This window comes from Hevea brasiliensis, chromosome 4, assembly GCF_030052815.1.
Source record: "Hevea brasiliensis isolate MT/VB/25A 57/8 chromosome 4, ASM3005281v1, whole genome shotgun sequence".
NCBI lineage: Eukaryota > Viridiplantae > Streptophyta > Magnoliopsida > Malpighiales > Euphorbiaceae > Hevea > Hevea brasiliensis.
Window position 1 is genome coordinate 9,845,407 of NC_079496.1, and position 120,730 is coordinate 9,966,136.

At 35.9% G+C, this 120,730-nt stretch overlaps 8 protein-coding genes, 1 long non-coding RNA gene and 2 pseudogenes across 14 annotated transcripts; 4 read left to right on the forward strand and 7 right to left on the reverse strand.

Annotated features, from left to right (window-relative positions):
- Positions 1 to 44,038: 44,038 nt before the first annotated feature.
- LOC110641154 (disease resistance protein RGA2) lies at positions 44,039 to 47,606 on the forward strand. The gene is given in 3 exon segments (XM_021792775.2): positions 44,039 to 45,667; positions 45,669 to 46,986; positions 47,182 to 47,606. Coding segments are annotated over 2 exon segments (2,775 nt in total). The 5' UTR covers positions 44,039 to 44,200; the 3' UTR covers positions 46,977 to 46,986; positions 47,182 to 47,606.
- Positions 47,607 to 49,245: 1,639 nt separating this feature from the next.
- LOC110641130 (F-box protein CPR1-like) lies at positions 49,246 to 50,397 on the reverse strand. Its single transcript, XM_058146199.1, has one exon. The coding sequence runs from the start codon at positions 50,395 to 50,397 to the stop codon at positions 49,246 to 49,248; it is 1,152 nt and encodes a 383-aa protein (XP_058002182.1).
- Positions 50,398 to 53,061: 2,664 nt separating this feature from the next.
- On the reverse strand, positions 53,062 to 56,947 carry LOC110641139 (uncharacterized). Of its 4 annotated transcripts, none has more exons than XR_009148167.1 (4): positions 56,555 to 56,947; positions 56,248 to 56,452; positions 54,328 to 55,890; positions 53,062 to 54,136 (listed from the first exon to the last, which is right to left on the reverse strand). It is a non-coding gene; the product is annotated as an uncharacterized LOC110641139 (long non-coding RNA). The 4 variants fall into 4 exon arrangements; XR_009148166.1 differs by having other exon boundaries at positions 53,062 to 55,890; positions 56,555 to 56,709; positions 56,794 to 56,943; XR_009148165.1 differs by having other exon boundaries at positions 53,062 to 55,890; positions 56,248 to 56,430; positions 56,555 to 56,942.
- A 1,754-nt stretch (positions 56,948 to 58,701) lies between these two features.
- LOC110641143 (elongation factor 1-alpha) lies at positions 58,702 to 61,283 on the reverse strand. The gene is made up of 3 exons (XM_021792757.2): positions 61,122 to 61,283; positions 60,322 to 60,786; positions 58,702 to 59,847 (listed from the first exon to the last, which is right to left on the reverse strand). Exons 2-3 carry the CDS (start codon positions 60,781 to 60,783, stop codon positions 58,960 to 58,962), a joined length of 1,350 nt encoding a protein of 449 aa, XP_021648449.2. The 5' UTR covers positions 60,784 to 60,786; positions 61,122 to 61,283; the 3' UTR covers positions 58,702 to 58,959.
- A 1,683-nt stretch (positions 61,284 to 62,966) lies between these two features.
- Positions 62,967 to 65,552, forward strand: LOC110641146 (elongation factor 1-alpha). The gene is made up of 3 exons (XM_021792763.2): positions 62,967 to 63,134; positions 63,493 to 63,957; positions 64,406 to 65,552. Exons 1-3 carry the CDS (start codon positions 63,030 to 63,032, stop codon positions 65,291 to 65,293), a joined length of 1,458 nt encoding a protein of 485 aa, XP_021648455.2. The 5' UTR covers positions 62,967 to 63,029; the 3' UTR covers positions 65,294 to 65,552.
- A 6,491-nt stretch (positions 65,553 to 72,043) lies between these two features.
- LOC110641148 (xyloglucan endotransglucosylase/hydrolase protein 2-like) lies at positions 72,044 to 73,414 on the reverse strand. The gene is made up of 4 exons (XM_021792767.2): positions 73,182 to 73,414; positions 72,999 to 73,099; positions 72,715 to 72,911; positions 72,044 to 72,617 (listed from the first exon to the last, which is right to left on the reverse strand). The coding sequence occupies exons 1-4, from the start codon at positions 73,369 to 73,371 to the stop codon at positions 72,236 to 72,238; spliced, it is 870 nt and encodes a 289-aa protein (XP_021648459.1). The 5' UTR covers positions 73,372 to 73,414; the 3' UTR covers positions 72,044 to 72,235.
- Positions 73,415 to 74,686: 1,272 nt separating this feature from the next.
- On the forward strand, positions 74,687 to 77,449 carry LOC131168916 (elongation factor 1-alpha-like). Its single transcript, XM_058145277.1, has 2 exons — positions 74,687 to 75,405; positions 76,253 to 77,449. The coding sequence occupies exons 1-2, from the start codon at positions 74,944 to 74,946 to the stop codon at positions 77,123 to 77,125; spliced, it is 1,335 nt and encodes a 444-aa protein (XP_058001260.1). The 5' UTR covers positions 74,687 to 74,943; the 3' UTR covers positions 77,126 to 77,449.
- A 6,822-nt stretch (positions 77,450 to 84,271) lies between these two features.
- Positions 84,272 to 86,823, forward strand: LOC110641147 (elongation factor 1-alpha-like; annotated as a pseudogene).
- A 1,959-nt stretch (positions 86,824 to 88,782) lies between these two features.
- LOC110641142 (elongation factor 1-alpha-like) lies at positions 88,783 to 91,358 on the reverse strand (annotated as a pseudogene).
- An 8,237-nt stretch (positions 91,359 to 99,595) lies between these two features.
- LOC110641145 (elongation factor 1-alpha) lies at positions 99,596 to 102,451 on the reverse strand. 2 transcript variants are annotated; one of them, XM_021792761.2, is made up of 3 exons: positions 102,294 to 102,451; positions 101,558 to 102,040; positions 99,596 to 100,736 (listed from the first exon to the last, which is right to left on the reverse strand). In XM_021792761.2, the coding sequence occupies exons 2-3, from the start codon at positions 102,017 to 102,019 to the stop codon at positions 99,849 to 99,851; spliced, it is 1,350 nt and encodes a 449-aa protein (XP_021648453.1). In that variant the 5' UTR covers positions 102,020 to 102,040; positions 102,294 to 102,451; the 3' UTR covers positions 99,596 to 99,848. The 2 variants fall into 2 exon arrangements, with proteins under 2 accessions (XP_021648453.1, XP_058001261.1); XM_058145278.1 differs by having other exon boundaries at positions 101,558 to 102,079; positions 102,294 to 102,372.
- Positions 102,452 to 115,341: 12,890 nt separating this feature from the next.
- On the reverse strand, positions 115,342 to 118,135 carry LOC110641144 (elongation factor 1-alpha). Of its 2 annotated transcripts, none has more exons than XM_021792759.2 (3): positions 118,003 to 118,135; positions 116,615 to 117,101; positions 115,342 to 116,454 (listed from the first exon to the last, which is right to left on the reverse strand). In XM_021792759.2, exons 2-3 carry the CDS (start codon positions 117,074 to 117,076, stop codon positions 115,567 to 115,569), a joined length of 1,350 nt encoding a protein of 449 aa, XP_021648451.1. In that variant the 5' UTR covers positions 117,077 to 117,101; positions 118,003 to 118,135; the 3' UTR covers positions 115,342 to 115,566. The 2 variants fall into 2 exon arrangements, with proteins under 2 accessions (XP_021648451.1, XP_021648452.1); XM_021792760.2 differs by having other exon boundaries at positions 116,615 to 117,085; positions 118,003 to 118,109.
- Between the last annotated feature and the right edge of the window lie 2,595 nt (positions 118,136 to 120,730).

A 120,730-nucleotide genomic window follows, 5' to 3' on the forward strand; every position in this document is an offset into this window, starting at 1 on the left:
TTAATCCATGGTTGAGGCACCGAAAGGAGAAGGCCTTGTGATAGATAATCAAGAAATTGGACTTAATTAACTTAGATCTAGAAATAGACTAAGGATTAAGAGGATTCACAGATTAATTAAAGAACTTAATGGGTCTTAATTAACTCTAACTCCACGAAAGTAGGATTAGATTGATTAAGGCACTCTTTGTCTCACTCGAAAGGGTATTCAAAGGATTTAAGAATTAATCTCCTTAAAACCCGTAAGTTCAGTAAGATTGGACAACCAATTTGAAATCCCAAAATAGCTCGAATATGAAATCCTGAACTCCGGAATCGCCTTTTTGTCATTGTTAATTTTTAATTGAAATTAATTGCTTGCCATTTTAATTTTGCCATATTTCAACTTGCTTATTTCAAATTGATGCAATTTTAGTTTAATTAATACATTGTTGGATAGATTATTAATTTTTCACATATAGATTTCATACTCCAATACCCATCAATTTATTTCTTTAATTTCAAAAATAGTTCAATCTAGTCAACTTTTTTATATCAAAGGTTCAATCATTAACACAACTCCTCGTGGGAACGATATCTTTTCTATATTACTTGTACGACCCGTGCACTTGCGGTTGGGTCACATCAAGTTTTTGGCGCCGTTGCCAGAGAGTTGTTTGTTTAAGATTGAGTTCTTGATTATTTTAGTTGTTTATAGTTTTATTTTTGTTATCTTTTCATTTTGTGTTTGTTTATTCTTTTTCAGGTACTTTTAATCTTTTATGAGAAGAGCTAGAAGCACAAGTGACACATCTTTATTGTTCAATCCTGAAATTGAGAAATTTTGTAAAGCCAACAAGAAAGAAATCAGAAAAAGAAAAGAAGCTCTGAGAGAAACTGAATTAGAAGAAGTCATGGCTGATGAAAGAATTAGAATTGGTGGTAATGCTGGAAATGATCGAAACAATGAAAATGCAGCCCAATGTGAAGAAATTATAAATGCTAATGTGCCTAGGGGAAGTATGATGGATCATGCTTTTCCTCGTTTTGATGACTTGAGGGAAAGCATAGCAAGACCAAGAATTGATGCAAATAGTTACAAGATGGATTTTGGAGTTCTTCAAATGATTCAAAATTCCCAATTCGGGGGACATCCTTCTGAAAATCCACACACACATCTAAAAAAGTTTGCTATGATTTGTGATATGCAAAAACAACCTGGAGTATCTGATGATGCAGCAAGATTGAAGCAATTCCCATTCTCTTTGAAAGATAGAGCATTGGATTGGCTTGATTCTTTACCTCACAACTCTGTCGCAATGGGATTTTGCGGTCGCCTGGACGATCACTCACCGAAGTGGGAAAGAGTGAGGAGTCGCCACCTTAGTTTTGAGGGAAACTAAAGAAAACCATTTGGGGAAATAAATTAAAAATGAAACCACTTCAAGACAGAGATTCTAGGTTCGGGGTTCGTAAACGGGTGGGGAAGGTGTTAGGCACCTCACCTCGTCCCTTAACAAGGGTAAGTAGATTTAACTTTACACTTTCAAATTTGATAATTAGGAAGGCTCGAATGAATATGTTACCCTTCTGATATAGGGGAATATTTGCTTTCTCACCATTTGGATTACCCAGATACATAAGTAAATGAGACAACCTTAGTGAGTTGAAGTTGAGTTATGTCTTTTGCTTGCGAGATTATTCTGCATATTTATTAAAATTTGATTTGGAGATCGAATAAGAACTCTCCTCCGATCTCTTTTGAATATTTATTGGGGTTTTGAATTGGAGACCGGATAAGAACTCTCCTCCGATCCCTTTAAATATGTATTAAAAATTTTGGATCGGAGATCGGATAAGAACTCTCCTCCGATCTCCTTTAATGGTTCATTAAAATTTTGGACTGGAAACCGGATAAGAACCCTCCTCCGATCTCCTTTAAGAGTATTGAGATTTTTGGATTGGAGACCGGATAAGAACTCTCCTCCGATCTTCTTTTATTGGGATTTCGGGTTGGAGACCAGATAAGAACTCTCCTCTGATCTCCTTTAACTGTTGATTTAAAACTTTTAGGCAAGGATAGGATAAGGACTCTTCCGACCTCTTCTATTTTGACGGGACTCGGACAAAGACTTTTTCGACCTTTAAAAATTTAACCACAGCTACGGGTCCTAAGAACCTAAAACTAAGAATTCTGGCATTCAAAAATGCTGGGGATAAGGTTTCTGGATACCCTGTGACTGAACGGGGAACACTAGACTTGATTCACTGACCTTTTCATGTAGTCATTTTACCAAATCTATTAACATTCGATCTATTCTATTTTGTTTACTTTGGTTCTATTTCGCTTTATGACATCTTGCCGAATTTCTGTTTACGTCAGCCTAATAGTTTGGCTATCTTCCTGACGTGTTATTCATTTTTTTTCTTTTAAAAGAGACCTCTAAGTTGCAGTTACCTACGTTTACCCAACCATTTACATACTACTAGGAGTTAGAAAACTTGCTTTCAGAAATGATAAAGATTAATAAAAATGAACTGATCACTAAAGAGATGATTTGGGAGTGTCATTCTTTAGGGATCGTTTGTGCAAAAGTAATCTTGAAGAAAGTCACAGATGTAAGAAGAATAAAGAAAATGCGGAAAGTAAATATAGGCACTTAATAAAATCGAGCTCTTACCTGTAAGGAGCCAATTTTATTGAAATAACTATGGGGTGTCGAATGGTGATAAGGCAACGGATTGATTGGCCTGAGGGTGGTGTTCTTCGTGAACTGGAGGGTACTTAGCTAAAATGCGATCAGATCAAGATAGAAAGAACCGAGTGATATGAAGTTGAGCTTGGACAGTGAAAACAGAGATGATAAAAGGCAGAAAGTGAGAGTATGACCAGATAATGAACAAACTGGAAATGTAGAGTTCCAGTATTCAGAATCTCTTCAAGAAAACACTTCAGAAAACTAGTTTCAAAAGTCTTTTTAATCGACACTTCTAAGTAGCAGAGTAACAAACTAAATGAACTTTCAGAGTTCCTCTGCTATAATAACAGCCTCTTGTCTATTTTTCCGTCCGTCCCTTGAACAGTTTTTATGCAGGTATTTATAGGAATCGGGTGCTCTTCGTGAAGGGTCAGGATTTATTTTGAGGGAGATGGAGGGTCAAGATTTCGAAGGACATGATCGGAGGTTCAGGAATTAAAGAGAATCAAAATGAATGGTTGAGATCACTCTTCATAATATTTGTCCTTTTCTTCTTTCCATCTGACGGTCCAAATTTCCTTGTCCTAACGACCGAGGGCTAAGAGCGAAAGACGCTGGTATTGTCGTCTTCTCTCTTGATCTAAGGGTTCCGGGTTTGTCCTTACAAGTGGGATCAACGGTGGAGATTGGAATGTACAGGACTGTCATGACATACCACAGTACTCACAAGATGCAGGCGATTCTTAGGCGTGGGGTGGAGATCTCGTTTGCAACGCCTTAACTACCTCGGCTCTGATTCTGACGACGGTTATTGGGATTTGTCTTATTCTTTTTGCCTACCGATCCCTCCTCTTTCTGATCTCTTTCACATGTTCTTTCCGACCTTTCATGCTGGTCTCCCACCTTCCGATCTACTATTCCGATCTTTTCCCTTCTTCAGGTCCGGTCTGGTCAAAGCATTAATTGTCCCTCGATTCCCGAAGCGTCCGCTTCGTTTTCTGCTTAGCAATAAATGCTCGTTTTCCCCTATATATACCCCTGACAACAGAGACATTTCCTTCATCCGATTCTCCTCTCTTCCTTCTTACTTGCCCTGTTCTAGCTGCTCCGGTGAAAGTTCCGGCCATGATTGTGGTTTTTGATCCCTTTCCGATGAGCTTCTTTAACCACCGGCTGAAAATTTATGATCTCGGTGATCGCATAACCCTAACTGACGATGGTGAGAGAACTGGATTTGACCGATTTGTGTTGCGGACCTTGGTTGTACCGATCTCGAGTCGCTCAACTGAGTTCATTCGGCTTCTCATCACATTGAGTGTTCCGACAGCGATTTCCTCCCACATTGGGTGCTCCGACAGCGGATTAAGTTCCGATCGGCGGCAGTATCCTTGGGATCAGTTATAAACTGATCCTTAGATCAGATCTCCAATGTATTCCGATCCTTAGAGATCGCCCAAATGATGTAGTTAGAACTTTATTGTAATCCGATCCCTAGAGATCGCCCAAATGATGTAATCCGAACTTTTGGAAATAAAGACTTCATTTTGTCGATTATCATCTTATTATTATTTTTGCATTGATTATTTTCGATCTCTAATGTGATTATCCGATCTGGTTCTTTACCTGAATGACACTTAACTGATCAAAATATTCAACTTATTATGCCGATCTCTAATTAACCGATCTCGGAACATTCGAATATTTGAGAGAAGTGTCTGAACAGCTGTCGAGTCCCACCAATCGATGCGTTGCCTAGAACCTCGCTAGCATTAAATGCTCGGACTAGTATAAATAGGGGTGGGAGGGTTAGCCAGTTGTTCTCTCATTCCATTTTCAATCCCCTGCTCACAACTTCGAAGTTCTCTCGTTTTCTCAAGTTCTTCTGACGCCGATCAGACTCCGGTAAGGGCTTTGATCTTCTTTTTTGTTTAAGTTCTTTATTTCTTTTGAAAATGAGAGGTGCCGAAGGTCAGAGAGCGGCGAGCCCTCCTTCCATTCAGTTCTCGTGGTCATCGTCTGATGAAGAAGAGGCAGTCGGGCCAAGCGTTCAACAAGAACCTCCCAGGGCCTCCGCTCCAACTCGGGGGCGGGTCATACCATCAAGGCTCGCACCTTCTTCAGGGAGAGAGACTCTCCCTATAGACGAGCTACCGTCGGTTCTTCGAGAATCCGATCTGCAATCGTTTAGCCAAGAATATAACATTCGGCCTGATTCATACGAGCTAATCAAGTGCCACGGCGATCTTCGTGTCGATCACTCCTTTGAAGAGAATGACATGGTTATGGTGTACGAGGAACAGTTAAAGGCCGGTCTGAGGTTCCCTCTAGACGATTTCTATAAGGAGGTCCTAAAACTTCACCGAGCGTGCATTGCTCAAATTCACCCTAACTCATGGCGGATCTTGGTAGCCTTCTGAGGTCTATGCCGATCTAAGGGAATCAGACCTACGGCTAAAGTGTTCGCCGAGCTGCACAGACTAACTCGCCGAAAGGATGACGAACACTGGTTCTTTCAGGCGAAGCCTCATTGCGGGCTCTTTTCCGATCTGCCCTCATCCCTTAAGAATTTGAAGAACCGTTTCTTCATTACGAGGAGCAAAGATCCGAGCCGCTGAGGACTTCCCCAGTGGTGGTACCAGGGGCCCTTGCTTCCAAGCACATTACCCGAGTCGAGGAAAGCTTAATAGTGATGGATCAAGAGTCGCCGCCACTCAAAAGTATTCTTGTTTGGATGCGGTGATCCGAGCCGCACCATTGGACTATTCAATTGCTCACCGCCAAGACCGCGAACATCCGCTCTCTGACCTCGGCATTGGTATTTTCTATATCTCAGTTCTCACGACCTTAGCGATCTCACTAACCTTTTCTTTGTGCAGGTATGGCGGGTGGTGAGGGTTCTAGGAAGCGAAAGAAGGAAAGAGAGATCTCCCGGAAATTAAAGGAGATGAAGCATTCGGAAATGCTTCGAACACCCGGTCATGAGCCTGGGGAGATACAAAGAGACCCGCCTCAACCTTCGGGTCCGTCGACCTCAGAAGCTGTCCGATCTCCTCCTAGAACGGAAGAGCAGCCTCCACCTCTCCCAATTGTTCTAAGCACGTAAAGGGGGCCTACTCAAGCTTCGGGAGGACCTCTTCTCGTGGCGCTCAAATCTTGATCGACTCCTTGAAGAATAACCGATCATTAGAGAGAACCCCGATTTTGCCAAAGTCACGGGTCTACCATCTTCTTTCAGGGAGGATCGACAGTTATCCGGGAATGGTCTCGATGATATCTTGACTCGATCCATGAGCACGAACGTGGAGTGTCCGTGAACGGACCATGGTTCGGGAAAAGATTCGTCTGGGTAAGGAGATCGGGAAGAAGAATGAGGAAGTGGCTTCCTCCGATCCCAACTCTCATCCGCCGGGATTATATATCTCAAGTCGAGGGACGGCAAAGTTCCATGAAGACAGTGCCGAATGTAATCATATTTTGGCTGAGAGGGACCGTGCTCTTGGGGAAGTCCAGGCGCTTCACGCCAACGAAGCCGCTCAGGTCGCTCAACTTATAGAGGAACTCAAGGCGAAGGATGAGGAGCTTAAGGAGAAAGACGAGGAGCTGAAGGAGAGAGACGAAGAGATGGTGGCGGGAATAGCCGGAGCCTATGTGAATGCTCACAAGGACCTCTTGGCTGAACTCCAGAAGCGCTACCCTGAAGAGGACTTCTCCTGGATGGCCGACCTGGCTCCTGAGAGCGACGATGAGGACAGTGAGGAGGAAGCCGAGGGTGAGAGAGAGAGTGAGCAAAATGTAAATCAGGCTGGGGGTGATCCCCCAGCCGAATAGCTTGTACAAAAAAAATGAAATGAAATGGAATGTCTCTTTTGTTCAATGAATGGATGTGATCGGAAAATCTCTGAATTGCCTAAGTATCTAAATGCAATTATTAATCTAAGTATAAGAGATCGGAAAGCACAATAAGCATGAGATCGGTGGGGAAGAAATGCTGAACGGGACTTGATTAAAATTGAAAATTTAACTTGAAAACTTAAGATCGGAACCCTCGTTAAACCAAACCAAAACTTTAGCTCTTAATCTTCCGAAAAGGAGATCGGCAATAAAACTGGTAAGAAAAGATCTAATGCTAGTTCACTTCATTTATCAACAAAGATCAGGGATATACCCGACGGGTCCGGAAATTCGACAGCGGGTTTGAGAGATCGGTAAATGATTTGAGAGATCGGCAGGGCTTTAACGAATGTTAGGACTTAGCATTGATTCAATTCCTTTTAAGGAGAGTTCGGAAATATGGTCATCTGGTAAAGAAAAATAAAGAGAAATCGGAAATGTCATTGGCTGGCCCAGGGAGACCTAGTGCTGGGGATCGGCTTCAAAGTCTTGTTGATTTTGGGGATCGGCCAAAATATGGTGTCGACAGCTGCCCCTCTTTACATAATTTCTATTAAAGGAAAGAAATTTCCGTGTAGGAATTATGTAAAGATTCAGACTCATATTTTGGACGATTAAGTGTTTGAAATTAGGGAACTAATGACCTAGAAATTGTTAACAGAAGTTGAAGTACCAGAAAATTAAAATCAACTTAGATCAAGGAACCAGAGGTTGATAACAGGAAATTTAAATTGCTGGAAATTAAAATCAACTTAGATCAAGGAACCAGAGGTTGATGACAGAAATTTAAATTGCAGGAAATTAAAACCAACTTAGATCAAGGAACCAGAGGTTGATAGCAGGAAATTTAAATTGCATGAAATTAAAATCAACTTAGATCAAGGAACCAGAGGTTGATAACAGAAATTTAAATTGCAGGAAATTAAAATCAACTTAGATCAAGGAACCAGAGGTTGATAGCAGGAAATTTAAATTGCATGAAATTAAAATCAACTTAGATCAAGGAACCAGAAGTTGATAACAGAAATTTAAATTGTAGGAAATTAAAATCAACTTAGATCAAGGAACCAGAGGTTGATAACAGAAATTTAAATTGCAGGAAATTAAAATCAACTTAGATCAAGGAACCAGAGGTTGATAGCAGGAAATTTAAATTGCATGAAATTAAAATCAACTTAGATCAAGGAACCAGAGGTTGATAGCAGGAAATTTAAATTGCATGAAATTAAAATCAACTTAGATCAAGGAACCAGAGGTTGATAGCAGGAAATTTAAATTGCATGAAATTAAAATCAACTTAGACAAAGGACCTAGAGGTTGATAAATGTAAATTTAAATTGCAGGAAATTAAAATCAACTTAGATCAAGGAACCAGAGGTTGATAACAGAAATTTAAATTGCAGGAAATTAAAATCAACTTAGATCAAGGAACCAGAGGTTGATAACAGAAATTTAAATTGCAGGAAATTAAAATCAACTTAGATCAAGGAACCAGAGGTTGATGACAGAAATTTAAATTGCAGGAAATTAAAACCAACTTAGATCAAGAAACCAGAGGTTGATAGCAGGAAATTTAAATTGCATGAAATTAAAATCAACTTAGATCAAGGAACCAGAGGTTGATAACAGAAATTTAAATTGCAGGAAATTAAAATCAACTTAGATCAAGGAACCAGAGGTTGATAACAGAAATTTAAATTGCAGGAAATTAAAATCAACTTAGATCAAGGAACCAGAGGTTGATAACAGAAATTTAAATTGCAGGAAATTAAAATCAACTTAGATCAAGGAACCAGAGGTTGATAACAGAAATTTAAATTGCAGGAAATTAAAATCAACTTACAAGGCAAGTCTAACCCTGACACATGAAGTTCTTCCCCGATGAAGTGTACTTAACAAGATACCGAAGGCCGATGATTAACGAAAAAGAAGTTGCAAGACTTGACCTATGACCCCATTTCTTCAAATGCCCCTCCTCTGTTCCCGACTTTCTTCCTATTTTACGGAAAGCGCCCTTGCGGGTTTTCACTTTCTTTTCGTCCATTCGACCAGAAGCGCCCTTTCGGGTTTTCACCCCTAGTTTTTTTTTTTTTTTTTTTTTTTTGAAGGCCATTCTCTGCAAATCTCATAATAAAGTACGTGAGGTTATCAATTTTCGAATTCAAATCTTATGGCAAAAATTTAACTAATTAATAGCACATTAAACAAAGAGAAAGGATAGTATTAAAAGTGAGTGAACAGGAGTAGAAGGAATAAAGTATGACTTTATTATGGCCTTAAGAAAAACAGGGATAGACTTTCAAAGGAAAAGGAAGGGTACAAGGATAGATCTCACATATTCCTTATAGTTGGTTTTGAAGTCTTTTAACTGCCATTATTTCATGTTCTCTGAAGTCCCATGACGTGACGGTTTCCTCTCCATCCTTGGTTCCATACCCCCTTCCTTATTTCTCCATTTTGGCTCTTGGGACGCCCTTTCGGGTTTTCACCCCAAGTTTTTTTTTTTTTTTTTTGGACGCCCTTTCGGGTTTTCATCCTTCACTCGTTTATGCATAATACCTCTTGACAGTGTCGGCATTCACAGGTCTCTGAAACTCTTCGCCGTCCATTTGGGTCAAGATCAAGGCTCCTCCGGAAAATGCCTTTTTAACCACATAGGGTCCCTCGTATGTTGGTGACCATTTGCCCCGTGGATCGTTTTGGTTCGACAGCACTTTCTTCAGAACTAAGTCCCCGGGTTGGAATTCGCGTGGGCGAACGCTTTTATCAAATGCCCTAGCCATTCTCCTCTGATATAATTGCCCATGACATGCCGCTGCTAACCTTTTCTCATCAAGCAAGTTTAACTGTTCTAACCTTGACTGAATCCATTCTGACTCATTAATTCCTGACTCCTTCAGGATTCTTAGGGAAGGGATTTCAACTTCAATGGGCAATACTGCCTCCATGCCGTAGACCAGCGAGTATGGAGTTGCCCCGGTTGAGGTTCTCACGGAAGTTCGGTATGCGTGAAGAGCGTAGGGAAGCATATCATGCCAATCCTTATAGGTGGCCATCATTTTCCGGATTATCCTCTTTAGATTTTTATTCGCGGCTTCTACTGCTCCATTCATCTGGGGACGGTACGGGGAGGAATTGAGATGCCGGATTTTGTATTGATCACATAATTTCTGAATCTTCGGACCATTCAAGTTCTTGGCATTATCAGTGATAATTTCATTCGGGAGACCATGCCGGCAGATGATATTGCTTCTGAAGAATTTGAGAAATGTGTTCTGTGTGATGTGAGCGTATGACGTTGCTTCGACCCACTTGGAGAAATAGTCGATGGCCACAAGGATGAATCTGTGCCCATTGGATGCCTTGGGATTGATGGGACCAATCACATCGATGCCCCACATTGCGAAAGGCCATGGTGAGACGAGGTTGAACAACTTATGAGGTGGCACATTTATTGGATCTGCATAGATCTGACACTTATGGCATTTCCGGAAGTACTCGATGCAATCCTTTTCCATTGTGGTCCAAAAATACCCACGTCGCATGATTTGCTTAGCCATCATATGCCCATTGGCATGGGTTGCGCAATTCCCCTCATGAGTCTCAAAGAGGATTCTCTTTGCTTCTTTTGCATCTACACATCTCAATAATTCACCGTTGAAGCTCCTCTTGTATAGGGTTTCTCCACTGGGGAAGTACCCCAATGCTAATCTCCGAATCATCTTCTTTTCATTTTTGCTTGCCCCCAAAGGGAATTCTCTGGTTCTACAGTAGACCAGGATGTCATGATACTGTGGCTTTCCATCGGCTCTTCTTCAATCATGAAGCAATAAGTCGGCTCATCCATTGCTTTGACCCTCAATGCTTGAGTTGTCTGCCATTCTTCCATTTGAGCCATAACGGCCAGAGTAGCTAAAGCATCAGCAAATTGATTCTTGTCTCTGCTAAGATGAGTGAAAGAGATTTCTTCGAATTCCTTAATCAGCTCCAGTAAGTACTTCTGATATGGGATCAACTTGGGATCCTTAGTTTGCCATTCTCCCTTGACTTGATAGATTATCAGAGCCGAGTCTCCGTACACCTCCAACTTTCTGATTTTCATTTCGATAGCAGCTTGTAGAGCCATCACACAAGCTTCATACTCTGCGACATTGTTGGTACAGTCAAACCTCAACTTGACAGCTATTGGGAAGTGCTTCCCATCAGGGGATATCAATACTGCTCCAATTCCATTACCTGACAAATTGACAGCTCCGTCGAAATACATTTCCCATACATCGGCTGGCCCCCCTTCTTCGCAGTCTACTTCATTAATGTGCTCATCAGGGAACTCAAAATCCAGAGCTTCATAATCCTGGATAGGATTTTCTGCTAGGAGGTCAGCAATCACGCTACCTTTCACCGCTTTCCGGGTCATATAGACTATGTCATATTGGGAGAGTATAACCTGCCACTTGGCTATCCTACCTGGCACGAATGGGCTTTCAAATACATACTTGATAGGATCCATCCTGGAGATAAGCCATGTCTTGTGATTCAACATGTAGTGTTTGAGGCGATTTGCTGTCCAGGCTAACGCGCAGCAAGTCTTTTCTAAGAAAGAGTACCTTGACTCACAATCATTGAACTTCTTGCTCAGGTAATAAATGGCCCTCTCTTTTCGGCCGGTATCATCATGCTGTCCCAAAACACATCCCATAGAATTCTGTTGGACTGCCATGTACAGGATCAGAGGCCTGCCTGCCACAGGCGGGACCAATACTGGTGGGTTTGACAAATACTGCTTGATTGTCTCGAAAGCCTTTTGACAATCCGAATCCCATTGGGTAGGGTTGTTCTTCCGGAGTAGTCTGAAAATAGGCTCGGCTTTGGCAGTGAGATTAGAAATAAATCTTGAAATGTAGTTCAACTTTCCTAGAAAACTGCGCACCTCCCTTTCTGTTTTTGGGGACGGCATTTCTTGAATAGCTCGAACTTTGTCTGGATCCACTTCTATCCCTTTCTCGCTTACTATGAATCCCAACAGTTTTCCCGATCTAGCTCCGAATATGCACTTAGCAGGGTTCAGCTTCAACTGGTATTTCCTGAGCCTTTCGAACACCCTCCTTATCACCTGAACGTGGCTCTCTTCTCCCCGGGATTTGATGATCATATCATCCACATATACCTCCACTTCTTTATGCATCATATCGTGGAATAATGTGACCATTGCGCGTTGGTAAGTAGCCCCGGCATTCTTCAACCCGAAAGGCATGACCCGATAGCAAAATACCCCCCATTGGGTGATGAAAGCAGTTTTATCCTTGTTTCCTCGTCCATTGGGATCTGATTGTACCCTGAAGCCCCATCAATGCACGAACACCTACCCAATCCCGCAGCATTGTCAACTAGCACATCAATGTGGGGGAGAGGGAAATCGTCTTTCAAGCTAGCTTTATTAAGATCCCGGTAGTCAACGCACACCCTGACTCTTCCTTCCTTCTTCATTACCGGGACGACGTTAGCCACCCATTGGGGATATTTGACCACTTCCAAGAACCCGGCGTCATACTGTTTCTTGACTTCATCCCGAACCTTAAGCAGTGTGTCGGGATTCATTCTTCTTAGTTTCTGCTTCACCGGAATCGTTCCTGGGATTAAGGGAATCTTGTGCGTCACTATCTGAGGGTCCAAACCCGCCATATCATCGTAGCTCCAAGAGAATACATCGAGGAATTCCTTAAGCAGACTGATCATACCTCCCAATTCTTCACTCTCCACTACCTTAAGTTCCCTTTTTTTCTTCTTCCGTGCCTAGGTTTATGGTGCGCGTCTCATCTCCACAAGGCACGAGGGAGGGCTCGTTCTTTTCACTATCTTTTTGTATAAGGTCTTCCTCAGAATCACTCGAAGTAATGGCAGTTATGGGGATTTCAAAATTAACCAGAGGAATTTCTGAATCTATTGGATTATTAGGTGTTAATTGATGAATAGTCCTGAATGAATAAAGAATAGAACGTGTTATAAGGACGGAATTAAAAGGAAAGAAAGAGAGATTTAAAATGCGCTATCAATTTATTAATATTAATGCCATAAGAAAAGGTTCATTTACAGTATTACACTTGTCATCATGGATAAAATGATCAAGTGCAGATAACCGAAGGTACTTTACTCGAGATTGAGTACAGGGATATCCTCCGTTGTCCAGTTATCCAGCTCTTGCCCCTCAGTCATTGGCGAAACTAGGGCCTCATACAAAGAATCCAGTTGGATGACATCTATGGATGGATCATCGGGTGATTCTTCTGTACTTGCCGGATGTTGAATGACCGGTTTAGTGAAGATCTCCGTAATTCTCGGGACTATTTTCATCTTTCCCATCTCCTGGTCGAACCTCTGATGCCGAAGTATTTTCCTCATCCAGAACCGCCCATCCACGAGGGCATCCTCCTCATATCCCAAACCATAACGGCCTATCTTCTGAATAGCCGGTATAGGTTCCACGATTCCTTGCAGTGCGGTGCCCAAGCCTTTCCCCTCTTGATACCCGTTCCTTGACATCACCTTGGCCACCATAGCCATAGCCCCCTCATTTCCGTTGTCTTGCAATTCAAGGGCCTGGAAAGAACTCTCCAATGACTCCTCGACCGCTTCCACATAAGGAAGTGATTGCGGCTTGGTAACCAATATGGCTTCTTCACCCCTTACAGTGATGATTTTGCCGTCCTTAATGTATTTGATCTTCTGGTGCAAAGTTTAAGGAACAGCATTCGCAGAATGGATCCACGGCCTTCCCAACAGCATAGTGTAAGCCGGCTCAATGTTCATCACCTGGAACGTGATGTTGAAAGTACATGCACCGACTTGGATTGGCAAGTCAATGTCTCCCAGTACTTCTCTCCTTGTACCGTCAAAGGCTCTTACCACCATCGCGCTCTGACGTATATGCGATTGGTCGACCGGTAGCCTGGCTAAGGTTGCGCTAGGCAGTACATTAAGGGCCGATCCGTTATCGATGAGAACTTTGGCCACTATACAACCCTTGCACTTCACAGTTACATGCAGAGCTTTATTGTGCCCTAAGCCTGCGGGATCTACCTCCTCTTCAGAAAAGGCTACAAAGTTGGAAGCCTGGATTTGTTCTACTATCTTCTCAAACTGTCCCGGTGTGATGTCGGGGTTCACAAAGGCTTGATCCAGGATTCTCTGCAAGGCTTGTCGGTGGACCTCAGAGCTCAGGATCAGTGATAATAGTGAAATTCGGGCAGGTGTCTTCCTCAATTGCTCCACTACATCATACTCACTCTGTTTCATTATTTGGAGCAGTAGTTCTTCCTCTTCTTTATGTTCAGTAGGTTCTACTTCCCCTGCTTTCTCAACCTCCTCTTCTGTATTTTTTGATGACTCTCCCATTTTTACTTTCCCTTTCCTCTTTTCTCTTTCTTCATCCCCGTAACACCTCCCACTTCGAGTTATAAACTCAACTTCTTGCCCAGGTGGAGAGGACTTTGTTGCGATAACGGGCCGAGAACTGGTTTGGGGAGTAATGTTGCTGGTAGGTCCAGCATAAGTCATTCTGAAATGCTCGTGAGGAGCGAAACATAGTTTTGGTGGTGCCGGAGGTGAGGCGAGACTGGGAGCGGATGTACTGCTTGACGCATCCTGAGTGAAAACTTGGAAGTTATAGTTCCAAGGGACAGCGTGAGTATTGGTGATGGGGAGCTGGGGTGGAGTTTGGATAACTGCATCGGCGGTGAGGCTACCGGGGTGAGAAGGTGATTCGGGCTTGGAGGTAGAAGCAGTTTGGCTGAACCTAGTGGTGTTCACTCCCTCTTCCGTCTTTGACCTCTTCTGATATCTCAGAACCTTGAGAGATAATAAGTTCCGGACCTCTTGCCTGAACCCCTTACAATCTCGCAACTCATGGTCAGCTGCCCCTCCATGGTAAGGACACCCCGTACTTTCTTCGAATCCCGCTACCTGAGGGCAAAGGTAGCATTCCCTCGTTGCTACAGCAAAAATCTCCTCAAAGTATGGAACCAGCTTATCCATTTCTGGTGTTGATCCCTCTCCCTTAGACTCTATCATATTTACACCACTGCCCGCATTATGGTTAGGTAGTGGGTTTGAGGTGACATTGGGGAGGGAACCATTTCCCTCGATCTTCAACCACCCGTTTCAGATTAAAGCGTGCACTCTCCCTCTGAGTGCCCCGCAGTTGTCGGTTGAATGCCCTTGTGCTCCTCCATGATACTCACAACGGGCAGTGGCATCATACCACCTGGGATATGGCGGCTGGATTGGGTCTAAGGGGACTGGTACGATTTGGTTTATACCGACAAGGTATCGGTATATTTCACTGAGAGGGAGGGGAAGAGGTGGATCAGGGTTCCTTGGAGGTCTCGGGTTGTTTTGTGGTGGTCTTGGTTGAACGGGAGGAGGAGGTGGTCTTGGTTGAAAATTTATATGTGGGGGATATTGTGGGCGTGGTTGCGGATAATTAGGGAAAAGAGGTGGAATGTTGGCGATGGTTTGGCCATGAGAAGAAGGATATGGCCGGTAATTATTTTGGGGAAACTGGGAGTAATTATTCTGACGGGTGACAGAGTGCACATCACCCTCCTTCTTCTTGCCAAAGCTGGCAGTCTTCTTCACAGGGTTCTCAGCCAACTCCTGTAGTCTTCCTATTCTCAGATTAGCTTCAATTCTCTCACCAGCTTGGATGATATCTGAGAAGCTGTTGGAGGTATTTCCAATCATCAGGTTGAAGTAGGGAGCCTTCAATGTTTCGATGAATAGGGAGCAGAGTTCATTGTCGGTCACCGGAGGATATACTTCTGCAGCCTTCTCCCTCCATCGTTGGGCATACTGCTTGAAACCTTCCCGGTCTTTCTGTACCAGGTTCTGGAGGTCCCTCCTTGTGGGTGCCGCATCACAATTGAATTTGTACTGCTTTAGAAAGGTATCGGCTAAATCCTTCCAGGAGTGCAGCTTGCTCCTGTCCAATTGTATGCACCATCTCAGAGCTGCTCCGGAGAGGCTCTCGTGAAAGAAGTGAATGAGAAGTCTATCGTCTTCATAAGGCGCATTTTGGCAATGTAGGTTGCTAGGTGGATGCGGGATCTGAGTTTCCGATGTACTTGTCGAAATCCGAACCTTGAATTTGGGTGGTACCACCACATCCGCACTAATCTCGCGATTTACACATCGACTGAACCATACATGTTCAGCCCCTCTATTGCTCTCAGTCTTTCTTCTAGAGCCGATAGTTTCTCGTTTTCTCTCGCCCTATGTTCTCCTTCCACCGTATGATACGCTCCTCCAACTGGGAGCTGAGGGGTGGAGTAAACTGGAGGGATCGGGATTGAAGGGTGAGGCTCGGCATTTGAGATAGCCGGGTAATAGGAAAAAGGTAGGTCATTATTTATGGTCACCGGATTGACAAAGGATCGTCGTCCGGGATTGATGGTGGAAAGTGAAGGAGGTTGAAGCGTAGTGAGAATCAACCGTTGTAGGAGGTGGGGGAGGTAATGGTAGGTTAGGGTCTGAAGTGGGCCTATTTTGGGACATCTCCCTCATCATCTTCATAAGTTCTGAAACCTGGTCTTTTAGTTCAGACACTTGCCCCTGTAGGTTCTGTACTTGTTCCTGGTCTTCCATTAGTCTTCTTGTTCGAGATCTTGTTAAGTACACTCGCTGGGGTTGAACCGTGTGCTTGGTCAGACTTGCGTTGTTAGAAGCAATATTGATTTCCTGTAAGGGTAAAAAAATTTAAATGAATTTTAAATTTTGCAAAGAAACTAAAAGTTCTGGTCTGGACGAAGGATACAGTGGCATTTGAGAGCCAGGTTGGGAATCTGCAAAAAGGATAATCGCATCAACTTTATCATGGCATCGTTCGATAGTCTGACTGCGAATGACGGGATTGAATGCGCATTTATGATACCTGTCCATATAGCGCATTTCAATTTTTCACATAACCCTAGCGAGGAAGTTCCTACGGGAGTCATACTATTCATTCACAAATTTTGCTAAACAATGGTCCAAAAATCACTTCATTAACTGAGTAATTTGTACATCGTATCTTTTACATTGGCCTAGGCTCTGGAAGGTTCTTTATAATAAGATGACATTTTCTGAGATACTCATATAACCTTTCTTCTTGCTTGGCGGGGTCGAATGCTTTCAGAGCGCATCGAATCTGTGTAATAATTCTTGTTTTCCCGTGCTATCGTTCTTTCCAGCTGGTCCACATTCTCTTTCAACTCTTGATAGAGAGCAGTTTGTTTTTCCCTTTCCTTTCTTTCCTTAGCACACTCTTTCAAGATATCGTCGATGAGTTGTGCCTGTCCTTTCAATTCGAGCTTCTTCTTCTTACTTTCTTGCTTATATTCTTCGACGAGTACCTCTTGGTATTTCATCTTTTCCTGAAACTTACTATTCTGTACTTTCGCTTCTTTTACCTCAGCTTGGAGAGAGTCTCTTTCCCTTTCCCACTGTACCTCTTGCTCCTCGAACCCCATCCTTTCGGCCCTTACCTCTTCCTTAAGTCTTCTTACTCTTCTTTTAAGTTTCTGCTGTTGGTCCTTCAGCTGTTTTATTTGTTCCTGCAGTTGTGAGTTCTCAGTATTAGCCTCTCGTAGTGAGTCATCAAGATGGCCATTCGTTTCTTCTAATAGGACATCTCGGAGCGGGTTGCTGTCTTCGAATTTCACAGTTGAATGTTCTCGGTCCCTGTCAGCCCTCCATTTAAGATAATCGCCCGAAGTGCTTGGGCCTTTAGGCGATCTCTCCATCAGAGTGACGTTTTCCCAAGATTTGCGAGCCTTTTTCAACCCTTCTTCTCCTTTGAGCTCGTGGTAGAAGCGACCTTGGTGGTATTCTTCAATGTTGATCACAGACTGTGTTGAGCCGAACTGCCTCATTACCAATGTCGGAGTGTAACTTGTGTATCCGGTTACTCCGATCAGGGACACCGACTGAATACCCCCTGTACCGATCAAAACGGGTTGGCTTGACGTCCACAGCTTCCTCCAACAGTAATCATGGCTATTGAAACTCAAAATCCGTTCCCACCACTGTTTTTCATTCTTCGGGCTGATCACTAACCGGATCATCTTCTCAATGGGAGGCTGGTCAAGGTACCAAGTCAATCCTTTTGTCTCCACGGGACACATGTGACTGATAGTCCAGAGGTATAACAACTGAGAGCAACACTTAATGGACCCTTTCCCCTGTTGTCTGCAGTAAGTTAGGGTTAACAAGGTTTCTGCAAGAATTGCTGGTATCGGATTGATCCCCTGCCTTTCTATTGTCCAAAATACCTCCATCAGGCCGCAAGTGATGATCCCCAATGGCCCCGGAATGTAATCAGACCGTAGATTCCCAAAGCGAGAGCTACCAAGCCCTACCCATCGCTTTCTCTTGGAGGCATTGATCTAAACATTTCGAGATATGTCCAATACCAACCATGTGTTTTTCCTTGGCGTTTCTTTGGACTTTACTTCTCCGGGAGAACCCAACATATGTGCCAACCGCTTCTGTGTCCGCCTATGATCGAGGTGTAAGTAGATCCGTTCGCAATGAGTATGGGATCCCCAAAGAATGCCTGATATTCTTCCATAGTGGGGACCGTATCAATGTCATTGAAAGAGAATACCCCGTACTTAGGATTCCAAATCGACAACATGGCTTTTAATGCCGAGATTTGGACCTTGACTTGCATTAAGGTTGCAATCCTCCCGTACTTCTCTTCAAAACGTGCCTTGGCCTGATCGGGAAGCGACCTCCATCCGTTAGACAGACCCTCTAGGCTGTTCATTCTGACCTCTATTTTATTCAGATCTAGCGAAGGTAGCGAGCTAGCAGGTGCCTCGGAAGCATCATTTTGCGAGGGTACCGGACTATGAGCTGATTCGGACCAAAGTTTAGCATTCTGAATCTTTTCTGCCGACTGACTCGAGGATGCCATGGTAAAAATGGTGCCTATCCTTTTACAGACTCTTGGTTTGGTAACGCCTGCGGGAAAATTTGTTAGCAAGATAAATTCGGGTAATTTTGAATCATACTGTTGACAAGGTGACACATACACATTTATCAAAGTAGGAAAATGTGTAGGTGTTTCAGTAGAATTCAAGATTACCCTCACAAAATGAACAAAAGGAAGTCAAAACAGAGCAAGGTAAGAGTAAACATGTCCCTTTTTGTCCTATAATAGGGAGACTCCTGATACCGGATAAGCGCTACCTATCTGGACAGTTCTATCTTATAAGGTAGTTTACTACGGCTTTCAGCTATCGTGATAGTTTAGCTCAGGATCTATTTTCCTAAAAGCCACAGGTTCCCAAATTGCCCCATCAGAATGTGAGAGCCCCATTCTACCCTCATGATATTATCGGAAAATTCCACGGGTATCACGGTGAATAGAATGAGTTTCAATTTGAGCAGAAGCCTTCACGGATACTAACGGGGTAAAACCCACTGCATCGCTACATGACCCCCTCCTACTTTCCTAAAAGGGTAAGAAAGCCCGGGTTAGGACCATAGTGTGTGAGGACATTGTGTGAGTGTTCAGTGTGTGAAGGGACACCTTTACCTCTTCCCAATTTAGGGGGATTTTGTTTTTCCATTTTTCCCTTTTTTCCCTTTTTTGAAAGGAAGAGCACTGTAAGGAATAGGACAGGTAAAACAAACAAAATAGTTAGCAGCAATAATAATTAACGCATACAACATCGCCGAATGAGCCTATCTAACTATAATTTGATAGGGCAAAATTTGATCGGACAAAATTAAATCTACTTTTGGACCACTAGACCGGGGTACCTATGTCCCCAGTGGAGTCGCCAAGCTGTCGCAATGGGATTTTGCGGTCGCCTGGACGATCACTCACCGAAGTGGGAAAGAGTGAGGAGTCGCCACCTTAGTTTTGAGGGAAACTAAAGAAAACCATTTGGGGAAATAAATTAAAAATGAAACCACTTCAAGACAGAGATTCTAGGTTCGGGGTTCGTAAACGGGTGGGGAAGGTGTTAGGCACCTCACCTCGTCCCTTAACAAAGGTAAGTAGATTTAACTTTACACTTTCAAATTTGATAATTAGGAAGGCTCGAATGAATATGTTACCCTTCTGATATAGGGGAATATTTGCTTTCTCACCATTTGGATTACCCAGATACATAAGTAAATGAGACAACCTTAGTGAGTTGAAGTTGAGTTATGTCTTTTGCTTGCGAGATTATTCTGCATATTTATTAAAATTTGATTTGGAGATCGGATAAGAACTCTCCTCCGATCTCTTTTGAATATTTATTGGGGTTTTGAATTGGAGACCGGATAAGAACTCTCCTCCGATCCCTTTAAATATGTATTAAAAATTTTGGATCGGAGATCGGATAAGAACTCTCCTCCGATCTCCTTTAATGGTTCATTAAAATTTTGGACTGGAAACCAGATAAGAACCCTCCTCCGATCTCGTTTAAGAGTATTGAGATTTTTGGATTGGAGACCGGATAAGAACTCTCCTCCGATCTTCTTTTATTGGGATTTCGGGTTGGAGACCAGATAAGAACTCTCCTCTGATCTCCTTTAACTGTTGATTTAAAACTTTTAGGCAAGGATAGGATAAGGACTCTTCCGACCTCTTCTATTTTGACGGACTCGACAAAGACTTTTCCGACCTTTAAAAATTTAACCACGCCACGGGTCCTAAGAACCTAAAACTAAGAATTACGCATTCAAAAATGCCGGGATAAGGTTTCGGATACCTGTGGATCGAACGGGAACACTAGACTTGATTCATCGACCTTTTCATGTAGTCATTTTACCAAATCTATTAACATCCGATCTATTCTGTTTTGTTTACTTTGGTTCTATTTCGCTTTATGACATCTTGCCGAATTGCTGTTTACGTCAGCCTAATAGTTTGGCTATCTTCCTGACGTGTTATTCATTTTTTTTCTTTTAAAAGAGACCTCTAAGTTGCAGTTACCTACGTTTACCCAACCATTTACATACTACTAGGAGTTTGAAAACTTGCTTTCAGAAATGATAAAGATTAATAAAAATGAACTGATCACTAAAGAGATGATTTGGGAGTGTCATTCTTTAGGGATCGTTTGTGCAAAAGTAATCTTGAAGAAAGTCACAGATGTAAGAAGAACAAAGAAAATGCGGAAAGTAAATATAGGCACTTAATAAAACTGAGCTCTTACCTGTAAGGAGCCAATTTTATTGAAATAACTATGGGGTGTCGAATGGTGATAAGGCAACGGATTGATTGGCCTGAGGGTGGTGTTCTTCGTGAACTGGAGGGTACTTAGCTAAAATGCGATCAGATCAAGATAGAAAGAACCGAGTGATATGAAGTTGAGCTTGGACAGTGAAAACAGAGATGATAAAAGGCAGAAAGTGAGAGTATGACCAGATAATGAAAAAACTGGAAATGTAGAGTTCCAGTATTCAGAATCTCTTCAAGAAAACACTTCAGAAAACTAGTTTCAAAAGTCTTTTTAATCGACACTTCTAAGTAGCGAGTAACAAACTAAATGAACTTTGAGTTCCTCTGCTATAATAACAGCCTCTTGTCTATTTTTCCGTCCGTCCCTTGAACAGTTTTTATGCAGGTATTTATAGGAATCGGGTGCTCTTCGTGAAGGGTCAGGATTTATTTTGAGGGAGATGGAGGGTCAAGATTTCGAAGGACATGATCGGAGGTTCAGGAATTAAAGAGAATCAAAATGAATGGTTGAGATCACTCTTCATAATATTTGTCCTTTTCTTCTTTCCATCTGACGGTCCAAATTTCCTTGTCCGGAACGATCTGAGGGCTAAGAGCGAAAGACGCTGGTATTATCGTCTTCTCTCTTGATCTAAGGGTTCTGGGTTTGTCCTTACAAGTGGGATCAACGGTGGAGATTGGAATGTACAGGACTGTCATGACATACCACGGCACTGTCCAAGATTAAGGCGATTCTTAGGCGTGCGGTGGAGATCTCGTTTGCAACGCCTTAACTACCTCGGCTCTGATTCTGACGACGGTTATTGGGATTTGTCTTATTCTTTTTGCCTACCGATCCCTCCTCTTTCTGATCTCTTTCACATGTTCTTTCCGACCTTTCATGCTGGTCTCCCACCTTCCGATCTACTATTCCGATCTTTTCCCTTCTTCAGGTCCGGTCTGGTCAAAGCATTAATTGTCCCTCGATTCCCGAAGCGTCCGCTTCGTTTTCTGCTTAGCAATAAATGCTCGTTTTCCCCTATATATACCCCTGACAACAGAGACATTTCCTTCATCCGATTCTCCTCTCTTCCTTCTTACTTGCCCTGTTCTAGCTGCTCCGGTGAAAGTTCCGGCCATGATTGTGATTTTTGATCCCTTTCTGATGAGCTTCTTTAACCACCGGCTGAAAATTTATGATCCCGGTGATCGCATAACCCTAACTAACGATGGTGAGAGAACTGGATTTGACCGATCTGTGTTGCGGACCTTGGTTGTACCGATCTCGAGTCGCTCAACTGAGTTCATTCGGCTTCTCATCACATTGAGTGTTCCGACAGCGATTTCCTCCCACATTGGGTGCTCCGACAGCGAATTAAGTTCCGATCGGCGGCAGTATCCTTGGGATCAGTTATAAACTGATCCTTAGATCAGATCTCCAATGTATTCTGATCCTTAGAGATCGCCCAAATGATGTAGTTAGAACTTTATTGTAATCCGATCCCTAGAGATCGCCCAAATGATGTAATCCGAACTTTTGGAAATAAAGACTTCATTTTGTCGATTATCATCTTATTATTATTTTTGCATTGATTATTTTCGATCTCTAATGTGATTATCCGATCTGGTTCTTTACCTGAATGACACTTAACTGATCAAAATATTCAACTTATTATGCCGATCTCCAATTAACCGATCTCGGAACATTCGAATATTTGAGAGAAGTGTCTGAATAGCTGTCGAGTCCCACCAATCGATGCGTTGCCTAGAACCTCGCGAGCATTAAATGCTCGGACTAGTATAAATAGGGGTGGGAGGGTTAGCCAGTTGTTCTCTCATTCCATTTTCAATCCCCTGCTCACAACTTCGAAGTTCTCTCGCTTTCTCAAGTTCTTCCGACGATCGACTCGGTAAGGGCTTTGATCTTCTTTTTTGTTTAAGTTCTTTATTTCTTTTGAAAATGAGCGGTGCCGAAGGTCAGAGAGCGGGGAGCCCTCCTTCCATTCAGTTCTCGTGGTCATCGTCTGATGAAGAAGAGGCAGTCGGGCCAAGCGTTCAACAAGAACCTCCTGTGGCCTCCGCTCCAACTCGGGGCGGGTCATACCATCAAGGCTCGCACCTTCTTCAGTGGAGAGAGACTCTCCTATAGACGAGCTACCGTCGGTTCTTCGAGAATCCGATCTGCAATCGTTTAGCCAAGAATACAACATTCGGCCTGATTCGTACGAGCTAATCAAGTGCCACGGCGATCTTCGTGTCGATCACTCCTTTGAAGAGAATGACATGGTTATGGTGTACGAGGAACAGTTAAAGGCCGGTCTGAGGTTCCCTCTAGACGATTTCTATAAGGAGGTCCTAAAACTTCACCGAGCGTGCATTGCTCAAATTCACCCTAACTCGTGGCGGATCTTGGTAGCCTTCCGAGGTCTATGCCGATCTAAGGGAATCGGACTCACGGCTAAAGTGTTCGCCGAGCCGCATGCACTAACTCGCCAAAGGATGACGAACACTGGTTCTTTCAGCGAAGCCTCATTGCGGGCTCTTTCCGATCCGCCTCATCCCTTAAGAATTGGAAGAACCGTTTCTTCATTCTGAGGAGCAAAGATCCGAGCTGCTTTGAGGACTTTCCCCGTAGCTGGTGGTACCAGGGGCCCTTGCTTCCGAAGCACATTACCCTGAGTCAGGAGGAAAGCTTAATAGTGATGGATCTGAAGAGTCAGGCCGCCACTCAAAAGTATTCTTGTTTGGATGCGGTGACTGCCGAGCTGCACCATTGGACTATTCAATTGCTCACCGGCTAAGACCGCGAACTTCCGCTCTCTGACCTCGGTATTGGTATTTTCTATATCTCAGTTCTCACGACCTTAGCGATCTCACTAACCTTTTCTTTGTACAGGTATGGCGGGTGGTGAGGGTTCTAGGAAGCGGAAGAAGGAAAGACAGATCTCCCGGAAAGTAAAGGAGATGAAGCGTTCGGAAATGCTTCGAACACCCGGTCATGAGCCTGGGGAGATACAAAGAGACCCGCCTCAACCTTCGGGTCCGCCGACCTCAGAAGCTGTCCGATCTCCTCCTAGAATGGAAGAGCAGCCTCCACCTCTCCCAATTGTTCCAAGCACAGAAAGGGGGCCTACTCAAGCTTCTGGGAGGACCTCTTCTCGTGGCGCTCAAATACTGATCGACTCCTTGAAGAATAACCGGACTGTTAGAGAGAACCCCGATTTTGCCAAAGTCCTGGGGTCTACCATCTTCTTTCAGGAGGATCGGGACAGGCTATCCCGGAATGGTCTCGATGATATCTTGACTCGATCCATGAGCCTGAACGTGGAGTGTCTGGTGAACCAGACCATGGTTCGGGAAAAGATTCAGCGTCTGGGTAAGGAGATCGGGAAGAAGAATCAGGAAGTGGCTTCCCTCCGATCCCAACTCTCATCCGCTCGGGATTATATATCTCAAGTCGAGGGACGCAAAGTTCCATGAAGACAGTCGGGCCGAATGTAATCATATTTTGGCCGAGAGGGACCGTGCTCTTGGGAAGTCCAGCGCTTCACGCCAACGGCCGCCAGTCGCTCAACTTATAGAGGAACTCAAGGCGAAGGATGAGGAGCTTAAGGAGAAAGACGAGGAGCTGAAGGAGAGAGACGAAGAGATGGTGGCGGGAATAGCCGGAGCCTATGTGAATGCTCACAAGGACCTCTTGGCTGAACTCCAGAAGCGCTACCCTGAAGAGGACTTCTCCTGGATGGCCGACCTGGCTCCTGAGGGCGACGATGAGGACAGTGAGGAGGAAGCCGAGGGTGAGAGAGAGAGTGAGCAAAATGTAAATCAGGCTGGGGGTGATCCCCCAGCCGAATAGCTTGTACAAAAAAATGAAATGAAATGGAATGTCTCTTTTGTTCAATGAATGGATGTGATCGGAAAATCTCTGAATTGCCTAAGTATCTAAATGCAATTATTAATCTAAGTATAAGAGATCGGAAAGCACAATAAGCATGAGATCGGTGGGGAAGAAATGCTGAACGGGACTTGATTAAAATTGAAAATTTAACTTGAAAACTTAAGATCGGAACCCTCGTTAAACCGAACCAAAACTTTAGCTCTTAATCTTCCGAAAAGGAGATCGGCAATAAAACTGGTAAGAAAAGATCTAATGCTAGTTCACTTCATTTATCAACAAAGATCAGGGATATACCCGACGGGTCCGGAAATTCGACAGCGGGTTTGAGAGATCGGTAAATGATTTGAGAGATCGGCAGGGCTTTAACGAATGTTAGGACTTAGCATTGATTCAATTCCTTTTAAGGAGAGTTCGGAAATATGGTCATCTGGTAAAGAAAAATAAAGAGAAATCGGAAATGTCATTGGCTGGCCCAGGGAGACCTAGTGCTGGGGATCGGCTTCAAAGTCTTGTTGATTTTGGGGATCGGCCAAAATATGGTGTCGACAAGCAACTGAATAGCTTATGCATAAGCAACTGTTGAATTGTGCATAAGCAACTGAATAGCTTATGCAATCCTGCATAACCACAATTCTTGCTATTTTTCACCTTTATTGTAAGTGCATAAGGAGAGTGCATAGCCTATGCAATTCTGCATAACCTCATTTTGTCAAATTTCATATCTGTCAAACCTTGCATAAGAAGATGCATGACTTATGCACAACTGCATGACTTCAAATCCTGCATTTTCTCTCTCTGCCGAGACCTGCATAAGGAGGGTGCATGACTTATGCACTTCCGCATGACCACACTCCCCAAAAACCCAAAACCTGCCGAGAGGTGCATAAGCAGAGTGCATAACTTATGCACTTCTGCATGATCGAAAACTCTGAAATCCAGAATCTACCGAGAGCTGCATAAGGAGGGTGCATGACTTATGCACTTCTGCATAACCACAAACCCTGAAAATCAAAACTCACCGAAAAGTGCATAAGCAGAGTGCATAGCTTATGCACACCTGCATGACCACCAACCCAAAATCCAAAAGTTGCCGAGAGGTGCATAAGGAGAGTGCATAACTTATGCACTACTGCATAACCGAAAACCCTGAATCCCAAAACTCACCGAAAAGTGCATAAGCAGAGTGCATAGCTTATGCACAACTGCATGACCACTCTCCATTAAAGTCAAAACTTGCCGAACAGTGCATAAGGACAGTGCATGACTTATGCACTTTTGCATGAGCTACTTCTCTGAAGTCCAAAACAAGCCGAAACTTGCATAAGTTAGTGCATAAGCTATGCACTCCTGCATAATCAGTTTTTCACACCTTTTTATCACCCACCTAAACATGCATAAGAGAGTGCATAGGTTATGCACAACTCACTTTTCACTTATGCAGTTTTTACACAAACCCTGTTCAAATCAAATTTCTTTTCGGCAACCAATTTTCCCACCTCCACTTCCCGACTCTTCTATTCACGACCGTCCTTCCACCTCCATTTCTCCCGAAATTACCTCTTTCCCTTCTTCTCCATGCTTATTTCTGCCGCCTTAACCCTAATCTCTTTTTGCATTTTTCTTTTCTCCCTCACCTTCTCCATCTTCACCATCGGGAACTATGGAGTCGCCTCCTCACTCTCCTCCAGCTTCTCCTCTCGAGGTCTCGCCATTGTCAATGCGACCTCCTAACCCTAATTCCCCTCCACAAGAAATACCCCCACCACCCTCCACAGCCACGTATAAACGAAAAATCAGGTCAAAATCCACCAGGCCCATGTCCTCTGCACCTCCTCTCTCAAAGCGCAACGAACCACCCACCACCCCAAGGTCAGAGCCTCCACCCAAAAAGCCAAAAACTTCAGCCTCCACACCCTCTTCCAGCAAAAAGCAATTGTCAGCAACCTCACAAGTGTCAAAACTACCTTGGTCCCTTCCTGATGCAACTCACAAAGTAACATTTAAACGACTTAAGGAAAGGAAGGTGCAACCCACTAGGTATATTTCTGTGGACTCTCTCTAGTCACTTGGTTTATTTGACAATGTAGTTGCCTATCTTGATGGTATGGGATGGATGGAATTTGTGCACAAGTAAGAAATTGTTTACCCAGCTTTAGTTTTGGAATTTATTTCCTCATTCTCTGCCACCCTGAAATTGCATGATGTAGATTTTAAGCCAACTATGAAATTTAGATGTTTGGGGCAAAATAGAGAGTTATCATTGGATCAATTTCATAGCATTCTTGGTTTTGCAATTGATGGGCTATTTAGAGTGCCATATACAGGGGTAGAGGTAGCAAACAAGGGTATTTGGAATGCTGCTCAATTTTGGAGAATTATCACAAACCAACCTCAGACTTTTTCCACAAGTGCATCAAAAACCTCTCAAATACTTGACCCTGCACTTAGGTTTATTCATAGGCTGATTGCTAGCACTATTTTGGGCAGAGGGACTAGTTCTGGTGCTGTGGGGAAATCTGAATTATTCATGTTATGGTGTGTTTTTCACAAGGTCAAGGTTTCTCCTAGTTATTTCTTTTGTGAGCATGTGTTGCATATTGCTACTAAATCCATAAGTGACATTGTTTTGGGTGGGCTCATAACTGTAATAGCCAAGCATTTTGGTTTTAATCCTCAAGAGCATCCAATACCAGCACTTGTAGACACCTTATATTTTGATGCTACACATCTATCCAAAACAGGATTCAACCTGCCACATTCTGACATTGCACAACCAGCAACAGAAACTGAACCCACTGCACAACCAGAAGCCCAACCTATCCCATCAGTCCCACAGCACTCTACTGAACCTACCCCACCCCCTCAATCTGCACAGGACACCCCAGCAGTTTCTGCTCAGCCCACACCTCCTACAGCTGAACCCTCCTCATCCACAGCCCCTCCTGCATTCAACACTAAAGCCTTATTCACCTATCTTGAAAGGCTTAGTAATGATATATACTTTGTGGATAGGAAGCTTGACACTGGTCTTGATACCCTCAAGGATCGTCATGATCACCTATTTGACCTTGTCATGGAAACCAGGGACAAGCAGAAAGAATTGAAGGAGATGATGAAGAAACTCATGATTTTTCTGGGAATGCCACCTCCACCTCCATCACCTCCTCCAGCACCATCATTTCGACAACAGCCAGATGCAACCAGCCCCTTAGCAACATCTATGGACAAGGGCAAAACAATAGAACTAGACTAGTTTTTGTTTTACTTTCGTTCAAACTTGTCGGACTTTTTCTTTGTACATATGTTCAAACAATTATAGTTTGTTTTGAATTCTATTAGTTTGTTTTGAATTAGTTTGTTTCTTAAAGTTCTATTGGATGGCCATTACATTAGTTTTCCATTGATTTCACTGCCTTTTGTGCATAATTGTCCAGATATTCTGCTTTTGTATATTGTGGTTGCACATTTTTCCTTGCTAATCATCATGCAGACTTTTGAATATACCGCATGCCGTGAATTCCCTTATGCAATTATTTTGCATAGCCTGTGCAGCCCTTTATGCCACTTATGCAGAACTGCATAGGCTGTGAATCCCCTTATGCAAATGTCCTGCATAGCCTGTGCAGCCCTTATTGCTACTTATGCAGAACCGCACGGCTTATGCACCCTACTTATGCACTGCTCGATAAAGACTTTATTCTGCATAACCTGTGCAGCTACTTATGCATTCCCATTATCTCTTGAATTCTCATCTGCTCTATACCAAGTAACCTTTTCTTTTTGCTCTTAACATTTCACAATTCCTGGTAATTACTATTTGCTTTGAGTTTTGATAATACATTGCTTGAGACATTGAGGACAATGTCTAATTTTGAGTTTGGGGGTGTGCATTTTGATTTTTGCTTCGGTTTTCACATTTTGAGTATAGAGCATCTCATCCCATTCCATTTACATATACTGTAAATATTTTACATATACATCCTTACATACATATACATTACACATTTACACACACATTATACAACACTTAGAAATTGTACACATTGCACACAAATAGACAAATAGATTTCCTCCATTTAGTTAATGCATTACTCATTTTTAGGAATCATACATCATGCATTAAAATATTTTGCCAAATCCCTTGAGTATTGAAAAGTTGCTTATGAGAGTAATTTGACTCACCTTTTAGTTGGGTTTGTGGATTGAAAGTTTCCTAAGAGGTGCAAGGTTTTGAAGTGTCTGTCCCTTGCCTATATCTTCTTAGCCAAAAAGCCACCCAACTAGTCATTTGGAGATTGGAATGTTTAGAGGGAGTTATTGGATATAAGGTAGTCAAATGATGTCTCACCAATCTTAGAACAAATTTTCTAAACCTTTCAAGGCGAAATACCAGCTTGTACTTGAAGAGAGAGATGATTAGGCATTCTTTGATTTAAAACCTTCTCATTTTAAACCTTTGGCCCTTTTTCCCAATTAAAATTTACCCTTGCAAACCCCTTTGAGCCTTTTTATCCCTAATTTTTTCTTGAAATCCTTATTACTACCTAGCCAATGAACCAAACACTCCAACCCTTTTCATGAGAATAACTATTCATAATATTAGGTACATAAAAAAAAAAGAGAAAAGAAAAAAATACAATAAAAGGGAGAAGAAATGCTTGTCATCTTGTAAAAAAGGTGCTAGTATATGTGCTTTTTTTTACCATTGTCATTCAAAATGAAAGAAATCCACCCAAAGTATTAAAAGAAATGAGTTTGGGGGTGGCAAATTTTAGGGACAATCAAAAAAAGAAAATGCAAGATACAAGTTTAAAGTATCAAAATGTCCCTCCATTTTATGTGTTTTGTAAAATATGCTAGCACTTGACAATTCTCATTGTGTATTTCTCTCTCTCCCATATAAAAAAATTAATAAAAAAAGAGAAAAAGAAAAAAAATATATAATAAAATAAGAAGTGTACCTTATGTTTCAAAATTGAAAATATTCTCATGCTTTGAATCCTTTTTACCCATTTTTCTTCTTAGCCTCATTTTGAACCCCATGACCCCATTACATCCCTAAAAAGACCTTTGATCTCTTGATAGTACTAGCTACATTAGTGGAGATAGGAGTAGGGAATTTGCCTATGGGATTGGAAAATTATCCATTCATTCATTTAATTCCATCACTCTATATAGAGACACTTTAGTTATTGATTGTCCTAGAATTCCTTTTGAGCATGACTCTCTCTTTTGATTGGTTGGTTTGGGGATTTTGAACGATAATTGACTTGATGGCTAAGCGGTGGAAGCTTGGATAAGCATTAGATTCTTTGCATTTTGAAGGATGAGTTTATGGATTGCTGGTATGGCTGAAGGTGTGTTAAGTTACTTTAATAGGTAATTTTCATAGCTCTTTGGATAAGGCACCCCTAAAAACTTTGCATCACATTTTAAAGTTTGCTTGAGGACAAGCAAAAGCTTGAGTTTGGGGGTATTTGATGCATATATTTTGCATAGTCATTTAGGTCTAATTTCATAGCCATTTTATTTTATTATTAGTTATTTTTAGCTAATTTCATTAGTTATTTAGTTAGTTTTTCATAATTGTTAATTTTGGATTAATTTGTAATTTTTACTTTGTTTTGTAGGAAAAATGGTGTTTGTGAAGGACTGAAAAGAAAATTTTCCATTGAGGAGTGACTTCCACAGCCAAAGATGTCAAAAACAAGTTTTCAAGTGGAAATATGCATTGACAAAATTGCGCATAACTTGCCGCATAAGCTATGCAGATCCGCATAAGGAGAAAAATCACTGTTCCAATACCTGTCGAAATGTGCATAAGGAGACTGCATAGCTTATGCACATTCACGCCTCCCTTATGCACTTTCACGGAATTGTGCATAACCTATGCACCAAGTCATGCAGTTTCGCATAAGTGAACCAGAAGCCAGCTGAAAACTGCATAAGGGACTGCATGATTTATGCAGTCCACTTATGCAGTCCCATAAAGAGTTCATTAATGAGCTGGCAGAAGATTTCCTCAGAAAATCCCTCCTCAAACACACCATTTTAGGGCTCCATGTCAGAAAATGCTATAAATAGTCCCATTTCCCATTTTAGAGGGGAAGCAAAAAGCAAGGAAGAAAAAAAGGAAGGAAAGGGCAGCAGCTGAAGGGTCACATTCACCTTCCACACCATTTCCAATCAGATTTGGAGATTTCTTTCTTTTCTTACATTTTTCCTACATTTCTAGTGTTTAGTTTTTTGTTTCTTAGCTTAGATTAAAGCTTTATTTCCATTTAAACTTAGAATATCTTGTAAGCATTATGGGTAATGAGTAGTTTATTTAGATTCTGGAGTAAGGGTTGTAATATTTGAGATATTTTGTGGATTTTGATTGGGTAATCCATATTTTGTGGTCTTAATGAGTTTTATTCATTTCTTGTGTGCTTAATGACATGCTTAGTGTAGGATCCCATTAAGTGATGTTCTTAATCCATGGTTGAGGCACCGAAAGGAGAAGGCCTTGTGATAGATAATCAAGAAATTGGACTTAATTAACTTAGATCTAGAAATAGACTAAGGATTAAGGGGATTCACAGATTAATTAAAGAACTTAATGGGTCTTAATTAACTCTAACTCCACGAAAGTGGGATTAGATTGATTAAGGCACTCTTTGTCTCACTCGAAAGGGTATTCAAAGGATTTAAGAATTAATCTCCTTAAAACCCGTAAGTTTCGCAAGATTGAACAACCAATTTGAAATCCCAAAATAGCTCGAATATGAAATCCCGAACTCCGGAATCGCCTTTTTGTCATTGTTAATTTTTAATTGAAATTAATTGCTTGCCATTTTAATTTTGCCATATTTCAACTTGCTTATTTCAAATTGATGCAATTTTAGTTTAATTAATACATTGTTGGATAGATTATTAATTTTGCACATATAGATTTCATACTCCAATACCCATCAATTTATTGCTTTAATTTCAAAAATAGTTCAATCTAGTCAACTTTTTTATATCAAAGATTCAATCATTAACACAACTCCTCGTGGGAACGATATCTTTTCTATATTAATCTTTTCTATATCAAAGATTTGTTGAACCGATGGAAACCTAAGACATAGTAAAACATTTCATATGAAAAAAATTAGACCAAATTATGGACTTAACTTGATCAAATTACTGAATGAAGTTGGATCAACAAATCTGCAGAACCAAATTCTGCAGCATGAACAGTAATAGTAATTTGCTTATAACTTGAGCTATAAAACTCCAATTGGGGTGATTCAAAAAGAAAAATAAACTTAAGACAATAAGGAACATTTTCTATGAAGAAAGTTTTACCAAATTCCAACAGTAAACTGACCAATGAAACAGTACAATTAAGGATACCAAAACTGAAAATTTGGCAATTTTGCCAAAAAGACCTAAGTTTTGAGAAAATGACCAAAACTAACAAGTTTGGTGACCAAAATGTGCTATGTGGGTAAAGTTGGAATTCCCATACCTATTAAGCCTTAGAAAGTCAATAATTTGACTTGAATAGTGCAGTGAATAGTAATACGAAACACAAAATTTCAAGAACGTCGAATTTAGCACGTTAGAGCTAAGTAAAAGTGAAGTTAAATTTATTTTTGGATTTTTGTTAAATTATGGTACTGAAACACTGTAAAATTGTGTGTTTCAGTTGAAAGGAATACCGAGAAAGAACCCGAGGAACCGAGTCTAGGCCAAGAGGCGACTCGCTTGAGGTTTGTGCACAACGTAGACTTTTTATAATTATCTTCTGCATACTGTTTTGAATAATGTGAAATATTGAATTGTGGCATTCTTATGATGTTTGATTTAAATTGTGAAAGTTATTGTGTATATTTGAAATGACAGTGTTTAACAAATTGTTTAGATAAGTTTTGAAACCACAGTGTCATGACCATATATTTGAACACCTCACTAACACGACTAGTGGGGGTAATTAGTTTCAAATTTTGATTCCTTCTCTGGAGAAGTGTTGAGGTGTGCCAGTAGAAGAGGATGTGAATGGATATCCATATATTTGAGCTAGCTAGCCTTGTGATGTGATTTCTCTTTAGCCTCTGGCTATTGAGATTCTATTTGTTTCGAATGGCATGATCTAACTGTGGGTTTTATGAAATGTGTTTTGATACTTTGAAATGAACTTGGTTTGCATTTAAAATCTCATAATGCATGATTTGTACTTAATTCTCATGTTCAGCCAAATTTTTGAATAAATATGATTTAAGTTTTGCATAAAGATTATTTTAGTATGTTGTGCACCACTAAGTCCTAGTATTCAGCGATAGCTTTTATTGCTGTCGCAGATTTAGAGAATAGAGGAGCGTGATGAAATTTGAGGGGTGAGGAGCTATCAGCTTAAAGTCATCGGGTATAATTTATACCCTAATTGTAAATATTTCTTTTGATGTATATATTGCATATAAATGTATGGACATGTAAAAATGGGTCTTGAGCAGTTTGCATAAAATTTGTATAAAGTTGTAATATATATTGTAGTTTGAAATTCTCTTAATGTAAATTTTGTAATGATGTATCTAAATTGTTTTGTTTCTAATGAAATATGAATGGAACTATTTTATTTAATTTGAATGAAATGGATTGCTAGTATTTTGATGATCATTGAATAGTGGATTTGAAATTTGAAAGTTGATAAATGTGTTGAGAAATTGATTGAGATTGAGTATGAAATTGAGGCAGTTGTTGAGAAAAATTTTTAGAAGTGCTTTTTACAGGTATTTGAAGAACTGGTTTCTCAAAATAGAGAGGAAACTCTGTCAAAATTTTTATAAAATTTGCGTAAAATAAAATGGGTCAAAAATATTAACTAGTTTTAATTTTAACTAAATGTTTTAAGTACTTATTAGAAAATGCTCACCACTTGTCAAAAATAAGAAAATTGTTTTAAAATCCCTTGTAGGATACTTAATGAGTTATCGGTAGGTGAAGTTCGGTAGTTCATTAGGTATTCTACGGGATCATGTTATACCTTACAGAGGGGTAAGGTGTGACATGTTTTAGTGGTATCAGAGCCTGGTTTTTGAAGTATGTTTTAACCTATGAATTTGTGTCTTTTCTTTGTTAAGTACAACTGCTCAATGTCCATAATTGTTACATACAGTGTATTACATCATGAATATGAACTAACGGGGGGAAATCTCCATCTTTTATTTGTTTAGGAGATACCCTAACTTCAGATTGAAATGGAAGAAGGGGATCGCTCAGTTGAGTAGTCTGTTGAAGCTGAGGCACAAGGGGAAGCCCCAGCTTTATCGAATGTTAGTGGGTCAGCAGCACCAGCCCCACAAATGCCACAGTTCCCTGCACAGTTCGCACAGCAGATGGCTGGGGGTATGCCTGTTCAAGCTCCACCCTAACCACCTGTGGCACACCCATTGCCTCCAGCCAGACAGTATGATAAATTATTGAAGTATGGGGCTGCAGAATTTAAGGGTACAGTGGACCCTTTAGAGGTAGAGCAATGGCTTGAAAGAATGGACAGAGTATTTAAGAAGCTGCACTCCAAGATGAATTGAAGTTTGAATACTCTGTGTCGCTACTGCAAGGGGATGCGTATGATTGGTGGAAGACCATCCCCCACAGCTTGGTTGAACCACCAGTGCTGACCTAGGATGACTTCATCAGAGAGTTCAGACAGAAATACATCCCAGATGCATATGTTGATCAGAAGTTACAAGAGTTTCTGAGTTTAAAATAAGGCAACAGATCAGTGGTAGAGTATGAGAGGGAGTTCTCCCGCCTGAGTCACTATGCGGGGAGTCTCCTTACTACCAACAAGGCAAGGTGCAAGAGATTTGAGACGGGTTTGAAGCCCAGCATAAGGATGCAAGTTGTGGGATTTCGACACAGCAACTTCTCAGAGCTTATGTCTCAAGCACTTGAACTGGAGAGAATTGAATCAGAAGCAACCCCAGTGAAAGAAAAATCAGAAAAAGCTGAGAAATTAGAAAAAGAAAAGGGGGAAAAATCAGTTGAACAGAGTTCTGGTGCTACCTCTGGAAAGAGAAAGAAATTTAGTGGACCCAGCAGGGGTCGAGGTGGAAAATTTGGTATGGCAGATTTTCTGGACAAAGACCCCCTAGGTGCAGTCGGCCGATCAGTAGGGGTTCACATTACGCCCCCCGTGAGACTTGTGGCAAGATTCATGGGGAATGTTATTGGGCCACTGGAGCTCGCTTTAGCTGTGGAGGCAAGGGTCATTTAGCAAGAGGCGCACTAGTGCTCCGTCTTGAGATATGGTCCAGCTCCTACTACTTAGAGGATCTATTGAGTCCTACTCCCGGAGGTTCACGATCGGTTAGCGAGAGGAAGAGGTAGAGGTAGAGCCTTTGCTTGAGCGATCGAGCCTGATTGGTCAGTCAGGACAAGGAAGTGCTTCAACCAGAATCTACATAATGAGACAGCGAGAAGAGGCTGAGACTTCTGATGTGGTAGCTAGTAAATTCTCTATCTATGATCAAGAAGTATTTGTATTGTTTGATCCGGGTTCAACCCATTCATATGTTAGTGCTAGCATAGTCAGTTCACTTGCTGTTCCATGTGTGCAAATGGGTTTTGAAGTGCTAGTAACTAGTCCGTTAGGACAAGAAGTCCGGGTCAACAGAATTTATAGAGACTGTCCTTTGGTGATCCAAGGACATGTTTTCCTGTCAGACTTGATTGAAATGCCCTTCAGAGAGTATGATATCATCTTGGGCATGGATTGGTTAGCCAGGCATCACGCCATGATTGACTGTAGACTGAAGACAGTCACTTTTGGTCTCCCTTTGTACGGTGATGTGCTAATACATGGGGAGAGGCATTTACTGCCATCAAACATCATTTCGGCTGCACTAGCCAGAAGAATGATCAGAAAGGGGTGTGAAGCATACTTGGCACATGTAATAGACACCCAAGTGGGGAGTCCAGCACTGAAAGACATCCCTACTGTATGTGACTTTCCGGATGTATTTCCTGATGAATTACCAGGATTACCTCCAGAAAGAGAGGTGCAGTTTGAAATTGATGTTATGCCTGGTGTGGACCCAATCTCCATAACACCATATAGAATGGCACTAGCAGAATTGAAATAGTTGAAAGTGCAATTGCAAGAATTGCTTGACAAGGATTTTATCCGCCCTAGTGTGTCACCTTGGGGAGCGCCAGTGTTGTTTGTAAAGAAAAAAGATGGCACTCTCCGCTTGTGTATTGATTATCGGCAGTTGAATAAGGTGACAATAAAGAATAGATATCCATTGCCCCGCATTGATAACTTGTTTGATCAGTTGAGGGGTGCAGCTGTGTTCTCCAAAATTGACCTGAGATTATGTTATTATCAGCTGAAAGTACAAGAGCAGAGTGTTCCTAAAACTGCCTTCAGAACTCGTTATGGCCATTATCAGTTCTTGGTCATGCCATTCGGGTTAACTAATGCTCCGGCTGCTTTTATGGATCTGATGAACACTATTTTCAGACCATACCTCGACCAGTTTATTATGGTATTCATTGATGATATATTGGTCTATTCGAGGAATGCAGAAGAGCATGATAGACATCTGCGGATTGTACTGCAGACTTTAAGGGAGAAACAGCTATATGCCAAATTATCGAAGTGTGAATTTTGGCTGAAGGAAATATCTTTCTTGGGGCATGTAGTATCAGAAGAGGGCATTAAAGTAGATCCAAGTAAGATTAAAACTGTCCTTAATTGGAGGCCATCCAGAAATGTCATAGAAATTCATAGTTTTTTAGGTTTAGCTGGACACTACCATAGATTTGTGAAGGGATTCTCCATGTTGGCATCTCCATTGACCAAGCTGCTTAGAAAAGATGTAAAATTTCAGTGGACGGACAAATGCCAGCAGAGTTTTGATGAATTGAAGAGATGTTTGACTGAAGCTCCAGTCCTGACTTTATCTACTCCGGGTAAAGAATATACAGTATATAGTGATGCTTCTCACAATGGGTTAGGCTGTGTATTGATGCAAGATCGAAATGTCATTGCCTATGCATCACGCCAGCTAAAACCGCATGAGAGGAATTATCCAACACATGATTTGGAGCTTGCAGCTATTGTGTTTGCTCTTAAGATCTAGAGGCACTATTTGTATGGGGAAAAGTGTTACATCTACACAGATCATAAGAGTTTAAAGTATTTGGGTACCCAAAAAGAGCTGAATTTGAGACAGAGGAGAGGGTTAGAGTTGATAAAAGACTATGATTGTCTGATAGACTATCAGCCAGGGAAAGCTAATGTTGTGGCTGACGCCTTAAGTCGCAAGACTATGGCAAGTCTACGGGTTACTCCTTTGTCTTTGATACATGAGTTGAGATCATTACATGCCAGCTTAGAGATTAATGATGAGGGGCAGACAGCAATTGCATGGCATGTACAGCCAGTGTTGATTGATCATATTAGAATGGCCGCTTAGAATGATCAGAAGTATCAGAAGCTGTTGGAAGAAGTCCGGCAGGGCAAGAAACCAGAATTCTCAATCAGAGATGATGGTCTACTGCTACACCAGAGCAGAATATGTGTTCCTAATGATGTTGAATTGAGGAAGATCATTTTGAAGGAAGCACATGAGTCTCCTTTTGCCATGCACCCTGGTGGCACAAAAATATATAGAGGGCTAAAGGAGCATTAATGGTGGATGGGTATGAAAAGAGATGTGGCAGAGTTTGTATCCAAATGCCTAACTTGTCAGCAAGTGAAGGCAGAGCATCAAGCACCCACTGGGTTGTTACATCCACTACCAGTACCAAAATGGAAATGGGAAAGAATAACAATGGATTTTGTAATGGAACTTCCGAGGACATTGAAGAGTCATGATGCAGCATGGGTCATTGTGGACAGACTGACCAAGTCTGCTCATTTTCTGCAAGTCCGGATGGACTACAGTTTAGAAAGATTGGCCAAGTTGTACATTGATGAGATTGTGAGACTACATGGAGTGCCAGTATCCATCGTATCAGACAAAGATCCTAGGTTCACTTCTAGATTCTGGGGTAGTCTTCAGAGTGCCCTAGGAACTAAATTGAATTTCAGTACTGCATTCCACCCACAGACAGATGGCGATGCGAGAGGGTAGTCGAGATCTTGGAGGACATGCTACGGGCTTGTGTGATTGAATTTGAAGGCAGTTGGGATACACACTTGCCTTTGATTGAGTTTGCTTACAACAACAGCTACCAATCAAGCATTGGGATGCCTCCATATGAAGCTTTGTATGGCAGAAAATGTAGAACTCCGTTGTGTTGGGATGACGTGGGTGAAAGAAAGATGATTGGACCCGAAATTGTTTAGCAAACTGAGGAGAAGATTAGGGTGATCAGAGATCGACTTAAGACTGCATCAGATAGTCAGAAGTCCTACATTGATTTGAAAAGAAAGGATATTGAGTATGCAGTGGGTGAGAAAGTTTTCCTCAAGGTTTCTCCTTGGAAGAGAATTATGAGATTCAGCAGAAAGGGGAAACTGAGTCTTCGTTTCATTGGGCCATATGAGGTTCTGGAAAGAGTAGGTCCTTTGGCATATCGGTTGGCACTACCTCCAAAGTTGGAGAAGATACATAATGTCTTTCATGTGTCTATGTTGAGGAGGTATCGATCAGACCCATCTCATGTACTACCAGTAGAGGAAATTAAAGTGAATCCAGACCTCACATATGAAGAAGAACCCATTGAGATTCTGGCTTATGAGGTGAAGCGACTCTGAAACAAGCGGATACCATTGGTAAAAGTCTTTGTGGAACCATCATTTGGGCAGAGGCTACTTGAAACGAGAGGAGGACATGAGGAGACGGCACCTGACTATTGAGAAATTGATACTGGTAAAATTTGAGACAAAATTTATTTTAAGGGGAGAATTGTAACACCCCTAATTGCATAGCTGGTATATTTCATCATTAGGTGGCCAGGTGTGGTCAGGACAATTAAGGGGATTAAAACCACACTCAAGACAACTAGAGAAGCTATAAACACAAATAATTAGTAATGTCTAATTAGTTAAGTATAAACAAGAAAAATAGAACATAAGAAGTTAAACGAGCCGAGAGTCACAGCGATGGGTGACCTTCTAGAGCATGCTGAAGTCGTTTTAAACTCAAATTTTGAACCGTAAAAAGTGACGCTGCGGTCCTTAGGACCCTTATAAACACAGTGGAAAAGAGAAAATCACTAAAAAGATCTGTTAAGCCAGTCAAATAATTAGGTCAGGGAGTCGGAAGAAATATGGAATTAATTGCAAACCGGGATGAACCGGCGAGGGGCAATTTGGTCAATTGACCCCGAGAGCTGACTCCTGACCTAACTGTCAAATAAAATCGGAGAAAAGAAAATTTCGTAATTGAAAATTAAATTAAAGAACTAATAGAAAAAAAAAGAAAATGAAAAAAAGAAAAGTCAAAAGGTGATGACATCATGCATGACCTCATGCATGATGCCATAAAGAATATAATTTATTTATTTACATTTTTGGTCTTCCATAAGACTTAAAAATTCATAAAAAAAAAAAAAAAAATCATTTCTTCTTCTTCAAAAAACGTTTTCATCTCTCTCTCACTTTTCTCTCCCAAGGTTCCTCCATTAACAAGCTTTTAAAGCTTGAAAAACTTAGTAATTCCCCACAAGTTTCAACTCTAAACCCTAAAAAGCTTCTAAGTTACCCTAGAAAAGAAGATTAAAGAAGAATAGGAGGGAAGAAAAGTGAAGGAAAATCAAACTTGGCAATTCAAGAAAATTTGACAAGTGAGGTTAGTACTTGTTTCCCTTTCTTTTCTTCTTCAAGCTTTGAAATTAAGTTAAGATGAGTCTAAATTGCATGAAAAGTTAAAGAAAATGATAAGTTATGAAAGGACAAATAATTTGGCAGCCATGAGGGTTGGGGGAAAGTGATATATTTCACTTTAATAAATCATGCATGCAAGTCAATCTAAGTGGGTAGGTGTTAGTGCCACACTTTAAATTGCATGAATGGAACAAATATGTGAATTAGGGTTTTGAACATTAGGGTTTAGAGACCAAAAATATGAAAAACTTGTAAATGGTGTCTTTGACCTAATGTGAAGTGAAAAATGGTCATTTGTGACCAAATGAGGTGTGTTAGAAATGTTGGAATTAAAAGCCAATTCGGATTGGATAAGGTCATGTGCTGGCAGCATGAACAAAACCTCCTTTGAGGGACCAAAAATGAAATTTTACAAGTCCAATGGATATGGGACCAATTGGGGATGAAAATAGGCACTAAATGACACAATTTTCATTTAGGAAGCCTGCCCAAAAAGTGACTAAAACCTAGTGAACAAAGTGGCCGAAGTCGGAAAATTGCAGGCTGCCTCTGCACAAACGGACCAAATGAACAGTATTTGTTCATTTGGTCATAACTCGAGCTAGGCAGGTTAAAATGACCTGAAATTTTACCAGGAGTTAGATGATATATAGATCTAAAACTTTCATGAAGAACACCAACCCAAATTATGCCATTAACCCAATCAAATTACTGAGCAAAATTGGTGACCTGAATATGCAGAACTGCAGATTGCCATATGAACAGTAAAGTTTCAATGGCTATAACTCTCTCTAGAAAACTCCGATTTAGGCGATTCTTGAACCGATGGAAACCTAAGACATAGTAGAACATTTCATATGAAAAAAATTAGACCAAATTATGGACTTAACTTGATCAAATTACTGAATGAAGTTGGATCAACAAATCTGCAGAACCAAAGCATGAACAGTAATAGTAATTTACTTATAACTTGAGCTATAAAACTCCAATTGGGGTGATTCAAAAAGGAGAATAAACTTAAGACAATAAAGAACATTTTCTATGAAGAAAGTTTTACCAAATTCCAACAGTAAATTAACTAATGAAACAATACAATTAAGGATACCAAAACTGAAAATTTGGCAATTTTGCCAAAAAGACCTAAGTTTTGAGAAAATGACCAAAACCAACAAGTTTGGTGACCAAAATGTGCTATGTGGGTAAAGTTGGAATTCCCATACCTATTAAGCCTTAGAAAGTCAATAATTTGACTTGAATAGTGCAGTGAATAGTAACCCGAAACACAAAATTTCAAGAACGTCGAATTTAGCACGTTAGAGGTAAGTAAAAGTGAAGTTAAATTTATTTTTGGATTTATGTTAAATTATGGTACTGAAACACTGTAAAATTGTGTGTTTCAGTTGAAAGGAATACCAAGAAAGAACCCGAGGAACCGAGTCTAGGCCAAGAGGCGACTCGCTTGAGGTTTGTGCACAACGTAGACTTTTTATAATTATCTTCTGCATACTGTTTTGAATAATGTGAAATATTGAATTGTGGCATTCTTATGATGTTTGATTTAAATTGTAAAAGTTATTATGTATATTTGAAATGACAGTGTTTAACAAATTGTTAAGATAAGTTTTGAAACCACAGTGTCATGACCATATATTTGAACACCTCACTAGCACGACTAGTGGGGGTAATTAGTTTCGAATTTTGATTCCTTCTCTGGAGAAGTGTTGAGGTGTGCCAGTAGAAGAAGATGTGAATGGATATCAATATATTTGAGCTAGCTAGCCTTGTGATGTGATTTCTCTTTAGCCTCTGGCTATTGAGATTCTATTTGTTTCGAATGGCATGATCTAACTGTGGGTTTTATGAAATGTGTTTTGATACTTTGAAATGAACTTAGTTTGCATTTAAAATCTCATAATGCATGATTTGTACTTAATTCTCATGTTCAGCCAAATTTTTGAATAAATGTGATTTAAGTTTTGCATAAAGATTATTTTAGTATGTTGTGCACCACTGAGTCCTAGTACTCGATAGCTTTATTCTTTATGTGATTTAGAGAATAGAGGAAGCGTGAGTGAAATTTCTTTGAGGTGTGAGGAGCTATCAGCTTAAAGTCATCGGGTATAATTTATACCCTAATTGTAAATATTTCTTTTGATGTATGTATTGCATATAAATGTATGGATATGTAAAAATAGGTCTTGAGCAGTTTGTATAAAATTTGTATAAAGTTGTAATATATATTGTAGTTTGAAATTCTCTTAATGTAAATTTTGTAATGATGTATCTAAATTGTTTTGTTTCTAATGAAATATGAATGGAACTATTTTATTTAATTTGAATGAAATGGATTGCTAGTATTTTGATGATCATTGAATAGTGGATTTGAAATTTGAAAGTTGATAAATGTGTTGAGAAATTGATTGAGATTGAGTATGAAATTGAAGCAGTTGTTGAGAAAAATTTTTAGAAGTGCTTTTTACAGGTATTTGAAGAACTGGTTTCTCAAAATACAGAGGGAACTCTGTCAAAATTTTTATAAAATTTGCGTAAAATAAAATGGGTCAAAAATATTAACTAGTTTTAATTTTAACTAAATATTTTAAGTACTTATTAGAAAATGCTCACCACTTGTCAAAAATAAGAAAATTGTTTTAAAATTCCTTGTAGGGTACTTAATGAGTTATCGGTAGGTGAAGTTCGGTAGTTCATTAGGTATTCTACGGGATCATGTTATGCCTTACAGAGGGGTAAGGTGTAACAAAGAAGGTCAGTCTCCTCTTTAACATCGAAATCGTTTCTCTCTCCTTTTTGATTCAGCAATCCCCTTTCATTGCCATAATTCTCAGATAATGAGTTTGGCCTTTCTATTTGCTCTTCTAACAATTTATCCAAGTTTTTTCATCTTTGATACAACAACTCCTCTAAGCGTTTTGTTACTCTTCTTTCAAAAATTTCTAGCATTCCCTTGAGATCCTTTTGTTCGCAAATTTGTAGGTTCGTGGTTTGATGCTCTGAGTGTATTTTATTTCCAGGAAAATTTGAGGAAGAAAATATTAAAAGAAAATCAGATCTGAACAGGAATAAGGATTTGATACTGGAATTGGAAGAAAATCACAGAGAAAGGAAGAAGAAAAATTGTGAAAAGAAGAATAGAGAAGAAATTATAGAAATAGAAAAAACACATTTTGTAGAGAATGAAGAAAGATTGAGCGGAAAGAAAGAATTTTTTTTTTTTTTATTCAGATGTTTCTTGAATTTGACAAAACAGGTCTTGATTTTGAAATCCTAACAAGGCAGAAATTAAAAATAGGGAAATTGAGAAGAATTTGATAGGGGAAAACTGAATAAGGCAGCTCACAAGAGAGAAGAACGAGGGAGAGGAAGAAAATTTTTAAGAATTTCAAGAAACAGGTTTCTTGAAATGCTGAAAATAAGAAATTAAAGAACGGAATAGAAGAAAGATCCAGAAAGTGGCAGAAGAAGAAAGAATTTGATTCAAGAATTTCAAGGAAAAAAGAAAAAAGAAAAAGAAATTGAGGTGAGAAAGGGAAGAAATTTCAGAGAGAGAGAGGAAGAAGAAAAGAAGGAATAGAGGGAAAGATGAGAGAAAGAGAAAAGAGCATAGACAAACCTAGAATTCTGGAATTTTGGAAGACTCCTATGAATCTGGCTAGAGTTATGACTTCAACAGAAAAATTGGAAGCAAACCCAACTCAGATCAAAGCTCCGATACCAATTTGTTACATAACAGTCTGCACACTTTGTGAAACAAAGGAATATAGAGAGGAAGAGAGAGAAATAGATGAGAAAAGAGATAGAATGAATGAGAAAAGAAATAGATTAGATAAGAAGAGAAGAGAATATTAAGATATGAGAAAAAAATATTATTTTTTATTGATTCTTTAAATGAATTCGTCTAATACATTTCTCTTATTTATATTGCAAACACTCCCTCTATAATAATTACTCTACTCTCCTCCTCACGTAACTACAGCTCCATTTCTATTATTTCCTTTCTTATATCTAGCTTGCTATACGTAACAGATGGCTTTGACATCTTGTCTTTTCTTCACAATACCAAAACAGAAACACAATAGCAAGGGGCAGGAAACTTGTAGGTATGTTATCTCTGTCTGGGTCTCAGGTTTCCCTATAAGCTAACGCGCCAAAGCATGAGAGAAAGTAGGTTTTGTTTGGTTCAAAATGTTTTATTTATTGGTAATTACATTTTAGGAGCTTATTTTTTTAATACAAATGTATTCAATATATAAAATACCTTTTTACTTCTAGTAATACATAAAATATAATTTAAAGGATAATAAATTAAAAAATTTATAAATTACATTACACTTAATATTTTGTTTTAACTAATATTTTGTTTATATTTATTATTTAGCCAAATTATATTTTATTATATTGATAGCATTAAATTTAAGAATATGGAAAGTAATATAATATTAGTTGGAGAGTTGAAAAGCAAAAGCACCAGAAGTCAAAAGCCATTGGTTTTTTTTTTTTTTAACAAATTATGTAGTATTGTTTTATAATGCATAAAAGCATCAAATAATTCTGATAAAAAAAAGCATCAATAATAGTCCAAAAATAGGGAAAGGGGAGGAAAATCTTCCTCTCCTTTCTCATGGAAGGGAAATATATTATCCCAATGGAAATGAGCAGAGATAACAGCTTTTGACTTCATAATTGCCTAGTTATTTTCCTGCTACTCCAGTCATGGCGGATGCACTTGTATCAGTAGTCTTGCAGCAATTAACTTCCACCCTTCAAGCGGAGATTCAGCAAGAGGGAAGACTGTTGTTTGGAGGGCAAGAAGAGGTTCAAAAGCTTACTTCTGCCCTCACTGCAATCCGGGCTGTGCTCAATGATGCAGAGAAGAAGCAAGTGAAGGAAAGTAGTGTCAAGGTTTGGTTAGAAGAGCTTAAAGCCATATCTTATGAATTGGATGACTTGCTAGATGAGTGGAACACCAAGATCTATGGACCCAAAGTTGAGAGGACTGGCAAGAAAAAGAAGATTGTACGCCTCTCTCATGTCGTTTCTCCATATTTTTGTTTCAACCAAACTGTAATGCGTCATGATATTGGAATTAAGATGAAGGGTATTGTGGAAAGGTTAGATTCGATTGCAAAGGAGAAAGAAAGGTACCATTTTGCTTTGGAAGGGAGGAGTGAAGAACCAGAGAGAATAGAAACTACACCTTTAATTGATGTTTCAGAGGTTTGTGGTAGGAAATTGGATAAAGATGCTTTAATAAGTAAGCTGTGTGATGATATTCCAGGAGAAATTAGCCCTAGTGGTCCTCTTGTTGTCTCTATAGTCGGTATGGGGGGGATGGGAAAGACAACTCTGGCTCAGCTGGCCTTCAATGATGAAAAGGTTGATGCCCATTTTGAGCATAAAATTTGGGTGTGTGTTTCAGAGTCTTTTGATAAGACCCAGATAGCAAAAATGGTCATTGAAGCTATTGATATACTCCGCCAACACTTATTTTGGCGTGACTTGCAGAGACAGCTACACAACTGTGTCAATGGAAAGAAGATCCTACTTGTGCTGGATGATGTAAGGACTGATGACTTCCAAATTTAGGAACCAATAAAAATTTCCCTCAAATCTGCGGCTTTGGGAAGTAGAATTTTGGTGACAACCAGGAATGAGAGAGCTTCAATAATGATGGAAGCCGCTTACATGCTCTCCCTAGGGAAGTTGTTGCCTGAGGATTCTTGGTCATTGTTTAGTAGATTTGTTTTCTATGGAAAGAGCAGAGAGGATCGTGGCAATTTGGAAGAAATTGGTAGAAGAATTGTGGACAGGTGCAAAGGCCTACCTCTGGCTGTAAAGACTATGGGGAGTCTAATGCGCTTCAAGGAAACAAAGCAAGCTTGGGAGGATGTCCTTGATAGTGAACTATGGGAAGTAGAAGAAGTTGAAAGGGGGATTTTTACTCCTCTATTGTTGAGTTACTATGACCTGCCGTCCCCTGTGAAATGTTGTTTTACATATTGTGCTGTTTTTCCAAAAGATTATAAGATGGATAAGGACACTTTGATACAGCAATGGATGGCACAGGGTTTTCTTGTTCCTGCAGGAAGCATGGACATGGAACAAAAAGGTTCAGAGTACTTTGACAACTTAGTAATGCATTCATTATTTCAAGATTTGGAAAGGAAGAAGGATGATGATAGCAAAAATCAATTGCAAGATGCATGACATTGCACATGATTTTGCCCAGTTCCTGACAAAGAATGAATGCTTCATTATGGATGTTGATGAGGGAAATACGCCAAGGCTGGATCTATTGCGTAGAAGTGCTCGTCACCTGACCTTAATTGGTCGAATGAAAGACTTCCACCCCTCCATTTATGATTTTAGAAATCTACGAACACTGCAGGTCCTGCAAATGGAAATAAGAGCTGTTCCAGGTGATTTATTTAACTGCCTAACATCTCTTAGGGGATTAGATTTAAGTCACACTTCAATTGGAAGACTCCCAAGTGAAGTTGGGAAACTTTTGCATTTAAGATGGTTTAATTTGTCTGCACTACCCTTGGAGGAGTTGCCTAGCACACTGTCTAATTTATATAATTTGCAGACCTTGAAACTTGACCATTGTAGATGTCTTCAAAGACTACCTGGAGGCCTGGGAAAACTAATTAATTTGAGACATCTTAACCTTAAAGAGACTGACTGCCTAAGTTTCTTGCCACAAGGCATTGGGAGATTAAGCAACCTACGCACGCTATGTAAATTTATTGTGAGTGAGACTAAGGAAGGGTGTAATATTGCAGGATTGAAAAACCTCAACCATCTTAGAGGGCATCTTGAAATTAGCGGCTTAGAGAAGGTTGTGGATGCAGGTAAAGCAATAGAGGCAGATCTGATCAACAAACAGCTTCGAAGTTTGGACCTGGTATTTTCATTTGGTGTGAAAGAGGTGATGGAAAATGTGATTGAAGCTTTGCAACCACATCCAAATTTGGAAGCTTTACAGGTTTATGAGTATGGTGGATCAATTTTTCCCAGTTGGATAACCTTGCTCACAAAGCTGAAAGATCTGAGACTCCTGAGTTGTGTAAACTGTCCGCAGTTGCCTCCTTTAGGAAAACTGCCATCTCTGGAAAAACTCCTAATAGGGCATTTCAATAATTTGAAATCTGTAGGTGTTGAATTGCTTGGGGTAGATCCTGCCACAGATATTCATGGTTCAGAATCATTTGTGGCTTTTCCAAGGTTGAAAGAACTCACATTTCGCTTTATGATGAAGTGGGAAGATTGGGATACAATAACAACCTCTGCTGCTATTGCTAGTTTGAGTATTAGCAGCAGTAATGACAATGCATCAACAAGAAGAGCAATGCCATGCCTGCGCTCTTTATCCCTTTATGATTGCCCCAAGCTGAAGGCAATACCACAAGACCTCCAAGTGATGCCCCTGGAGGAGTTGATCGTTAGCAGGTGTCCCATTTTGCAACAGCAGCGCCAGTCTCAATAGCTTTCAATTGGTTAGCACTTCATGACACACTAGTCTATCTGATTCTGCATTTCATTTGTCCCAAGATATAGTCAAAATATTGGTGATATACTTGTATCTTCTATTCTACTTTCACAAACTCTCGCATACCGCATTGTGTTGCATGATGCTATCTTTTAGCAGCAATCTGTCATTATACCGTACATGATTCTTTTTTTGGCTTCAGATCAACAGGAGGCAATAAGTGCTGCACATACAATTATAATCAGCAGCAAGAAAGAATGGAGTTATTGTTGCTGCTAATTCACAGCAACCAAATCAAAGGAACTTTCTCTATTTTTGAGCTCAGAAAGCATTCAGCTGTTTGTTTATTCAATTGTGTTTGGCTGCACACCTTTGCAGATGTATGCCTGTTCATCAGGAAGCACATTAAGACCTGTTGCAAGGAAGAAAAAACTAAACCCATTTGGTCATCTCAGCCTGAATTGGCATGCACGTCATAATTTATGTCATGTTTACGGATTAAAGTGTTAGGATTCTGTCCAAAATGTCAAATTTGCCAAATTGTCTTTTAGAATGACGGTAATATGTAATTGATGTTGATTGGTAATAAAGTCTGTGAGACTGGATCTCTTTGAGGTTGGTGATTAATTCATTTCATTAGCATATATCGTCTGTGTTGAGAAAAGGCTTTATGGTTGTTCAAAGGTCCTAATGTAATCTTACAACAGGCATCAAAATGTTCTTCCTTCTCTTCTAGATAGTAATTCTTGAAATCATTTCTATATTTAAAAATCATTTGGTTTGCAAATTTATGTGAAGGAATCTCTCAATCTCCTTATATAAATTTTGAAATAGAACAGTATTTACTACTTATCTACGTTACCATTTTCTATTTATGGCAATGATTTTACTTGCCATTTGCTGATGAACCTTGATGATACAAGGGTGTCTTTTTAAACCTTCTGTGTTAGTTGCCTGTGAATTGTTCACCCTTTTCACAAGAGTAATTTCTTTTCTCCTACAATAATAAACATGTTCAGGCATATGGTTTGGTCATAGAGCCAATAAAATGAGCAAATTTCTACAATATAATTAACAGGTAATAAATCCCTAAGGTTGTGATCTCATCTTGACAGCCTGCTTGCAAAAATTTATGCCTCTTATTGAATATATACCCTTGATGATCATAGGTTGGAATAGAATCATTGTACTACAACAATGTTCCTTCAAGTATCCCACTATTGTTCAAATTTGAACACCATCCTTCAGGTTGAGCTACATATAAAAAGCCATAACCACAAATTTATAATCAAGAAGGCCAAGCAGAATTATTATTGAAAAAATAACTCTATTCAACTGCAATGATAGAGAAAAAGTCCGTAATATGAACTTAAAATCATTATAAATATCCCTTATCACATTTTGAAAGTTGTAATCGGAAGAGTGCATACAGATAATGAGCAAGATTTCCTGCAAATATTTTCAAGGCAAAATTTAATACATTTTTTCTATATATTTGTTTTTCTAGCTTTTCGTATACAGTATCCTAATTATTTATTCTGTTAACATTGAATGCTATATAATTTTAACTATAGTAGCAAGAATCTGCATAAGGCTACTCTATCACCCAACATTTTGAATTCGTTATAAATTACAATTGATGTTACTGTAAGCTTTAGGGATTTAGTTTTATTGTCCTCTGATTTTTATAGGCTTTTAAAAAAATAATCATTGCTTTAATCACAGAAATAATTTTGAATTGACATCTCAATATTGTCTCCAAAAAAATTCGGCTTGATCTAAGATAATCATTCCTATTGCTCGGTTTGTTTGGCAGTGGATGTGTAATCTGGTCCAAGACCAAACTATCCCTTTGCTCGGTTCGCTCTTGCTCGGTCTGGATCAGCTTCTAGCTTAGCATTGACTGCCACGTTAAATTTTTGTCCTGATTTTACTCAGGTAGTACCAACAATTATAAATAAAATTCTCAAAATTGAAACCAATGAATATAAATAATTAAAATATAAAGTGATCTCTTCCAATTTTATATAATAATAATTTGGACAATTAGAAAAATTCATGCAATGCATGGAAAAATATACTTTTGGGTAATTTAAAGCAAAGTGTAAAGTAGTTAGTGAGTACATAATTTTTTATTTCTATTTTTTCATTTTCTAATGTGAATATATATATATAAAATAACTCTCAAAATAATTGTGGAATGGTGTATAGATTTCAATAATAATAATAAGGCATCATCAGATCAAAATAATCGTAAATTGTCTGGTCACATATGAGTTGAGGGTGAAATGAGACTATGAGAATGCAGAATGATGCCAGTGGTTATGTAAAAAGCTTCAGGAACCAGAAATTTCCTGTAAGTCTTGTGTTCAGGATCATAGATAAGGAATGCGGGTTCTGGCCAGTGATCTTTTATGACAACAAGCAGTGGAAGTGCACCATCCTTGCCTAGACACAATGGCATAATCCCAATATTTTGATGGGAATTAATGTAAAAGTTTCGGCGAATGTCGTAAAATTTGACCCAAGTTTTTTCCTTCATCACCCACAACTCCAGGTACAGGAAATAGCAGCCTGGCTTCTCACTAATTAAAGAGAGGCAACCTCCTGAAACCCCCAACCCAAGGCAGGGATCATGGAGTTTCACGTTGGGAGGCATTGCTACTTCACTTGTTGTCTCCTCTGCTAAATCAAAGCGGATTAATACTTTTCTAGAGTCTGGAAAATAGACTCTTTCTACACGACGATATGCAAACCAATACAAACCCCCATCTGCTGCAGCCACTGCCTGTTCTTGTTCTAGCCTTTTCATTAAATATGGATACTCATAATCAGAAACTCTTCTCCATGAATTCGATTTCACCGTCAATACTTCAACTGCTGTAGGGCTTCGACCAATATGTTCTATGAGCCAACGGGATGGAAATCTTACCACCTTATAATCATTGATTGATGAATCATAACCAAGTGCTAAAGCCTCTCCTCGGGATATAAAACGCTCGGGAACCGCAAGTCTTTTGTACTCGTTGATACATGGGTTCCATAATAGCAAAGTTTCACAGTTCAAGGCAATGCACAAAATACCATCACAAGATGTCATGTTGTAATATTGCTGGGAAGGAAACAGCTGAAACTGGAGATGGAGATTCCTGGAGGCGCCCTCTACCTCGTCTTTTCCTCCTTGTTGTGGAATATTTTCCAGATCTATCATGCTTGCATATGTACCCGATGACCCTGTCACGATGAGAGAGTTGGAGTGATACTGATTGTGATGCAAGTGCAATCTGGCGAAAGCAGGACTGGTGAGAAGAAATTGCCATTGTTTCGATACGCACATGAATCGAACGAGATTCTTGACAGTCAGTTTCACTAGTATATCCTCTAACACCTCATCTGGAAATTCTTCGCTGGGTTTCATGGCAACAACAGATATGAAAGTATCCTGTTTTGATCAGTCAGTCTCTTTCCATTATATATAGAGAGAAGATGGACTCCTAATCCTAATAAAACTCTGCTTGATTTAATTTCTTGAATTCAATTCCAAGATTTTAAAACGACTTTCCTTGTACAACCAAACCAAATCCCAATATTTGTATTTCCGAATTTCTTTAAAATACTTATTTAGAAGAATTTTTTTTCAATAAATAATTTTTTTTCTTTATTCAAAAGAATTCTTGGAAATTTAAATTTTAAAAAATATTTTAATTAAAAAATTATTTTTATGAAATTTCACAATATTGTTTTTTATACTTTTTTCTTTTAATTAATAAAAAAAATAAAATTATTATTTAAAAAATAACCCTATTGAACTTCAAGGGCGGAGAAAAAGTCCTGAAGCTGCAATTGGTCACAACTTGGAGAAGTATTTGGGATGATAATGAAGAAAATTTCTCCCATATCAAATCTCCCTTGAAAGTAATAATCCAAAAAAATATTCGATGATAACGAAGAAGATTTCCTACAAATATCTCTAACGTATGTTCTTAAAATTTAACATATTTTCTTATACTTTTTTCCTAACTTTTCAATACAGTATCTTAATATCGTATTCAATGTATTGAAAAGTGTAAAATGGTTAGTGAGTACATAATTTTGTTCTTTTTTTTTTTTAATTTTGCAATATGAAACGTAAACATATATAAAAAAAAAAATAAATCTCAAAATAATTTTGGAATGGCGTTTGCTGTTTAGATTTCAATAATAATAATAATTTTGGAATGGCGTTTGCTGTTTAGATTTCAATAATAATAATAATAATAATAATAATAATAATGAAGCATCATCAGAACAAAATAGTAGGAAATTGTTAAGTCACATATGGGCTGAGGGTGAAACGAGACTATCAGAAAACACAATGATGCCGGTGGTTCTGTATTAAGGATCAGGAACCTTAAATTTCTAGCAAGTGTCGTGTTTAGGATCATAGATAAGGAATGCGGGTACTGGCCAATCATATTGTATGACAACAAACTGTACATCATCCTTGCCGAGATTCAAGTGGTAGAATCCAAATATCCCTTTTTCTATTAACTATATATTTTTTTTAATTTTATTATTATTTATAATATTATCTTAATATTTATTATTTAAATTATTAATTTTTTAATTTTAATTTTTAAAAATTAAGATTTTTATAATTAAATATAATATTTAAAAATTATTTATAATATTTTTTTATAAATTTATTTATATAAAAATATTATTAATCACATGCCACTCTCAATAATAATAATAATAATAATAATAATAATAATTAAAAGTAACTGATTGCCAACAATTTTAAAAAAAATTAATAATTAAATTGTGATCTCAAAATTAACTATCATATAATTTACTCAATTTTAAATTATTTTATATTTTTAATAAACATTTTTATTATATTATTATATTTCTATTTTTTATAAATTAAAAAATTTGAGAGATAAAAAAAAATAATCTACATAAAATATATAAAAATAAAATATAAAAATTTAACTTATTTATAATTATTATGTATTATTCTTAATGTTAATAATTTAATTTTTTTTTATTTCACTTTTTTAATTATTATCATTATGGCTAACTTATAACTACTAAACTACTAAACTGAATTGAAACGGTAAAAAAAAAAATAGGAAACATTTCATTGAAAATTATTTATATTATTCTTTTATAAATTTATTTATGTAAAAAATATTATTTATTATATGTCACCTTTAATAATAACAATAATAATAATAATTTAAATAAAAATAATTTAAAATATGACAACGACAACGATGACAACAATAATAATAAATGTCACCGATAACCATTAATTCAAAAAAAAAAAAAAAAATTAACCATCAACTTTGGTTTGACCCTACAACCAGCCACCACAACTACAGAATTCTTTGCAAACGATATCAAATAGTGTAAGTCAACATTTCTTGGCATAAATTTGCATATGTTTAAACCATATATCCAACATATTTTGATATTTGGGTGCTTTACAGATTTTTTTTGTCAATAAATATCCTATCCGGGTTTTCAAGAACAAGCACAACATAGGAGTTGGCCACCCTTCACAACCCTTGAAGATAATATGTAGTACATGGAATGGAGACAGCTGAGCAACAGATGGTGGCCTCACTAAGATTAATTGGACCTATGCACCATTTATAGCTGGTTTTGGGAGCTTCAGCATCAATGGATGCCCTGCTTACAACTCCATGCAGCCTTGCTTCTGGTGGAATAGAAACCAGTATTGGGAATTAAGTCCCAGCCAAGAACAAGCATATCAAACTGTTAAAAGCAAGTATATGACATATGATTACTGCTCTGACAAGATAAGGTTTCCTACACTTCCCCCAGAATGCCCACAGTGAAAACTACCTGAAAACTCCTACCATACCTATAGGATTTTTATTATAATCATGCATTTCCAAAACAAAACAGAAGTTAATACAGTTACACATTTGGCCCAAAAAAAAATCTCTTTCATCATTAACCATTTTGTAAACTATCAGCTCCCAACACTGACAATTGGGCTCTATAAGTCCATAAAAGAATCCACATTAACTCACTGAAATCATTTACCATGGCTTCTGCAAAACTGTAGGAATTGACAAGGATAATGGCAAAGTGCTTCATTAAAAAAAGAAATTGCACCTTCGTATGAATTCAAGCAATTCATTTACGAAGAAGCTCCTACATAAGGTCAATACAGGAAGATCAAATTATGTTTCTAAAACTTCTGCAGTCTGAATTGTCCTGGTAAGCTACTTCCAATTTGCCAGTACATGACGTCGTCCTAAACTTTTTCCACCAATATAATGGATAAATTTTAACAACTGTCCCTGAACTTATACGCTTATAACACTACAGTCCTTTAACTTTAAAATATAACATAAAACCTCCTAAACTTTCAAATTTTACACAGTAAAATCCCTATAACTTTTAATTATTGATTTTTCGGTTAAAAACTGATGTGAACAGCTCCCAAATGATGTTTTATCAACATTTCTCTCTCCTCTCTTATGCAAAGTGTAAAATTATTCTCTCTACACGTAAAAAATTATTCTATCTATAGAGAGGATAACGATTCAATTTACACATGGCTTGAGAGAGAAAAGAGAAATACTAACTAAACTCCATACTGGAACTGTCTAGATCAACGTCTAACTAAAAAACCAGTGATTAGAGTTTAGAGGGATTTTACTATGCAAAATATGAAAGTTGATGAGGTTTTATGTTACATTTTGAAATTGAGAGACTGTAATGTTACAACTAAATAAGTTCAAGAACAGTTGTTAAAACTTATCCCCAATATAATTCAAAAGCTGCTCCAAATCCTACAATCAACGGAAGATACTACTAACACTTGGGACAATGCATCAAAACAATACTAAGAAAGTTCCAAAAGACAAAACTAAGAAAAACCAACTTTATCTTCAAATATTACCCTAATGTATCTATAATCCGCAGATTTTTTTTTTTTTATCAAAAAGCATCAGTTAACATATTCAATTCTCTCATCTTCAGAGGCTTCCAGGATGTGCTACTGAGACTTCCTGTCATCCCCAGACCGCTAATTTCTGTTCTCCACCTAAAATTTAACTCGAGAAGTGGAACATGTAAAACAAGATGGGAAGCAAAGAAGAGAAGTTGGAGTTCCAAGAACACATCGCCATCATCCTCTAGTAAAGAATTCCTCAAATAAGAATAACATCATTGTCCAAACAAATTGCCAAACAGAATAAGACAAAACAAACTAAGAAAGAGCCTGATGTAAAGAAACACTATGGGCAGAGTTAAGAATATTAAAATGATATAAGATGCAGTCTCTGAAATACAGCCCTAAAGAAGATGAGGAAAGAGGCAGAGTTACCTTGTTTAACAGGAAAACAGCATAAGCTGCTCTTGTTGTATCTCGACCTTCCAAAAAGTGGTGAAATTCAACAGCCCCCATGTTTACATGGGATGATGAAGTCAATAACAGATCAGATGATGTAGGCTCCACAGAAGGTATGTAGTCAGTGATATACGATCGAGAACCAACCAAGCACACGGGGTAACAAAAAGGAACTTCTAAGTAGGAAGCAATGAGTAAAACAGCATGCAAGAAACCCAAAGAAGACAAAGCACATCTTAAATTATTGGACTATGTAAACACAATTAAAAATTTTGCCTGAACAGCAAGCATATGCCACATTGCAAGAAGAAAAATATGATCTCTCTTACATAAATAAAAGCACAGCGAACAAGCACTTTATTTTCTGAAAATAAATTGAGGAATGCAATGGTGGCAATTGTTAAGGATAAACAATCCATGATGCATGCAACAGAATAATATTGGCAAAGGTGAAGTAACTAATTATGCTATGTTGAGGAAAGAGAAGAACACACGTGCTACATATCCCAGGGCAGTTGCAGACTTCTGGACCTCCTTCTTGTCGGTGAAAAAACTCATCTTTGTGAAAGGAAGCATGGTCAATTGCAGACCTAAAATCGTCAAAGATCCTTGATTGGCAGGTTTAGATCCAGTATAGTTCCCTGGTAGAGACATAGAAATGAAAATTAAGAAACAAATAAACAACCAAAGAAAAAAAATCTAACATCTAGGTTTCACAGTGTATTAGAAGTCACAATCATAGAATAATTACCAGGGCACATAATTATTCAGTTAAAAGCCAGATCACATAGTGCCACATACTATGAAAATAGTGTGGCAGCAAAACTACACAAATAGAAAAAAGGAAGAAAAAAGAAAAAGGCCAAACCAAGATTAATGCAATGGAAAATGATTATAACAAAACAATTTATCATAGTCATGCATACTTAGTTAGTTTAGCCCATTGTTAAAGGCCCCCCAAACAAAGTGTTAGGCTAGAAATAACTACAGAAGGAAAAAAGGAGTCAATAAAGTTAATTGCAATGCTCAGAAAAACCTACATGCTTGTTGATCCTGTACAAAAGCATTTATAAATAATGATGCAATTGGTAGGCTTTAAAACATTCAACAGAACTTAACACATGAAAGGAATCTTGGTTTTCAAAAATAACAACTGATAGCAGATCCAAATGGACAAATGTACATGTCGTCCAAAAAACCCAAAATGCAGGTAGATGCCATAGCTTGTAACAACTAACAAAGCAATTCAGGAAAATCCAAACGAGAAAAGAATCTTAATTATTTCCTGGATGATTAACTTCTTTTGGCATTTCAACTCCGCCACTTATAATTTCATGCATTCATAACTATCATATCACCTAATTTACTAGTGCTTCGAAATGATTCAAGCTCTTGCTCCTCCGAAGGTCCAGCTGATATCTTTACAGGATAAAGCAATGAAACTTGTGATATCATACATCGTTGCCTCATTCTTAGCTTCTTCTGCAGGTATCTAAAACGACCACAAACCCTCTCCCCAGAAAGAGACCGCTTTGATTACTGTAAAATGGGCATGACCAGTTGTTCAATATCAGCAGCATATACTTTAAAAGCCAAAAAAGATTTACTTGACAAAGAGTAAATATGCAATAAAATAGATAGATATTTAAAAATTTACCACTGTGTATGATGCAAATATAAGATGCCAATCCCACAGATATGTGATAGGAAGAGTTTATGAAAAATGTGAAAGTTTAAAAAACATATATATATATATATATATATATATATATATATATATATATATATATATATATATATATATTGTTTTTAATCAGTGATTTTCATAAGAATTAATTAACTCCGTTTATCATAGCCCACAATGTTTGATACTAAATTCACACTAAATAATATTACCTGCAGTTTTTTGCTAGCTAAACAGATATCTGACTTCCATGCTAAGCCTCCCCTCTTCCTTTTTAGCATCCTCTGCTGCAACCTTAGAACTAACCGAAATGCTTTCCGTTGCCAATTTTTGGTTTACAATCGCTGGTGCATCTCCTCAAGCTCATTCGATTGACTTAATAACTCGGCTTCAACCTGCCCACCATGTTGCCGCTCGCTAATCCGCGGGCTAAGCAATTAACCCCCAATAAATTCATAAAGGACGAAAACAGAACAAAGAGCAGGTAAGACATCACCAAAAACCGAAAAAAACCCCTACCTGAATGAAAGAGTTGAGCTTTTGCTGAAGACTTAGCTTCTTTTCCTCGGATTCTTTGAGGGCGGAGGAGAGGCCCCACAACTTCGCAACTTCCTGCTCGTAACCTTCCCATTCGATCAATTTCACTTTCTCTGATTTGCTCGCCTTTGTTGGATCTGAAGAAAGAGTTCGATCTTCTTCCATCAATATCTGAAATCGAAAATTTAATAATGTGGCTCAATAAGAGGTCAAGGCCTGACCTCATGGTTCTACAGATAGAATGTATTAGTGCTTGGAGATCATCGAACCATGAGTGTTTCGTTCGGGGGTTCGGCAAAATTGGAAGGGAAAGAGAAGACTGGTAGGTTGCGGGTTTTTTTTTTTTTTTTTTTTTTTTTTATCATTGTAATTTGTAGGCTTGTTTGGTTTGTGCTGAGCAGGATAAGAAAGTAAAATTTTGTCCAGTGTTGAAAATAGTTTTTTTTAATTTGTATTAATAATTAAATTTTTTTTTTTGAAATTAATTTCAAGAAACACACGTATATATGATGTAAAGAACATTTATTGTGCACATTTACAGAAAAATAATTTAGTTAATTAAAGTTTGATAAATTACACTTTGTTAATTAAGTACAATGACTTTAATAGTTTATCCTTTAATTTATTACATTTTAAATTATTCTTTTGACATTATTTTTTTTATAATTTAAAAATAAATTATTTTATTAAAATTTAATTTATATACTAAATATATTTATGTATGTGCAAGTATACTTTCCAAAAAGTATACTCTCTTTTCTAATAAATAATAATCCTATTTAAAATTTTTACAGTGATTAAAAAAAATTGAATAATTTTATTTTTATAAAAAAATATTAATAATTTACTTAATTACGCTTTCTTAATTACATTTTAAATTATTAACATCAATTTAATTACACTTTTAAGCTTGTTTATTTCAGAAAAAATATTTTTTTATTAAAATAAAATTAAATCATTTTTTAGAAAAATAACTTTTATTTTTTAAAAATAAAATGATTTTCTATTTTTTAAATTTTAATAATATTATTAAAATACAAATACACTTATATATACATAAAATAAATATATATTATTAATTTAAAATTACAATTAAATAATAAAAAATATTCTTATAAAAAATAATTTTTTAAAAAATATTTTTCATAAAAAATATCTTCCATATATAAGTTATTTTTCATGAAACAAACGGAGATTTAGATTATTGAAATTTATTGAACTTAATAGATCTACCTCGCCAGACTCTATAATTCACCAAATTAAGTTCTAAATACTAATAATCCCAAAACCTAATTAACATTATTTAGTCCAAAGAGTACGTCAGCCCTGCCAAAATCAAAAGAGAAAGTCCATTTGAGTAACCTCAAACCCAGCACAAGACAATCCTTCCCTCCATAATCATTTTGTTATCGCAATGGTGAAAATTTTGCTAAATTTGCCATATTTACATTAATCAAATTTTGTTATCATGGGTATGTACATTAATCATTTCTGTGTATTTCTATTTTAATTTTCTTTCCTTTGATAAATAATCAGTTGCCATATTTGCCTATTTTTCTGGGGTAATAGTAATTTACGACAGAATATATTCCTTTTGCTAATAAAGAAATTAATGAATTACATACTTTTTTTTCTTTTTGCATAGATATAAAAATAATGATAATAATTAAAAAAAAAAACACTAAACAACCACTTGCCGATTTAAGCCTTTTGCACAAATAACAAGATTATCACTACTCACAAAAGAAAAATGTGTACGGACGCTCGTGCACATGAAAACCTGATTATCCAACTGAAAGACCCTGTTATTCTCTTGCATTTTTCCTTTTTGCTTTTCCCTCTAAAATCTTTTCTTTTTTGCTTTCAACTAAGAATGAAAATTGATAAATATCATGTAAAACAAATTAGTTCAAAAGAAAACAAATTAGTTCAAAAGAACTAATTTATACGACCCATTCTGTTAGGACATTCGATATCCTGTATATCATATCATGCCACAGATTTCACATAAGCGCATGCAACAATAATAGACCTACCACAATCTAGAGCAGGTCAAGAGTAAATCAGAACAACATAATGCATGCGTAAGCAAATGACTTGTTCATTGACAGCATCCAAAGCCACATCAATGAGATGAGAACAAATATATAGAAATATGAGAAAGACAAACAATATCAAACTCAATGGGTAAATAAACTTACAAAATCAAACCATAAAATCCATAGATAGACTATCTCCACCGCCTCTCTAGCACCCAATTCTAAGTACAGCAACGCACAGTGGACACAGAAAACTCAAGGTATAACTACTAATTAAACATTTTAAAACACAAAAATAGAGCATAAAATGTTCTTAATGGCATTTGTGGAACGCGGTGAGCGCACAACTCATTTCCCTCCCTTCTTGGCAGCAGACTTAGTGACCTTAGCTCCAGTTGGATCCTTCTTCTCTACACTCTTGATAACACCCACAGCAACAGTCTGGCGCATGTCCCTAACAGCAAAACGACCCAATGGGGGGTACGCGGAGAAAGTCTCAACAACCATGGGCTTGGTGGGAATCATCTTCACAAAGCCAGCATCTCCATTCTTCAAAAACTTGGGTTCCTTCTCGAGCTCCTTGCCTGATCGTCGATCAATCTTGGTCAAGATCTCAGCAAACTTCACGGCAATATGGGACGTGTGGCAGTCCAAAACTGGGGCATATCCATTTCCAATCTGACCAGGATGGTTCATAATAATGACCTGTGATGTGAAGTTGGCAGCCTCCTTAGCAGGATCATCTTTAGAGTTGGATGCCACAAAACCTCTCTTGAGATCTTTCACAGCAACATTCTTCACGTTGAACCCCACATTGTCACCAGGAAGGGCCTCCTGGAGAGCCTCGTGATGCATCTCAACTGACTTAACTTCAGTTGTCAGTCCGCTGGGTGCAAAGGTCACAACCATACCTGGCTTCAGGACACCAGTCTCCACACGACCTACTGGAACAGTTCCAATGCCACCAATCTTGTAAACATCCTGAAGTGGGAGACGAAGCGGCTTGTCTGAGGGCCTCTTGGGCTCCAGGATCAGGTCCAGAGCTTCAAGAAGGGTTGGGCCCTTGTACCAGTCAAGGTTGGTGGACCTCTCAATCATGTTGTCACCTTCAAATCCAGATATTGGCACAAATGGAATCTTCTCAGGGTTGTACCCAACTTTCTTGAGGTACAAGGCGACTTCCTTAACAATTTCATCATACCTGGCCTTGGAGTACTTGGGAGTGGTGGCATCCATCTAAAGAAAGGAAAAAAAGGGAACATTACAAAGCTTACATTAATTAACACATTTAAAATGAAGCGATATACAATTTCTTGTAATCATAAATCTAAAATATAATCGTAGACAAGTTTCAAAAAAAAAAAGCAACTTCCTGCCTGAACCCAATATATAATTGAGAAAGCAAACAGCTGATACTACAACAGAAATCACTAAATAAAACAGTACCCAAAAAAAAAAACAACTAATTAGTTTATTGTCAAAACCGTTGTTGAACTTGCAGAACGAAGAACTACCATATCCTATCCTAAATAGAAAGTATGCAATACCAAGTGTTCTTATAAAATCAGTATTTTTTTTTATAAAGTAAAAGGTAATCACAGAATAACAATTTCCGCTTTGGCCATAAAATGTAATTATATCTCATAATGCAGATATGCCACATAATAAAATTGAAGCACCAAAAACAGCTACGGGCAGCTAAATTGTTACCTTGTTGCAGCAGCAAATCATTTGCTTGACACCAAGGGTGAAAGCAAGGAGAGCATGTTCACGGGTCTGTCCATCCTTGGAAATACCAGCTTCGAAACCACCAGTGGTGGAATCAATGATGAGGACAGCACAGTCAGCCTGTGAGGTTCCAGTAATCATGTTCTTAATAAAGTCACGATGTCCAGGAGCATCGATGACAGTGCAGTAGTACTTGGTGGTCTCGAACTTCCACAGGGCAATATCAATGGTAATACCACGTTCACGCTCAGCCTTGAGCTTGTCAAGCACCCAGGCATATTTGAATGACCTCTTGTTCATCTCAGCAGCTTCCTTCTCAAACCTCTCAATAACACGCTTGTCAATACCTCCAAGCTTGTAGATGAGATGACCAGTGGTCGTGGACTTCCCAGAGTCGACATGGCCAATGACCACGATGTTGATGTGAACCTTCTCCTTACCCATTTTCTAATATCGATCCAAAAATTACCGAATTTGAGTTAATAATTGGACCCAAAAAAAATAAAAGGGAACCACCAATTAATCAAGACTGAAGCACCTAAAATTATACAATTCACCAACTAAAGATCGAAAATTCGAATCTACTAAGTTAAGATCATAATTCACCTCTAATAAATCTCAACAAAAAAACAAATTCCCCTAAAAAAAATTCTAATATGAAGAATCAGATTTATATTTGGGAGCTTATAACACAAAAAGCTACTGAAGACAGAGATTCATAGATATAAGCATAGAATATGGCAAAAAAAGTGAAGTAATTAACGAAGCTAAAAGCGATCTACCTGAAAAGAAGATCGAAGAGACAGCTACCAGATGGAAGCAACAGAGTAGCACGAAGAACGGGCAGAAGCTGAGGTAAAAATGAAACTGGCGGAGGTGTTTTTTATTTATAGTGAAAAATAGAGCTAGGGTTCCTTGGGGTTGGCTCGGCTCTCTGGATTGGGAAATGACTATTCTGCCACAATTGCCTGTATCAAGTATCTTTCTCCAAGTACGAGTATCCAACGTAAATTATTATTTAATTTTTAATTATATTTTAAAAAATATATTATTTAATTTTTATTAAATTATATAACTTTTTATTAGCTGATCAAAATAATTTTTTTATTTTAATAAAATTAATTAATTAATTTTTAATTAAAAAAATATATTAATTTTATAATTATTTTTTATATCTAATTAATCTAATTCATTCTATTTATTTCTCTCTTATCATTTATCATTTATTATTTCTTATTTTTTTTCCTTTATACTTACATTCTGTTTTTTATATTTTCTCTTGACTTTCATCTTTTAATAAATATAGTATAGGATATCTATATAAAAAAAATTAATTAATTTCTTTAATTTTTATTTTTTAATAGAGAAAATATAAAAATGTTATGTAAAAAATTAGAAATTAAAAAAATATAAATTTAAACTTAGTCTCCATAAAATAAAATTTTATTTTTATCAAATAATATAATTTTTAAAATATTTTATTTTTTGAAATGTAAAGATCAATCAATTAATTTCACTAAAATAGATGAATAAAATAATATTATTTTTAAAATATAAAAATTAATTAATTAATTTTTTTAAAATAAAGAGACTAAATAGTAATTTGATTAATATAAAATAATAAAAAAATTAATAAAAAGATTAAATAGTTTAACATAAAAATATTATGATAAATTAATTAATTTTATTAAAATAATTTAGCCTTGTATATAAACATTAGATTGTTTAAAACTGACTTTTACATTTGACACTCATTATACATACCCTTAATTTAATTTTTATATATAATTTTTTATTATTTTTTATATAATATAATATTATAAATTATTTATGTTATTAAAAATTTGAGAGGAAAATTAATAATATCACATTTGGGAAGAAGGAATTCATATTGCATTCAGGAGCCAAAATACTTACAAGTAGGACCAGCACAAATTGAACTCAGATCCATGATTAATATGGTTATCTGTGCACTATGCTTGCTTTTGTCATTACTGGTCCATGCCTTTGTGGCGTGACAGCAAAGACAGTATATTTGATTCTCATGGAGTCAGCATCATAAGGAACTCGAGCACTCGACCTGAATAGTAGAGAACCGAGTCCAGCAGCGGCAGCAGCAAGAACAGGAGCATCATCAGCATTGCAAGGCTAAGTCGGGGGATCATTTCAAGCTCCAACGAGTAGGGACGAGTCACAAAAGGGACAAGACTGAAACATGTTTCTACAGTACTAAAAGAATCGCAAGTCATCATCAACGTTGAATCAGAATAGACCGACTGCTGGAAATAAGACATTGAGGACTGGTTCACAAAGGGATTCGGGCTCTGGAGAATGAGAGAGAGGCTAGCGATGGGGAGATTAAATATTTATTTATTTACTTTTTAATTTTATTTTTAGATGGACCCAAATTTTATAATTAAAATTTATTTTTAATTAAAAAATTAATGCCACGTCAGCATGTATTAATCGTACGTTCACATGGTTCACCGTGTCACGGTGAACTCAGACCAATGCTTTTTTTTTATTATAATTTCATATATTTATTTATTATATATATTTATTTATTCTTAAAAAAGGGTTGGATCCTTGGAGACAGACACTTGATACAAGTAATTGTGGCAGAATTGTCATTTCGCAATCCAGATGGCCGAGCCAACCTCAAGGAACCCTAGCTCTATTTTTCACTATAAATGAAAACCACCTCTGCTCATTTGTTCTTACTTCAGCCTCTGCCTCTTCTTCGCACTGATTTGCTGCCTCCATCTGGTAGCTGCCTTTTTTTATCTTCATTTCAGGTAAGTCGATTTTAGCTTCGTTAATCACGTCACTTCTTTTGCTATATTCCATGCTTAACGTAGTTGATCTATTTGATGAATTTGTTGCCATATTCCATCTGGTAGCTGCTTCTGATTCTTCATATTAGATTTTCTTTTTAGGTGAATTTGTTATGTTGTATAGATCTATTTAGTGTGAATTATGATCTTCACTTAGTAGATTCGATATTTTCTATCGTTAGTTGGTGAATTGTATAATTTTAAGTGCTTCGGTCTTGATTAATTGACGGTTCTTTTTTCTTTTTCTTTTTTTTTTTTTTTTTGGGGGGGGGGGTTCAATTATTGACTCAAATTTGGTAATTTTTGGATCGATGTTAAGAAAATGGGTAAGGAGAAGGTTCACATCAACATCGTGGTCATTGGCCATGTCGACTCTGGGAAGTCCACGACCACTGGTCATCTCATCTACAAGCTTGGAGGTATCGACAAGCGTGTTATTGAAAGGTTTGAGAAGGAAGCTGCTGAGATGAACAAGAGGTCATTCAAGTATGCCTGGGTGCTTGACAAGCTCAAGGCTGAGCGTGAACGTGGTATTACCATTGATATCGCCCTGTGGAAGTTTGAGACCACCAAGTACTACTGCACTGTCATCGATGCTCCTGGACATCGTGACTTTATTAAGAACATGATTACTGGTACCTCACAGGCTGACTGTGCTGTCCTCATCATTGATTCTACCACTGGTGGTTTTGAAGCTGGTATTTCCAAGGATGGGCAGACTCGTGAACATGCTCTCCTTGCTTTCACTCTTGGTGTCAAGCAAATGATTTGCTGCTGCAACAAGGTAATAATTTAGCTGCCCTTAGCTGTTTTTGGTGCTTCAATTTTATGGCCAAAGGGGAGATTGTAATTCTGTGATTACCTTTTACTTTATCCAAAAAAAAAACAAAAATACAGATTGTATCAGAACACTTGGGATTGGATAACTATCAATTATTTAGGATAGGATCTGGTAGTTCTTGGTTCAGCAAATTCAACAATGGTTTTGACAATAAACTAATTAGTTGTTTGTTTTTTTGGGTACTGTTTTATTCTGTGATTTCTGTTGTAATATCATCTATTTGCTTTCTCAATTAGATATTGGATTCAGGCAGGAAGTTACTTTTTTTTTTTGAAACTTTGTCTATGATTGTATTTTAGATTTATGTTTACAAGCAATTGAATATAGCTTCATTTTATATGTGGTACTTAATGTAAGCTTTCTAATGTTTCGGTTTTTTTCTGTTCTTTAGATGGATGCCACTACTCCCAAGTACTCCAAGGCTAGGTATGATGAAATTGTCAAGGAAGTCTCCTCATACCTCAAAAAAGTTGGGTACAACCCTGAGAAGATTCCATTTGTACCCATCTCTGGTTTTGAAGGTGACAACATGATTGAGAGGTCCACCAACCTTGACTGGTATAAGGGCCCAACCCTTCTTGAAGCTCTGGACCAGATCCTGGAGCCCAAGAGGCCCTCAGACAAGCCTCTCCGTCTCCCACTTCAGGACGTTTACAAGATTGGTGGCATTGGAACTGTTCCAGTAGGTCGTGTGGAGACTGGTATCCTGAAGCCAGGTATGGTTGTGACCTTCGGACCCAGCGGACTAACAACTGAAGTTAAGTCAGTTGAGATGCATCACGAGGCTCTCCAGGAGGCCCTCCCTGGTGACAATGTGGGGTTCAATGTGAAGAACGTTGCTGTGAAAGATCTCAAGAGAGGTTTTGTGGCATCCAACTCTAAAGATGATCCTGCTAAGGAGGCTGCCAACTTCACATCACAGGTCATTATTATGAACCATCCTGGTCAGATTGGAAATGGATATGCCCCAGTTTTGGACTGCCACACGTCCCATATTGCAGTGAAGTTTGCTGAGATCTTGACCAAGATTGATCGCCGATCAGGCAAGGAGCTCGAGAAGGAACCCAAGTTTTTGAAGAATGGAGATGCTGGTTTTGTGAAGATGATTCCCACCAAGCCCATGGTCGTCGAGACTTTCTCTGCGTATCCCCCGTTGGGTCGTTTTGCTGTCAGGGACATGCGCCAGACTGTTGCTGTGGGTGTTATCAAGAGTGTAGAGAAGAAGGATCCAACTGGAGCTAAGGTCACCAAGTCTGCTGCCAAGAAAGGAGGGAAATGACTTGTGCGCTCAGCTATTTCCATAAATGCCTTTAAGAATATTTTATGCTACTATTTTTGTGTTTTAAAATGTTTATTTAGTAGTTATACCTTGAGTTTTCTGTGTCCACTGTGCAGTTGCTGTACTCAGAATTGGGTGCTAGATAGGCGGTGGAGTTAGTCTATATGTGGATTTATGGTTTGGTTTTGTAAGTTTGTTTGCACATTGAGTTTGATATTGATTGTCTTTCTCATATTTCTATATATTTGTTCTCATCTCATTGATGTGGCTTTGAATGCTGTCAACGAACAAGTCATTTGTTTATGCATGTATTATGTTGTTCTGATTTACTCTTGACCTGCTCTAGATTGTGGTAGGTCTGTTATTGGTCGCATGCACTTGTGTGAGACCTATCGCATGATACGATACACAGGATATGAAATATCCCAACAGAATGGCTCGTATAAAATTAGTTCTTTTCAACTAATTTGTTTTACATAATATTTTTCAATTTCATTCATAGTTGAGACGCCCTTTTTGTTAGTGAAGAGGTTTTAGAAGGAAAAGCATACAGGGAAAATGCAGGAGAATAACAGGGATTAGGATCTTTCAGTTGGATAATCAAGTATTCGTATGCACGAACATCTGTACACATTTTTCTTTTGTATATGATGATAATCTTGTTACTTGTACAAAAGAGTTAAACAGGCAAGTGGTTGTTTAGTTTTATTTCATTTTTATCAACAACAGCACATGGGGAGTTAATGACTAACCTGTAGAGGTATAAACGCAAAGAGCGTTTATCAGGCTATGTTTGACAAGGCAAAATTAAATTTAATTACGCCTTGTCAAACATAGCCTAAGGAATGTCATTGCAACTTAGCAAACTTGTTCTGGATTTGCTTGGCAGCTGTATAAGTTTGGAACGTCGCTTCTCTTGCTAAATTTCGACGCCTCATGTTCAAAGATTGGCTCAATCAGTGTACTACAAAAAAATAAATCAATATTAAATTTAACATGTTGTCGCTGAATTTTTTTTTTTTTCCATATCTATGCAAAAAGTATGTAATTCATTAATTTCTTTATTAGCAAAAGGAATATATTCTGTCCTAAATTACTGTTACCAAAGAAATATAAGCAAGTATGGCAATTGATTATTCATCAAAGGAAAGAAAATTAAAATAGAAATACACAGAAATGACTAATGTACATACCCAAGATAACAAATTTTGATTAATGTAAATATAGCAAATTTAGCAAAATTTTCACCATTATGACAACAAAATGATTATGGAAGGAAGGATTGTCTTGTGTTGGGTTTGAGATTCCTCAAATGGACTTTCTCTTTTGATTTTGGCAGGGCTGACTTTCTCTTTTGACTAAATAATGTTAATTAGGTTTTGGGATTATTAGTATTTAGAACTTAATTTGGTGAATTATAAAAGTCTAATGTGCTAGTCTTTTAAGTTTAATAGATTTGGATAATGGAAGGGTGTAATTAAATTGATATTAATAGTAAAAAATGTTGACAGATTTTGGCATTTTCTTAATATTGTTTTGGTGCGTTGCCCCAAGTGTCAATAGTATCTTCCGACGTTTGTAGGATTTGGAGCAGCTTTTGAATTATATTGGTGTAAAGAGTTTAGGACCGCGCCATGTACTGGCAAATTGGAAGGAGCTTACAAGGACAATTCAGTGTGCAGAATTTTTAGAAACATAACAAAGGTTAGGAGCTTCTTTGTAAATGAATTACTCGAATCCATTAAAAGGTGCATTTTTTTATATTAATGAAGCACCTTGCCATATATCCTTGTCAATTCCTACAATTTTGTAGAAGCCATGGTAAATGACTTCAATGAGTTAACGTGGATTCTTTTATGGTCTTATGAAGCCCAAGTGTCGGTGTTGGGAGCTGATAGTTTACATGTTATAACAAGAACGAAAATCTAAGGTACACATACAAATCGCACAATCACACAGTATTGAAAAAATAAGAAGAATAACATAGAATTTAACGTGGTTCAACCGTAAGGACTACGTCCACAGGCAAAATAAAAGAAAAAGTTCCACTATGATGAAAAGAGCAAGATATAATCAATCAGAACTCTCAAACCTAACCCAGTGTGTTTCCCGAATATCTCTCAATTTAATCGTAAATGGTAAAATATTATAATATTTATACTGGTTCATATTGCGGGGCCGTTGGCCCTGGCCTGAAGCTCACCACTGATCTCACTTTTTATTCTAATCGGGTCGCAACGCGAAACTTTTTGGTCAAGTCACAATTCGGGTCCATGAAAAAACATATCCAAATTTCAAGCCACAAAAATAACAATTCTTCCCCTTGGCTTGAATTTCCTCTATCATCAACAAAATAACCATAAATACTCTATGTTGCCATATGCCCTCGCAAAGGCATTACTGAGCACTACAAACACGAACCAAGTCTAGGCAATACCTAAACTTGCTGACTAAGGCTTCCTTGGTCTCCCTTGGTCATTATATCTGCTGGATTATCATGTGTAGAGACTTTCTGCACAATTACAGTCCCCTGAGATACAATGTTCCGAATAAAATGATATCTGACATCAATATGCTTAGTTCGCTCATGGTACATCTGATTCTTTGTAAGATGTATTACACTCTGACTGTCACAAAACACTGTTGCCTTGTTCTGTATCAACCCAAGATCACCCACCAAACCTTGTGACTATAAAACTTCCTTTATTGCATTTGCTAAGGCCATATATTTAGCCTCTGTGGTAGACAAAGTAACTGTAGCTTGCAATGTTGCCTTCCAACTTATAGCACTTCTAGAAAGAGTAAACAAATAACCTCTCAAAGATCTCATATTGTCTAAGTCTCCTGCAAAATTTGAATCCACATAGCCAATAACTGAATCACTCATCTTGGCCCTGTCAAATGTCAGACCAACATCTATAATACCCTTCAAATATCTCAAAATCCATTTCACCGCTTGCCAATGCTCTTTCCCATGACATGCCATGTATCTACTCACAACACTAACTACATGTGAAATGTCAGGTCGGGTGCATACCATAGCATACATAATGCTACCAATAGCACTCAAATAGGGAACACTGGACATGTGCTCCATCTCCTCATCTGTTTTGGGTGACATGTCTGCAGATAACTTGAAATGGGCAGCAAACGGAACAGTCACAGGCTTAGTATTATTCATATTGAAACGCTTAAGCACTTTCTCAACATAGGCCTATTGAGACAAGAAAAGCTTCCCAATACTTCTATCCCTGGTAATTTCCATTCCCAATATCTTCTTTGCAGCACCTAAATCTTTCATCTCAAATTCATCACTCAACTGCTTTTTCAAAATGTTAATTTGTGACATGTTTTTAGCAGCAATAAGCATGTCATCCACATACAATAGCAAATAAACAAAGGAATCATCTGAAAGCTTCTTATGATACACACAACTATCATATGAACTACGATTAAAGCTATTACGAACCATAAATGTATCAAATCTTTTGTACCACTGCCTAGGAGACTGTTTCAGACCATATAAAGATTTCTTAAGCAAGCAAACACGGTTTTCCATACCTTGAATGAGAAATCCCTCAGGCTTACTCATATAAATTTGCTCCTCTAACTCACTATGCAAAAATACTGTCTTCACATCTAGTTGCTCAAGCTCTAGATCATAAAGAGCAACCATAGCAAGTAAGACTCTGATAGAACTGTGCTTCACAACTGGAGAAAACACTTCATTAAAGTCAATCCCCTCCCTCTGAGTAAAGCCTTTTGCTACCAACTGTGCCTTATATTGAGGTGCTTCAACCCCTGGAGTGCCTTCCTTTTTCTTGAACACCCATTTGCAACTTACCACTTTTTGTCCCTTAGGCAATGTTATAAGCTCCCAAGTCTGATTCTTGTGAAGAGATTCAATTTCTTTACTCATAGCATCGACCCACTAATCTACATCTGAACAAGAAATAGCTTTTCTATAATTGCTGGGTTCATGCACATCAACTGTCTCAGCAACTGACAAGGCAAACGCAACTAGATATCTCTGTGGTGGTCTAATCTGTCTTCTCTCTCTACCAGTTACAATGCTATATGGTTCCTGTTGCTGTTGCTCAGGTGCATCCTCTTGTTGATCAGGATCTTGCACCTCATCCTCTAAATCACTGGACTGAACTGCTGAAGTATCAATATCAAGCTCCACCTGTTCTCTGACACCGTGATCTAATTCTGCTATTAACTTCTCCCTCTGACTATCCAATGAAACGGACTCATTAAATGTCACATCCCTGTTGATAATTAATCCTAGAGACTTTGCATCATTGCACCACAACCTGTAGCCTTTCACTCCAAATGAATACCCTAGAAATATGCATTTTCTTGCCCTCGACTCAAGCTTACCATCTCTCACATGCGCATAAGCAGGACAACCAAATACTCTCAACTAAGAGTAATCAGCAGGTGAACCAGACCAGATCTCAAAAGGAGTTTTGCACTCAATAGCTATAGATGGAGATCTATTAACCAAGAAACAGGCTGTATTAATTGTTTCAGTCTAAAAATCCTTTCCCAATCCTGAATGTGAGAGCATGCTTCGTGCTTTATCACAAAGTGTTCTGTTCATGCGTTCCGCAATACCATTCTGTTGTGGTGTCCTTGTACAAGTGCGATGTCTCACTATACCTTCATTGCTGCAAAATGCATCAAACTCACGATTGCAAAATTTCAACCCGTTATCAGTTCTAAGATGCATGACCTTCTTTTCTGTCTGCCTCTCAATCATCGTTTTCCACTTTACAAATGTTAAAAATGCCTCATCTTTTGTTTTCAGAAAATACACCCACACCATCCGAGAGTAATCATCAATCAAAGTCATGAAGTACCTGGCACCGCTCTTGGAAGGGATTCTGTTAGGACCCCATAGATCTGAGTGGATATAATCCACCGTTCCTCTGGTCTTGCATACTGCCATTTTATCGAACTTGACCTTGATCTATTTGTCAAACACATAGTGTTCACATAAGTCCATAGATTCTATTTTTTGCCCGTCCAACAAATCTCACTTGCTTAACACAGATAATCCCCTTTCACTCATATGACCAAGACGCATATGCCATAATTGAATCTGATTCTGATATTTGCTTCGGATGCTCGCAACTTCCACTGGCTATCGCCTGAAGAAAATATAATCCTGAAACCAAACTGCTCTTCATGAGTACCATAGAGCCCTTGCACACTTTAAGAACTCCATTCTCTGTATGGTATCTGAATCCATGAGATTCAAGTGTCCCAGGAGAAATCAGGTGCCTCATTAGTCCTGGAACATGTCAACACTCTATAGTTCTGACAACGCCATCAAACATCCTCAATCTGATGTTACCAATTCCTTCAACGGATAATGCATGATCATTGCCTAGAAACACCTTGCCACTCATCTGTTTGTAAGTGATAAACTAGTTTCTGTGTGGACACATGTTATAAGTAGCACTAGTATTAAGAATCCAGGAATTTTATCCATGATCTAAACTCACGGATAAAAATTCTCCAGTATTATCATCACCATCAGAATCAATAAAACTATCAACCACATTTGCAGAACTTTCTGGTTGCTTTCCCTTTTTATTTTTCAACTTGGGACAGTCTCTCTTGTAGTGACCTTACTCTTCGCACTCAAAATAAATGGCCTTTTTATTCTTGACTTAGATCTGGCCTTAGATTTCTTCCTGCTAGAAGAATCCTCCCTTTAATGTGTTCTTTCCTTACTCACCAAACCTTCCCCCTCAAATCTTTCTTTATTATTTGGAAATTTCTTTTTCAACTCCTTCGATTTTAGAGAATTACTAACATCGTCTAGTGAAATACTATCTTTCCCATACAACAGAGTATCAACAAAAGTTTCATAGGAGGGTGGCAAAGAACATAACACAATAAGGGCCTGATCCTCACTATCAATCTCAATATCAATATTCTTCAGGTCCATAATGATTAAATTAAATTCATCCATATATTCTTTAATGGGCGTACTTTCGCTCATTCTCATATTGTAAAGCTTTTTCTTCAGATATAAGCGGTTGGTCAGCGATTTGGCAGAGTACAACTTCTCTAATTTCTTCCATGCCATAGATGCTGAGCTTTTACCAGCAATCTCACGTAGGACATTATCAGTTACGCTCATGAAAATCGCACTTAAGGCTCTCTCATTTAGATCAGCCTTCTCCACCTCTTTCATACCTTCTGGAAAGTTATCCTCAATTGCCTTCCATAGACCTTGTAAGATTAAGGAATATTTAATTTTAATCTTCCATAGACTGAAACTCAATTCACCATCAAACTTCTCCATCTCATACTTCGTTTAAGACGACGCTATCTGTAAACCCTAGGTTTTATGCACAAAGCTCTGATACCAGTTTGTTATAACAAGCACGCAAATCTAAGGTATACACACAAATTGCATAATCATACAGTATTGAAAAAAGAAGAATAATAACAAAGGATTTAACGTGGTTCAACCGTAAGGTCTACGTCCACAGGCAAGACAAGAAAAAAAAATTTCACTATAATGAAAAGAGCAAGATACAATCAATCAGAACTCTAAAAATCCTAACCCGAGTGTGTTTCACGAATATCTCACAATTCTACTACAAATAGTAAAATATTATAATATTTATAATAGTCCATACCGCGGGGGCATTGGCCCGGGCCCGAAGCCCATTATTGATCTCACTTTTTATCCGAATCGGGTCTCAACGCGAAACTTTCAGATCGGGTCACAATTCGGGTCTATGAAAAAATATATCCAAATTTCAAGCCACAAAAATAACATTACAAAGTGGTTAATGATGAAAGATATATATATTTTTTTGGCCAAATATGCAAGTGTATTAACTACTTTTTTTTTTTTTGAAAATACATTATTATAATAAAAATCCCGTAGGTATGGTAGGAGTTTTCAGGTAGTTTTCACTGTGGACATTCTGGGGGAGGTATAGGATACCTTGTCTTGTCAGAGCAGTAATCATATGTCGTATACTTGCTTTTAACAGTTTGATATGCTTGTTCTTGGCTGGGACTTAATTCCCAATACTGGTTTCTATTCCACCAGAACTTAGAAGAGTAGCAAGGCTGCATGGAGTTTTGGGCAGGGCATCCTTTGATGCTGAAGCTCCTAAAACCAGCTATAAAGGGTGCATAGGTCCAATTAATCTTAGTGAGGCCACCATCTGTTGCCCAGCTGTCTCCATTCCATATGCTACATATTATCTTCAGGGGTTGTGAAGGGTAGCCAACTCCTATATTGTGCTTGTTCTTGAAAACCCGAATAGGATATTCATCGACGAAAAATCTGTAAAACACCCAAAAAATCTTGACGGGAAATATCAAAATATGTTGGATATATGGTTTAAACATATGCAAATTTATGCTAAGAAATGTTGACTTACACGATTTGATATCGATTCCAAAGAATTCTGTAGCTGTGGTGGCTTGTTGTAGGGTCAAACCAAAGTGAGATCCTCTGTTCTCTATCCCCTTTACCATCTGCAATTACATTAGTCTGGAGATAGTGGGGTTTCCCTTCATTGTTGCCCAAGAACTCAAAATCCAACTCATCATGGTGATTTAAAGACGATGAAGTCAACTACGAAACAATCCAAAGAATTAAAATTAACCTTTGTTATAGTTATTGGGACTTGAACAAAATTTTTAGTGACAAATTACTTCTTACATAGAAAGCTGTAACAACACCAGCGGAGTTATTCCCTGGTAACTTTACATTGAGATGAAAGAAACCTGAACCATACATGCTCTTGGATTGAAAACCTGACCCTGTTTATCATGAAAACATCAGTACATGTTGGAAAACAAAGAATTAAAGTTGGGGAAATCAAAATGAACAAGAGAAAACGACCAGAAGCCTGGTCAAGGAAGATCTGAACATCTCTGCCTTGGTTTGAAGTCCAAACATGATCATATCCCCATCCAATGTTGTAGTTGTCAAAAATGCTTGGACCTTGAAGATTGCTACTGGTAACACTTTGCTCAGTCAATGCAGATACTAGTACTACTACCATAAAACTCATAAGCCTATGTGAATCCATTATTTTAAGCTTTCCCTCACTCTCTAATCTGTCCCCTTTTCTCCATGTTAATATAGTGATGGTGGGATTCAAGAACAAGAAGACATGCAACAATTGTGTGACCCAAAAATTACTACAAATTCAGTTGGACAGCATGCAGTTTTAGTATTGGTGAAGTGGCGTCTGGGGAAGAAAGAGACCATAACACATTTTCCTACCATGAAAGCCGATACTTTCTTAATTTTCTCTCTCAATAATTATATTATTTTATCTAAATAATATGAAAATTACTATTTTTTTATAGAAAATTAGTGGTAGGACTCGAATCTTATACCTACTAGGTGAATGATATGCTTTTAGTCATTAAATTAAATTAGATTAAACAAAATAAAAATTACTATTAATAATATTTAAAGTATACAAAATAATTAACGTTTGTTGTTAATTTGAATAAATTATTTTTTAATTCTTAAGATTGGATGAAATTCATAATTTAATTTTAATGATTCTAAAAATAAAATTAATTAATTTATAATGTTTAATTTATTCAAACCTTTAATTTTTTTATTCGCATTTTGTAACTTTTTTTTTTCATTTGTTAAGGAAGTAAAAAGTTTAAAAAATATTGTGAAATCTCATAAATACTTTTTATTAATAAAAATATTGTTAAAATATTAAATTTTCAAGAATTAGAAAATATTTAAAAAAAACTATTTTAAAATCTTGGCATTCAATGCATGGTTGTGGGAAGTCATTTTTAAAATCTTGGAATTGAATTGAAGGAATAATATACTAGTGAAACTGCCTGTGAGGTCTCTCATCTCCAGTGCCCATCGAAACCCAGTGGCCGTCCCTTCTCACCCACCGGGCTTTAGCCAGATTGCACTTGCCATCGCTATTAGCATCACTACAACTCTCTCACCATGACAGGGTCAGATCGTACATGTGCAAGCAATTAGAAATATAAATAAATATTCTTGTAAAAATAACTTTAAATTTAATTTTATTAATAAATTAATCGTAAATAATACATAAAATTGATAAAATTAAAATTTATTAATTCAAGAAACTTTAGTTATTTTGATTAATTCTGATAACTAAGTTAAAAATAAAATTTTTAAGAATTATAAACTAATTCAAATTGATAATTAAATTATTTTTTAATGAAATAATTTATTTTAATTAATTTAATACAATTTTGGATTAAAATTAAATAATTTATAATTTCAATTGTTGAGTAAAATAGTTACTATGTTTGTTAAGTGTCAGCGGATTCAAATTTCAATTGTTGATTTATTGTATTGCTTGTTTCACTGGTCATAGTATTGTTTACTGTTTATCATGTAACGCGTAGTATAGGATCAAAGATCCTTTCTTTTGATTAATTTTGGTTGTGTACAAGAATGCATCTATTCATTGTTTGATGTGTTTTTTGGACACCCAGTTTGTCTATTTTATCTGTATGTTCTGATTGCTGAGTGATATAATCATGTTATTATTCTGGATTTTTGGGTTCTTTTATCTGTGGGTTTGTATTCTTACCTGCAATTATTAACTTCTTTCTGGATCTCAGGTTAATTTTAGACTTGTATAATGGGTAAGGAGAAGGTTCACATCAACATCGTGGTCATTGGCCATGTCGATTCTGGCAAGTCCACCACCACTGGCCATCTCATCTACAAGCTTGGAGGTATTGACAAGCGTGTTATTGAGAGGTTTGAGAAGGAAGCTGCTGAGATGAACAAGAGGTCATTCAAGCATGCCTGGGTGCTTGACAAGCTCAAGGCCGAGCGTGAACGTGGTATTACCATTGATATTGCCTTGTGGAAGTTCGAGACCACCAAGTGCTACTGTACTGTCATTGATGCTCCTGGGCATCGTTGCTTTATTAAGAACACGATTACTGGTACCTCACAGGCTGACTGTGCTGTCCTCATTATTGATTCCACTACTGGTGGTTTCGAAGCTGGTATTTCTAAGGATGGGCAGACCCGTGAGCATGCTCTTCTTGCTTTCACCCTTGGTGTAAAGCAAATGATTTGCTGCTGCAACAAGGTAACAATATATCTTTATTTGCTGTTTCTGCATGTACTCCATATCATTATTGATAGAGGTCAATCTTCTAACAAAGGTCGCCCTTGTAAGGCAAATGCAAAGTCTCGAATGTTTTTGGCATTCATGGGCAATGTGTCCTGGAGTATTATGGGTGTTCACTTTATTTTAAGATGTTTGTTTCTACTTTATTAAGGAGAGAGCCAAGTTGTTGATGGCCCAAGATATCAAACTGCAAGTTATTTAAAATGAACTACTGAGGGTTCAAGTCCCTCTCTTGCCTTTTGTATTGTTTGCATTTTTTTAGCCAATTTTCATTGCAATTGTGTATTAAATGCTTTTTTATTTCTAAGATCCTTATTTTCCTCTGATGGTGCAAATAATTTTTGTTTTGTCATGCACGCCGTTATCTCAATGCATTGATGTTCAATTGTTATTTGTTTGCTTCTGTGTGAGCATACATGCTTTTTATTATTAGTTTGACATGCACCAATCATCGAGTAAAATATCTTAATAGCAATTTAATGTCTTGCATTTTAATTCTACTGCACTTTGAAGATACTCCGCATCTGTCTTGTTGCTGTGAATGTTTGTTTTTGGGCTTAGCATAATGAATGAGTGTTATTACATTTTTAGTGTGAAGGTATTTCTGTTTGCTTTCTTTACTGTCTTTTGACTTATTATTCATTGCACTTCATGATTTTAAGTCCCATTTTAGCTAGACATCCAAGTGGCTCTTCACGACTCTTAAAACCATATTTCTTAGTATTGCATGAATTGACAATTTTCAAATACTTTATGTGATCATTTGTGTAATTGGCGTTTTGTTGTATTCTGTTTTTGTTTGCAGATGGATGCTACTACTCCCAAGTACTCCAAGGCCAGGTATGATGAAATTGTCAAGGAAGTCTCCCCCTACCTCAAGACAGTTGGGTACAACCCTGAGAAGATTCCGTTTGTACCCATATCTGGGTTTGAAGGTGACAACATGATTGAGAGGTCCACTAACCTTGACTGGTACAAGGGCCCAACCCTTCTTGAAGCTCTGGACCAGATCCAGGAGCCCAAGAGGCCCTCAGACAAGCCACTCCGTCTCCCACTTCAGGACGTTTACAAGATTGGTGGCATTGGAACTGTCCCAGTGGGTCGTGTGGAGACTGGTATCCTGAAGCCAGTTAAGGTTCTGACCTTCGGACCCAGCGGGCTGACAACTGAAGTCAAGTCTGTTGAGATGCATCACGAGGCTCTCCAGGAGGCCCTCCCTGGTGACAATGTTGGGTTCAATGTAAAGAATCTCAAGAGAGGTTATGTGGCATCCAACTCGAAGGATGATCCTGCAAGGGAGGCTGCCAACTTCACATCACAGTTTATCATCATGAACCACCCTGGTCAGATTGGAAATGGATATGCCCCAGTTTTGGACTGCCATACCTCCCACATTGCAGTGAAGTTTGCTGAGATCCTAACCAAGATTGATCGTCGATCAGGCAAGGAGCTCGAGAAGGAGCCCAAGTTCTTGAAGAACGGTGATGCTGGTTTTGTTAAGATGATTCCCGCTAAGCCCATGGTGGTTGAGACCTTCTCCGAGTATCCTCCATTGGGTCGTTTTGCTGTTAGGGACATGCGCCAGACTGTTGCAGTTGGTGTTATTAAGAGCGTGGAGAAGAAGGACCCAACTGGAGCTAAGGTCACAAAATCAGGTGCCAAGAAGGGAGGAAAGTGAATTGTTCATCCCATAAATTCTGTTGCGAACATTTTATATTGCTATTACAGTTTGGTTAGATGTTTATTTAGAGGTTGTATTTTGAGTTTTTTAGGTACACTTCTTGGGTTTTGAAGCCAGAATCGGCTGTTAGACAGGCGGTGGGCGGACTCTATTCATCTTCATGTTTTGGGTACTTGAAAGTTGTCGACTTCTTTCCTTGTTATTTTTGTGTTTTCAAATATTCAGTGCGAAAATTTATTCGTGATTGTTGTAGCATTTTTTTGTCTCTAGTTGTCTCTCGTCTGGCCTACCAATTTTTAAGTAATGATTATATCAGGGCATTTTAAGCATGCCAATGTTTCTTTTTGCATATTTACTGTTTTTTTTTTATATATATATATATATTTACTAGCTTTTTTAAATGTGCATTGCAACGGGTTTTTTTTTTTATTATTCATTGTGTATATATTTATTATTTTATTATATAAATTTTATTTAATTTTTTATATATTATATAATATTATTATAATATATTAAATTTTAATATTCAAATAAATTTAGTATATTATATTTAAAAAAATTTATAGCTTTATAATTAAAGAATAATATATCTATATAAAAAAAAAATGAAAGTGCATTATCAAACTAAATAAGTTGTGTGATCCAAATGTTTAAGGTGAAATATTGATCATATCTGTAATGGTCAAATGCAGGAAGTTATCTATCAGTATCATGGACAAAGTAAATATTAGAATGCTCATAATAAAAATAATTTTAATATACTTTTAAACTGTAAACAATTAAAAAGATCAAAGCACCAAAGGCTATTAATCTTTGAACAAATATTAATATTTTATTTTTAAAATGTCATTATTATTTAGAATATATGTGAATATAAATACACTTATAATTTATCAACAATCAGTAATGAAGTATTTTTTTGTTGATATAATATTTAAGTGCAATTCTTTTTCTTCGTTTTTTTAGTTCTTCGCTTGTTTAAGAATTCATTGCTTATTACATTTAAGTAAATAAAGGCACTATTAATATATATCGTCTTATCATTTATATTTTCATAAATTAAAATAAAATAATAAATTTTAATAATGAATTAAAAATAGATATAAAAGAAAAGAAGCCATAAAAATAAAATTAAAATCATTTTAAATTTCAATTTCATATTATCAATTTTTTGAAAACATAAAAGTTAATTAAAAAAAAAAGGCAAATTTCTGATTTTTTTATTAAATTTTTATAAAAATATATCAAATTTTTTAACAATAGTGAATTTATGATTTATTTAAATTTTTTACAAAATAACTAAATTTCTTTTAAAAAAATGAAAGTAATAATTTTTTAAATAAATAAATTTCTGATTTTAAATATTTTTTATGAAATTTTATTTTTAATTATAATAAAAAAATAATTTAATAGAATTTAAGTACTTAAAATCTTAAATTTATATAAACTCTTAAATAATTTAAATAATAAAAATTTAAAATAATTATTTTTTAATAGTCCATTAAATTTCATCTTTTTATTGTCATGTTAATAAATCAAAATGGTACTTTTAGTATAACCAATGTGCTACCTTCCTAAATTTATAATGTAATTGTAATTTATTTTTTAAAATATAATTTTCTATTAATTTTAATATAGAATATAATATAATTGATATATTTTTCTTAAAAATAATTATATATAACAACATTTAATTTACAATAAATATATTATTCTAAATTTATCACATCTTACCCCTTCGTAATACATAATATAATTCCGTAGTACACCTAATGAACTAATGAACTTCGCCTACTGGTAACCTATTAAATATACTACAAAGGATTTTAAAATAATTTTCGTTTATTTTTAAATTTGTGGGTAATTTTTTTCAGATATTAAAAATTTTTATTTGAAGTCCAAATATAAATCAAATTTTAGATATTTAAAATCTCTACAATTTTTATAAAAATTTCAACAGAGTGCCGTCTGTTTTTTGAGAAAACAGTTCTTCAAAACCTGAAAAGAAAAACACTCTCAATATATTTTCTCAACAACAACTCCATTATTTAATTTCATTTCATAAATTAACACAAGCAACTCAATACATAGTTTGAATCAAATCAAACATTAAAACATCTCATTAATGTAACAAAATTAATATTTACATTCATGGGAATATTAAAAATTCAGTAGTACAAAACTTTATAAGTACATAAAAACTCAAGATAATATTACAATAATTTGTATTTGGTTACATTCCAAAAATATATTATAAAATAGTTGATACAACTGCTAAAATGAAATTATATACATATAATTACAGAATTACATTAAAATCTAATATACAAAGGTATACCTATAATATACTCGAAGATAGTCTCACTGTGTCTTCAAGTAATCTCACTCAGCTGCTCTATATTTTCTTTCACCTGTAACAGCATACAAAGCTATTGCTGAGTGGTGAACTCAGTGGTACACAAACTAATAATTTAAAACTTAATACAAGTTATGCTTTGATAACTCATAACAAATAAAATTTAAAATTTCTAAATTCTTCAAAATTCATGATATCCAAAAATCAATATTTGCAATCATGCAAATTATTCATTTGAATAACATTTTAATCAAATAGTAACTATTTATCTACATTTCTTTTAAATCATAAAACAATACCATATTTTTGAATCACTGACAAATTATTTACTTCGATCACAATTTATCAAATTATGCATAATTTAAAAGACGTTACCAATAATTCACACTGTTGGACCTATGACACAAAATTCATAATAGTTGCCATGTTGTACACCATGACATTTCAAACTCTCCCAATAACCAAAGCTAAGAGGGATGAACAAAGACTAGCTAGTATATATGAGTACTCATCCAAACTCTTCCCCAACTGGCAAGCCAGAGAGGAATGAACTCACCCCATCTAGTGGATGAGATATTTCACTAGACAATCTAATGAGAATTCAAAACATATTGCCATGTCAAATGTGGTTTCAAATCATATTCAAAACAATTTTTATTTACAAAAGTGTTTACAAATCATTAACATAATTAATCATTATAAATTCATGCTCAAAGTTGACAACACACCAAACTTAAAATTTATAATTTTCAAAACCATGCAATAAATTCTTAAATGCATAAGAAAATTTATATTTAATTTACATAATTTCATTCAACAAGTTAAAATTCTCAACACAACAAAAATCATAAATCATACAATAAACTTATTTAAATCAATTTGGAAGTAAAAAATAACAAAAAGAATTAGTTGTGCACAAACCTCTTATCTAGGCTTGTCTTTGTTAAATTCCTCCTCCTTCTTTGGGGGGCTCATTTCCTACTAAAACACATAACTAGAGTGTTTCAATATCTATTTAATTTATTTCTAATTAATAAATTCAATAATTAAATTTTATACACTTAATTTACCCCATAAAATTGAGTCATTTGTACTTAGTATAATTGTGGTTACTATTCATTTGACCATTTGGTTAAAATATTGATTTTTTCATACTAATTAAATATGCTAATTCTAATTACACCCACATACCACATTTTGAGTCATATTTCTGTTGGCATTGATTGCTAAATTCAATTCAAAGCCTATTAGAGTTAAATCTCAAATTTTCAGTTTTGAGTTACTTGTTTGTACTGTTCCATTGGTTTGTCTACAGTGGGAATTTGGCCAATTTTCCTTCATCAAAGTTGTTCCTTAATGTCTTAGCTTTAATTCCCTTTTTGAATCACTCCATTTGGAGTTTTATAGCTCAAGTTATGCCTATTTTTCTAAGGCTGACCGGATTGGTCCAAACCCAGAATTCTGGGTACCAATTCTGTTCTGGTAGTTTTGGTGTGCCGACTGCAGCTCACTTTTCGGATAGGTTATGGTCAGAATTTATATTTATGTTTTTCATAAAAGTTATAGTGTTATGTCTTAGCTTTCCATCAGTATAAAATTAAGGTCATTTGGACCTTCTTATACCAAGTTATGGCCATTTGAACAAGTACTGTTCATATGGTCAGTTTTGTACAGGGTAATATGCCTAAATCCGGATTTGACCTAACTTTTCACCAATTTGTATTTGGTTTTAGGGCAAGGTTTCTTCACGAAAATTGTAGCTTTAGGTCTAAATTTTCATCTCCAATTGGCCTTACGCCAATTGGAGCAACCAATTTTCAGTTATGGCCATTTGAGCTGACTAAGGTCAAACTGCTCAATTGAGGCAGCATCACATTCATCATTTCAATCCCATTCCAACCATTCAAACACATTCTAAATTACACAATTTAACCATTTTAAACCTTACTTAGGTCAAAGTACATCAATTTACTAAATTCTCAAATTTTTCCGCCCAAAACTCTAAGGGTCAAGAACCCTAATTTTCTAATTTGCTCCATTTATGCAATTAAGCCATATAAACCTCAACTACACCTTCAATCAAGCTTGCCTGCCTCTTTAATTGTATCAAAATCCATCAATTTCAAGTTATCTCTAAGCTGGCTGAATTTCATTATGTTCCTCAATATGTTGTTTTTATTTTATTTTCATCAATCTAGTTCCCTTCAAGTGCAAATTCATAAATATAAGGAGAATTAAGGGGATTCTTGACTAACCTTTAAGGAAGTATTCCCAAAACTTCAATTCTTTCACTTTTTTCTTCCTTTTTGTTCACAAGATGCTTGCCAAGATCGAAGAACAAATTTTACTTAAGAGAGTTAGGGCATGTATAGAATAAAATCAAGCTTTTAAAAGCTTGATATGGTTATTAATGGTGGAAAGAGATGGGAGAGATATGGGAGAGATGGTGCGGCAAGGAATTAAGAAGAAGACCAATTGATTTTTTTCTTTTAATTTGTTATTTTATGTGTATTTATCTTTTAAAATTGACTTGGTCAAAAATCTAATTAATTGGAAATTATTTATCATATCATGCTTATGTCACTTTAAGTGATATCATTACTCCTATTTTTTTTTTCTTTTTCTTTTTCCTCACTTCTTTAATTTAACAATATATTTCAAAATTTTCATTTCTTAGATTTTATTGAACAGTTAAGTCATGAGTCATCTCTAATAATGAATTGACCAATTTACCCCTCTTCGGTCTGATTCGATTTGCCAATAATTCAGTATTTCTTCCGGAACTCTGACCTAATTATTTGATCTGGTTCTCTATCTTTTTCTGTGATTTTCACATTTCTCCTAACTTCGTAATTTTTCCTAGGACTGCGGTGTCACAATGTCCCATAAGAAATTAAGGTTACAATTGACCTCGCAATCACTTCCCGGTACGATCACCCATCGCTGTGACCCTCAGCTCATTTAACTTTTTATGCTCTATTTTTTTATTTATATTTTACCTTCTGGTAATTACTATTAATTTTTGTTCAAGACTTTTCTAGGTGATATAAACATATGTCTAAACATCCTAACTGTCCGGACCAACACCGGTCACCGAAATAGTAGAATGCATAAACTGCTTAATATAAGGATGTTACAAAATTTTAATGATATAAGCTAATTATGAGAATTTTAAATAAATTTTATTATGATCCATTAATCATAATAATTTACAAAATGGTATAAATTGTGATTATTTCGTGTATATTTACATTTGAGGATTTATCATTAAATTTAATTAATATAATATGTTGTTAAAATAATAATTAAATTTTAAATTAAAATAAACTCTTTTCATTGTGTTTTAGTTATTGTATGTATTGACTTTTAATCTCATATTATTTTCATTTAATAAAAAAAAGTTTGTAAAATTAAAGAATATAAAAAAGAAATAATACTAAAATCAATTTATTGTAAAATACAATTATTTTACAAAAGTTTTATATTTTTTTTCTAAATTTACTTTTTATATTTGCTTAATATTAAGTTCAATTAATTTTTTTATCTAAATCATTCAACAGAATACATAATTCAAATTGTTTTAGTATTTAATAAATATTTCATATATTTCTAACCTAATCCTAACAAAAGATATATTATTGTAATGTTAATTAATGTAGATTTTTTATTTTATTATTTATTCTACATACTCAAAATTTAAATTTTTAATGTATTTTTTGTTAATTTTTCCTATATAATATAATATTAATGATATATATATATATATATATATAATTTACAATAAGCACATTGCTCTAAATTTTTATAATCATAAGCTATTTATGAGAATTTTGAATAATTTTATTATAATCCATTAATCACTTTTATACGATAATATTTTTTAAAAAAAATTATAATTTATAATTATTTTGTATATATTTACATTTGAATATTTATTATTAAATTTAGTTAATATAATGTATTATTATAATAATAATAATAAACTATTTTCATTGTGTTTTAGTTATTGTATACAATGATTTTTTTATCTCATATTCATTTTATTTATTAAAATAATTGTTAAAAACTATGATTAATCTATAAATATTTTACATCTACAAAAAAAAATGTGAATCTAATCCTTTCCATCAATCTACATATTATTAACGTTATCCTAATTTAATAAGTAATAGAATTATATTAAAGATATTATATTTTGAATTATAAAAAAAATAATTAAGTAGAATTAAAATATAAATAAATTAAAAATTTTAAATTTATATAAATTTTAAAATTAATTAAAATAATAAAAAATAATAAAATTATAAATAATATAAATTATAAAGGGTATTTTGAGTGATGTTAATCATATATTTATATATATTATAAATTATAAATATAAATTATGAAAGTATTTTTATAAAAATTTATTTTAAATTATATTATTATAAAAATTTAATTAAGTAGAATTTAAATATAAATAGGGTAAAAAATTTTAAATTTATATAATTTTTAAAATTATATAAGGAGTAGAATTTTAAGTTTAAAAAATTTTAAATTTATTTAAATTTTAAAATTAACTTATATAATAAAAATTATAATTATAAATATTATAAATAATAAAAGATAATTTAGGTAAAGTAACTACCCTTTTACATATTTATAAATTAAATAAATTATATATATATATATATATATATATATATATATATATATATATATATATATATTCATCCTTAAGACAAGGGTCGGATCCTTGGAGATAGAGACTTGATAAAGGTAATTGTGGCAGAATAGTCATTTCGCAATCCAGATAGCCGAGCCAACCCCAAGGAACCCTAGCTCTATTTTTTACTATAAACTATAAATAAAAACAACCTCAGCTCGGTTCTACTTCAGCATCTGCCTCTTTCTTTGCGGTGCTTTGTTGCTTCCATCTGGTAGCTGCCTCGTCGATCTTCTTTTCAGGTAAATCGATTTTAGCTACGTTTACCACTTCACTTCTTTTGCCATATTCCATGCTTATATCTGTGAATCTACGTCTTCAGTAGCTTTTTGTGTTATAAGCTCCCAAATATAAATCTGATTCTTCATATTAGAATTGTTTTTTTAAGGGATTTTGTTGTGTTGTATATATCTATTAGAGGTGAATTATGATCTTAACTTAGTAGATTCGAAATTTTCGATCTTTAGTTGGTGAATTGTATAATTTTAGGTGCTTCAGTCTTTGATTAATCGATGGTCCCTTCCTTTTTTATGAGTCCAATTATTAACTTAAATTTGGTGATTTTTGGCTCGATATTAGAAAATGGGTAAGGAGAAGGTTCACATCAACATCGTGGTCATCGGCCATGTCGACTCTGGGAAATCCACCACCACTGGTCATCTCATCTACAAGCTTGGAGGTATTGACAAGCGTGTTATTGAGAGGTTTGAGAAGGAAGCTGCTGAGATGAACTAGAGGTCATTCAAGTATGCCTGGGTGCTTGACAAGCTCAAGGCTGAGCGTGAACGTGGTATTACCATTGATATCGCCCTGTGGAAGTTCGAGACCACCAAGTACTACTGCACTGTCATCGATGCTTCTGGACATCGTGAATTTATTAAGAACATGATTACTGGTACCTCACAGGCTGACTGTGCTGTCCTCATCATTGATTCTACCACTGGTGGTTTCGAAGCTGGTATTTCCAAGGATGGGCAGACCCGTGAACATGCTCTCCTTGCTTTCACCCTTGGTGTCAAGCAAATGATTTGCTGCTGCAACAAGGTAATAAATTTAGCTGGCCGGAGCTGTTTTTGGTGCTTCAATTTTATGATGTAGCGTATTTACTTTGCGAGATATAATTAAATTTTTTGGCCGACGGGGAAATTATTATTCTGTAATAACCTTTTACTTTATTAAAAAAAAATCAGTTTTTATAATAACACTTGCGGTATTGGGGACTTTCTATTAGGATCTGGTAGTTCTTGGTTCTGCAAATTCAACAATGGTTTTGACAAGAAATTAAATAGTTATTTTTTTTTGGTACTGTTTTATTCTGTGATTTCTGTTGTAATATCATCTCTTTGCTTTCTCAATTAGATATGGTGTTCAGTAAGGATTTTTTTTTTTTTTTCTTTGAAACTTGTCTATGCTTATATTTTAGATTTATGTTTACAAGCAATTGTATATGCTTCGTTTTATATGTGTTAATTGATGTATGCTTTGTAATGTTTCGTTTTTTACCTTTATTTAGATGGATGCCACCACTCCCAAGTACTCCAAGGCCAGGTATGATGAAATTGTTAAGGAAGTCTCCTCGTACCTCAAGAAAGTTGGGTACAACCCTGAGAATATTCCATTTGTACCTATATCTGGGTTTGAAGGTGACAACATGATTGAGAGGTCCACCAACCTTGACTGGTACAAGGGCCCAACCCTTCTTGAAGCTCTGGACCAGATTCAGGAGCCCAAAAGGCCCTCAGACAAGCCACTCCGTCTCCCACTGCAGGACTTTTACAAGATTGGTGGCATTGGAACTGTCCCAGTGGGTCGTGTGGAGACTGGTATCCTGAAGCCAGGTATGGTTGTGACCTTCGGACCCAGCGGGCTGACAACTGAAGTGAAGTCCGTTGAGATGCATCACGAGGCTCTCCAGGAGGCCCTTCCTGGTGACAATGTTGGGTTCAATGTGAAGAACGTGGCAGTGAAAGATCTCAAGAGAGGTTATGTTGCGTCGAACTCCAAGGATGATCCTGCTAAGGAGGCTGCCAATTTCACATCACAGGTTATCATCATGAACCACCCTGGTCAGATTGGAAATGGATATGCCCCAGTTTCGGACTGCCACACCTCCCATATTGCAGTGAAGTTTGCTGAGATCTTGACCAAGATTGATCGCCGATCAGGCAAGGAGCTCGAGAAGGAACCCAAGTTTTTGAAGAATGGAGATGCTGGCTTTGTGAAGATGATTCCCACCAAGCCCATGGTTGTTGAGACTTTCTCTGAGTACCCCCCATTGGGTCGTTTCGCTGTCAGGGACATGCGCCAGACTGTTGCTGTGGGTGCTATCAAGAGCGTAGAGAAGAAGGACCCAACTGGAGCTAAGGTAACAAAATCAGCTGCCAAGAAGGGGGGAAGTGAATTGTTCGTCCCACAAATTCTGTTGTGAACATTTTATATTGCAATTATAAATTGTTTAGATGTTTATTTAGAGGTTGTATTTTGAGTTTCCTAGGTACACCATTCGGGTTTTGCAGCCAGAATTGGCTATAGGACAGGGCAGTGGGCGGACTCTATTCATCTTCATGTGCTGGATACTTGAAAGTTGTCGATTTCTTTCCTTGAGCTAATGGGTACAAAAATTATTTTGCTTAATTTAACAAAAAAATATTATATATAATGATAAACTATTCATTGAAAAAAAATATATGCATATATTAATATCTGTAAATATTTACATCAATCGAGTAAAAATATATATATAATCAAATAATCATTTAATAATAAATTTTTCACTTGATTTTAAAATCGAGTCTTTATAATTTTTATTATAAAAAATATTTTTTTAACACTTGCCAGAACGACAATAAATTTTTTATATATTATATGTCAACTATCAAAACAATAAATACAATTATTATTAGTTTAAATTAATTTAAATACTAATTATTATATAATAAGTTTAATAATTGTTAAAATAATAAGTCTAAATATATTAAATATAATAAAATTTAAATATTTTAATGGGATAAAATTATTTTAATGATTATATATATATATATATATATATATATATATATATATAAAGTTAAATCTAACAATAAATAATATTATTTTTATATATTTTCAAACTTAATTTTCATAGAGTAAAAAATTAAAAAGCACTATTAAAACAATTGTCTCATCTTAATTTTTACTGAAAATTTTGAATAACGAGAAACCCTATATCCAATGGCAGACCTTTATATATTTGTCACATTCAAATTATTCTATCATATACTTTTTTTTATCCATTTTTACATGTCCCATTAAAAATTTTCTTTTATTTACAATTAACTATCAAATTTAGAAAAAAACTAAGAAAATTTAATTTTTTTTTTCAATTTTACCCTTTATTTTTATTAAATATAATAAATATTTATATAATATAAATAGTAATTAAATTAGATTAAGAGTAATTTAGTTAATTATTAACATATTTTTTAAAAAATAAAATTATTCAACTATTTTTTTAATTATTATATAAAACTCAAACAGGATGAATAAAAACGGATGGAGGAAATATATTATAATTAGTGCTTATTTTTCTCTTTCAAATATCACACCACTTTTTCAAGTTAAATCGGATGGAGGGAATATTTAGATTTTGTTGGATGATTAAGAGCATTTAAGATAAAACACTTACACTTCTAGGCTTCTTTTAAAATAAAAAATTTGTGAAAAAATATTCAATCAATTTTTTTCTCAATTCGACTCGATTTAATTAAATTAAAATTTTATTTTTAAAATTTAGGATCGGCTATATGAATTATCTTTTTTCATTTTAAATGATTTTGGATTAAATTCTTGAAAATGTATAATACTTCTAAATTATGTTGTACTACTCTCTTCCAAGTCAATTTAGATCTATTACTTTTTTTTTTTATCCTCTAATCTAATGTGTTCTACTTGTCTAATTGGAGACTTCATAATTTTTTTAAATAATTAAAAAATAAAAGTAATTAAATTTTAAAAATTAAGAAAAAAATAAATCAATTAAATTAAATATTTTTACAATTTCAATTTATAAACAGTTAAAATGTTGGTTAATTTTTTTAATTAAATATATTAATTTTAATATAAAAATAACCTTTAATAATATGATAGAAATTTTCAAAATAAATTAAATAAATCCTAAGTCTAAAATAATGTGAAAGTAGGTCAATAACTAATTAATAAATTAATCTAATTTAGGTAAAAGTCAAATTTCACCAATCAAATTTCACCCATCAATCCTTACCACAATCAGTAATCTCGCGATCTATAATTGAAAATTAGTAGGCCAGAAAGACCTTGGATTGCTCAAATTAATTCAAAATTTCTAATTTAAGCTCAATTTAAGAAAAACTTATTTTAAATTTATAAACTAAACTTTTTAATTTCTTAACTTAGATAAAAACTAAGAAAATTAATTTCCTACCCTTCAGATTAAATTTTTCATTCTTTCATTAAAAAGGGCTTAATTTCATAATATTGTTAATTTTTAAAATAATTTGATATTAAGATAAAATTTTATATTAATTAAGAAAAAAAAAAGCTAAACTAAACTCCCTCAATGAATATAAGAGCCATTGAAAAAAATCTTCAACAATCACTTGAACAAATTTTCATGGAACATTTCAAAACACACAACAAACGAGGAAAGAAGTCAACTACTCTCAATTATGCAACACATGAAGATGAATAGAGTCCGCCCACTGCCGGTCCTACAGCCAATTCTGGCTGCAACACCCAAACAGTGTACCTACGAAACTCGAAATACAACCTCTAACTAAACATCCAAACAATCTATAACAGCAATATAAACTGTTCACAACAAAATTTGTGGGATGAACAATTCACTTCCCTCCCTTCTTGGCAGCTGATTTTGTGACCTTAGCTCCAGTTGGGTCCTTCTTCTCCACGCTCTTGATAACACCAACTGCAACAGTCTGGCGCATGTCCCTAACAGCAAAACGACCCAATAGAGGATACTCTGAGAAGGTCTCAACCACCATGGGCTTAGTGGGAATCATCTTAACAAAACCAGCATCACCGTTCTTCAAGAACTTGGGTTCCTTCTCGAGCTCCTTTCCTGACCGACGATCAATCTTGGTCAAGATCTCAGCAAACTTCACTGCAATATGGGAGGTGTGGCAGTCCAAAACTGGGGCATATCCATTTCCAATCTGACCAGGGTGGTTCATGATGATAACCTGATATGTGAAATTGGCAGCCTCCTTAGCAGGATCATCCTTGGAGTTCGATGCAACATAACCTCTCTTGAGATCTTTCACTGCCACGTTCTTCACATTGAACCCAACATTGTCACCAGGGAGGGCCTCCTGGAGAGCCTCGTGATGCATCTCAACTGACTTGACTTCAGTTGTCAGTCCGCTGGGTCCGAAGGTCACAACCATACCTGGCTTCAGGATACCAGTCTCCACACGACCCACTGGGACAGTTCCAATGCCACCAATCTTGTAAACGTCCTAAAGTGGGAGACGGAGTGGCTTGTCTGAGGGCCTCTTGGGCTCCTGAATCTGGTCCAGAGCTTCAAGAAGGGTTGGGCCCTTGTACCAGTCAAGGTTGGTGGACCTCTCAATCATGTTGTCACCTTCAAACCCAGAGATGGGTACAAATGGAATCTTCTCAGGGTTGTATCCAACTTTCTTGAGGTACGAGGAGACTTCCTTGACAATTTCATCATACCTGGCCTTGGAATACTTGGGAGTGGTGGCATCCATCTAAAGAAAGGAAAAAACAAACATTACAAAGCATACATCAATTAACACATAAAATAAAGCGATATTCAATTGCTTGTAAACATAAATCTAAAATATAAGCATAGACAAGTTTCAAAAAAAAAAAAAAAAAAGCAACTTCCTGACTGAACCCAATATCTAATTGAGAAAGCAAAAAGATGATATTACAACAGAAATCACCGAATAAAACAGTACCCAAAAAAAACAACTAATTAATTTCTTGTCAAAACCATTGTTGAATTTGCATAACCAAGAACTACCATACCCTATCCTAAATAGAAAGTACCCGATACCAAGTGTTCTTATCAAATCTGTATTTTTTTATAAAGTAAAATGTAATCACAGAATAACAATTTCCCCCCTGGCCATAGAATGTAATTATATCTCATAATGCAGATATGCTACATAATAAAATTGAAGCACCAAAAACAGCTCCGGCCAGCTAAATTTATTACCTTGTTGCAGCAGCAAATCATTTGCTTGACAACAAGGGTAAAAGCAAGGAGAGCATGTTCACGGGTCTGCCCATCCTTGGAAATACCAGCTTCAAATCCACCAGCGGTGGAATCAATGATGAGGACAGCACAGTCAGCCTGTGAAGTACCAGTAATCATGTTCTTAATAAAGTCACGATGTCCAGGAGCATCGATGACAGTGCAGTAGTACTTGGTGGTCTCGAACTTCCACAGGGCGATATCAATGGTAATACCACGTTCACGCTCAGCCTTGAGCTTGTCAAGCACCCAGGCATACTTGAATGACCTCTTGTTCATCTCCTTTTGTTCATCTCAGCAGCTTCCTTCTCAAACCTCTCAATAACACGCTTGTCAATACCTCCAAGCTTGTAGATGAGATGACCAGTGGTGGTGGATTTCCCAGAGTCGACATGGCCAATGACCACAATGTTGATGTGGACCTTCTCCTTACCCATTTTCTAATATCGATACAAAATTACCAAATTTGAGTTACTTACTGGACCCAAAAAGAAAAAAAAAAAGAACCATCAATCAATCAAAACTGAAGCACCTAAAATTACACAATTCACCAACTAAAGATAGAAAATTTCGACTAATTCACATCTCATAGATCTATACAACACAACAAATTCCACTAAAAAAAAATCTAATATGAAGAATCAGTTTATATTTGGGAGTTTATAACACAAAAAGCCACTGGAGACAGAGATTCACAGATATAAGCATGGAATATGGCTAAAGAAGTGAATTGATTAACTAAGCTATAAGCGATCTACCTGAAAAGAGGATCTAAGAGGCAGCTACAGTATGAAGCAACAACGCAGACAGTATGAAGGGCAAAGGCTGAGGTAAGAAAAAACGAGTAGAGGTGGTTTTTATTTATAGCGAAAAATAGAGCTAGGGTTTCTTGGGGCTGGCTGGGGCTCGGCTATCTGGGCTGTGAAATGACTATTGTGCCACAATTGCCTGTATCAAATACCAATCTCCCCCAGCCCTTTTCTTGGAAAATAAAATAGTATATATAGATTTTTGTAACGACGGGAGGCAAGTTAGCAATCGGAAAATAATAATTAAATAAATCCCTAAACTTTTATATCTATGTCTATAAGTAGAGTTGAGCAGAATTTAATTCAAATAAAAAAATTACATCAAATTGAGTTAATTTGATTTAATTAGTTTGATTTTAAAATTTAATTGATTTGATTCAATTTTATATTATAAAAATTTTGATTATTTCGGTTCGGTTCATTTTGAAGAGAAATAAATCGATTAAATCGAATTGAACCGAATAATAATTTATATATTCAAATCCAACTAAATCGAACCGAATCGATTTTTAAAATAATTTATTTTTATGGGAAATTTATGATTTATATTTAATTATATATATATATTAATTATTTAATTTCATTGATTAATGGTTATTAGATTCAAACTAAAGTCAAAATTAGATCAAATAACTTGAAAATCAATTCTAAATTAAAAAATCAATCAAAAATAAAAATCGATCTGTTTAAACTGAACCGAACCAAAATATAATGGTTCGGTTCGATTCAATTTTTCACCCATTTCGATTCGGTTCAGTTTCTAAAATTTGAAATTCGATTTTTATAATTTAATTTGGTTCGGTTCGGTTCTGTTCTGTTTGGTTTGAATGCTCACCCCTATCTATCAGAACAGAAAATGAAATATAATAATATATATTTATTATATATATTTGAAAAAAAAAAGAAAAAAATATATATATATATAACAAAAGAATGTCATTTTATTAATTAAAATATATATAATTTCAAATTTATAATTCATTTGTCAATTTATCAATTTAATAAAAATTAATTTAATTATAATAAAATGTAGCTATTTTTATAAGGTTATCAATGCGAGAAGAAAAAGTTCTTCTTAAGAGAGAATAGAAAGAAAGAGAAGAGGTTAGGTTCACAATATCAGAGGGAGAAGGTTTGTGACACCCCTTACCTGTCTACAGTGTAGCTGAGCAAGATATGCCACACAGTTTACCGAAATACCATATTTTATTTCAATTATTTTTATCCTTCCTTATTTATTTTTTCATAGTTATAAAGTATAATTGGTGAAGTATAATTTATTTAAGTCATTTATGGAAAACATCAATTTATTTGAGATTCCGCAAATTTTATAGAAAATCTGACAGAGTACCGGCTAAAAATGGAGAAACAGTTCTTCGGAACCTGTGAAAAACACTTCCAAAATTTTCAATCAATCCCAAACTTCATTTCATCAATAAAATTTCAATATTTTTCAACAACATTTCCATTTCTCAATTATTCATCTCATATGATATTCATGTAAAAGTCATAAATAAATATTCACTTTTTTATTCATAAATACAATTTCCACTATTTACATTAATACCAAAATACATTACATAAGTTTCAATTACATATGAGAAAATAAACGTTAATTACAAAATACCCAAAATGAAACCTAGTGTCCTACTAATGCGCTGACGTCGGTGAGGTGACACGGACACTATGCAGAGCTGCGGATGATCTCACCCAGTCTGTGGTCTACTGGGCTCTCTATCGGTCTCTCCAGAACCTACACGTGACAAAAGCAACGCGCTAAGCAATAATGCTTACTAGTGCCAATAATGTAATAAAAAGAAATAACAAAAAATAAATATGCACTGCATGTTCTGATGTCTTATGCAGACCATTTTTCGATCATTATTGGTAATCTTATTTGTTATATACTTGTTATATTCATAATTTCATTAAATTTATCTTCTTTCATTTTTTGTTGCCCAAGTAACCTATAATGGATGACTAGACTGGATAAACGGGTAAACTGGCACTAGGTATCAAGTACCTTGGGCAGTCACACCATTGGTTACATATGTATCTCCCGGTGTGCAACAGAACAGCTAATGAGCTGTAATAAATATTACGCACAAGGCCAAGTATCATCACAATGTCAGAATGGCTAAAAGCTTTGAAATCACAAAATGGCATAATGCCATGTGTAGTACTGCTAACTGAACCCTATTGGCATGCCAATATATCCAAACCAATCTTACTAGGTGTACTAGGGCATGTTACACTTTTAAATTTCATAATTCTTGAAATTGAAGTTTAAGTGTTACTATTCATTTAATTGGTCAACTAAAATGTTGACTTTTGCATAGACAATAGGTACATTGGTTCTAATATTCCCAACATACCACATTTTGCATTCTAAAATTGTTGATATTGGTTGCCAATACCATTTCTAAGCTTAGTGTTGGTTATTCACAATTTTCAGATTTCAAGCACTAAGTTTACTTTTCCATTAGTCATTTGTACAGTAGGAATTTGGCAAAATTATCTTCATGAAAGTTGTTCCTTATTGTGTTTAGTTATATTTATTTTTTTGAATCACTCCATTTGGAGTTTTGTAGCTCAAGTTATGATAATTTTACCATAACTAGCTGGATTGACCTATACCCAGAATTTCTGGGCAATTTGGTTCTGCCAGATTTAGTTACCTAAGTTTGGTTGGCAATTTGACTAGGTTATGATCAGAATTTGGATTTGTGTTCCCCATAAAAGTTGTAGGTCTATGTCTCAGCTTTCTACTGGTAAAATTTCATATCAATTGGACCTTTCTACACTGAGTTATGACTAAATGAATAAACACTGTTCATTTGGTTATTTTGCCAAGGTAGAATGCAAGTCACCCGGATTAGGGCAATTTTTAGGTCAACTTGGTTTAGTTTTCTGGGCAAGGTTTCTTCACCAAAGTTGTGTCATTATGTATCTAGTTTCATGTTCAATTGGCCTTGCACCAATTGAACCTCTACAACTGCATTTATAGCTGCCTAAACCTGCTGGACTCACACTCAGTCCTGCAGGTCAGCCAAGGTAGCTCACCCAAACTCAAATAACAAGCCACAACTCACTTCCTTTCCTCCTCACACACATTCAAATGGTCACTAATTGACCATTATAAGGTTAATAAACCATCATATGAGCAAACCCTAGAATTGTTCAAGTGTCCAATTTTTTTCATTTCATACATGCACAATTCTTGCATTTCATTTACTTAATTATGTTCAATCCCTCATCCACTACCAAAGGCTGCTTATAACCATTTTTCTACCAAGCAAAATCATCAAACCTTAGTTAACCCTAGCTGCCAAAATTTATAAGGTGCACACACACACACTTGTTTGTTTTATTTTCTTCTATTTCCTACACAATGCCATTGAACATGAATTAAAACAAAAGGAACAAGAATTTGACACTAATCTTATTGGAGCAGAATTTCAAGCCAACTAAACTCTCTTTTTTCTTCCTCTTTTGGCTGCCTAAAGGATGTTCAAGTTGCTAGATTAATTTTTTGTGAAGCTAAATAAGGGTTTCAAGTGTTTGGTGAGATTGGGAGCTTTAGTGGAGCTTCAATGGTGATTTGGGTGAGAAGAGAGGAAACGACTAGTTGAAGGAAGGTGATGGCTGCTGATTTTTTTGATTTTTGTGGTATTATTTTCCCTTTTTATTAGTTAATTTAAATGTTAGTTAAATATGATTAGTGGGATTTGCTTAATGACATCACAATGATGTCATAAATGGACCTTTTATCTTATTTTCTTTTCTTTTCTCCTCTGCTCATTTTCAATTTAACTTTTAGTAATATTTATTTATATTTTATGTCATAATAATTATTTACTTAACTGGACAAGTCGACCAAAAATCACCTCTGAAGGCGAAATGACCAAAATGCCCTCCGTTTGGCTTAACAAACTAAAATTGTCTGTACTGATTGAAAAATTTTTCTAAGTATTTTCTTGGCATTCTAATGCCATAGAAACCTCAATGACCCTTCTCTAGAGTCCAAAAAATTATTTTATGAATTTTCTCTCGGGTTTAAGGCTCCTAGTTACGAGAACCACAACTTCCCACTGGGTTAACCATCGCTAGGGCACCGGCTCATTTAACTTGGTTGTATTTTATTTCTAAATTTTTTCCTAAATTTTTCTTATTAATATTTGAGTTAATTACGATTCCTCACTTTAGTTTAAATTTTTTTTCGGACGTTCTAGCTTTCCGGACCGACACTGGTTACCGGAACAATAGAATGTACGAAGTTGCTACAAGGAGGGTGTTACAAGGTTGCTGTAGAACTATTTGGGTAGAAGGTGTAGGTGTTTGGAAAAACATATTTGAGACACTCTGGCAGTTACTGGGAGTCCACGTCTTCCATGTAGATTGAGGATAAGTCTCACTGCTCCAAAATGTAAATGAGAATACCTTCTTGTCTCAATTTGGGAATCAAATGAGAAGTGATTTCCAGAGTAACATATTGTTCAGCAGAAGAACTATGGAGGGAACATTGGTCCATTCTGGATGTGAATATAGAAGTGTGTTCTAAACCCATTTGCAGGTTGGGTAGGTCCTAGGTATAGGGGAGACTCTGCCAGATTTTCGGCACGACTTAGGACGTCTTTGGTCTTTTTCTTAGTTTGTATTGAGTCAAATTTATTAAATGATTGTAATAAAATTATCAGGTGAGCCGGGACAGCCCTTTTCCTCCGCCCAGCTACCATAGTGACTAATGTCAAGTCTGTGAGTAAAATATTAATTTTAATTATAATTTCGATATTATTATATGTTTAATGCATGCCCATGCGTCACTTATATGTATATATCTATGTAGTTAAACCCTAGGCACGTTTTATGTTGCATTCACAACTGTTAAAGTGCCATGGATGTTGCTGTGGTAATTTAGAGCAGTGTGCGTGCATTGGCGTGCGTGTGATGTGGTGTTGGCTATGGATAGGACGGGTAGACACGGCTTGAGATCTTCGCTGAGACCTAGTCCTTTAGGGTAGACACGGCTTGAATTCTTCGTTGGGACCCCAATTTGGTTTATTAAGCGAAAGTCCGGCTTGAGTTCTTAGCTGGCACAGGTTGGATTTAAGAGAGCTGTATAGGGGATCAGCTCCCATATATTTATGATTTGACATTACTGGGTGTGTGAGTGCTCCAAATTACCTTTTTGCTGTTATGATGTGAAAATATTACTGATGTTGCATTTCACTCTACAGGGTGCATTAGCTTTAGACAGTTATAGAGATTATGGTTAAAATTGATATTTTACTCTCTGAGTCGAACGCTCACTCCTATTCAATATTTTTTCAGGCCACAGGAGGATATTTTTGAGGTTAACCTGCTTTTCTCCCTCGCAGGTCATTTATTAATGTTTGTATAAACCTGTTAACTCTTAGAATTTCCGCATGTGTTAGAAGTATTTATTTGATTTGGGTCTATAATATAATTATCATGTTGGACCTGTAAACGTATTATTATATGCATGTTTGATGGACTGGATGAGGGAACTGAGCTCCCATTTATTTTTATGACATTGAGTATGTGGAGGGTGAGCTGAGTTCCCCAGTTGATTATATATCGTGTTTACAGGTCGGGTGAGTCAAAAACTCCCCGTTGAAAAGTTCACTTTATGGCCGGACTCTATCCGGTTGAATTCTTGAAATTAGGCCCAATGGGGCTTAGAGTTGAGTTAAGAAATAGTTAGGCTTACTACAGGCCTCGGGGCTTTAGCTGGCCCAAATCCTAATGCCGGTCCGGCCCATAGGTTGGGTCGTGACAAAAAAAATACAAAAAAAAAAGTTTTCAAAATGGTGTAACTCAAGTATTATAACTTATTTTGAACTAAATTTATGAATATTTTAATTATTATGTTTTGAGAATGATGTCATTTAATTTGTATATAAATACAAAAAATAAATATTTAATAAAATGCAATAAAAATATAAATTAAAATTTTAATTTAAATCGAAAAGTATTTTATTTTAAAAAAACTTATGGAGATTGATGAAAACTATGAATGAAATCGCAGGAATCATAAATAAAACCAAGGCATACTTTTAGTTTATAACTAGTTTTAATCAACATAAACAATAAAATTTAATAATTAAATTTTAATTTCAAATTAATTAAAATAGAACACAAATTATGTAATATGTTAATATTAAAAAAATCAGAATATTAGAATAACAAATAGAAAAATGTTACAATTTTAGCTCCAGATGAAATTTGAATCGAGAATCAAATTTTGTTTTAACAGTTAAAGTACATTTAAGCATCTTGTTCGATATTAAGTGATGTCAGTCACAAAACTTAAAAGAAATTAGTCTTATGTTAAAGAAATACCCTGATGCCTAATCTAATGGTCATGGCATAGGACTACAAATAGAAATGATACCAAACACAAAGAATTCGGCACAGACGAGAACATTTTAGGCAGCTTGAAATAGCCATCTATAAACAAAAAAAAAAAACTCAACTCAACTCAACTCAACTAAGCTTTTATTTCAAAAATTTAGGTTCGGTTACATGGATTCGCTTTATCTACTCTAAACGATTTTGGGTTAAATCCTCAGAAATGTATAATGCTTCTAGGTCATGTTGTACTACTCTCCTCAAAGTTAATTTAGGTCTGCCTGTTTTTTTCTTTCTATCCTCTAACCTAATGTGCTCTACTTGTCTAACTGGAGTCTCCGTATGTCTACGTTTCACATGATCAAACCACCTCAATCTCCCTTCTCTCAACTTATCTTCAATTGGCACCACTCCTACCTTTTCTCTAATACTCTCATTACGGATTTTATCTAGTCTAGTATGACCACTCATCCACCTTAACATTCTCATCTCTGCAACTCTTATCTTAGACGCATACGACTCTTTCAGTGCCCAACACTCACTACCATATAACATAACCGGTCGTATGGCTGTACGGTAAAATTTTTCTTTCAACTTATTGGAATCTTACGATCACATAAAACTCCCGTTGCACGTCTCCACTTCAACCACCCAGCTTTAATCCTATGACTAACATCTTTGGGACAGTACCACTCCATTCAAACTAACTCATTTCCTATCACCAGTTTGGCCTTCACTGAACTTATAATGCATGTATTCTGTCTTCGTTCTACTTAACTTAAAACCCTTTGACTCTAAAGTACTTCTCCAAAGTTCTAGCTTTCTATGGACTCTTTCTCGTGTCTCATCTATCAGAACAATATCATCCGCAAACATCATGCACCAAGGAATACTCTCTTGTATATGTTTTGTCAATTCATCTAAAACTAATGTAAAAAGATAAGGGCTTATGGCTGATCCTTGATGTAATCCAATTGAGATCGGAAAATCTCTTGTGTCCCCTCCCACTGTACGCACAATAGTAGTTGCTCCTTCATATATATCTTTCAACACTTGTATATACGTAATAGATACCCTTTTTTATTCTAACACATTCCATAAGACATCTCTTGGAACACTATCATAAGCCTTCTCCAAATCAATAAAAACTATGTGTAGATATTTCTTCACATCTCTATATTTCTCCATCAAGCTTCTAATGAGAAAGATTACTTCCATAGTTGAACGACCGGGCAAGAAACCAAATTGATTGAGAGAGATAGAAGTATCATGACGTAGTCGATGCTCTACAACTCTCTCCCACAATTTCATAGTATGGCTCATGAGTTTAATTCCCCTATAGTTTGAGCAACTCTGTATGTCTCCCTTATTTTTAAAAATAGGTATTAAAATACTCTTCCTCCATTCATCAGGCATTTTTTTGAGTTTATAATCTTATTAAATAATTTAGTTAACCATGTCACTTCCATATCTCCCAAACACTTCTACACTTTAATTTGTATTTCAGTCTTTACCCACTTTCATTCTCTTAAGTGCTTCTTTTACTTCTAAAAAACTAATCCTTCTAGTATAATACTTTCATTCTCTTAAGTACTTCTTTTACTTCTAAAAAACTAATCCTTCTAGTATAATTCATATTCTTTTCTATTGTTCTATAATTTATATTCACGCTGTTACCATTTTAATTATTATTAAAGAGATCATTAAAATAATTTATCCATCTCTCTTTAATGTTCTCATCTTTCACCAACACTTTTCCTTTTTTCCTTCTTTATCCTTAATACACGATTGAGATCTTGACAAACCAAAAAAAACTACAAAATATTAATTCCAAACTAATTAAATTCGAAATACTATGTTTAAAATCAATTAAACATCATGAGAAGCTGAGAGAATAATATTCACATTTAGAATAAGCTGTGGATGGATGCTTTACCATATTAACACGAAATAACTTGAAAGAAAGAACTTAAACAAAAATCAAAATCGCCTTACCATTAAATCAGTAAGCAAAACTGTCTCGTACATAACAAGAACTAAATTGAAAAGAAAACTGTCTTGAGCACATTCACCAAAAAATGGTGTAATACTACAAGCTCACTGCCAGTCTTCCACCCAAATGCGGGCGCAGCAACTAGCAATGTACACTGAAAACCTTTAAACATAGCTAAATGCCTAAACATAAATAAAACTTTAACACTAAAAATTCCCATTCTTTGCGTTCACTTTCCACCCTTCTTTGCAGCAGACTTGGTAACTTTGGCTCCAGTTGGGTCCTTCTTCTCAACACTCTTGATAACACCAACTGCAACAGTCTGGCGCATGTCCCTAACAGCAAAACGACCCAATGGGGGGTACGCAGAGAAAGTCTCAACAACCATGGGCTTGGTGGGAATCATCTTCACAAACCCAGCATCACCATTCTTCAAAAACTTGGGTTCCTTCTCGAGCTCCTTGCCTGATCGGCGATCAATCTTGGTCAAGATCTCAGCAAACTTCACTGCAATGTGGGATGTGTGGCAGTCCAAAACAGGGGCATATCCATTTCCAATCTGACCAGGGTGGTTCATGATAATGACTTGTGATGTGAAGTTGGCAGCCTCCTTGGCAGGATCATCTTTAGAGTTGGATGCCACATTACCTCTCTTGAGATCTTTCACAGCAACATTCTTCACGTTGAACCCAACATTGTCACCAGGGAGGGCCTCCTGAAGAGCCTCGTGATGCATCTCAACAGACTTAACTTCAGTTGTCAGTCCACTGGGTCCAAAGGTCACGACCATACCAGGCTTGAGGATACCAGTCTCCACTCGACCCACCGGGACAGTTCCAATGCCACCAATCTTGTATACGTCCTGAAGTGGGAGACGGAGAGGCTTGTCTGAGGGCCTCTTGGGCTCCTGAATCTGGTCCAGAGCTTCAAGAAGGGTTGGGCCCTTGTACCAGTCAAGGTTGGTGGACCTCTCAATCATGTTGTCACCTTCAAAACCAGAGATGGGCACAAAAGGAATCTTCTCAGGGTTGTATCCAACCTTCTTGAGGTATGAGGAGACTTCCTTGACAATTTCGTCATACCTGGCCTTGGAATACTTGGGTGTTGTAGCGTCCATCTAAGGAAACGATGGACAAAAGGGAATACTTTAGGAAAAAAAAACAAATTAATAAAGTCAAATGAGTAACAAATACAACTACCAATTCGTCCATGGACAACGAAGCCATATTCAAAAACACACAAAAAAGCCACAAAAAAATGTAATCGAATAAACGAGATATGGTTGGGGGGAACAGCACTTAAGAAAGAAGCAAGGGCAATTTAATTTAACACTAAAGGCACCCATAGCAGGCAGTCCTCTCACATTCAATTTAGTGCATCCATGGTAAACTGTTTATCTCTGAAAACTTAATTCATTAAAAAAAAAAAAAAAAAGAGCAAGCAAACAAATAAACATAGATACAATACAAATTAAAACACGCTTACAGATCCATACAAGGTAAAAAGGAAGCTCATAAAAACAATTTTACAAAAAGTGCAAGCTAAAATAATTTTTGCATCCCCTCAATTAAATACAGTTCAAGCATATAATAGGGAACCAAATAATGAAATTTTTTAATTAAAACCAAATATTAATCTACTGCATAACAAATGGAGAGAGAGGGAATCGAACCCTCATTAGTTCAATACGAAGAACTTCCGGTTTAACATCCGGAGCCATCAACCATTAGGCCATCTCTCCCAAATAGACAACATCATAGATCTACTAATAAAGTAAACACGCATTGTAGTTCTGGACATTGTCCATGAATGCCTCAAATAGTATAAACGTTTCAACACTGCATTTGTCCTACATGGGTGTTCTTTATCAGAAGAGTAGGGCCACAATCAACAAAGACATCGAATAAGAATAGAAACAGACACAAAATATAATGTTACCTTGTTGCAGCAGCAAATCATTTGCTTTACACCAAGGGTGAAAGCAAGAAGAGCATGTTCACGGGTCTGCCCATCCTTAGAAATACCAGCTTCGAAACCACCAGTGGTGGAATCAATAATGAGGACAGCACAGTCAGCCTGTGAGGTACCAGTAATCATGTTCTTAATAAAGTCACGATGCCCAGGAGCATCAATAACAGTACAGTAGTACTTGGTGGTCTCGAACTTCCACAAGGCAATATCAATTGTAATACCACGTTCACGCTCAGCCTTGAGTTTATCAAGCACCCAGGCATACTTGAATGACCTCTTGTTCATCTCAGCAGCTTCCTTCTCGAACCTTTCAATGACACGCTTGTCAATACCTCCAAGCTTGTAAATGAGATGGCCAGTGGTGGTGGACTTGCCAGAGTCGACATGGCCAATGACCACGATGTTGATGTGAACCTTCTCCTTACCCATTATAGATGCCTAAAAACTGATCTGAAAACGAAGTATAAGCTTCAGCAACTCAGACAAAATCTGAGTCAATTTGCTCTAAATCAGATTAAAAAAGAGGGGAAATTAACATAGAATTCAGACTGCTACAATTTAGATTAGAAAATTTCATAAAGAGATTGAAAGATCTGTATGATGCGAAGCATCTACATAAGAAATCTTAAAAATTCGAATGAATTAGAGATACAGAGATAATCAGATCTATATATCTCCAAACATAATTAACTAATGAAGTTACCTGAGTTAAAGGATTGAAGGCTCGCCTTAGAACCCCGCTTGCGATGTTTAAGAGAGGAGACACCGAACTGAGTGATGCGGACGCAAAACTGCCGTTATTTATAGGGATATAAGGGCTAGGGTTCTTGAAGGCGTCTAATATTCATCTTGCGGTTTTGCCCTTCAGATGTAAGATGCAATGACGAATTTGTCCCCCCTTGCTTGGGAATCAAGCAGAAGGGTTTTTTTGTGTTTTTTTATCAATACTGACCGCATGTGAGATGATATAAAGTATCGCGGATGAATATCAGATCACTTATTTATCAGATATAATTTTAATTTTTAAAATTTATTATATATTTTAATTTATTTATTTAAATATTTATCAGTTGTTAAACATATTTAAAATATGAATCAAATATCGTTTAAATAAATAAAAAAATTTAAATTATTGGATCCACAAAAGTCAGCAAAGCTTCTTAAAAAATCATAATATTTTCTATACTTTATAATTTATAAATAAATATATATATATATATATATATATAATTATATTCAATTCTTGTGCTGCAAATATATTTAATAATCTATTGAAAAAAAAAAAAAAATATATATATATATATATATATATATATATATATATATATATAATAATCTCTCTGAAACTGAAGACAAAGCATTTGCGTAACGGACGAAGCATCCGTAACTCAAATTAGTTCGCTTTCAAAACTTTCCACATATTTATATTGTAATTATTTTGTAATTTATTCACAAAATATAAAAAAAAATCATTTTTGAAAGTAAACTATTTTTTATTATTTAGTTACATTATTAAAAATAAAAGAAAATACTTTTATTATTTAACTTATATTGCAAATTTTTATATATAATATTATAAAATATTTAAAGTATTAATTTTTATTTTTCTAATATTTTTTATTATTATTATTATTATTATTATTATTATTATTATTATTATTATTAAATATAAAAATATATATCTATATTTTGTATAAATGTGGGAAGGAGGGGAATATAAGTTTTGCCAAAAATACCCTCTTTCTTTTAAATTAATTATAATAATATTTTTATTATTTAAATTAATTTTAATATTTAAATAAATTTAAAATTTTTAATTATAAAATTTATATAAATTTAAAATCCTTAATATACTTATGCCATAACTTCAATTAAGTATACAAGTTTATAAAAAGTAATTAATTAAAATAAAAAATTAATAAGTGAAAAATAAAAATATAATTAATTTATAATTAAACTAATAATATCAATATATCTATATCTATAAATATATGAATAAGGGAAACATTAGGTTTTCAAAAAATGCTCGTATAGATTTATTATAATAATAATAAATAATTATTTTTTTAAATATTAATTTATTTTAAATTTTTATTATTTAAAATAATATATAGTTTATATAAATTTAAAATTCTTAATCAATAAATTATAATCTAAATACAATTAAGTCAATAATTAAGAAAAAGACAACATTAAAGTAATATATATATATATATATATATATATATATATATATATATATATATATATATATATATATATATATTATCAAAACTTTATTAGAATATAAATCCTTAACTAAGTTGAATTATATTTAACAAATAATTTTTTATATATAAGTAATGAAAAATTTTGTAAATGATGTTAATTAATTATTAATAAAAATGTTAATTAATTATTAATAAAAATGTTAATTTAACTAATAAAAACATATTTATAGTTAATTCATCACTAAATCTATAAATAATTTCAGTCTCAAATATTACTATATTTAATATAAACTCAAATTTTAATATTATTTGAATAATAATTCCACTTATTCCAAAAATTATATTATAATTTCTAACATAATAATTCTATAATCTCAATCTTATAAATATTATTAAATAATTAAAAATTATTTTATTTAATAACATAAAATCAATAAATACCTTAAACATTAAATTTTACTTCCACTAATTTATTTTTTAATTGTTTTAAATATTTATAAACTTATAATATAAAATAAATATAACTTATTTTAATTATATAAAAGTGGGAATAAAGGGAAACATTGAGATTACTAAAAATACCCATAATAATTTAATATTATGAAATAAATGATGAAATTTAAATGGTTATTAAAATTAATTAATTAATTTTTTTTATTAAGACTATCAATTTGCTTAAAAATGAAATATAAATAAAATATGACTTAAACTCTTAAAAGCACAGCAAAAATCAACCCTTTAGATATCATATAAGAGTAATCCTATTTATTAATTCATAATTTTATTAATTTACTAAAAAATTTCGTAACTTAAAGTCCTACTTTTTTTTTTAATTTTTGAAAGAAAGATCCTAATATTATTAAATCTTTAATGCTTACTGCATATCTTTTATTCTTTTTTATAATATTATTCTTCTAATATTTTTTAATTATAACTCTATTATTTATAAGATTTTTAATTTGATAAATAAATTAATATATTTTAAGTGAATAAGACTGACCAAAATGAAAAATATACAATAAAAATATGCTAATAAATTCTAATTTAAATACAATTAAGCTCACAATTACAAATTATAGAAAAAACACATCTTTACGTGAAAACAAAAGGGAAAAAGTCTTTTATAAAAAAAAGGAAAAATGAAAAATAAAATATTATATTTTTAAAAATTTATTTATCTATAATATTATAACTTTAATATCATACAATATATTTAAATTATAGAAAATATTACAATCCTTATAATAAAAGGAAAATAATATATAAAAGTTTTTTTTTAAGTGTAATTCTATTGTAACTTGAAAAGTAATGTAAATATACTTTAAAAAATAATGAGTTAAAAAAAATCAATGAAAATTATATTAAATGTAAAGTTATTATATATTAAATTAAGAATCTATTTATATTTATAATCTATTGTAACACCCCTGATTTTTTATATATTATTATTGGGCTTCGTGTAGGTATCCTCAATTCGCGGAAATTCGATGTGTCCGGAAAAGTCTCCGAATTGGATCGAGGTTTTGGCTACCCCACCATTGTCAGGCATCCCGAGCGCGTTCCCGAAGTCGGAATCGGCAAAGGTAAACCCGAACCTTTCTTTTTCGTAATTTTCTAGTGCTTAAATAGGATTGAAAATTCATAAAATATTCGTGGTAGCTTAGAAAATTACGATTCTTTTTGCAATAGCTTAGTAATATTTCTAAGGACCGCGGGGCAGAGTTTTATAATTTTTAGAGCTTATTTGAGCAGTTTTTGCAAAAATGATCAATTATAAGGACTAAATTGAAATTTTGCGTATTGTGATGGATGATTGATTTGATGGGCCCAGGAGGGGCTGTGTGATATGATTGAACTGTTAATGTATGGATTGTGAGTATAGAAGTGCGTTTTTAGCCCTTTTGCAGGTTGGGTAGGTCCTAGGTATAGGGAGACGGATTTACGACTTAGGACGTAATTGGTCTTTTTCTTTATTTGTATTGAGTCAGATTGTATTAAATAAATGTAATATAATTGTCAGGTGAGCCGGGACAACCTTCTTCCTCCGCCCAGCCGCCACAGTAATTTGTCGTCAAGTCTGTGAGTAAAATATTAATTTTAATTGTAATTTCGATATTATCATATGTTCAGCATGCCCATGCATCACTTATATGCATATATTTATTTAGTTAAACTCTAGGCACGATTTATGTTGCATTCATAACTGTTAATATGCCATGGATGTTGTTGTGGTAATTTGAAGCAATGTGCGTGCGTTGGCGTGCGTGTGATGTGGTGTGGACTATGGATAGGACGGGGTAGTCACGGCTTGAGTAATTCGCTGGGACCCGTTCCTTCGAGGGGTAGTCACGGCTTGAGTAATTCGCTGGGACCCTCGATTTGGTTATTAAGTGGAAGTCCGAGCTTGAGTAATATTTGGCACCAGTTGGATTTAAGAGAGTCGTATAGGATCGGCTCCCATATGTTATGATTGATACTACGGTGTGTGAGTGCTCCAAATTACCTTTTGATGTTATGATGTGAAAATGTTGTGTATGTTGCATTTCACTCTACAGTTGCATTAGTTTGATAGTTATAGAGATTATAGTTAAGATTGATATTTTACTCTCTGAGTCGAACGCTCACTCCTGTTCAAAAATTTTTACAGGCCACAGGAGGATATTTTGTTCTGGGTTAACCTGCCTTTTTACCTCGCAGGTTGTTTATCAATATTGTGTAATTTTAATTACTCCTAGAATTTCCGCATGTGTTAGCAGTAATTATTTGAAATTGGTCTGTAATATTATATTCATGTTGGACCTGTAAACTTAATATTTTAAGTCTGTTTGATGGATTGGATGAGGGAGCTGAGCTCCCATTTATTATTATGTTGATGAGTATGTGGAGGGCGAGCTGAGCTCCCCAATGGATTGTTTATTGTGTTTACAGGTCGGGTGAGTCGAAAACTCCCCGTTGGAAAGTCCATTTTATGGCCGGACTCTGTCCGTTTGTTTTCTTGATATTGGGCCCAAATGGGCCTTAGAGTTGGGTTAATGAATAGTTAAGGCTTACTACGGGCCTCGGGGGCTTTAGGCTGGCCCAGGTCCTAGTGCCGGTCCGGCCCATAGGTTGGGTCGTGACAAAGTTGGTATAAGAGCTTAGGCTCTATATTCATGGGAAATAATATACATGGGAGTGTAAAAGGAGTCTTGTTAGGATGTTACATGCGGAGTATAGGATTCTGTTTCGTCTTTTTCTGTAATTCTTTGTTTCTAGATTCTGCGTTATACCTCGGGAAATATAAAAGTGCCTCAGTTAGTGTCTTGATTTTCATGGAGTACACAGAAATGTGAAATAGAGTTAGTAGACATGTGAGATCTATCATGAGGATACGTACTCCAAGAAATGTTATATTTTGTCAGTATGGGTTTAAATGGTGTACCCATTTCGTGCAAGGCACGAGTACATAAAGGTGAGTCTTGAAATCGGTTGCCTAGATAAGGATGAGGATATGGATGACCTTAGAATAAGTTTGTGATAATAGAAGATTCGGAGAGATAAGAAATTAGGAGACCTAGTCCGCCGGAGACGTATCGTAGTAACTATACAATGTTCTCGATGTCCGCTCCGTGACATGAGATTATTGTGTAGAGGCTGCGTGCATCCCGTGGTGCTCCATAATGAGGGTGTTTGAGATGGCTTCATTTTGGTACGCTTATGCGAGCGAGTTCTATATTTGCAGAGGAGTTGGGAACTCGGCTAAGAGTCTAGAGTTAGAATATTGAAAGGTCACGGTTGGGTGATAACTAGAGTCGGTGACTCGATTACTGACATGAGCTAGAGTTACATCAAGAGTTGCCATCGGACTGGAGGTTTGGACTAGTTGCAAAGTAAAGGTGACACTTATAGAGTGAGAATAGTATACCTTGTGTGTATCAAGATGGAATAAAGTACAACTCTACTACCTAGAGAAGGTCGAAACTATGAATTGATGATTTATAGAGCTATGATATGATAAAAGAGTCATTAACTTGACATGGTTGCGGGAAGGTGGTAGATGTAGTACCTTTGTTGCGACAAGTTAGGATATAGTCCTATCTTTTCGAATGGATCGAAGGTTATTCGATAATGATGACTTATGGAATAGTGTCCCGGATGGACTGTAGAGTGTGGTAGAGAGTAGTTGGCTCGGGTATCCCGGAGAGGATACAAGTTCCATTATAGGAATCATATATAATCGGATCACGATGGATGTAAATCCTTTGAATTGGATGACGGGTTTGGGTGCGAAATCTTAAGTTTTGGAATTGAGTAAACATGGAAAATAATAATAATAATAATAATAAAAATAATAATAAATAAAATTACTGCAGAATCAGTTCTCGAGGTAGTAAGGGTATTATGTAAGTTAAAGGATAAGAATAGAGATCATACAATAAAAGTATGGTAATTTCTTGAGTTCCTTTCTAATTTCAAATTATTCAAAACAATAGTATAATCTAATTATAATAGTGTTAAGAGTAATAAATTAGCGAAGATAAATCACAGAAGGCCAATGGATAAAGAAAGTGCAGAATGAAAGTTTGGGCAATTGATTGCAGATGCAATATAATCTAAATGCTAGTGGAAGTACTAGCTAGAGTGGTCAAAGGACCAAATGAGTAGCAGGACATATGATAACGCGATAGAGACTCTGAAAGATATAGTTAGCAAGTACAGCTATTATGTTAGGAAGAAGAATGGAACCAGGGATAGAATAGTCAAGTTCTATGTTGGGTAAGACAAAGGAAATAAATGAAAGGACAACCTAAAGAGCTCATAATAAAAGGAACAAAGTTAAGATATAGGACAGGCTAAGTGTTATTCTTGGCAAGGAGAATGACAAGGATGGAAAACCCAAAATGGGATCACATTAGTGAGAAAAGTGATGGAGGTATGGAATACAATAATAATGAGTAAATGTTAGAAGGTGTGCGATGGTATTGCGGACTACCTAAATAGTTAGAGAAAGAGAAGTTAGTAAGCAGTAAGTTGAATAAAAGTCAGTCTAAGGGATTAAATTAATGACCCTAGATAAGGGTGGAATTAGTGTTGGAAGAATTTATTAATGAGAGAAATCTTTCAGGAATCAACAAAAGTTAATGGCACAATAAAAACGATGATAGATATGAATCATAGGTCGAGTATAAGTAAAGTTAATAAATTATAAAATATTATGTCAAGAAGGAAAATGGTACGGTAAAGGATTTATGCAGATGATAACTTATAGGTAGAGCATAATTGTGCTAGGAGATGATGAAATTTGGAGATAAAGACCAAGAAACTTAGGTGAAACGTTATAATATGACAATCGGGTGTAGTTGAATATAAGAGGATATTTTCTTTCTTTTCAAGTTTAGCTTGTGCTTTTGGTTCTAGAAGGTTATATAAGGAACAAAAACTGAGTCAATGAGACCTAGTTATTGAGAGTTTAGTAGGCACAAATTCATACATAATTTCCTAATATGAGAATGACAGTAAGTGCATACCTAGTATTAAGTATGAAAGGACGAACAGAGTAATGACAGGAGTTAAATTGAGTTAGCTACTAAGGCTTGCAACTGTTTTAAACTATGAGCTGGAGGAAGTACTATTTATGGTTGAGATTCAATAGATGAAATTGTTGTTGATGGGTAATTTGAGGTTGAAGTTTAGAAAGCTATGGGGGTATATATGATTATATTAAGGAGAATGAACACGTGAAGTATCTTGTTTGGAATTAAGGCATGACACATATTTCCTACAAGTGTTAGTTCGGATGGAACTTATAGTTTATGGGGCTCATATTCATCCAGGATAAGCAATTTCCTACTAAGGTGATAGGGAATGATAATGTTCGATAGTTAAGTTGGAAAAAGGGGATACAAGAAAAAATTTTTCTATGGGTAATTATAAGTGTTACATAAGGTGAAGAATGGTAGGAGTAAATCATAGGGTTAGAATTCTTGAAGTAATGAAACTAGTATTCAAGATAAGACTAAGAAATAAAAAGAAAGTTAAAGTTGATGATGGGATAGACATCTTTGAAGGAAAAGGTGTAAGGATGAGATAGGACTAAAATTAAGGAATAAGTACAAAGAGTTGAAATGATACCAACAATACCAAAAATAGGAAAAGGGAAGTGGATAAGATGCAAAGGACAGGAAGAGAGCTCGATAGAGTCAGTTATAATGATGAGGATAAGGAGGGTCTAACCATTGCCCCTGTGTTAACACTACCTATGAGCGGTGAAGGATACACTGCACCGTGATGCCTCTAGAGTTGGCCTAGGGTGTGTTTTGATGCGGAATGGAAAAGTAGTGGCTTATGCTTCAAGGCACCAAGAGGCATGAGCGAACTATCCCACCCATGATTTGGAAATGGCGCGTAGTCTTTGCACTAAAAACTGGAGACACTACTGTATGGTGAAGTGTGCGAGATATACACCGACCATAAGAGTTTGAAGTACATCTTCCAACAGAGAGATTTAAACTTGAGACAGAGGAGATGGATGGAGCTTCTGGAAGACTATGATTGCCCCATCCAGTACCACCCTGGGAAGGCCAATGTAGTAGCAGATGCTTTAGAAAATCTTGCACATTTCAGAGAAGAGTGCTGATTCAGGAGGTACATGAGTTGATGGATCAAGGTTTAATCCTAGATCTTTCAGATGAGTGGGTATTGTTGGCTCACTTTTCAGTGAGGCCAGACTTGAGGGACAGAGTTAGAGTTTCGAGACCAACAATTGATGAAGATTATAGAAAGAGTACAAGGTGAAGGTGGTGAGTTCGGATTTGCCAATGATGGCGCCTAGTGCAAGGTTCTAGGATATGTGTGCCCGATGTGGACAACCTCAGGAATGAAATCATGCGAAAGGCACACTACACACTGTACAGTGTCCACCCAGGTTCCACCAAGATGTACCATGATGTAAAAGATAGCTATTGGTGGAATGGCATGAAGAGAGACATAGCAGACTTTGTGTCCAAGTGCTTGACTTGTCAGAAGGTGAAGTTTGAACACCAGAGACTGTCAGGAAGTTGCAAGAGCTCCCTATCCCGAATGGAAGTGGGAAATGATCACTATGGATTTTGTGGTAGGTTGCCTCGTACCACGCGAGGATATGATTCGATATGGATAATTGTAGACCGCTTGACCAAATCGGCTCACTTCTTACTCAGAAGACTACATACATGTCCGCTCTACATTCGAGAAATAGTCGATTGCATGGAGTTCCGGCTTCCATAATATCGGCGATTCACTTCTCGGTTTTGGAGAAAGTTGCGGAGGCACTTGGCACACGCTGAACTTTAGTACGGCCTTCCACCCTCGAAAGGACGATCCAAACATCTGGAAGACATGCTTCGCATGAGTGTCTTGGATTTTGGAGGTCGATGGGATGAGCGACTAGCTCGTGGAGTTTGCCTACAACAACGATTATCACTCATAGGGTTGGCACCCTATGAGGCATTATATGGAAGAAAGTGTAGGTCTCCTCTGTGTTGGAAATGGGAAGCGAAAGTGCATGATGTAGACCTAGTGCGTACACTTGAGGTAGTTCCTTTAATCGAGGAACGAGGCGTAAGAGTTATGCAGACCCCAGACGGAGGAATGTGGAGTTTGCAGTGGGCGACTATGTATTCCTGAAGGTTTCTCCAATGAAGGGAGTCATGAGATTTGGAAAGAAGGGCAAGTTGGCACCTCGGTATATCGGACCTTTTGAGGTTACTGATAGAGCTGGAGCAGTTGCCTACCGGTTGGAGCTACCACCCAACCTTTCTCACGTTCATCCCGTGTTTCTCATCTCCATGCTCAGGAAATACATTCCCGATCCTTCTCATGTACTGCAGCCGGATGTGATAGAGCTAAAAGAGAACTTGACATTTGAGGAGCAGCCTGTAGCCATAGTGGACTACCAAGTGAGACAGCTGAGATCAAAACAGATCCTTATGGTTAAGGTTTTGTGGAGGAGTCAGTCAGTGGAAGAGTGCACCTGGGAGTTAGAATGGGATATGCGTAGCAAGTACCCTTATCTGTTCAATGTATAATCATGTGCTTTATTCTGCCTTGTGTAAAATTCGAGGACGAATTTTCTGTAAGGGGGGAAGAATGTAACACCCCTGATTTTTTATATATTATTATTGGGCTTCGTGTAGGTATCCTCAATTCGCGGAAATTCGACAGTTGTCCGGAGTGAATTGGAAAAGTCTCCGAATTGGATCGAGGTTTTGGCTACCCCACCATTGTCGGGCATCTCGAAGTCGAATCGGCAAAGGTAAACCCGAACCTTTCTTTTCGTAATTTTCTAGTGCTTAAATAGGATTGAAAATCCATAAAATATTCGTGGTAGCTTAGAAAATTACGATTCTTTTGCAATAGCTTAGTAATATTTCTAAGGACATGGGCGAGTTTTATAATTTTTAGATCTTATTTGATCAGTTATTGCAAAAATGAACAATTATAAGTAATAAATTGAAATTTTGAGTATTGTGATGGATGATTGATTTGATGGGCCCAGGAGGGGCTGTGTGATATGATTGAACTGTTGATGTATGGATTGTGAGTATAGAAGTGCGTTTTTAGCCCTTTTGCAGGTTGGGTAGGTCCTAGGTATAGGGGAGACTCTGCCGGATTTTCGGCACGACTTAGGACGTAATTGGTCTTTTTCTTTATTTGTATTGAGTCAGATTGTATTAAATAAATGTAATATGATTGTCGGTGAGCAGGACAACCTTCTTCCTCCGCCAATTTGTCGTCAAGTCTGTGAGTAAAATATTAATTTTAATTGTAATTTCGATATTATCATATGTTCAGCATGCCCATGCATCACTTATATGCATATATTTATTTAGTTAAACTCTAGGCACGATTTATGTTGCATTTATAACTGTTAATATGCCATGGATGTTGTTGTGGTAATTTGGAGCAGTGTGCGTGCGTTGGCGTGCGTGTGATGTGGTGTGGACTATGGATAGGACGGGGTAGTCACGGCTTGAGTAATTCGCTGGGACCCGTTCCTTCGAGGGGTAGTCACGGCTTGAGTAATTCGCTGGGACCCTCGATTTGGTTATTAAGTTGAAGTCCGAGCTTGAGTAATTCGCTGGCACCAGGTTGGATTTAAGAGAGCTGTATAGGGGATCAGCTCCCATATGTTATGATTGATACTACAGGGTGTGTGAGTGCTCCAATTACCTTTTTGATGTTATGATGTGAAAATGTTGTGTATGTTGCATTTCACTCTACAGGTTGCATTAGTTTCAGATAGTTATAGAGATTATAGTTAAGATTGATATTTTACTCTCGAGTGACGCTCACTCTGTTCAAAAATTTTTACAGCCACAGGAGGATATTTTGTTAGGTTAACTGCCTTTTACCTCGCAGGTTGTTTATCAATATTGTGTAATTTTAATTACTCCTAGAATTTCCGCATGTGTTAGCAGTAATTATTTGAAATTGGTCTGTAATATTATATTCATGTTGGACCTGTAAACTTAATATTTTAAGTCTGTTTGATGGATTGGATGAGGGAGCTGAGCTCCCATTTATTATTATGTTGATGAGTATGTGGAGGGCGAGCTGAGCTCCCCAATGGATTGTTTATTGTGTTTACAGGTCGGATGAGTCGAAAACTCCCCGTTGGAAAGTCCATTTTATGGCCGGACTCTGTCCGTTTGTTTTCTTGATATTGGGCCCAAATGGGCCTTAGAGTTGGGTTAATGAATAGTTAAGGCTTACTACGGGCCTCGGGGGCTTTAGGCTGGCCCAGGTCCTAGTGCCGGTCCGGCCCATAGGTTGGGTCGTGACATCTATAATGTATAAAAGTGAATTTATATATTCTAATAAAATATTCTTAAATTAGGAAAATAAGGAAATTTGGCAATAAAATTGATAAAAGAAATCATGCCAATTTGGTATTATGATAATGAATTACTAAAGTTAATTGATTATTGAAAATCACCATATTTTAAAAAAAATAAAATATTACAAAATTAAGAAAATAAAGAAATTTGAAATTAATTATAGTTGATATGCATTTTTATGTTAATAGTAATGGGGAAACTTAAAAACTCATTGACATTAATTATTTAATAAATTACATTATTTTTTAAGAAAAATGTGTAGAGATAAAATAGTTAAAGTTTTATTAATATATATATATATATATATATATATATATATATATATAAATTAAATGTATAAACAAATTTAAAAATATAAATAACTTTAATTAACTAAAATATAATCATTATCATATGATACTATAATAATGAATGATTAAATTTAATTAATTATTAAAAATTAATATATTATAATAATATTGTAATATTTAATACGAAAATTTAATAAAACGTTATATAAAAATAAATGAACAAATATGTCCCAAAGAAACTAGTAAATAATAAATTATGACGGCAACCACAAACCACAATAATGTTTACCAACAAACTTTAACACCCTGTTTGGATAGGAGAAAAGGGAGAGGAAAGAAAATAAATAAGGAAAAATAAATTGAGATTGACATTTTCCTGTTTAGAAATGAAGGGAAAATAAGGGAATGATAGAAAATAACTCTTATTTTTTCTTTGTTATTTTCTCTCCAATTTGGAGAGAAAATAACAAAAGTGTGGAATTATAAAATTATCCTTTTCTAAAATTTTTTTTTAAAATACTATGGATAAAATTATAAATTTATCATACTTTTTTTTCCTCTCTTTATTTTCGAAGAAAGAAAATAACAAAAAAAAAATATTCTTTATTTTTCAATCTTTATTTTCCTTTCTCCCCTAAAAGATTTTCCAAACTGAGTGTAAAATGCCATGTTTCGAATCCCAAATGGATTGGAAAGAATGTGCATCCAAAGCAATTACGAATCATAATTTGATGATACGATATAATATAAAACCTCACCTGCCCGCTTTTAATCGCAGGTTTGATCTTTCGGCCACCGACAACACGAGTTTATGTAACCTTTGAAGGTGATTTTTCTTTTAAGAACAAATCGTATACAAAAATCTGTGGAGAATAATGTGTAAATTTTTTATTATAAAATTTATAATATTATATTTTAATACCACTTACATAAATATAAGCTTCCTTAAAAATTATAAAAATTAAATTCCATATGTAATATATATATATTTAAAAAATTTAATCAAAATCATAAAAATTTAAAATTTCCACGCGCATTTCTAACATGTAGTAAATCATGAATGATTCAACCTTATTGTAGTATCATATTATGAATGAATGATGCTAAATGTTGAAACTTGATCGACATAGAGATGAATAGAATTATAGTAACAGAGCTGGAGCGTTGGACAAATATTAAAATAATACTACCATTAATCTAATTTTTCCGTCGTAAACTGAATCATGCAACAACTATCCGAAGAAGATCATTCACAAGCCAATTGGCTAGGATGACAATAATAAATATTTCGAAAATGCTGCACCCAATCGCGAAAATGGGTAAATAGCCTCAAGCTCTCGCAACAACCTCCATGAAATAGCGGGGCTAAAATTCCGAAAAAAACGAAAAAAAAAGAGTCTCGAACATATCCTTAGTAACACCTCAAAATGTGCTACAAACCAAAATCTCAGAAAATATTAAATGTGATGCCACCGCTTGTCTTGCACCCAATTCTGGGTGCTGCAACTAGAAAATGGACACCGAAAGATCAAAAACACAATACAATTATAACACCTCAAAAACCTAGAATAGTAACATAAAATTTTCACCACATAATTAAAACTTTTGAACTGCGCAGTTCACTTCCCTCCCTTCTTGACAGCAGACTTGGTAACCTTAGCTCCAGTTGGGTCTTTCTTCTCAACACTCTTGATCACACCAACGGCAACAGTCTGGCGCATGTCTCTGACAGCAAAACGACCCAAGGGAGGGTACCCAGAGAAGGTCTCCACGACCATGGGCTTTGTTGGAATCATCTTGACAAAACCAGCATCACCATTTTTCAAAAACTTAGGCTCCTTCTCAAGCTCCTTGCCAGATCGGCGATCAATCTTGGTCAAGATCTCAGCAAACTTGACAGCAATGTGAGAGGTGTGGCAATCCAGTACTGGGGCGTAGCCATTACCAATCTGACCAGGGTGGTTCATGATAATGACTTGTGATGTGAAGTTGGCAGCCTCCTTGGCAGGATCATCTTTAGAGTTGGATGCCACAAAACCTCTCTTGAGATCTTTCACAGCAACATTCTTCACATTGAACCCAACATTGTCACCAGGGAGGGCCTCCTGGAGAGCCTCGTGATGCATCTCAACAGACTTAACTTCAGTTGTCAGTCCACTGGGTCCAAAGGTCACAACCATACCAGGCTTCAGGATACCAGTCTCCACACGACCCACCGGGACAGTTCCAATGCCACCAATCTTGTATACGTCCTGAAGTGGGAGACGAAGAGGCTTGTCTGAGGGCCTCTTGGGCTCCTGGATCTGGTCCAGAGCTTCAAGAAGGGTTGGACCCTTGTACCAGTCAAGGTTGGTGGACCTCTCAATCATGTTGTCACCTTCAAAACCAGAGATGGGCACAAAAGGAATCTTCTCAGGGTTGTATCCAACCTTCTTGAGGTAGGAAGAAACTTCCTTCACAATTTCATCATACCTAGCCTTGGAGTACTTAGGGGTAGTAGCATCCATCTGTGGAAGGGAGCCAAAAAAAAACCATAAAAATGTAAACAGAAACCTTGTCCATAAATACCACTAATGAGGCCAACATCTCAACAATGTAGTTTTCCTTCTCCTGTCTTGAGTAAGAACTACCAAGAAAATACCAACAACACGAACATAAGATTGTTACCTTGTTGCAGCAGCAAATCATTTGTTTGACCCCAAGGGTGAAAGCGAGAAGAGCATGCTCACGGGTTTGACCATCCTTGGAAATACCAGCTTCAAAACCACCAGTGGTAGAATCAATGATGAGGACAGCACAGTCAGCCTGTGAGGTACCAGTAATCATGTTCTTAATAAAGTCACGATGGCCAGGAGCATCAATGACAGTGCAATAGTACTTTGTGGTCTCAAACTTCCACAAGGCAATATCAATGGTGATACCACGTTCACGCTCAGCCTTGAGCTTGTCAAGCACCCAGGCATACTTAAATGACCTCTTGTTCATCTCAGCAGCTTCCTTCTCGAATCTCTCTATCACACGCTTGTCAATACCTCCAAGCTTGTAGATAAGATGGCCAGTGGTGGTGGACTTGCCAGAGTCGACATGGCCAATGACCACAATGTTGATGTGAACCTTCTCCTTACCCATTATAGAGGTCTAAAATTGATATGAACTACACGCATAAAGAAAGGTTTTAAGTTTCCCACTTGAAGTATATTTGCAGAGAATGTATGGTTAGAATAATTTGAGCTCGAACAAGAGAAAGAAAGCCACAAGCAAAAAAAAAAAAAAATGGCTAATTGGGGAACCACAAAAAAAAATCACCAGGCAAGCAATAGACATGATTTGATTGGAAGACCAACAGCAATCACAAAAGTAATAACGAAATCAACTCATTCAAAAGTAAAGATACTAAAAGAATAACAATTGATGAGTAAGAATAAACATTGCAGGGTCAACAAAAATTTCATACTAAAATTAAAACAAAATGCATATAATAGTGATTAGGTTCAACAAATCAAAATACATAATCAAATCCCAACTAGTACCTCACTGCCTCCCAACATCAATTATAAATTATAATAATTCAAATAAAGTAATTCACTAAAAAGCTTCAAACAAAAAGAATATGAGAAACACGATAAACAGACATTTTAGGGATTTTACACCTCCAAAGAAAGCCAACAACCAGTAAATTCGTTCAAAACCAAAGAAGAAGTTTGCATGAAAGAAGTTTTTTTTTTTTTCTTAAATCCGAATCCAAGAGGTAGGAAAAAATTCAAAACCGTATTCAAGAATTTTTTATGTAAAAAAAAAAAACCTGCATCAGAAAAAACCAATCTTTCAGTTACAAATCCACGAACCAACAATAAATCAGTAAATGAAATACGAATCTAACAAAATCCTTGCATAATTCAGATGAAGTTAAACAGTAACACGAAATTAAAAAGAAAATTGACAATACAAACACATCAGGATTATAGCCAAAACTCACCAGAGATCAATAGATAATTCAGCTATTGACTATAAGAAAAAGAGTAAGAAAACTAACACGAAAGTATCGAATAACACACCTTAAGAGATGATAAGTAAGGAGCCGGACAAGACGCAGAATAGAGAGAGGAATGAGTGGCAATGCAGATATTTATAGTCAGACATGGGTTAGGGTTCCTCGGAGATGGCTGTGTATGATTATTTACGGTTTTGTCCAACTTGTTTGAGATAAAATGCCATATTTGTCCTTGTATGGACCTCCCAATAGGCCGCCAACTCCGGGTTTTTTTTTTTTTTTTGGATTTTTTAGATGCAATCAGGCTGATGCTTACGGCACTAAGTTGAGGGTACAATTTTTTTGTTATTGAAATTTTCTAATATTATTAATAAATACAATATTTTGATAAAATAATTAATATATTAATACAATAATTAATTAATAATTAATAATTAATTTTATCTTTTATTTTTACAAAAAATTTTGTGTTAAATTTGATATTCATAAATTATGAGTGACAACAGTAGGATATATATTTAAATTTAAACTTATACTAAATTCGATCAAAATTTATTTTTAACTACTCAAATTTATTTTAAGCATGATTATTATTATTTGAAAAATATTAAATTTATTTATTTTAATGTATTTTAATTAATAATCTACCTGAGAAATATTTTTTATTCATACTTTATATTTTAAAAATTTAATAATTTTATTAATATTTAAATTATATTTTATTTAATATAAAATTTATAAATATTATTATAAAAAAATATATTTTATGTTTAATTAATCATTTATATAAATGAATTTAGATAATAAATATCTAACTTACAAAACTTAACATAAATCTGTCACGGGTATTATTTTTAAAATTTAAATTTATCTTAAATCTAATTATATACTATTCAAACTCGTTCTATTAGGTTTCGTTTATTTCACGAAAAATGACTTGTGTATGATAAATGTCACGACCCGATCCCATGGGCCGGACCAGCACTAAGACCTGAGCAGTCATAAAGCCCCCGAGGCCCGTAGTAAACCTTATTATTTCCCAACCCATGACCTGACCCACAATTTAGGCTCAACATGCATATAAAATAATTTAAATTTAATTATTATAATTTTATTTCGAGTCATCTTAACCCAATAATTATCAGAAAACTGAAATTAAGGGAGCCCAACTTAACTCTGTTACCTCATTTACAAACTATTAAAAATCATAAAAATTTTTCATTTATTAATACAAAAACTTAAACTCATACAGTCCTTGACAATATTAATGCTACTGTTAGTATATGCGCAGTTCTAAATTATAAATTTATAGAATAATAATACAATTAAGTAAGTATTAATAACCTGCGAGAAAAGAAGCAGGTTATTTTGAAAAATGTCTCCTCCTGTAACCTGGAAAAATATGGTGCACATGAATGAACATTCGACTCAAAGAGTAAAATACCAATTTTAAGTACAATTTCTATAGCTATCTAAAGCTAATGCATTCTAAAGAGTGGAATGCAACACCATCATAAATTTTCACATAAATCACATCACAACAGTAAAAAGTTAATTTAGAGCACACACACACACCCAATAATATTCAAACTGTACGTATAAAGGAGTTAATTCCCTATACAGCTCTTTTAATCCAACATCTGTCAGCAAGTGTCTCTTAAGCCGGACATTCGCTTAATGAACCAAATACAGGAGCCAGCGAGTGTCTCTCAAGCCGTGCCTACCCCGACTTATCCATAAGATGACCGGGTCCCAACGAGTTTCTCTCAAGCTGTGTCTACCCGTCTTATCTATATCCAATACCACACACTACACCCACGCACACTGCTCAAAATTACCATAAACAACATTCATGGCACTTCATCAATTAAGAATGTAACATAAAACGTGCCTACGGTCTAACTATATAGATACATATTTATAAGTGATGCATAAGCATGCTTGAACATATAATAATATTAAAATTATAATTAAAATTAATATTTTACTCACAGATTGACTAGAAACTGCTGCAGTGGCTGAGGGGAGAAGGAGATATGACTCCGATCACCTATATAATTATGTTATAAATTTATCAACGTTAACCCAAATTAAGAATTTTAAAGAAACAACGACACCCTAATTTATACCGACAATCCGACAAAATCTCCTCTGTACCTAAGACCTGCCCAACCTGCAAAGTGGTTCAAATTACACTTCTAAAATCACATATCTCAACCCATATCTCATCAACAACACAGGCCCCTCCTGAGCCTTCCAATCCAAGCAAAAACTCACAAAATCAAAAATTACGTTTTAATCTTTGAAATTAATCTTTTTGCACAAACTACTTAAACGAGCTCTAAAAATTCTAAAATTTTGTCCTGCAGTCCTTAACATTATTATAAGACTATTGCAAAAGGAATCGTAATTTTCTGATAATCCACGAATATTTTATGAATTTCATTCTAACCCAGTACAAGGTAAAAATTGAGCAATATGGAGTTCAGATTTACCTATATCAAATATGATACCTGAAACGTGTCCGGAACGTCTGAAAACGCTAGCATTGACTATAATATCTACCACGTTCCGTCAGACAGCTAGATCTGGCTAAAAATGCGATTCTGGCGCTGATGATCTATCATCGATCCGATTAAACTTAAATTAAGTCTAAATTTTGTTAATAATTATCATAAAATTATTTTTAAATTTTAGAAATAAAAAAATTTGTAAAATCTCACCAAGCAATTTAAATCCTCCGATTATCACCTTTTTTAAACGGTGTCCGATCGGAGTGAAACCGGTCCTAT

Excerpts from the sequence above, each read along its gene's own strand:
- LOC110641148 (XM_021792767.2), bottom strand. The coding sequence starts at position 73,371 with ATGGATTCACATAGGCTTATGAGTTTTATGGTAGTAGTACTAGTATCT. Across the intron at positions 73,100-73,181 it reads CTTCCTTGACCAGGCTTCTG|GGTCAGGTTTTCAATCCAAG; the intron begins GTCGTTTTCTCT and ends CATGATAAACAG. Across the intron at positions 72,618-72,714 it reads TGGAATCGATATCAAATCGT|ATTTTTCGTCGATGAATATC; the intron begins GTAAGTCAACAT and ends GGTGTTTTACAG.
- LOC110641145 (XM_021792761.2), bottom strand. The coding sequence starts at position 102,019 with ATGGGTAAGGAGAAGGTTCACATCAACATCGTGGTCATTGGCCATGTC. Across the intron at positions 100,737-101,557 it reads TGATTTGCTGCTGCAACAAG|ATGGACGCTACAACACCCAA; the intron begins GTAACATTATAT and ends TCGTTTCCTTAG.
- LOC110641143 (XM_021792757.2), bottom strand. The coding sequence starts at position 60,783 with ATGGGTAAGGAGAAGGTTCACATCAACATCGTGGTCATTGGCCATGTC. Across the intron at positions 59,848-60,321 it reads TGATTTGCTGCTGCAACAAG|ATGGATGCCACCACTCCCAA; the intron begins GTAACAATTTAG and ends TCCTTTCTTTAG.
- LOC110641146 (XM_021792763.2), top strand. The coding sequence starts at position 63,030 with ATGAAAACCACCTCTGCTCATTTGTTCTTACTTCAGCCTCTGCCTCTT. Across the intron at positions 63,135-63,492 it reads TTTTTTTATCTTCATTTCAG|AAAATGGGTAAGGAGAAGGT; the intron begins GTAAGTCGATTT and ends ATCGATGTTAAG. Across the intron at positions 63,958-64,405 it reads TGATTTGCTGCTGCAACAAG|ATGGATGCCACTACTCCCAA; the intron begins GTAATAATTTAG and ends TCTGTTCTTTAG.
- LOC131168916 (XM_058145277.1), top strand. The coding sequence starts at position 74,944 with ATGGGTAAGGAGAAGGTTCACATCAACATCGTGGTCATTGGCCATGTC. Across the intron at positions 75,406-76,252 it reads TGATTTGCTGCTGCAACAAG|ATGGATGCTACTACTCCCAA; the intron begins GTAACAATATAT and ends TTTTGTTTGCAG.
- LOC110641130 (XM_058146199.1), bottom strand. The coding sequence starts at position 50,397 with ATGAAACCCAGCGAAGAATTTCCAGATGAGGTGTTAGAGGATATACTA.
- LOC110641144 (XM_021792759.2), bottom strand. The coding sequence starts at position 117,076 with ATGGGTAAGGAGAAGGTTCACATCAACATTGTGGTCATTGGCCATGTC. Across the intron at positions 116,455-116,614 it reads TGATTTGCTGCTGCAACAAG|ATGGATGCTACTACCCCTAA; the intron begins GTAACAATCTTA and ends TCCCTTCCACAG.